This window comes from Mirounga angustirostris, unplaced genomic scaffold, assembly GCF_029215605.1.
Source record: "Mirounga angustirostris isolate CCGP_5_RB_7025 unplaced genomic scaffold, mMirAng1.0.hap1 SCAF_7, whole genome shotgun sequence".
Lineage (NCBI taxonomy): Eukaryota > Metazoa > Chordata > Mammalia > Carnivora > Phocidae > Mirounga > Mirounga angustirostris.
In genome coordinates, this window is record NW_026991715.1 from 54,738,863 (window position 1) to 54,883,041 (window position 144,179).

At 42.7% G+C, this 144,179-nt stretch overlaps 1 protein-coding gene across 6 annotated transcripts; it reads right to left on the reverse strand.

The window, feature by feature from the left end:
* Window positions 1-681: 681 nt before the first annotated feature.
* Window positions 682-69,883, reverse strand: ZNF366 (zinc finger protein 366). Of its 6 annotated transcripts, none has more exons than XM_064596224.1 (6): window positions 69,498-69,882; window positions 69,079-69,279; window positions 20,115-21,457; window positions 16,674-16,865; window positions 7,848-8,022; window positions 682-4,783 (listed from the first exon to the last, which is right to left on the reverse strand). In XM_064596224.1, the coding sequence occupies exons 3-6, from the start codon at window positions 21,441-21,443 to the stop codon at window positions 4,236-4,238; spliced, it is 2,244 nt and encodes a 747-aa protein (XP_064452294.1). In that variant the 5' UTR covers window positions 21,444-21,457; window positions 69,079-69,279; window positions 69,498-69,882; the 3' UTR covers window positions 682-4,235. The 6 variants fall into 6 exon arrangements, with proteins under 6 accessions (XP_064452294.1, XP_064452296.1, XP_064452295.1 ...); XM_064596226.1 differs by lacking the exon at window positions 69,498-69,882 and adding an exon at window positions 43,795-43,925 and having other exon boundaries at window positions 69,079-69,427; XM_064596225.1 differs by lacking the exon at window positions 69,498-69,882 and adding an exon at window positions 46,484-47,096 and having other exon boundaries at window positions 69,079-69,427.
* Window positions 69,884-144,179: the final 74,296 nt, after the last annotated feature.

Sequence of the window (144,179 nt, forward strand, 5' to 3'; positions counted from 1 at the left end):
AAGCCTTCTCAGAAATGGCGACTTTCCATGCCGACACAGCGTTGTAAGCTGAGAAGGGAGAGCTGAGTGTTCTGTCTTCTGGCCACTTTGTTGGTGACAATAATGGCAAATTCTCACATAGCATGCACCATGAGCCAGGCACTTTTCAAGTGTCTTGCATATATTAACTCATTTAACCTACAAACAACTTGGTGAGGAAGGTTCCGAATCCCATTATCACAGGTGAGGAAACGGAGGCATGGAGAGGTTCACAAACCGGCCACAGGTCTCAAAGATTGCAAGTAGGAGAGTTGGGCTTTGAACCCAGGAACCTGATACCAGAACCTATGCTCATGCCCAGTATAGTACATGGCCTCTTGGTTCAACTGCATCCTACAAAGAACTTGACGCAGAGTAAGGCAATCTTGCCGCTCACTTCCCACTTCCTCATGACACCCTTCCAGAACTAGTTTTTTTGAATGGGCAAGATAAAGAGGATGAGGAAAGTGTCACCCCCCTGCAGATGGTCTGAGCTTCATGAATCCTTTCTGAAACCTTGAGGCAGGGAGAATCCAACATCTATCTCCCTGGGGTTGAAGCCCCAAAGGGAACTACTCTGGCAGAAGGGATGAGGGCAGGAGCGAGACACTGACAATGGTAGTTTCCTAGCAAAATTTCAGGTATTTGCAAATAATTAACTCAGCCTTTTCAACATGTCTTTATTTGCTTAAATTAACAAAATATAGGTTACATGCTATTTTCAGGTAAACTGCTTTTCCACTGAAGCAGAAAGCAATATTCACAACTTGGGTTACTACATACTTGGAGTTTTCATATTTAAATAGCAAGCCAGAATTCTGTACAAAATCAACATTTGGTGTAATGTTGTCCAAATATGCGAAGGATTTTAAATGTTAGCTCTGTTACATTTTGTTCCAGCAAAGCAGACAAAGATCATGATTCAAAATGCGATGTTAATATTTTATTAAATGTCTTTAGGGCTTAATAAATACAGTATGCACATTGGACTTTCTCATGCCGCTACTCATATACAAATATACCAGTTACCCTTGTGGGGTTATGAAAGGTCAGCCTCAGTCTCATGGCCAATGGGGAGTCAAATTTTTTAAAAAAGAAAGAATGAGAGAGGAATTAGAAGGCAAAAAGAGGGAGGTGGTCATAGGCCTGAATAAAAAGGATAAAAGAGAAATACGCCACTTGGCTGGTCAGTTGGCTGTTTCAGAGTGACAGCGGTCAAAAGTCTGGAAAGCTTTCGGGAGTGACCTATTTTCAGAGTGTCACAAGAGGGTGAATGTTATGCTGCCCTAGCCCTTAGAGTGCTGATAACCTTGGACGGTTTTGCCCCTCAGTTCTCTCAGGGTGACCCCCCGTGCTGTCCTTCAGGTTTGCATTCTCATTAATTAGCCCAGTAGGCAAGGTTGGCCAACCTTCCCTTAGCTCTGCACTTACACATGAGGTATCCATGTAATTTCTCACGCAAACTGGGATACTTCTGAGAGTTGAGGTAATACTCTTAGCAATGATCTTGGGGCAAAGGTATAAACCAGGGTTGGTCCAGGCAAGTCAGGATGGTGGTCACTCAACAACATACAAAACCAAGATTTTAGCCTTAATTCTCACAAGGTCAGTGTATATTTTATATTTATCATCAGGCTAGAGCTAATTAAGTCTCTCATACCCAGAGTCAAGAACTAAAAACAGGCTTTATAATACACTTCCTAACACTTTTTAAATTACTTTTCTTAGGCATTTTTTCCCCTCAAAATGAAATTTTACTTGAAAGGCTAACATGAAAAACAGATGAAATGTGAGCCACTTTGAGTGAAGAGGGTGTGAGGGCTGAGAGTTTCTCCTTCTCCTCTAGCAGCTTTGGAGGGACCTAAGAGGGACCTCTGGCTCCTTGATCCACAATTTGGAAACCATCATTCTAGACCATACTCTCTCCATCTCAACATGAACTTGATCCTCAAACATTCCCATGTGATTCATTTGGTTGGAAAAGACTAGAGCTTGCTATTCTAGATTTCCTGGTTCTGGCGAGGCATGCCCAGAACACACTGGAAGTATGTCTTCAACTACTATAGGCTACTGAAAGAATGAACTTGTAATGGGACCCTGACAGCTGGAGGCCTCACAGACCATGCAGCCAGCCTCCTGCATGATTTGATCAGAGGCACTAATGAACTATATCAATAATGACTGGAAGGCAAGTCACCCCTCCAAGGACTTGGGACACTTTCCTGGCACAGAGTTGGGCTTGTACCCACAGAAACCCAAACTATTTCCTTCAGCATCCCCTTTGCAGGAGCCTGACCTCAGCACACAGGTGGCGGTAGGAAACCCAAACAGCTTTGGCATTTGCAGTGGTGGTGAGGCTGAAGGAAAGAGCTTTAGGCGAGGGGGGCGGGAGAAATGCGTCAGGGATTGACAAAGCCCATGGGGGGATGATTAGAAGTCAGTGAGTGTCGGGGGAAGCACCTTGGCCAAGAGAAAAAGCTGACATCCAGCAGTCAGACACGGGCCAGGTCTTCTCAAGAAATGTACTGGAACTTTAGGAGGAGAGAAAGCAACACAATAAACAGTACCTCACTCTACAAATAAAGAGTTGAAACTACTAACCAAGAGGCAGTTTTTACATAAACACAGACACAGTACCAGAGGGTTACTGCTTATGGTCAGTCACAGATCTGCAACATCCCGTGAGCACTGCTTTACTTGGCACTGGTGCCTAAGGAAAGCCTACTGGCTGGGTTCAGCCCACCCATGACAGTCATGGCCACTCACTAGAGTCATGATTCAAGCATCTAGGAAGAAATAATGAGTCACTGTAGGCTGGCTATATATTTTTAAACATATTAGGTGACCATAAACATCACAGGCATCATCTTCTAATACAAAGAGTGTGTGTTTATACAGTGTGTGTGAGTGTGTGAGTGTGTGTGTGTGTGTGCACACATGCACATGCATGCGTGTGTTTGTGTCCTTGTGAGGGTCTTATGGAACAGGTAAGAAGCCCTAGGTCAGCAGTATGATTTCAAGGTCTCCTGCTCCACATTTTAATGAGTCTGAAGCCAGAAACACATACTCCTGGAGTCCAAGAGAGCCACCCTATTAGCCCAGTCAGTCTTTCTCGATCCTCCTGCACAGAAGAATCATCAGGGGGAACCTTTTAAAAAACACCAAAGTTGGGGCTCCACTCTAGACCAAATTAAATCAGAATCTCAGAGCTTGAGGCCTCAGCATTGGTATTTTTTTTTAAAGTTCCCCTAGATGATTCTACTGCGCAGGCAGCATTGAGAACACAGTCCAGAATCTCCCTTAGCAGTAATTAGCTGATGGTGATTCTAATATTCTAAAGAAGCAGCACTCAGATTGCAAGACTTCCCGACCACGCCCCCAGCTCCCGCGCTGAGGAGAAAGCCACTGCTCAAGGCGACAGCTCTTCCTGCAGCTACTTTATGGGGCACGGGGCCTCAGAACAAGGTCTCCAGGAAGGAGCTCTGCTCAGGACACAAGGGGTGAGCCTGCAGACGCTGACCACTTTGGGGCCATCTGACAATACGCTCCAAATGCCACATCTGATGAAGGCAGCTGGAGCAGAACAAGGCAGACCCAGGCAGGAAGCTCAGAACTGCTGGTTTTTCATTAGTTGAAATTATTCATATTTTCTTAAACTTCTCTCTTATATCTGCAGCAACCACTTGAGAATATCCTCTTCTATACCTCACTCTTCTTGTCATTTCTGGTATGTTGGCTTATTTAATAAAGGTGATTTTCATATATACAACTAGGAATGTTTTCATCTATCTGGAAAAATATGGTAACTTGCACACATTCAACTAAATCATCATTGATAAGGTAACGTGTCAAGCACCATATTTTTGCAACTAAAAAAAATTTCCCATGTATTGCATATTAGTCAAAGGAAAATAGAATTTCTAAAAGCACCTCAGCATCAGCTTACAATTAGGTCTCTAGAATATGTACAGTCTATTATAGTGGAGATGCATAAAATAGCACTGAAGAGGACCCTGCATGTGTGTTAGAAATCAAGGGGCCAAGGAAAGACCTGAGAAGCATTTACATTACTGAGGACAAATCCCTGCTCATGTAGTCTGAGCCATTTATAAAGATTTGCACCATTTGCCAGTCTCCAGCAAATGACAACTCATGCAGAAAGCTATATTTGAACTGCCTAGTTCTCATTTTCCAAATGCAATTTGAAAACTGTCCACTTAGATGCCTAAAAGCACTGCTTGTTTTTCCATTTTCCTCTCCAGTAATTCTTTTAAACTCTCATCTCTGTGCTTGAAGTACAAGTAATCAGAAAAGGAGGGGCCCCTCCGGGCACTCTGCAGAGCCCTGAGGTGGAGACACTCTTCTCTGAGGGCGAATTCTCTCTCCGGGCTGCCCTCTGCCCCAAGGCTGTCCTTGCTCCTCTCCTGGTGCTCTCCTTTGGGCTTGTCCTCGTCGTCGTCCTCCTCTTCCTCCTCACAGGGGTCCTCGAGTGCCCTGGGAGCTGGCTCGGGCTGGGTGGGTAGATCGTGGGGTGTGCAGGGCTGCCTGCTCTGTGGGGCCAGGCCCGGGCTGTCTTGCTCCACCTCATAGCTGGTGTCCTCCTCCTCTTCCTCATGGCAGGGGCTGCCCCGGGCGCTCTCCCCATCTGACTGGAACACTGGCCCCTTTGCCCCACGCTTCTGGGAAAGGTCAAAGGGCTCCTCTTGTTCCAGACTCCTGAGCACTCCTGCCGTCGGGGCCAGGGCAATTCTCCCCCTTCCAAAACCTGTGAGAGCAAAAGCAATATTCAGGCCCCAGGAATAGCTGTGAAAATGGGTCATTGCGTGGTACCCAGGGCCATTTAGTATAGTTTCATTTTACATTTTAAAAACAAATTCCTAGGCGCGCCTGGGAGGCTCAGTTGGTTAAGTGTCTGACTCTTGATCTCAGCTCAGGTCTTGATCTCACAGTCGTGAGTTCAAGCCCTGTGTTGGGCTCCACGCTGGGTGTGAAGCCTACTTAAAAAAAAAAAATTAAATTAAAATAAAAAATAAAAATAAATTCCCAGTAAGGGTATGGAGAGATGGGCCTTGTCACAGATGTAGTTTACATCAGTAGAACTCCTTTAAGGTAAATCTGGCAACATGTACCAAAAGCTTAAAATAAGCATAGCTCTGACTGAGCAATTATACAATTGAGAATTTAAACTATGAAAATAGTCATACAGGTGCACAAAATGTATAAGGATGCTCATCACATTTTTTTTTACAGTGAAACTGAAATGATAGAGGTTTACTTAGATAAATAATACAATGAACCACATGAAGAAGATGTAGAGACCTACTAATAGTCATAAAAAGGTATTCTATATATTTTAAGTAAAAAACATATTTATCATATATATATTTATAGTGCAGTCCCAATTTTATCTATCTTTATCAAAAAATATCTGGAAGAATTTACATCAAAATCTCAAACATTAGGTGATTCTAACATTTTTCTTTTCATTTCTAATATATTTCTTATTATTTTCAGTGAGCATATATTTTACCATAAGAAAAAACAAAACCATAACAAAGGTATTTTCATCTTGAAAAAATTATATTTACCATTTTGGGCCAAGAAGGCCACGCCATAACTAGGCCCCTAAGCACAGATAGAGAGGGCACAAAGAGATCCAAAGCCCCTGTGTCCAACCACAAGTATCTCTGCTGTTGGGCACAGCCATGCGCAAGGGGCTCACTTTTAGTTTCAGTTTGAGGGCCCTGCAGGGAGGGACTTTTCAGGAGCCAACAAACACATGGTAACATTCTGCCCGATTTGATCTTGAAGGTCTCTGGTCCTGGTGAGCCAGCAATCAGGCCCTGAGGAGGAGGTGGGAACAATCAGGCTTCCAGGGTGGGAGCACATAAGGGCAAAGGTCCAAGTCAGCCTGCCTTACGATATTGTCAGGCAATGAAGCTGTCTATAGCTTTAATCATGTAAGGGGCATGGGGAGGATCTTTTTAATCTGAGTCATGATTTTTGAGCCATTTCAAACACTAGAGTGAAAAAGTGCTAACACCTTCTGTAGATGAAAACATTAAAATTGTTGAAAGTCTGTTAACTTTCAAAGCATCTCTCTGATATATAGTGATGCTCTTTATTTTTCCAGAAGAATGACAGAGTTGTTAGGTGCCTTTTAGGATTTGAGCCCCCATGTGGGGTAAGACACGGTGACCAGGGTAGGCTTTCAAGTGGAGGACTGTCTCCTCATTGCCTTCTGTCCCCAGGCGCAGTGATTGAACAAACTTCACCTATTCTGGAAAAATCCAGGCCTATGTTTGAAATTGGCTCAGGCAACTAGAGATGCAAAGAATAATTCAGGAGAAAACCAATCTTGGGGAAAGAAAACGGCTTTTATTTTTTAACCAGAATTTTTTCAGAGCTTTTGCATAAACTCTAGGCTTTGTTTTGTGATGACCACAGCTCCCTGTCACTCAGGAGCAGTGTAAGCTCAGTGGGTGCCGTGAAAAATAGGAAAACTATAATCATTCTGTTTCATGCTGTGGGTATACGTGTGTGTTGTATTTATGAACACGTGTGCCTATTTGACCAGCTCTCTGAGAAGGGTAGGAGAAGCGGCCAACAAGAACAGATCACCCCATGTGTTCACCTAGTGTAGTGGGCGCCAGCTTCATTCAGAAATTCTGGAGTTGGAGTCCCAGTTCTGCCTTCAGATTTGGTGTATGACATCGAACAGTTTATAACGCCTCTTGGTCTTGGTCTCCTCTTACATAAAATGGGAATAACATAGGCTACTTTGTGAAATTGTGGGCACAAACAATAGTATTTCTAAAGTGCATGGCACTGCGCTTTAATCACACCAGTATCAGAAAACAGCTGTTCACAGCGTTTTGTTAAGTTACCTCAGTGTGTGCCTGCTCTCCCCCAACACGGACTTTCCAGGGAGCAAAGATGGTCTCACTTCCCTGGTCTCTCTGGCAGCACGTAGCGTGCTGTTTGGGATAGAGGTGGATTTCTTGCCTGCTTGTTGAAGGACCGCTTGTTTAAGTGACTAAAGAGCAACCTGCTGAATTTAGTGGATCGGGAACCTAAACTCTTCACAGCTAAGGGCCCTGGGACTGAGAAAATGGAAGAGTCAAGAACTTTTTACTGGCTCAGTGAGGACTCAGTGAGGGGAGGCAGCAGCCCGTGCTCTGCATATGGGCCAATTAGCCCCACCAAGCAGGAAAACTGTCCTTGGGTGCATCTGGTTGTGAACACGAGGAGACCTAGCCTGCTACAGGTACACTTCTGCTAATGCAGAGCTTACAGACCTGTTTTTTATAAAGGAAAGAAAAATCACATGTCCTTTAACAGCAGTGCGATGAAAAAGATCCACTAAAGGCTTTAGGGTCAGGAAGGTCTGTGTTCAAATCTTGACTCTGCCACTTTTGAGTTGAGCAGCTTTGGGAAAATCAGTATCTTGAAGCCTCAGTTACCCCATCTATAAAATGGAGGTAATAGAAGTTCCTCCCGCCTTGAGTTGTTTAAAGATTAAAGGAGACAGGACACCTGATGTGGTGTCTGGAGCAGAAACTAGTAACGGTACTGATGGGTGTCGTTCGGATATTCCAATTTCTCCTCTATGATTCACTTTTATGCACTACCTCCAGATATTAGCATTCTATTTGTTATAGTAACATTGTAAGACTCTTCTTTTTCCTCTGCTGTGGTCTTGAAAATTCTGATCCCTTTTCAACTACAGGAATAGCCCCCCAAAGTAAAGCCCCCTAAAAACAAGTTCAGCTCCCTTTTGTTATCCACTGGCCTCAGCAGGCTTGGGTGCTTCCTGGAAGAGTGATTACCTTGAGAATGGAGGCCCCGCTCCATGACCCCGTGCTTGACTTTCATGTGACGTGTCAGGTTCCCCTTTAGGGTGAATTTGCTCGGACAGTAGAGACACTTGAAGGGTTTGCTGTCAGAGTGCAGGTGCATGTGACCCATTAGGTTGTGCATCCGGTTGAATTCCTTCCCACACAGCTGTCAGAAACAATGATGAGGATAAGACAGGTTACTCATGGTGGTGGGCCCTCCCCAGATGAACCCACACCCAGGCCCATGTGAGGATGGATGTGCTACTCCTTTGTTTGGATCTTGGCATTTTAAGCGGCCTCCAAGTGAAATGTCCCCAGTGACGTCAGGGAGGGCCTGGATTGTGCCCGGCTCAGAGTGGAGCCAGTAGGAATGGACTCATGAGATTGTATTCCTATTACACAGTGATTTTTAAACACAAGGCAAAACTTGCAGACCTATTTCAGCTTCATTTGAATGCAGGTTGTAGAAAAGGAGAAAGGCTGATGTGAAAAACAATGGCTCAAAGTGTGCTTCACTTTAATCGTAAGTGTATGATTACTTGTTTAATATTTATGGAGCATTATAACATGGAAGATACTGTCCTAAGTCTGCCATGGAGTATCACATCTAATTCTCATGTCAATCCCATGAGATGGGTGCTGTTATCACCCCCATTTTACAGAGGGACAAAATGAGGGATTAAGGCACTCAGCCAAGGTACACAGCTAATGGGTACTGGAGCTGGGATAATGAACTAAGGCCACTAGACACCAGAGGCCACATGGTAAACCACCACACCATCCTGTGTCCCCTCAACATAACTCTTCTGTTAGACTGTATCGTGCAATGTGTTTCTAATTTTTTAATTTGATTATTTTGGGGATGGATGTCAAAATTAGAAAGAACAGAGAGCTAAAGGAAGGAATATGTCTTCTCTATGGGGCAGAGATTTGAAGTACTGAAAAATATTATCTCAGCTATACAAAAAGTAAACATGTTTTATTCATTTCTTTCTTTTTGTTGTTTTGTCATTTCTTCTTCCAACAAAGTGCAGATGCATGATGGATCAGAACAGTGGTTCTCCAACTTCTTTTGAAAGAACTGAACTGCCTTTTCGAAGGCAATTTATGCAGTTGCAGAAGGTGGAAAACAGAATCTGCTGCTCTGGGTCTTTTCCTTCCTTTTCTTGTCCCCAAGCCCTAGCAGAGCAGGGTTTAGAGGATCCAGCCCTCCCTCAGCTGTGCTGGGAAGAATAGAAAGAAGGGTTTTCTGTCTGTGCTAAGGCCAGAGTGTTAAGAAGGAACATCTTCCTTCCCTCCCCAAACTCAGAGGCCCATGTCGTGAGGGCAGCGAGATGGGGGGAGAGATAGCTTGGAGAGAGGACTCAAGGTAAGTGTCCCCTGAGGCTGACACCAGTTTTCCTTTCTCACAGAGAGAGATTTTCAGGGATAGTGTTGGGGATCCTGGATTGAATGTTTATTAAAGAAGGCACTGTTTCTGTTAGGTGGCCTTGGAGATGAGACTTAACTGGCCCTGGAAGAATGCGTAGACCTAACAAACAATGACCTTGGGAGGCCAGCCGAAAAGAATGCTGGGTGGTAAGAGGCAGCCAGCTGGGATGACAACTTTGTCACAGATAATCCACGCATGGATAATGAATAATTGGTTCTGTATTTTTAAATGATTCATATTTGGGGGTTTTAAGTACTTTTTTCCCTTTTTACTTCCTTACTGGCAAGAATGAATTTGGCATACTGGTGTCCCACACTCAGTATTCAGAGCATCTGCACACCACATTCATGTGGAAAAGGTGACCCAAGAGGGAAAAGACTGAGAGTGTTGGTCTAATTTTAACGTCCTGGGGAGAAGCCCTACGTGTGGGATGGATACTTGCTTTCTTTTATTCTCAATAGAGACAATTTAATAAGATGAATCAATCTGTGACTCAGCTTTGCACATGTGTGGAAGTTCTGGTAGAGTATTACTTATTAGCTTAGCTTAGTTTATCCAGTTCTCCATCCTGACTAAGGGGGAAAGAAAGCTTTGAATCTAGAGATTCTACATTAGGTATTTCCACTCATGATTCATTTTAGAAAAAGTATATCTCATTTGGTTTGTGGGATGGTTCCTGATTATTTGGAGTGAGGTTGCAGCAAAAGATCTGAAAACAGCAGAAGCACAAGACACGTGGTTAAGCACAAGACACGTGGAGCTGGAGGTTAAGCACAAGACACGTGGAGCTGGAGGCTGCAAGATCAGACTACTGCACTAGTTCAAGCTTGGATGGGTCTCATGGTAGTTTAAACCAGACAGAATTGAAGAGATGGGTGCCTTCTGCACTTGGCTCCTAAAAAGGAGACATTCTACTTTTAGGTATTACCTCTACTTGCTAAGGTATTAGAATCTGGACTTGTCTGAAACGGTTTTTATAAAGGAGATGGAATTTTAGCCAAACCTTGAAGAATGTATAGGGTGCCATTTGTTTTTGTTTTGATACAGAATGAATTCTCTTCATTAAGTAGTTTCAGGCACTCTATTCAACCTTAAACGATAGGCAACACAGTGATCACAGCTGTGATAATGACCAACTATTCGCTGTTGCCACAGCTGCTGTGACTTAGAGGTCAGAGGGATCGTGCAGTTCACCCACCCCAAGGTCCCACTTCCCTTTCCCCTTCCCCATCCCACTCCCACCCCAACACACAGAGATGTGTGCACACATCAGAATGGCTACTGATAAGTAATTTCCAGATTCTTTTTTAGCTTTAGACAAGCCACATTTTATGATCCTTTAACATAGCCCAGTGTGTATTTTTCTAATATAATGTTTTTCTAACTCAATTCATTCACTCCTGAAAATCATGAAACATTTTTAGTGGTACATGAGTATATCAGGACATTAAAATGATATTGTTCCCTGAAGTCAAAGCATATGGCTTTAGGGAAGGTCCACTGTAGGGCATGACTGGTCAGCTATATTATCAGAAGGTGACTGGTAGAGGACACTTATTTTTGTGCTGATGGTAAAATTTATTTTTTATATATCAGAGTTATCCTTCATGGTTTATGGTAGCCTACTGGACCAACCGATGGAAAGCTTTTGCAGGGTTGAATGAAGGTGTGTCAACTCTGAAAGATGTTTGGGGCACTAAAAGGAACCCTAGGTTATCTTCTGAAATGCAAGGGCTACCTTCCTTTTCTTTGTGGCCAACCTCAATATGAAGCACAGGGCTATCCACATAGTAGAAGATATTTTATGTCTGTGAAATTCAGAGAGAGACCTCTCAGTCACTGTTACTGAAGAGAGGCCAGAGAAAGAGAACTGGGCGAATTAAAGATGGCACCCTTGGGTGGGGTTTGAGATGTGAGCTCCAAGAAGAATCATTATAGTAGAGAAAGGGAAGTAGACTGGAAGGAAGAAGAAGAGTTGGGAGGGATCACCAAAATGCTAGTTTCTTTTCCTGGGGAAAGCAGTCAGTCTATGTCAAGGCCCCTGTAATCATGAGGTTTGAGGCTAAGAGCTTACCCAAGTCAAGACTTGCTGAATCATCTCCTGCCAAGGTCTGTGGGGATTAAATTAAGGTGGCTGTCGATACAAGAAGCTACTGGAATGGTGACGTCTCAGATGTCATGGTGCAGGTGGTCATCTCAACCAGTCTGCCCCTCCTGAATTCTCAGTTGCTCTAATGAGGGGTATTCGTGTGCCTCTGACATTAAATCTCAGCTTCTCCGTCAAAGACACACTTTTATGCCTACTTTTTAAATGGAAGGGGACCTCAACATTTAATAGAAAATTGGAACAAATGTTTTGAACTGTCCTTTAAAAGTGGGTTGTACGAATCATTAGGTTTGGAGATAGCAGAGCAGAGAGGTGATGGTGAGAGCCCAAAAGGATAGAGAACTTGCTCCATTTTCTCTTCTGTAAAATGTCAATGATAATAATAGTTTCTTATGAAAGTTGTTGTAAGGATCAAATGAGATCATTCATGCAAAGATCTTGCCAAATAGTAAGAGCTCAATAAATATTAGCTCTTATTATTATCATTATCATGTACATAGTAGACTCCTTTACATTCTGGAAATAGAAAGATCTTTACAGGTAAGAGTGCTTTTTAAACCAAATTATTTGGAGGAAATATTAGAGGGAGGACGAAGTAAGGAATCCTTTGAGCAAATACTTGCCAGGTCACTTGAGACGTACAGAAATGGAAGGAGTTGTGCCTGACCCAGCACTGAGAAACGTGGTTGGAAAGAGAAGAGTCATCCTGAATTGCAGCCTTTGGGAAAGCCCTTTATGCGGCTCCGCAATCCTCAGCCCTTTAAATAGCTGGCCGAAGCCCTGTTCACTCCTCTGAATTCTGGCCTCCTCCTGCCCCGTCCCTCGCTGTCCAGGGCCTGGAGGCACCTCAGGCCACTTCACGTGAGCTGCAGTGACAATGCAGCCAGTCAGCCACACCGAGAAGCCGGCTTCGTGCAGAGACTGGGTGATGGCAGCAGGCAGCCCTGGCCAGAGGCCCACAGAGCCAAGAAGAGGCATGCCGCTTCGTGCCAAGCAGCCTCATCTGAGCCTGAGGACTGAGATGCACCAGGAAACCTGTGTTTTCCTATTCTAGGAGAAAAGGTCAAAGAGCTGAAGCCTGCAGCCGAGGAGAATGGCCTCTGCTAAACTGCCCTTCCCTTACATTCTTCTCTCTCTCTCTCTCTTTTAATAAGAAGGGTGTTCCTTTCCTCAAAGGGAGAGAGAGGGAGGGAGGGAGAGAGAGAGACTGTAAACTGTCCAAAAGGACCGTGAGAAAACAGGAAGCTTTGAAAAGTACAAGAGAAAGCAAGATGAAATCTATTTGCAGGCGGGCCCCTGGGGACATGTGAGGCATTGTTAAGCAGGCAGTTCATACAGCTATATCCTTCCTTCTGCTGAGGAGGGCTTTGCTGCCAAAAGGCTGCTATCTGGTCACTGCCTTAACCCCCTCCATGCCAGCCTGAGAGCCCTGACCCAAAGTTCTGGGCCCCTCACAGGCCCCAGCCGGTTTGTTCCCCATGGGGCATCCAAGAGCTGGAGTGCCAAGCAAAGCCATTGTGGCAAAGGTGGTGGGACCCTTTCCAAGGAGACCTCATCCTCTTCTATCAGCTCTGCCCTCCGCCTTCGGGCCTCTGCCTCAGACGAGGCTGCAGATGACCTGGTGATTCATAACTTAGGCAGCTCCCGGCTTCACCCATCTCAAAGGAGAATTTGTCCCGGAAATTCTGGATGGCTGCTTTTCCTGGACAGGTTTCCCAAAGACGGCAGCTGGTTCTTTGCTATTATGGAGTGTGGCTGCTACAAGGATAGCATCCAAATCAACCCCTGCGTGCTTACGCAGAATCTGGGAAGCGTATTTCTGAAACATGGCTTAAGTCTACAGGCGCAGGTCTTTGGAGATCCTCCAGCTGGCTCCAAGAAGCAGGGAGTCCAGAAGTGGAGCCAATAGCAAAAGAGCCCAGAAGGGCAGTAATTTTTTTTTTAAGAGAAAAAAAAAAGAAATATAGAATGGAAACCTTTCCTCTCCTCTAATTTTCCGTCCTATTGTTAATGCTTAATCTCACAGTGAGCGAATGTTTCTGCTTGCTGTGGACAGCTGTTTCCACTGAGCATGGGGCCAGAGAGAGCCAGTCCATGTTGCAACGGGGCTGGGGAGGAGGGGGGAGTGCTTTAGGTTAGGAAGGATTTTTAGTGGTGAGAAACCCAAGAAAGTAGAATCTGTTACTTAAACAATCTCCCCTTTTTACAAGGTTTTGGGTCAAAGAGACAGAGCTAACTCTTGGAACATGATTGGAGCAAGGTCTGCCTCCTTTTCCAGCCATGTCAGTCATGTAAAGGGAACATCTCCTCCCTGTTACCCACAATAAAGCTTGGGTTGAGTTTTCTGGGCCTCTTCTCCAACATCGCTATGCAGTCAGCCAGCAACTCATCTCTGACTGACTGTGAATTTTGTAGCGATCAGCAAATGGCCCTCCATTCCATACCCAACTCCCAAAGTCCCATCAACCTCCACTCAGGGCCAGATTTCCAAGAATCCACAACGACACTGATGGGGAGTGAAGTCCACAGGACACAATATCCTACAGTGGGATCTGGGGCTAGTTTACAAACACATAGAGCCCTGTCACATACTCTGTAAACTCAGACATGCACTGAAATTCCTTTGAAATGAAGAAGGGTGATGACACAAAGAGGACACCAAACAGGGGAGCACTTAGCAGGGAGATGGGGACAAGGAGATGCTTCTGGCACCTCCCTGGAGGTAGATGGCTCTTCAGTGAGGTGACTGACCCCTGTCCTTGTTTCAGAAATGTCTAAGAATGGAGAAGGGCCACCTGCTTGACCAAAGTACCTTTCAACAGCCACTTGTTTTTTTCTAATGATAGATACACTCTCCTAGGCAGCCTTCTGACCCATAGTGTGGTCTCCTGGGAAAACCCCTCCACCAGGGAAAGGTGGCCTTTGCAGATGACTCGTCCAATTCCTGCAATAGGCCCATCTGCTACTGAAGAATATAAACTGTGCATCATCTCAGAGCTGGCATTTCATCCTGCAATCAGGTGGTGTGAGCACACATACAGAGCCTAATGCACCCTCAAGGAGAGGTCAAATTGAGTTTCTGAACCACAGAGTGGAACCTCAGGCACCCGTTGAGCCCTGTATGGTACACTATCATTGGGGTGGATGGTGGATGCCCAATGCCCATAAAGCATTGGGCAAAGCTGGCTCACTGATCAATGGGCCCAGGTTGCACTATAATATGCAGTCTTCTGTGCACTGGTACCAGAGAGAACCTTCTAAACCCTCAGATACCACCTGGCTCAAGAAATTCTCCAGGCCGTTCCAAAGCCCTTGAGGTAGGCACACAGAACTGCCCCTATGTCCCCAGATCAAACCCAGCCTGCAAGTCCTTTTTCTGTATCGGCTCTGCTCCCTGACATAGCCCTTGTTTCAGAGATATTTTCTGCCTGGTTTAAACCCTACTGCTGGACCTGAATTGATGAGGTGGAAGTGGGAGTTGGCTGGACTGGACAGGTGTGGAAGGGACGGCAAGCATGGCTCCCTTCGTGTTTTAACAAGGTGCATGTTCGGCCACCAGTTGATAAGATAAAAAACACAGTTTGTGCTCAAAACCCAAGAGTACACTCAGCGTAACACATGAAGAGTGACTGATAGCGCCTGTTTGCACCCCCACTGTAGGAAAGAGCAAACCCCTGGGCTCAAGTGGGAAGTGGGAAGGAAATCAAGGGTGCCTAACGAGAGAGCAAAGAGGTGGGATATGGAATCCACAGGCTCGTGCAGCCAGGGCTGGCTTCATGGACATGGGACCAATGCAGTCACACAGGCCCCAACTCAGAAGGGTCCTGAGTTTAACACCTTGAAATTCTTAATAATGTTTGAACAAGCGGCCTCACATTTTCATTTTGCACCAGACACTATGAATTCTGTAGCTCCATCTGCATGCAGCTTCCTCCCCCTTCGGCTCAGATGACTCAAGATGGACATAAATTGACTTTCAAACCACTGGGAACTTGAAGGAAAGGAGGGGAAACACAAGTGGGTGGCAGGAAAGGGCTGGAGGGAGAAACCTCCCTCCCCCACCTCCAGAGAATGCTCATAGAGGTCTAGGGAAGCTCTGGTTCCTGACCCCTCTCACCCCGTCCAGGAGTGGCCAACACAGGAAAGCAGTTAGCTTCACAGGGGGTTCCTTCAAGTGGGGAGGGGGGACAGGGGACATGCTGTAGAGGGATTAAAGCAGGAACAGACCCTCGGATGGACAGAGCATAGCATTGGGACCCTATCAGACATGCAGCAACCAAGAAGGAAGACTTCCATTTCAAACAGAGAGGCTCTAACTGAAGGTGGGGTTCCCCTCTCCTTCCCCCTCAGCCCTCTCTTCACAATGGGGATGACACGTGCCCGTACATTCCTTGAATTAAACTACCCAATCCTCGGCAAGATTCCTTCTCACTCTGGAGGTAGAGAAGGGAAGCAATGTGGGGAGGGGATGGGAGGAGAGGGGAACAGTCTGGAAAGCCCAAGCATTTCTAACTAATACCAGTCATTGCCTTGAGTTTTACAAATCTCCAGCTCCCACGTTATCTCCGCTGATAAAATAAAAATCCAACCAGGTTAACCTGATACAGACATTTTAATGAAGATGCTCAATCCTTGCACTCCATGGTACTTAGGAACAAACGAGAAACACTTCAGATGACTGTGCTCACAGTTATTCCCTGACCCAAACAAGCATTTCTGAGGTCATCAGAGGGGCTAACCTCAGAATCTCATTCATCTTGCCTGGGAGACCTGCCCTCAAATTACACGGCTCAGTCCAAGTGTCAGGAGGGCAAGGGGGGTGGTATGAGACAGGAGGGGTAGTGCTAGAAGCCTCTGTGACTCCTTTCTCTATTCTACTTATTGGCTTGTAAGGAGAAGAGGACTATACCTGATTGCTCCTTTCTGGAATGGGAACTCGCCACATCACCTTCGTCCTTTAACAACCTCATTCCCCAAATGGGCCTTCCATCCTCAGACCTCCCCTACTGGCTCCCTCCTCCCCTCTACACTCTGATTTCACAGTGAGACAAACAGGGCAGGATTCTCAGGGACCGGCTAAGGGCTGGTGTGAACATAGGGGGTGCAAAGAGGAACAGAGCAGCAGATGGGCCTGGGGTTGGCCACAGACCTACTCTGAGCCTCAGTGACCCCACCTGATGACACAGTAGAAAGTTTCCTGGAGATTCTCCCCCATAGGGCATTAGAACAACCCTCTGAGTCCTCCCCACCTGCATCCCTCCTGGGGCCCACTGCCCACCTTGCATTTGAAAGGCTTCACGTCAGAGTGGACGATCATGTGTGCCTTGAGGGTCTGTTTCTGCACAAAACTCTTGTAGCAGAGGTGACACTGGTAGGCGCGAATGTTGGTATGGATCAGCACGTGTCTCTTCATGTTGGCCAACAGAGTGAACTCCCGCCCACAAATCCCACATTTGTGCTCCTTCACGCCCTGGAGGGAAGCAAGATTCCAAAAACACTGTGGTTAGCAGGTAACATGCTTTCATCAGAATTATAATCTTCATTTTTCTCTTTGCCACACAAGTCCATGAAGAGCTTGGTGACAGATGCTGAGTCCCAAATGGTGTGGCATTAGCCTTGTTAATTGCTGTTTTCTTGAAAAGTGTTGATTACATAATCTTTTTTGTTTTCTGAAAACCATGAACTAAGCCAGACCTTTAGAGGAAAAGAAAGCTACTGCTCTTGTTCCTGCTGCTACAGGGGTTAATTCTACAGTAACAGTTCTGGGGATTAATAGGATTTTGGTAAGAGCACTGTGGAATGATATGTGAAATGAGTCTATAATCCACCTTTCCTGATAATGAAAAAATAAAACCTTCTCAAGTGATACTATCATTTCTCATATGAAAACCACTGTTTTCTGGCGTTCTCATTAATGGACTTGAAAATCCCAGAAGAACAATCCTTATGCACACTTGAATAAATTACAACGCTTGAAATAGTCTCTTGGGCTCCCACAGGTCATGGTGACCTCTGTGATTTGGCTATGGAGCCTCTACTCGGCTAGCTTCTGCCCTATAGAGAAATTTGGCAGAGGACAGCTTTCTGAATTAGAAAACAGGACAGAAGGAGACTTTCTACTTTCCTTGCTGTTTATAGAGAAGTGTTTGAATTCTTAAGCATCAATGCCCTCAACTGAAAGCACTCCCAGGGACTCATAGTGTAAGTAGAGTATTAGCTATTCCTGACTCACCAGTGCTTTCCTGAAAAGGCCTCTACAAGCCATCTTAACACAGAATGACTTTTCAGAAGGAAAACTTAGAGAACCATGGCATTAAAACTAAGGTTGTTACAGGATTATAACAAGTTGCTTAGCTAACAATTGTACCTTATAAAACACATATTATCTGGTATCCATAGTGACTTAGGGAGAGAGGAGTTCCAAGTATAGGTCTGAGTCTCTCTGCCTATATGTCCATTTCTTTAATGTGGGACATGATAAAATATCCCTCTTCAGTTTTGGTGAGCCCATGGCACCTAAGGGCAAGTCCACGTCTCTGCCCAGCCATTTATTGGCTGTGTAACTTTAGACAAGTCTCATGGCCTCTCCTGGGGATGGCTCCCTCATCTCAAGATGTGGTGGTGGATATGAGAATCAGGTACTCTTTCCAGCTGGAATACTCTTGAGTCTAGATGATTGTAGATGAGTGGGAATTTAGGCTAACAAAGAGACCTAAATTTTAATGCCCTCCTAAGAAGATGAATTTTAACAGTATGTTGCATATTCAAGCCATGAGTTTAAAATTTTGAAATTAATAAATTAATCTTCTATAATTAATTTTTATAAATAAAAATTATGTTCTTGATGGGTTTCAAACATTACTTCAGCATCTTCTCAAGATTGCCTCTCCACTTGCCTATGATTCTGTTGTCTTGCGACCAAGGAGAAGAATCTACTTATCACTGTTTTCCGAATTCTCTAAAGAGTAAAATTCACACGTAGGCTGGCCTAGAACTCAAGTGAACGGAAGGCTGGACACAACTTGGGGAACCAAGGAAGTGACTGTGTCACTAATAGGATCAGTGGAAGCACAGAGAGGGAGCCCGTGGGGGTTGTTAGGAGTGAGGGAGGTAAGGGGGTGGAGAAGGGGAACACTTGACAGTAGCATTCAAGAGCTGGAGTCCCAGATTCTGGGTGACTACCCCATGCCTCAGTGCCTTCATCTGCAAATCTGGAGTAGAGATACCTGCAGGTAGCTCTTAGAGTTGTTGAAGAGGATTAAATGAGAAGTAAAGCACCTGGTACACAGCAAGTGTTCAGTAAATACTACCTCTCACTATTTGCTGACACTGTGGATTAAAATGGGTTTTGTTTCCTAATTCAAGTGAGACATTTCAGATACCAGGTTGTTTTGTCCATTTTTGACTTCATTTTCTACTATCTTACAGAATTTTTATATGTTCTAAAATGCATCTTTGGCTCCTTTTCCACACATGTAGGAGTCCTTGAAATCAGCATATGGTCCCCTTTGTGGCTGGATCTCAGTACAGATTCTTTGTTGATGGTTCCTGCATTTGGCAGGTGCCCCCTCTCTGGATGGAATCTACGGTGCCTTTTGCAGGGCAGGAGCTGTAGAATCTACAGGTACACTGCCAACAGGGCAGCCACACATTTCGTCTCTGCTGCAGAGCCAAAAAATGCCCCTGTTGTGTCCTAACCTATCAAATGAAACCCATTATAGCAGAGTAGAGATGTTTTCTTGGCTGGGCAAAGTCCTCCACTGACGTTTCTGAATTAAAGAGTGGGTTTTAGAAACTCTGGCTTACTAGAAGTCTCTCCCGCCAAGAAAACCACTTGAGGTCAAAAGTGTGAGGGGAGAGGTCAGTGGGGCAGAGCTCCCCTCCCAGAAGCTCAAAGCAGACCCAAGTCAGCTTAGCTGGGTAAGATTTCAGGGACATGACTGGGGCCTTGCCTTAGTTCATCCTGCAGGACTCCAGTGCTCTGGTTGCAAGCTAGGCTGAAATTAGACCCTCGGGCCTGTAATTCCCAGGGAAGATAAAACCAAAGCAAACAGAAGGATACTCTCTCACTCCTCCCAAAACAAACCACATGGCACTGCACCCAACAAGGCGGGGGCTCTACTACCGGAAGCGCAGGCCTTGCTGGACCCAGAGCCATGTGCATATGAAGCAGTTCTCAGAGCTAAGCGAGAAAACGACCCAAAACGGAGCCACGGCTTCGCCAGCAAAGGACCAAGACAAGTCTCTAGAAGAAGGCTCTGATTAGTATATCCCAGGCACAGAGCTGGTCTTGGGTAAATGAGGCCTAAGGCCACACTCATGCTAGTGCCCTGGATGATGTTTCCAGAAACCGAATTTTAGCGGTTGTAGGAGGCTAAGAAGCAACAGCACAAGGACCTGCTGTTTCCTTCGGCCTTCCTCACCCTCTTTTCCGAACTGGCCACATTATTTACTTCGAGGCCCATCTTAGACTCTAGAAGGCTGGAGGGCAAAGGACGTGCTTGCTGGTCTCCTCAGCGTCTGCCATGTCAAGGCGAGGAGGGAGGTGAGCACTCAGGGAAGCAGCCCCTTGCGCAGGGTTGCACAGCCCCTCCCGTCCCAGGCGGGGGGCGGCGGAGGGCTCCTGGCCCCTCCCCTCCAGGGCTCTGCGCCTGCTCCCCAAGCACCGCCCCCGCCCCCACCCCCACCCCCACCCGCCGGCCCGCCCCCGCCGCCGTACCTTGTGCGTGAGGGAATGCTGCTTGAGGTGGTGGGGCTGCACGAACTCCATGCCGCACTCGGAGCAGATGTAGGGCCGGATGTCCTTGTGCTTCATCATGTGGTTCTGCAGCTGGCTCGGGTACTGGAAGGTCTTGTCGCACTCGGAGCAGCTGTACTGGATGGGCCCCCGGTGCGTGGTGAGGTGCCTCTTCAGCTGGGCCAAAGTGGGGAAGTCGAGGCCGCACTCCACACAGATGTTCTCGCGCCCGCTGGCGTGCTTGGCCTCGTGGGCCTTGAGCTCGCTGGGGTAGGCGAAGCCGCGGCCGCACACGCGGCAGTTGTGCGGCTTCACTTCGCTGTGCTGCATCATGTGGCGCTTCAGGTGGCTGGTCTGCGTGAAGGCCTTGTGGCACACCTGGCACTTGTGGGGCCGCGTGCCCTGGTGGGTCAGCATGTGGGTGTGCAGGTGGCTGAGCTGCTTGAAGAGCTTCCCGCAGCGGGTGCACGCGTGCGGCTTGATCCCGCTGTGGCCCAGGATGTGGGTGACCAGGTTGTACTTGGAGGTGTAGGACTTCTCGCAGGTGGGGCACTGCCAGCGCTTCTGCGCCCCGCCCACGTCCACGTAGTAACTGTCGTCGATGCGCACGTTCACGTCCACCCTCTCCACCTTCTGCTTGGTCTCCTCGCTCTCCTGAGGCTCGGCTTTGCGCGGCAGCAGCGCTTCCGGGGGCTGCTTGGGCAGGAAGGTGTGCCGGCTGAAGGGGAAGGGGGAGGCCGAGGGCATGAAGAAGGGGAACATGAGGCCAGGCGGCACCTTGGGGTAGTAGGGGTAGGGCGTGGGCAGGAACGGAGCGGAGGTCGGCTGGGGCCATACGGCGCTGGGCTTCACGGGCTCCTGCTTGACGGGCCTGCCCCCTAAGTGTTCCAGGGTGCGGTAGAACTGGAAGCCCACATTGCACAGGTCGATCATTTGCGAGTCATACTTGGGGCGCGGGGGCTGCGGGAAGAGCAGAGAGAGGTTCGGAGGGCCGTGGTTTTTGCTCTCCTCATGGAGGACGAGAGGGGCTTCTTCTGCAGGGTGGTTGTAGGGCATCTTGGTGGGCATGCTCTTCCGTTTCCGAGACCCTCCTCCTTCAAAGACCCCCGGGAATCCATCTAGGTGTCCCGGAGGAGGTTCATACCGAAATTGGGAAAAAGGCCCCCGGAGAGCTTCTGGGAAGGGGTGTCTTTGGGGAGCTTTCCCTCGGGAAACCACTGGCTGCAGGCAGTGGGGAAAGGAGGGGGCTCTCTTCACACCCAAATTGAAATGCACATCCTCATCTTTGATCATCTTCATTTCCTTCTGCATCCTTGGCAATTTTCCTTTAAAGAGAAAGAAACTTACTGTTTAAAAAAGAGTCCCTTTTTTTCCCTGAAGGGTTCTGGCTAGATATCAGTACTAATTTATGAAGAGTGATGCTTGTTTAATACTGACCCTCAGTTATCCTAGGGCGTTTGAGTATCACATTTTTTCCCCTTACAAACCCGTTACTAAAGTGGAAAGCCCTGGCCTCCTGGAGTGGGACCCTTGAGGTCCAGTGTAAATCCACAGCCACAGAATCGTAGCTGGGGGTTGGTGGGGGGCGCTTGGGAGTGCACTGGACTGGGAAGAAACCTGAGAACTCAACTAGCCATTGTGCCCACTTAAGATGAGGCTACAAAAAAAAAAAAAAAAAAAAGAGGGTAACAAGGCCCAGACAGATGAAGTGACATGCTCAGTGCAGGAGTCAGAACGGGGATGCATTCTGATGTGGGTTTTCAGCCTGAGATGGAATTGTCATCTGCTAATGGTGACTTACATTTGTCTTTGGGGTTGTTTCTGTTCTGAAGGAACCAATTTCCCGTGCCCCTCCCTGTCTTGGGGACCTTTGCTGCTGGAGGATGAGAGTACTCAAGTCCACACAGGTGAAGAGATTTAACTGGTTAACTGGGATCTCAGATTTTCTGAGTTACCCACTCTGAGCAAGGTGTGCTGCTGGGATATATCAAGTGGATGAGGTCAACGTGATTAAGAAAAGCCTGAGCCAATGTCACAAAGTCATCTTGGCAACTTATGCATTTTCATCTTCCACCTGGAGCAACCTCGGGTGAAAATTTCCAAGACTGGGAATCTCTAAAACTGCGCTTGCGTCTCCTCCTTCACACAGGTGTCGGGGTAAAGCTTGGCTTTCAGTGACTCCTGAGGTGCATGACATTTCCTTGCTGAGCCAGTTACCGCATCCTGGTGACTACATCAGGTATGTGTGGGAGAGCCTGTGGGCTGGAGTCTAAACCAAGGACTCTGCTTCCTTTCACATGTCTCCTTGCCATTTTTCTACACTCCTCATGTGGATAGTGGTAGAAAGAACCAAGTGGCTGACTCCACGTTTACAGTGAGGGCCCTTTGTACCCAAATCCTCTGAGCTTGGATGGGATACTTAAGGCCCTGACCCTGTGAGATTGGCTACATGCTGAGCAATGTAGGGTGAAGGTCCCAGGGGTGAGAGGGCCAACAGCTTCTAGTGATTTTCTTCAGTCCTTGATGAAGAAAATGTAGATTTGCAAGGACCTGGATATTCCCAAAACTGCACATGTGTCTTCATGAGAGGTTTGAAAACTGCAGCACAGTTAAAACAAAATGGGTTTTTTTATATTGGATTACCAATTCCATACACAGAGGATCCAACTGAGAGAAAAAATATGTCCTTTATTATATGAATATTTGGGCGTTACTTAAAACTGTTACATAAAATCATCAGAAAATGAAAAAATGTCTATTAATCTTTGTATTTATGTGGTGGGAAGACAGTCCTGGTTTGTCTTCTTTCCATGGGTTTGGGGCTTAGTAATTAAGAGCAAGAGCTTGCTTGTTTAGCAGAAGGAAACCTCAGCCCTGGATCCCATCTTTCTTCTGCTGCTTCCTAAAATTGTTACCAAATGCTAGGTCTCCTACCACTGCAGACTCAAGGACCAGGCACCTGTAGGAGATGAAGAGAGCAGCTGGAGAATGAATATCTAGGTTTATGAGGTCGGGGAATCCTGCTCTGCTGTTGACGACACCAGGGTAAGGATGGAGAGGGAAGAGGCTCTTGGATGGTTTTCCATGTTTACTAGGTCTCGCCTTGCACTCCAGCAGCTCCTGCTCCCTGAATTCACATGCAGTTATAGAGGGTGTGGGGGACCCTGATCTGAGAGTTTGTTGCTTCTATAAAAATAATTGGCTTCCAGACAAGGTTAATGTGTCCTATTGAAATAAAGGTGAAAAATGGCAGCTCCTTTCTCTGGATTTCATTTTGGCCATGGTTGGTTGTATACCCTTGGTGGAGAGAAGATTCTATTTGCAAAAAGGCTACTCAGACTGGAGACAACTACTCCAGGCTACATGTGACTATGGCAGACGATGGGAGAGCCCATCCAAGTACACACTGGTTCTGTCTGTCTTATTCTGATCTGGTTTAAAGAGGCAGTGATTCCTATTTCCTATTCGAGAGCTTGATTGGAGAATTAGTAAAAAAAAAAAAAAAAAAAAAAGTTGGGAGGGAGAGAAAAAGATAACAGAGAGACATATCAGAGCATGGACCAGAATGTATTGAGTTTTTTGTGTATTTTATTGTTAAGAAGGTATTAGAAAATGCATGGCTATTGATGTCTGGTGTCTTTATACCATGTGTTATATCTTACACTAGAAAACTACTTACATGGAAATGAATGTTATCACTAATTTTGAAACAAAAGGTGTTTTGGTATATACACATTATTGCCTTTGTTTAATATATTTGTTTTTAGTTGTGACATAGTCGACTAATTGAGTCACTTTACTGTATTAGTGACATTTTTAATACAATACTAATTTCAAAAGCATATTTTCAGTGTTTACATTTTAATTTTATCACCATCAACCTAGTAAGGCAAAGAAACATTGTTGAACAGAGATGATGTGTTTTTAAACATCAACAGCAGAATTGTGTCCCCCAAGTACAGAGATTTTCCATATGTACATTTTAATTTCCTCCCTATTTTAATATGATTAAAATTTTCCCCAGTTTCTGACTTGTGTGTATACACACCCCACCCCTAAAATAGTAGTGTGCCTATTCTAGAATAAAATCATTAATTCAGGAGCATTAAAAAGGCATTGAGATCCATCCACGGACATTTTTCCAGAACTTTAAAACAGCAGTCCCCTCTGCATAAAGATTTTAAGGGACACTACCAGTCCCTACAGAGGTCAAGGAGAACTGGATCTGCTTCCTCTCGGCCCTCTTGAGAGAGAAATTAGCTGTAGCTGCTGCTGGTTATTAATATCCCTGTCTTCTGAGCAGAGGGTGCTAAGGAGAAGCCCTAAAGGGTAAAAGAAAAAAATAAAAAGCAAATTCATTTTGGGATGGGGAATGCTAAAGGGAAGAACAGGGAAAGGATGTTTTCCCCAGGAGGTAATTTATCTTGAAATCAGTCAACTTAAAACTCTGAGTGGCCTCTACAAAAATATTAACCCCTAGAAAACCTCAATGTGTGCCACCCACAGGCTCCCCTCTATTTCTAAAAATAGGTCCACAGGCATCCATGGCGGATAGGGATTCCCATTTAGGCGGCAAGAAGAGATCTGAGAGCCACAATAATCTTCTTGGCCAAGGGCAGAGGATCAGGGAACTGCAAGCCCTTCCCTGGCCAGTAACCCGTGGCTTCTCCCAGAAAACTAGCATGTCATAAGACTGTACCCCACCAGGATGAGCAAGGCAATATGCAAAAAAGAAGAACTGGAATTGTAAAGTAGCCACCTATGGGGTAGTTTGGAGACTTGCTTTGGAGGCTGAGGATCTGGATTTGAATTCTTTGTGTTAGCAGCTGTGAGAAACTGATCAAGTTAATTTTGGGGCTTGGTGTCCTTGGCCATGGAGGTTGGGATATCCCCACTGGGTTGCTGGAAACTTAAAATAGAGGGTGTATGTGAAAGTGTGTTAAGCACTGGACAGCGTGGTGCTCGTGAGTGGACAAGAGGGGAGGATTGCTGTTGTGATCAGTAGATGGATGCTGACTGACAGCATCTCTCTTTTCCAAGTGGAAGTTCTTGGTCAGCCTCTGCTTTGCAGGTTAAAACATAGACTTGACTCATTTACCCTGAGTCGGTCTTGTCGCAGCAGTGGATATGAACCACACTAAAAGAGGCCGGTGGATGAGGACAGGACATGTGTATTCATTCAGTGTGAAGAGCAACCTTCTGGTTTGAGAATACTCCCCCATCCCTTCTCCTTGGCTGTCTTTCCTATTACGGAGATGGCTCTGGGCCTACATTAGTAACAGATGGCTTTCGTGAGTGGGGACCAAAGGGATCGGGTGGTCTTGTAAGCTATTTCAGCCAGTCTGTGGGAAGCTGAAGGATTGCCCCCAGCCTAATATCAGAGGTCACCTTCCCAGAGATAGGAGGACCTGTTTGTCAAACCCCAAGTCTCAGATACTTAGGACAGTATTGAGCCAACAGTGACAAACTGACTCTTGCAATTCCTGCTAGACTGTGAGGGCAGGGACTGGGTCTGTTTTGTTCACCACTGCATTTCCAGTGCCCAGCACGGTGCTTGACACCAAGTAGGTGCTCAATAAACTGCTGTGGGATGAGAGAAGGAATGAAAAACTCTTGTTTTTAAAGTCTCCACATGGAACTTTTAACTGTATAATTTTATCTTACTTTATTTAGACTGCAGATGACTTTTTGAGACATCCCTAATCAGAGCATGAGCACACTCATAAACTCTCAGGTAGTTACTGTGGGAAGAACTTGAAATATACACCTTGTGTGTGTTATTGCTTACCCTCAGTTTCCAAGGGCTACAGTCTGTGAACTGATCCTCAAATCAGGGTAAGGCCTACATCCTGGCTATTTCCAGGATGCAAAGTATATGGAAACTAATTCCAGGGAGCCATCCTCAAAGTGCCATAAGGTTCTGCAACCCAGTCAGACAACAGATGCCTGAAAAGGCCAACAGGCAATAGTGAGTAAAAAGACAGACCCTTGGGGGCACCTGGGTGGCCCAGTTGGTCAAGCATTGGCCTCTTAATCTCAGCTCAGGCCTTGATCTCAGGGTCGTGAGTTCAAGCCCTGCATGGAGCCTACTTTTAAAAAGGGGGGGAGGGGGGTGCTGGATCAAGAATGTGAAACATAAACCAAGACTAAGTAGTCACCCTGCACTCTTCCACCCAAAAGAGATGTTTGGAAAGGTAGTAGCAGTCCACCTTTTGTACTGTGAGGTAAGGGTGGAGGTTTAGAATAATCATAGATTTTCATTGCTACTCTCTGAGAATGTCCCTGACTTTCTTCCTTGTATACTCAATCACCAAAGCAAACAGGCTGTAAGTCAGGAAGCAAATAATTTGAAGAGGAAAATATTGGGTTGGTCTGTGTTAGAAGAATCTGGGACTTAAGATGTCTTCTTTCATGGGTATTATCCACAAGAGTTAGTGATGAGGAAATGGGGAATGAAAGGATTTTAAAAACAAGAATAAAACCTCCTTTTGAATCATAAGGACCAATTAGAAATGCAAGGCCTAAGATGAAACCACATTTAGTTTGGGGAAAAAAAATTCTTCTAATAATGCCCTTTAATCAGGAATTCACCTACTGCACTAAAATATAAATATTCCCCAGATAAAATTACTGGTATTTTGTGGTTCTCACTTGAATTGAAGGTCATTCCAGTAAATAATATCAGAAGAGTCATGGTGAGTCAGCAAGCCAGAGGCAGATCTACTTATCTTGACTCCATAACACTGATTTTTGTTCATCCTGAAATTCCTGGAAGAATATTCTCTCACATTCTTTATTCCTTGAAGATTTCCACATTTCACTGGAGGTTATTACATCTTGGTACTGGAGACAGTGGCTTCCCTTTTAATTTGAGAGAGTGGCACTTTTTTATGTGGTCTACCTGGAGCTCTGCTCTCAACAAAGATGGAAGCAGGGAGGAGGTGGGCATTGAGGAGACGTTTAAGAAAAAGCAACAGTGCTAAGAGAAGCAAAGGGTAGGGAGTTGGGGGTAAGATACCAGGAAGGCAGGATGGGAGATACATGGACTGATTTCTAACCTCTCTCTGTTCATACAAGAAGATTTTGTTGTAACATTCCTCCAGAGTGGGATTTTATTGGATCACCTGGCTCTCTCTGAATTTTTGATAACAAAAGGAGACTTGGAATCTTAGAATTAAACATTGTAATGATGGAACATAATTGTCTTAATATATACGTAGTTGTATTGCTGAGTTCTTCATGTGTATAATATGTTTGGCAAATACTGATTTGGTCTTGTCTTCCTGTAGTCGGCAGGCATAGAAGGGTTTCTGTATGCAGCTGGTAGATAAGGCAATATGTTCTAAAGAAAGGAATGGTCTGCCTTGTCACTCCCTGAATTAGTGCTCTACCTCAGAAGAGGTAACCAGATACCTGGTAGCAAGACCCCAGGTAGGGCCCTTCTGGATGGCTCTGGGGCCCTTATTTAATTTATAAACCCAAATTCCTCCCATTTTGTTATAAAAAGTAACCTGTCAGCCCACAGCATGGTGGTCAGAAAATATTAATTGGTGATGAGACCTATTTACATGTAAAATAGTTCATTGAACTCACATGATTTATTTTTTTAAGTTCCTAAGTATCACCAAGACATGACATAGTTAAAGTCAAGTTTAATTTTTCATTGTTTAGATTGTCCATGCTGAGTATGCGTATTTACCTCATATTGACATATACACTAAATAGGTCTTATTAAAACAGCAACAGCTACTAACTTGCATAGATTAAATAGATGTGGGAAAAAATAAATAAAGAGATGTGGGTTTCATTTAGGAAAGTGCTTGATGCCTATGTCAAGTTTCTGGAAAGCAGGAGTGAATATAATTACTTGAGCCCCGGAACAGCTGCTAGGGTGTTGGGGTTATCTCTCCCCTCGTGACCCATTTAAAGGAAGGAAATGAATTGGAGATGTGACTGAGCAGTTTGCTTTCCCAACCCTCAGAGCTAATATATCTCTTGTGGATGGAGCTGTAACTGGAATTAAAATTTTTTCCTACTTTCTTTTGGGGGAAATGTCCTTAGAATATATGTTAGGGTTTTGTTTTTTTGTTTTTTGGCTTTCTGTTCATAGATGAAGTACGCCTGATATACCTCCTCCTAGCTAAGCAAATATACACATGCATATGATAAAGCTTTATTTTGTCTATCTCTGGGAATGACAGCATATTCTGTTAGGTAAGCCTTAGAATGGGTAGCTAATGCCAGAAAATATGACCCTCTGGCAAGCAAGAATGGTAAGAATTAACACATAATAAACAAGGATAGCCGTCTGTGGAAGGAACCTATCTTAAAAGTATAACTCAAGGGTGTATTTTTGGGAGAGGGGTGTGAAGAACTGTTTTGTATCTTAATTGTGGTGGTGGTTACACAACTCTATTTGTCAAAACTCCTAGAACTCAAATGAATTTTACAGTATGTAAATTAAAAATAAGTTTAAAAATAAAAAGAAACATACCCCAAAATCGTACTCTCCACATTATTATAAAAAGAGTAACTGGGGATATTTGAGAAATATCAGTCAAGGCAAGCAGACTCCACCCTCTCTTTGGAATGAATACAATAATATGCATATGGTATATGAAGAAGGGAACTCAGTTGTAAGCATTTGATGATCCTAATTATTGCTCTTCCGAAGGGGAGACTTTAAATATGGCAGATATACCAGCTTTTTTTGTTTTTAGTTTTATATGTTTTCTATTCAGCATGAATGTTATGGGGGCAGGGATAGTGCTTTAAATTACACTTCAAGGTCTAATTTTTGGCCATGATTGCATATTCAGTAAATAATCTTCTGTTACTTCTCCAATATTTTTGAAATATATGTCTACCATCGGTGGACAGGATCATTCTGGTCATTAGGAAAGATATTTTTCCCCCTTTTAAATCAATAGATTGGTATTGACATGCAGGTCCACAGATAACTCTTGTGAATGAATCATTTCCTCTAAGAGTGATTAACTGAGTGCTTTTATGAAATGGAACACTAGAATGTCCAAACCCACAGACTAAATAATGGCAGCCCCACCAGGCGCTGCTATCCCGTGAAGTCTACCTGAGCAGTCAGCTGCCTTCTTTCTTTGATACCTTTCACTGGGTATGTGAGCCAGACTGTCCCAAGATTGTACAGGGCAGGAGGTAGAGAGACTCTTGCCTACTGGAGGCTTTATGGAGACATACAGGTGAAACTTTCCTTTCTATCAGAGCTGGAAGAAAATTCCTCACTTCTCTGGTATTTATCACATTTGTCTGTTTGACTCATTGACAAGTTCCTGTGTTGCTAGTCACCTTTCTCTGTGGGTAGGTATCTTATATTTCTAACAATCTGGTTAGAAAGTCAGAAACTTGTCTGGTGCGTTACCTATTGTTGGGATCCAATAATTGTGTGGAAATTGATTTAACAAGTCCCATGTTTTAGCTTGCTCTTGCTCCCTGATCCCTGTTCCTACCTGAAAGAAGGAATAACTGGTTGACATGCCCTGTCCCAGTCCATCCCAGACCAACCTCACATCAGTAAACTGCCAAGAACAACTCTGGTGAGGAAGGTGGTTTAGCTAAGGTGTAGCAATGCTTAGGATTTTGCTTTTCAGAAAGCATGGCCCCCTTTGCTTCATGTGGGTGCAGGATCCTTAGCCAGTGTGTGCTGTATTCCTTTGACCTGAAAGGTGGAATTCAGTCCTGTTACACTGAAATAATATGAGTGAATGTGGGAGGGCTCTGGAAATGCCCAGTGATCAAATGCCACCGAGCCTCTGAGGGGGTGTGTCACCCTAGAGTAGAACATGCCCACGTTCTAGCAAACAATATCCCAGGAAGGCAGGCCACCACAATTTCTCTCAGTCACTCCATAACTGCAAGTTCCCCCATGATCTGCTGGGCAAATGTCCATTGGTTTTGTGGAATTGCCCACCCTAATGGGCAAAGGGATCTGTGACCTTACCCTTTGTTTTTATTTTTATGTAGAGAAAATTCCTGCTCTATTTTTGTCTTCTGATGAGTGATGACTTTTCATCCTGGATACCAGTTTTCCCCTCACACTTTTTAAGTTTAAGATCTTCTGTTTCATGTTGATTTTTCTACTGATTCTACTCACTAAAAGCATTCTTGGAAAATACATATACTTATATGTATTTATTTCCTCATGTTCTTGTACCCCTAGCCTGTTTCTGGAAGGAAATACAAGAATCTGATAAGACTGGTTGCCTCTGAGGAGGCAGACTGTATGGCTGGTGGAGGAAGGCTTGGGAGTCCAGCAGTTGAGTTACCCATTCAGGATGGACCATTGCCATCTTAATCTATAGATGTGGGAAGGTACCCTTTGGGTGTGGAGTTCCCTGGGTGGAGAGGAAACTTTTAATTGTATACCCTTTCAACTTATACTTTAGCACACTGTGACTGACTTAGCTGCTCAAATATTTGCACTGAAAAAGTAAAATTCATATTGGCTTTCAAACAGCAAACGTTCAGACAGAATTAGACTTGGGGTCCCCTTCCTTTTGAGTGCTGAAGAATTCTCTGGAAGCATTCCTTTGGACTCCTCAAGTTTTCTGCCCAAGGTCTTTTGATGCCCCTGGCAAAGTTAATCCTGGTTTAGACTTTGGGCATGCAGCTTTACGACCCAGGGAAGTAAGTATAAGCAACCACAAAGACTCAGCCTTGAAGAAACCTCCTCAAAGGCATTCATTCAGGAAACGCCTTCAAGTGCTTTCTCTGTGCCTGCACTGTGTGGGAGCCAGAGGACAATGTCTAATTAACCAAGTGCTAACTTCAAGGAACTCGCCGTCTGGGAGAAGAAACTGTGACAAACAGATGTGGGGAAAAGTATTCTAGGAGCTACAATAGAGGATTCTTGAACTGGCAGGTTGATTTGCTGGATATGAGAGATCAAGAAGCAGAATGACATTTCTTTGACATAAAATATTTTCTTTCAAGATATTTCTTAATTTCCTTTTTTTATCATTAAAACTTCCATTAGAATAACAAGAAACAGATGAAGGAATATCCATGGATGTGAGAGAAGTGAGGAAAACTACCTTTTTCCCCAACCAGTGACCCAGTCTACACTAGCCATGTATCCTAGAGAACAGAGGAAGACTTTGGTGATTTGAAAAGTGGGCTGACCTTTGATGAACTGCATTAAGAAAACCAGGTATATCTAAAGACAAAAATACATTCAACCTTGGAAGTTCAGATTAAATGAGTCTGATGTGAAGATTCACAGTAATTACAGAATCACACACTGCAAATACGACTAATCCAATTTCTCCACCCTACCCATCCCTGAGTTTTTCCTTGGCTCCTTCCCCCATGGTGAGAAGGAACTTTGGGACGCTAAGGATGAGGCCCTTGGATTATCAGGTCCTCCCCCAGGTAATTAAGTTGCTTAAAACTTCTTCCAGGGTAAAAGTCCAATCCTATTTATGCCACTGCACAATCATAAAATGTCAAAGGACAAGCATGCTCCAGCCCTCAGACAGAATTAGTCCCTCCTTCATCTGGGCTCCCACAATCTGTGCCCACACCCATCACGCTGATTCCTCCCGGAACGCTGCAACAACTTGCTTCCCCACATCACTGTGATTCCCTTGAGGTCCAGACTAATTCCTAAACTTCTCCGAGTCTTCACGGCCTTGTACAGTGACTGGTACTTACTAACAGTTTTAAGTGAGACATTTTCAAATTGCAATAGTTTTCTAGTCGTAAAATGAGCTTATTCTGTTCATTAGTGCTAACTAGTAGATAAAAGTACCAGAAAAGTCTGTGGAGTTCTTTCCTTATACCCTTTTCTTTCTACTTCCCTTCTAACAAATAGACAATGCTTTTTTGTTGTTGTTTAAGATTAGTCATCAAAAGGAACATAATTTATTTTCAGATGTGATTCATCTTGCTTATTAGTCACAAATGTATTTTATATTCTAATCTGTTCTAATGATCTGCTAAGTGTTGTGTTTAGAGAGTGCAATGCTCACATTCCCAAGCAGGAGCACATTCATATTAGAATCCATAACTTCAAATCTAACTCGTCTCTTTTCCATATCTCAAGTGTTTATTACGTTAACATGTAATAATACTCCAAGATTTGTAATTGCCTCAACATGTCTCGTTCTGGCATTTTTCTTTGTCAGTTTCTCCCTTTAATATGTTCTCTCCCATAAACCCTCAATACTAACTTTATGTAAAAAATAAGGAAGGAGTGGAAGGAGGGAGGGAGGGAACCAAGAAGTCAACTTGCCAATACCTTCCACAAAGACCATGCATTGTTGGGTGGGTGCTAGAAAATCTTGTTCACTGTTTCTTAGAAATGGCTATTAGCTTCTCTCTTTGTTTCCATTCCCAGAGCTAGGACTGTAGTCTGGGTGCCCACTCACTCCTACATTACTTTCAACAGTTTCCACCCACTCTTCCAGAACTTTTTCCTCCTTCCTGAATACCAGCATCAAATTCATCTTCTAAAAAGTCGTCACTTTTTCTAAGACAGCTCTCTCTTGAGGAACTGACAACAATAGTGTATAGATATTGCTATGCATAGAGTGTAGAGCTTGCTAATTGCTGCTCCCATATCCATTCTTCCTTCTGCCATTAGAAACAGAACCCTGATTTTGCTTATGGTGGCAATGTGCCCAGCCAAAGTTCTAACCTTTTCAGACATCCCTTCAGTTAAGGGTTGTCTAGTACCACAGTTCTGGCCAGTGAGATGTAAGCAGCTAGGGCTAGGGATTTTTGAGAAAGCTCTTGCATTCCCAACACAGAAACCACCTGCTTTATCTTTTCCTTTTTTAATTCTTTCCTGGAATGTGGGATATGAGGTTGGAGGTGGAGCAGTCATATTGCAACCATGAAACAAGGTTAATGACAATGCTTCCCACAAAGTATAGTAGAGGGGAAGAGGGCAGTTGTCAGTATGAAACTTCGGTTACCCTCTTGGTGCTGGTCTTCATGTTATTTGACAAAACAAATCCTTTACTTTGTTAAGAAAATGTATTCAGAGTTCTATGGCTTACAACTAAACAGAATCCCTACCTAATACACAGGGCAATGTAAACTTCACTACCCGACTTTCAAAGCAAATGTGAACTCCTCTCCCTGACTTTTAGGTCCTTTAATAAAACAGATCCAACTCAGTTCCCCTTCACACTAAAATCCTCTCAATCCCAATGAGACCAGGCTTTCACTATTCTCTCTATGTGGAACAAACTGATTTCTACCGCCTGGCTTTTGTTTAGACTGGTCAGCCATCCAGGAATATTCTTTCCATTGATCCATCCCATTGTTCCAGGCTTCCTCCTGGAAACTTTTCCACCCTACCCTTATGCCCAGTTATCTTTCTCCTCTTTCTTTCTCTCTCTTTTTTTTAAGATGTATTTATTTAAGAGAGAGAGAGTGCCTGTAGTGGAGGGGGGGAGGGGCAAAGGGAGAAGGAGAGAGAGAATCTCAAGCAGACTCCCCACTGAGCACTGAGCCCCACTCAGGACTCTATCTCAGGACCCTGAGATCATGACCTGAGCCAAAAATAAGAGTCAGACACTTAACCATCTGAGCCACCCAGGTGCCCCTCCCTTCTTTCAAATCCTATTGTATCACCCCACTGAGCCCTGGGTTAAATACAGAGATTTTTTTTTTTTTTTTTTTTTTTTTTGGTCTTTACTGCACTCTGGTTCTTTCATGTTTAGGTTTTGTTTTCCCATAAGCTTCTTTCAGCCTGGGATTCATACCCTTCTGTTTCCCATTGTGCCTTGCATGGTACTAATTGCCATGAAGTTACTCAATACAGAGCTGTTGCCTGGTTAAGATTCTTTTACTGTGCACTGCTGTACCTGCTTTTTAAAGCACATTTGTTTGTGGCTTTCAGAGGACATGTGAATTTAGGTTGTATTTCCATCTAGTAAGTTAATGTTACTATAGATTGCCAGTTCAGATTCAGTATCATTTGCCAGTTGGAGATATTTGCAGTAGCAAACATCATCATTGTGGATTATTAGTTCCTATGAGAATTATGTTGAAGTCACACATTGTTGATAGAGCATTTGCTAACATTGGAGATCAACCCCTAGGCCCTTAATCTGGGTTTTCAGCATCAAGAGAATGTGAGATTAGGACTCTTTGGAGCCCATTTCTCCCTGTCTCAGAAGCACTACAAAGGCCAGTTAAAAGACTCAGCTTGGGTGCAAGGCCACAGATGTGCTGTCAGGTTCCTGTGCTGAGCTGGGGCTAGGCTGCCACAGTGGGCCAAACCAGCCCAATACTCTCCACAGAGAGTGGCATTCCTCGTGTTCTGCTGAAGGCAACGAAAGAAAGGAGGGAGAAGAGGGGAAAATACCACCTTTGATTAAACCTCTGGGGGTTTAGTTACTCTCCTATGAAATGGAAATAATCACTGGACTTATATGGTGGACAGTTCTGTGTTCTTCCTTAGACACTTCAATTGTGAAAAATGAAAAGGACATCAGCACAAGGAGGGGGTTCCAACTTCAGAAATGAAGGTTACTGTAATTTTCTTTTTTTTTTCTTAAAGATTTTATTTATTTTAGAGAGAGAGCATGGGGGTGGGGAGGGGCAGAGGGAGAGGGAGAGAGAGTCCCAAGAAGACTCTATGTTGAGCCCCATGTGGGGCTCCATGCTGGGCTCCATGTGGGGCTCAGTCCTGCGACCCTGAGATGACAACCCAAGCTGAAACCAAGAGTTGGACGTTCAAGAAATCAGGAGTCGGTCTTTTAACTGACTGTGCCACCCAGTCACCCCTAATTTCTCAATTTTCTATATTTTTCTTCAAGGAGATATCACCACATTAATATCCTTGCTTTCTTCCCCTTTGTCTCAAACATACACACATATATGTGCATACACCGACAAGCCATGTAAAGCTATCTCTTATCTAATTTGTTATATTCTCTGTATCTATTACATTAAGAAATGTAGGCATTATGGAACAGAGTATGGAGGTTCCTCAAGAAATTAAAAATAGAACTACATATGATCAGCAATATCACTTCTGGGTATATATCCAAAGGAAATGCAACTATTATTGAAGAGATACCTGCATTCCCATGTTTACTGCAGTATTATTCACAATAGTCAAGAGGTGGAAACAACCCAAGTGTCTGTCAATGGATGAATAAATCAAGAAAATGTATGTAATGGAATATTATTCAGCCTTAAAAAAAGAAGGAATTCTGGCATCTGTGACAATAAGAATAGACTTTGAGGGCATTCTGATAATTGAAATAAACCAGACACGGAAGGATAAATACTGCATGGCATCACTTATGTATGGAATCTAAAAAAAAAAAAAAAAAAAAAGTTGAACTCATAGAAACAGTGTAGAGAAGTAGTTGCCAGAGGTTTGGGTGTGGGGGAAACGGAGGCTGATAAAAGGGTATACAATTTCAGTTATACGATGAAAAATCTGAGGATCTCATGTAAAACATGGTGACTATAGTTGATAACACTGTACTATATATTTGAAATTTGCTAAAAGAGTAGAACTTAAATGTTCTCACCAAAAAAAAAAAAAAGGTGGTAAATATGTGGGGTGATGGATGTGTTAATTAACTAGCTGGAGGGGATCTTTTCACAATGTATGTCTAGAAAGTCATCACGTTGTTTAAATATCTTACAATTTTATTTGCCAATTATACCTCAGAACAGCTGGAAAAAAATGAGGAAGTCTCTTCCAAGATATGTCCTCCTAATACCTTAAAACATCAGCAGAAGTGTGTCTTATGGAGTAACAATCCCTAGTCTAAGAAATTGCGATGACTTTGTTATTTGGTATATTAATCTCTTTTTTAAAAAAAATTTAATTAGCAAAACAAAACTGATGGGGAACATGAAATATCATTTCTTTGGGGCCAGACCTTGGGGCAAATGCCCATAGGACCCATTTATAAGTGTCTGTGAGTTGCTTTGGGGCACTCCGAGGAGTCTCAGTGTTGCTTGGTAAAAACTCCTCCTGGCAGTTTTGATGGGAAAGGACAGAGTCCAAGCTTATGAGCAACAACACTGAGGCTTGAAGGACTCAAAGGATTCCTTGGGGCCTCAAGGGCTCAGGAGTGATTGCCAGGCTGCCTCCACAAACTGAGCACTGATACATTTATTGCTCACCTCAGGCAAGGAACATGGGGGTAAGGAGAGAAGGGATTCTCCTGCAAAGATGTATATGACACAGTGCCTTTCCTCAGGGAGCTTGCCACCTAGTTAAGGAAATGACCTAGAGATTGTAGGATCACAGACTGTCTGAATTGGAGGGGACCTAAAAGGTCTAAAATGTAAGCCACATTATAAGTCTCTTAACCATTCAGGGTCTTGTTTTCCACATTTATGAAACAGAGCTGATACTCCCTACCTTAGTAGTGAATTGAATGAGATAATGTATCTTGTAGAGTGCCTGCACATAGTAAGTGTAGTTCAATCTGTTTTTAGTATTATCATTATTACAAGTCAGCAAATTATGTTCAGTAATGATGCTGATGATAGGATATTGCTTTAGAGTGGGGCACTCAATTAATAGTGGGTGAAAGGGAAATAGGGAGGGGGCATGCTGGCATACTGAGGATAAGGCATGTCCTGTGAGTCCGCTTCTGGTTACAGTGATTGATCTGGGCTGTCCAGTGAGGGTCTCCTATGGTTCATCAGTCTATGGAAACTGGGCTCAGGGGACACAGTGACACTAATTGTCCTGAACAAGAAGCAGGCATCTAATCACAGCCCTGCCACTAGCCCTGAGTACTAACAGAACTTACCATAAGCAAAGAAGCAGAGTAGGACTCTACAGTAATGATGCCCTGACTATTCTAAAGTTACATAATCTCACATCCTCCAGCTCTTTCACGGCCCCACGCTTTATTTTCCAGTGGCAGTCAGAAAAAATCTTTGCCGTTCATTTATTTGTTCTCTGTCTTACTCCACTAGACCACAAGCTCCATGAGACCAGGTCCTTGCCTGTTCTATTCACAGTTGTACCCACCAAGAGGAGTACCCTGTGCATAGCAGGTTAGCACATGGGAATCACTTGGGAACCTTTAAATGTACAGTATCCACCCACCACCATGACTAAACACAATGCCATGCCTAGACCCCCTCCCCAGATCTAAATTATATCAGGATCTCTGGGTGTGGGGACCAAGCATTGGTGTATTTTAAGAGCTCTGTAGGTGATTCTCACAGCCATCCAAGATTAAGAACTACTTCAGGGAGGCATGTGATAAAACTCTGTTGTCTATCAATGGCAGAACCTCTACAATAAGGGAAAGGTGATTGGGCCTAGGGTGGTAGAGGAAGGATTCTGATGGAAGAAGCCCTGTGACATGCAGTCATCCTTCCCTTTCTTCCACACAATCAGGCTACTAGGGATGAGGTATAGGGGTGATAAGATTCTTCTCTATGACAAGGCTGAGTTGATGAGGCACAACTCATGCAATGGCCATTTTAGGGTTCAGGTAATCCACAAATGGAAACATCCTGGGCAGGTCATGCTGTACCTGATGGTGGTGGGGTACCACCAGTGCATCATTTGAGTGCATATGAGTCTCAGACTAGAGAAGCTTCCCCACCCCTTTATCTCCTCCCAAGGCCCTGCCAAGCCACCTGCTAAGAAGCTAGGCTGCAGATTTGGTACCTCATAGGGTTGGCTCTTCTCGGCTCTTCTAACCTGCAAAGCTTGACAATGCGGAAGAGAGTACAAGAAAGTTTTCTCCCTGCATGACTGATACTTGTGAAAGGTTGAGCTGTGGGATTTTTTTTTTTTTTCTCACTTCTCTCTTGGAAATCACCTCCATATGCTGATTGGACTGTAGGATAAGACTTCTTCTTTACATTGAGAAAGCATTTCCCATTATATTTAGGAAGCAGTGTGGAGCTGCTGTTTTTTCAGCTTCCTTAGTGGCTTTTAATGCTGTTTGTCAAGCTTGATTGTCCTTGAAAAAAAAAATCTTTTCATTTTCAAACAATAAGTGACTAAATGCAAAATCTTCACTTGTACATTGGTTGATGGTTCACACCTTTTAGAATATCTTGCTCGTATTTTCAGAAAGAAACAGCTGATACTATTGACATTTAATTCCATCAAATGCCTCATCCAATTCCCCCTCTCCCAGATAGGATACACAGACTATTGGAAAATATTCAATGACACTAATCCAAATGTCTATATTAAGTGTGGAGGAAAGGTAGAGTATGTGTTTAATATCCCGGAAGCTGAGCTAATGGCATTGAAATGGCTGCTCTTAAGAAAGCCATTGTGGCAGGAAAAGGTGACTATTTTAGGTGCTGTTGATATCTGCAGTGGGCCCGGGGGCTTTGAAATTGGGGTTGAACAAACAGATTTTTTTGTCCCTGGGTCAGGGTGAGTTTTACACAATGGAATTTGCTATAAATCAATGAGAGTATGAGTAAAATAATAGCTGTCATTAACCAAGGACTCAGCATATGCAAGGCTTTGGATTATCTCATTCAATCACTACTATTACTATCCCTACTTTACAGAAAAGGAATTTGAGACACAATAAGTATAAATTATTTGTCTAAGGTCACATAGCCTGAAAGTAGCAGCTCTTAGCCAGGTATTGGTAAACTTTTACTTAAAGGGTCAAAGAGCAAATATTGTTGGCTTTGTGAGACCTGCAGTCTCTGTTGCAACTATTCAACCCTGTCGTTGTACCTAAAGCAGCCATAGTAGCGGTGTCAACAAATGGGAGTGGCTGTGTTCCAATAAAACTTTATATACAAAAACAGGTGGTGGGCTGGATTTGGCCTGGGGGCCATAGTTTGCCAACTCCTGCTCTTAGCCATGACACTGAGCTCTCTCTTGAGGCCTGTGTCTGGACTCTTGTTTTAATAACCCTCTTTCAAGATCTTTTACATTTACATATGGGCTATTGCAAACGCTAATCAAGCCTACTTATACAATGGCCTACTGGTCAAATAATTGAGGTTTTGGACGAATCATAATCCTCAATGCCAGCAGCACTCTAAATGTTATGATAGAAAAGAGCTTTTAGATGAGCAGGGTTATAAACCACACAAGGACTCTTCAGAGGAAAGCCTCCAAGTGCATCTTAGCTCTCAGGAGTTTGGAAGCTGGCATGGTAGAAGAGAAGTTAGGTTCTTGCAACACCCACTCTGTGCCAGGCACTGTGCAGGGGCTCTTCATGCTCTGCCCTTCCTGAGAGGGTCTTTATATACTACTCCTTCCATGCAAGCTTCACAGTGGCACTCAAAAGCATACAGCACCAACCCGATGAAAGACCTGAAGGAGATGGAGCATTATATAACTTAATCCTCACATCAATCCTGCAAGGCCATTATTCCATTTTATAGATGAGAAATAGAAGCTCAGAGGGAAGTCACTTTCTTGAGGCCAAAGAGCAAATAACTGGCTGAGTTGGCATTTCATCCCAGATGTACCCACTTTCCTTGCCTGTACACCTGTTAGGCCACGCTGCCCCTTTGTAGTGCACCGCACACCTCTCACCTTGCTTCATAACTCAATCACAAACTCACTTAAGTTTGGAAAGTCAGTTACATTTGATAGTCTATTTACTTCTGGTCTGTAGAAAAGAGAATAGGAAACCTTGGTGTACCCTCCTTGCTTCTCATAGTCACTGTCATAACCAAACAAGGTAGAGCATCTAAAGGATACTTGCAAAGCGTGAAACACACTATGGATGTGCAGCAATGCCATCTGTCAGGGAACTGGTCATAGCTGTGGTGAGGCAGGCCCCTTCACCCCCTCACCGCATTGCTGGCCACTGAAAGTATTCCCCTGCACCCAGGGGACCCTGGCCACTGAATCATTCAGATTGCCCAAGTCTGGGAAGGAATTGGCCCCCCAAAATCCCCTGAAATCAACCCAAAGCTCAGGAACTAGGAAAAGGTTACAGAATAGTCATCTACTTTCTGGTCACATAAGTGACTCTTAAGCACACACGTTAGTGTCCTTGCTGTTCCTCCTCACACTGCATTCACCCTACTTCTATCCTCTAGTTTCACAGTGGCTTTTTTCTCCTCAGGATGTGGGTAAATCCAGCCATATCTTCTAGACTGATCTTCTGCCCAGTTGTTTCAACAACATGGTAGGGAAAGATTGTACCAGCTTCATTCAAAGCCTGAAGTTCCAATTCATTGGGAAGAGGGCTTTGATGCGTCTTTGCCTTAAACCTGTAACCTTTTAAAGCCCTTGCCTAAAAAAAAAAAAAAAAAAACTAGAAAAGTTTGAATAATTTGATTATATAAGGAAAAAAAGTCCTGTATGTCAAAAATCACATAAAGTTGGGGCATCTGGGTGACTCAGTCTGCCTTCGATTCATGTCATGATCCCAGAATCCTGGGATCAAGCCCCACATCAGGCTGCTTGCTCAGCAGGGAGCCTGCTTCTCCCTCTCCTCACCCCGCCACTCATATTCTCACTCAAATAAATAAGTAAAATCTTATTTAAAAAATTAAAAATGAAATGGCAGACTGGAAAAATAATTACAACATATGACAGAGAAACAGTATCATTTGATATCTAAGAGCTTCCACAGATCACAAATGTGACTACTTAAAGTGGAAAATTGGGCAAAAGCCATCAAAAGGGAATGCAAATGAACAGTTCTAAAGACAGATCTAAAAAAAAAAAATTGTTTTTGTTTTTTTTTTTGGCTAGTTTCAAGTAACACCAGACATCCAATTCTCATGGACTCGCCAGTAATGGAATTGTTTTGACAAAACATACAGGATCATATCTGCCATTCCTAAGTTGTGTGTGTGCCCATGGGTGTGTGTAATCTCTGTATAAGCCCACACCTGCCTGAGACAGTTTAGATGATGGAAGAGAATGGTACCAGAAACAAGGATTGGACTGAGTTTCAGATTTAAAATTTATGAAAACACCATATACAAATACAACCAAGATTTCAAATCTGAGAATTTGGACAAAGGGAGAAAGAAATACGTATATATTTAGGGAGGAAGATAGAAGCAGCCTCACAAACTCTTGTTTTGCTACGATATCTGGAATGAAGTATACAAGGCCCTAGGCTCATCTAAGGCTACAATCACACAGGAAGAAAATCCATTCATGAAACTAAATCGTCCTAATGCAAATAGCATTTCATGAGGAGAGACTACAACCAAAGTGTGAAGGATATTTTCCAAATCAATGTAAAAGTGTGAAGAAATAGCTGGATCTAAATTGAGTGAGAATTGTGTGACAAATTGATGAGGTGGTGAGGAAAAGCTAGTTAAGATACTGACAGGCTTACTCTGAGAATCTGAATGCTACAAGACTGAATCTGGAAGATTCTGGCTAAAGACTATTTCCTTGGAAGGGTTAGCCAAAGAAAGAATTCTTTGACGGGCTTCGCCATAGGTTATTGTCTGTTTTGGGGAGCTTTTTGACTTTGAGTGTTCGGGAATAACTTGGTTTTAGTTGATCAGTCTGTCTCTGTCTTTCTCCCCCTCTCCCCTTCTCCCCCACTCTCCATTACTAGCAACAGGCTGATACTGTTAGATTATTAACCTTCTCTGGCTTTCTAATAAAAAGGGTACATTTGATAGATAGCATCATTTAATGCAGTATTTGGGAAATAACCCCTTCAAGTTTTCATCTTCATTTGTGCTGATTGAAGAAATGCTGGAGCTAACTTAACATGGAACTATTTGATTGAGTGAATAATGTATTGAGTAAATAACAAAACACCTTTCTACTTACTGTCTGGTAAGAGGTAACTCATGTGAATTCCATTTAAAAACACAGTATGAGCAAATTTGATCTAGAGTTTAGAGAATTGTCTATAATTTCTGAAACCTTTGGTTTTTCAGAATAAAAGGCTATTGTGTAGGCTATCGTGTAGGGGATTGATAGGAAATTCAACATGAGGGGATAATGCCTCTGCCTGAGAACTTTTTTTTTTTTTTTTTTTAAGAGAGGGAGGGAGAGAGAGAGAGAGAAAAGGTCCATGTCCAGCACAGAGCCCGACATGGGGGTCCATGAGATCATGACCTGAGCTGAAATCAAGAGCCACATGCTCAACCAACTGAGCCACAGAGGTGCCCCTCTGCCTGGGCACTTTTTAGGGAGAATCAAGCAAGCCACACTTTAAGAGTGTCGCTTGGTAGATCTTATTCTAAAAGAAATGAGTCCTAGGCCAATTCACTTCTTGTGAACTTCATAAGAAGAAAGACTATATGGGATATTCAAGGAAAGAATGAGCACCACATGTGGACACTCTAAAACTGACAGGTGAATCCGCTCTCTGGGTGCTATCTAGGCTGCTGGCAAACAACAGGCATAATATAAAGCCCAGAGAATGTTGTTGTTAGCAGAAGAACAAGATAAGTCATGGACACAGTTCAGATAAGCTGGCTATTGATCAAGATGAACTAAAAGACAAAATGAGTTAACAACACAATTAGATGAAGGTGAGCAACTCTACACAATTTATTTTTAATGACCTTTAAGTAATATGAATTCATTACCATCATAAAATTTAATACTGAAATGCTTAAAGAAGAAAATGAAAATAATAATACCACCACCAAGAGTAACTGTTAATATTTTGGTTTGTTTCTTTCAAGTCTTTTACATGAATGAATGTTTTCTTTTCCAACACTATTTACTGTACATCTCTATACAATATGCAGATAACACTGCAGTAGACAACTTTATACATAAATCTTGGTTGACTATAATTTCCTTAGATTAGAGTCTCTAGAAAAAGAATTATTGAGTCAAAGGATATGAATTTTCAGGTCTTAGTACATATTGCTAAATTGATTTCCAGAAAGGTCACTCAAATTTATGCATAAACTACTCATTTCCTTCAATGCATCTTTTTACCTGCTGTGGATCCTTTCATTTTCCACCTGAAATTAAGTAAACTCCTAAACTTGACCCAACATTTTTGTAATAGAAATGAAAAATAATTCCAGGTTTATTGAGAGAATTACTTTGTGATATTGTGGTAACTTACATGGAGATAATTCTCAAGTTGTAAAAAAAAAAAAACTTTTATACTCATTATTACATTTAGTTCCCACAAAACCCCATGAGATGAAGAGAATTCATTGTAGAATGTTTCAAGCATGGGAGAGGATTTCAGGCATCATCTTGTTCAGATTGTATGAATGTTTCCATGTGACAGAGGCAAAGGGAGAATATGAGTCTTAAAGTTCTAGAGCCCAAGTGGCTATAATCTCAGTTCATATATTACTTCCTACTGGATGACCTTGACTCTATACTGGCTCCTGTAAGCCTTCCAACTTCCTCCCCTCCTGTACTTTTTTATCAGTCCATTGGAAGTATACCACTCAGTCTTTCCCTATATTAAGGGATTTGTGAATAACTGGAAATCTAGACACAGATTCCTAAGCAGAGACAGAGCAATTTGGAAACAAGCATTTTATCTGTGATGTGTATGATGACTTAGAAAAGAAGCATATGGATGAAAATGAGCCAGTGGAGTTGAGGTAATCAGGTCTGAACTTGGAGTGAACTTGATAAACCAAAGTGGTCAAGGGAAACTTAGTAAGAACAAGTCTAAGGCTCCAGGCTCGACGTATTTCACCACCAGACTGTTCTGACCATGAAGATTGCTGAATGCCAGAGTATGCTGACACAAGGGGAATCATTTCCATGGATAAGTCTCACCTGCTCATGTGACTTAGGTAGCACAGGTGAATTCTGTCAACGGACAGGACGAATCTTCAGTGAAAACTGCCAAGTCTTCTTCTACCCCAAAGACTTGGACACTCTTTGCAGATTATCATCTGGTTAATGCGCTGCAGGATTATAATATATTGCTTAGAAGTTAAAACACCATTCTGCTGATGTTTGGCTCTCCAGCGGTCCATCGTGGCCTCTGGTCAGCTGTTGCCTCATTTTATTTAGAAACATCTCAGTAGTATTTCCATTTTGGGGGCGTGTAATTTTAATTCAAAGAAACCATTTCTTAAAATGCTTGACATTTAAGAAAATCTGGCACTGTATTGCCACCACTGAAGCCAAGTACCACATGTGTAGAGAGTAGCATGGCTTAGCGTATTATGTGCGCCAAATTTTCCTTAAAATTAACATTTGTGCCATATGTTGGTACCCTAAACTCAATACTCCTTTGGCTGATGAAAATGCAAAAGGAAAACATTCTCAGACTAAGTCCTGTTCTCTTTCTTTGTATATCCTTTTACGTAGACACTAGCAGTGAATTCCTTTGGGCGTGAAAATGAGCACCTGCTCTGTAATTCTTGGTGAGAGGTCAAGCACCCAAAGGCTTGGAGGCAGGAAGACCTGGTGTTGGCAGGCAAGGGTGCCTGAAGGCAGCATATCTGCAAGGTAGTCCTATGTTCTCTGTTGATTATCCAGCTCCTCACGATGTCTTGGGCTCCAGCCTCCTCATTTCCCATCACAGTGTTCGAGAGGGCTGAGTAGACAGGAGGCAGCCAGAAATCTCTCATGGAATTTAGAGAGAGTGTAACACCAGAACTTTACAAAATGCCCAGGCAACCTAAGGTGACAAGTGACCTACATTCATACATCCCCCTTTGTGGGTCTTAGGTGTTGTGTCTTCTGGCCTTTGAGGCTCCATCCCCTCTGAGTTCCCTCCTCTGTTTCTACCTATCCCTGTCACATGTAGCCTCCATGATGCAAAGAAGAGGTAACAGTCTTAATGCCCGTGGGCCACGCATCTGCACCATTATGGGTTTGCAATATACTTTGTCTATATGATTTATCACTATGCTCCCTGATACCTTGTGTGGCTCAGGCAGAGTCTGCGGCTCTCCTTGACACAGAAGACACAGGCTTTGCTTATAAATATTGATCCTAAATCTGTACCAAAGGGTAGGATGAAAGGGTAAAGTCTTGTTACACCAAAAACACCAGAGATTTAAACTACAGTGGGAATTTGGGGCCCTTAAACATATGGCTTTATTCCACTGAGGTATTAAATAAGAATTGTTTGTACTTGATGCTTAGGTAGGCTTTTGCATCTGTACCATGAAGCATACACAGTATTTAAGGGGAATGTTTGAAAATCCTACCTCTAGTAGGACCTAAGAAAGTCTGGAAATCTACCTTCAGGAAAAGAAAAAGTTTATTACATAAATATTCAAACTATAAAAGTAGAGAGAATAATACAGTGAATCCCCATGTGAATCTCACACCAAGTTTCAATGACAACAAATCTTATTTCATCTAAACCCCACCTTCTCCCCTACCTCCTAAGTAGGATGATTTTTAAGTAGATCCACGACATCATATTATTTCATCTATAAATATATTTTAGGATGTATCCCTTAAACATAGGATTTTTTCTTAAAACACAGCCACAGTGCTATATGTAATATCTAAAACATCATTAGTTTCCTTAGTCATTAAATATCCAGTTAGTATTCAAATTTCCTAAGAAAATCCAACTTTTTTGCCTCAGAATGAAAACCATTATTGGAATTTTGTCTGCTTACTATTGAACTAGCTAATTTCCCACCTTCAGCTATCATAGAATTTAGAAGTTTGGAAGGAAAGATTTCTTTGGGAAATGATAATTAAAGAGGAGGAAAAACTATTTGGACTTCCTTCTTGGGGAGCCAGTGATTGTTAAGATTGAAAACATTGATACATACTATCCAGCCCCACTGTGGTTCTTTTGTGGGCACTGAGGCATGGAAAAGAAAACCAACTTCCTTGAATTCATATAGTTAATCACAAATTAATTGCTTTTGAAATTGAAGAAGTTCTATTTAAAGTATTGCCTTTTTAAATTACTATAGAAGGACCTATGTTTTCAGTGTTTTGTACGTGGGTTTAGGATCTGCGTGGCTGCTTTAATGTCTTAGAGCTATGTGATCTAGTTCAGTACTCACTAGCCGTGCATGATGTGGCTTTTGAGCACATGAAATATGGCTAATCCAAATGCAGACATGCTGTACGTGTAGAAGCACACTGGATTTAAAAAATTTAGTTAAAAAAAAAGTAAAGTACCTTACTAATAATAATTCTGTTGGTTACATGTCTCAATATTTTGATTTATTGGGTTAAATAAAATAGGTTATTCAAATTAATTTCATCTGGGTTTTTTATTCTTTTTTAAATATAGCTACTTGCAAATATAAAATTACATTTGTGACTTGCATTATATTATGTTTTTAGGGGACAACGTTGGTTTAGAGATTGTGTTGTCGATGCAGGGACTACATTAATTCATTATACAACCAAGCCAGGAGAGGGCTAGGGACAGTCATCTCTCTCACCCTCTCTTTCTGGTAAGCCCAGACACTAAAGCATCCTACAGTAAATCTTATCTTTTTGAAATATTTATAGAAAAATAGATTTTCCAACTTACCCTGTGGCTTGGTCGAATACAAGTAGGTGAGTTCTACAAATAGGAGAGTCTTACATCCACTGGTACAAGTATTTGAAACAAAGAACTGGGAACACACCACTGGGCCATCCAAACCCAGGTCTACTTTCTAAATAGCTCTCGGATCTTGATCTTTCTTCTCATGATGACCTCCCAGCTCTCTCCAGGGTCCACAGGAGCACCAAGCACCAACTCACCTGAGCTTCTGCCTTTGTCTCGTACTTGGCCTTCCGCATCACTCTTACTCCACTCAGCAAGCACATAGGACCATCATTCCCCTGCTTTAAGGCCTCCAGCTGTTTCCCATTGATTCCAGGATGAGGTTCAAAATCTGAACATGGCCCACAAGCCCAACAGTCTGACCCTGTCCATTTCTCCAGCTGCATTTTGCTCATGTTCCCCAAACTCTCTGCATTTTACTCACATTGGCGTTCTCTCAGTTCCTCATCCATGCTGTGCTCCCCCTCCCTCCAGAACCTCTGTACATGCCATTCCCATTGCCTAGGACACTCTTCTCCTCCCTCTGCCATCTTTGTCCATGGTTGGCATGTGTCTCATTCAGATCGCAGCTCGAGTGTTCTTTCCTCAGCACCTCCTGACCAGGGCAGATAAACCAATTTTGACACAGCGTATATCAGAGTAGTCATTTTACATTTATGTGTGTGATTATGCACTTAACATCTGACTCCCTTTGTAAACTGTTTGCTCTGTAAGGGCAGTGATCCTATTTACATTCACTGCTATATCCCAGCACAGTGCTTGGCACAAAATAGGCCCTCAATTTACATGAAGGAAAAAGGACAAAAGGCAAGGTGGTTGAACCAACAAGAATCCTGCCTCTTCTTCCTTTACTAGAAGGGAAGAGGATACATCCTTCATAACCATTCCTTCACAGCTCACTGACATAGTCCTGGACAGACCTCCTAAGTGCCCAAGTATATGGATTACCAAATTCTCTGGGTTCTGTTTTCATTGTCCATGCAGATTCCAGCTATTTCTCACCACCTGCACTGCCCCTACCCTGGCCCATACCACAACAGGCTTCTTCTAGGGACTTTGGCTTATTTTTTTGGTAAAGATTTATTTATTTATTTTTAGAGAGAGAGGGCCGGGGAAGGGGCAGAAGGAGAGAGAAAGAATCCCAAGCAGACTCCCCATTAAGCCCAGAACCCGACGTGGGGCTGGATCTCATGACCCTGAGATCATGACCTGAGCAGAAATCATGAGTCAGACTCTTAACCTACTGAGCCACCCAGGCGCCCCCAGAAACTTTGGCTTTTACTCTAAAATCAGTGGAAAATCACTTCCTAATAGCGTCCTAGATCTTCTCCTCATTTCCAAACTTTGGATCCCTTTAGCTTACTCTCAACACAATAGTCAAATTGATTCTATTAAAATGTAAGTCAGATCTTGTCACTCCCCTGCCTAAAATTTTCCCGCCATCTTTTATTTTAGAATAAAAGCCAAAGTAGGGATGCATGGGTGGCTCAGTCGGTTAAGCATCTGCCTGCAGCTCAGGTCATGATCCCAGGGTCCTGGGATGGAACCCTGCATTAGGCTCCCTGCTCAGCGGGGAGCCTGCTTCTCCCTCTCCCTCTCTCTCTCCCTCTGGGTGCTCTCTCTCTCTCTCTCTCTCAAATAAATAAATAAATCTTAAAAAAAAACAAAAGAAAAAAGAAAAGCCAAAGTCCACCCAGTGGCATCCAAGGCTATCCATGATACACTTACCGCCCCCCGCCCCGAGAGCATACCCTACCACACCCTCCATTGCTTACTCCACCCCAACCCCACTGGCCTTTGGTTGTTTCCCACACACAGAAAGCAGTCTCCCACTTGCAGATCTTGGCACTTGCTTCTCTTTCTACCTGGAGAGCTCTTCCTCAGATATCTACATGGTTCTCTCTTTTGCTTCCTTCAAGTTTTTGTGCAGTACAACCTTTTCATTGAGGCCACCCTAACCCTGCCCCCCTCAGCACTCGTACTCCCTATTCACTCTCTTTTCCTGCTTTGTAATGCTCCATACCTTTTAATATGTAACGTATTTATTTTATTTAGTGTCTGTTTCCGTCCACTAGAATGCAGGCTCCATAAGCACAGAGATGTTTGTCTTTTGTTTCCTGATATATCCCCAGTGCCTAAAACAGTATCTGCTGGAATCGGTTAATAGACATTTGTTGAATGAAAAACCAAGACTCAGCCCATGCTGAGAAATAGGCAGGCTTGAAATCAGCCATCTAGTCTGAACGTTCAGAAGTGGCCTTTGTTGTCAGCAGGCTGACTTGGCTCTACCTTGGAGCTGGTTCAGGAATCTTAGAGGTTCCCTAAGCCTGGATCATCTGTCCAGTTTCCCAGTGTCATTCTGGTAACTGTCTATGAGGCCCAAGGAAATGGTTTGGTTCCAGAGAGCATCTAAATGTCTCCTCCCAACATCCTCTCCTCCTCCCCCTCCTTCATCGCACATAAATACACCACATAACCCCCTCACTTTCCAAGGACACAACTCAGGCTATTTCCAAAACTGAGATTCTGATCCAAAACAGTAGCACAGTGCACCTCCATGTGCACAGGAAGAGACAGAAGACCTCTGAGCAATTTCCTGGCCCTACATTTTTCCATTCCAGTAAATGAGGCCTTCTTTAGCTCAGGAATCTCTCTCTGAAACAAGCCAATGCCTTAATGCTGCCTGCCATTTGTCACTGCCCGGGCTTGTTTCTTTGTTCTCTTATTTTCTATTTTAAGTGATCAGTGCCTGGGTCCCTTATGTCAAAAAATTTTTGACTTCTAGCTCTACCAGGTGTTGACCACTAGTTAAGGCACATATAATGCTAATGGAGAGTTCCCTTCCTAAATAGCCATTTTATTTAATAATACATAATACTTCAGTTGCACTCTCTGTCTTCAAAGAGTTTTGCAAACTATATACTCATTAGGCTGAGCAGCACTTGAGTTTCTGCTCTATGGCTCAGAAACCAGCAAGGTTAAATAATTTGCTTAGATTCTAGCTAGCTGTGCTTCAGGTAAAGCACTTTGCTTTTTTAATGGATAAGGAAATATAACCAATAAAAATGTTATTCTTTAGCAAATGACTTAATAAATTAGTTTTCAGTTCTTTCCGTGTGCTTTTTAAAGCCATGTTTGTAACTTGCTGCCTTACTGTCCTGGCTTCTCTTTGCCTCCAGCTACCATTTCATGGTCCTCTTCTCCCTTCTCCCCATCCCTCCTCTTCCTCCTTTTTTATTTATTTTTTTAAGATTTTATTTATTTGTGAGAGAGAGAATGAGAGACAAGAGAACATGAGAGGGAGGAGGGTCAGAGGGAGGAGACTCCCTGCTGAGCAGGGAGCCTGATGTGGGACTCGATCCCGGGACTCCAGGATCATGACCTGAGCCGAAGGCAGTCGCTTAACCAACTGAGCCACCCAGGCGCCCCTCTTCCTCCTTTTTTAAAAAATACTTTATTTATTTATTTATTTGAGAGAGAGAGTGTAGGAGCAGGGGGGAGAGCAGAGGGGAGGGAGAGGGAGAGGCAGGCTCCCTGTGAAGCATCACAAATGCGGGCTCTTTCCCAGGACCCCGGGATCATGACCTGAGCCGAAGGCAGACGCTTAACAACTGAGCCACCCAGGCTCCCCCGTCCTCTTCCTCCTTTTCTCACCTTTATCCTCTCCTGGTTTCTAGGGGTACTCTAGCTGCCAAGGGAAACCTCCCATATCCCCAGCCTAAAAGTAATCCTTATCCCTGCCCCTCTGGGGTCCATTTTCAGGTGATAAGCATATTGTTATTCATGGATGGGGAAGGCTTGAGGTCAGGTTCCTAGGGAGTGGTGAAAATCAAGAATAAGTATATTTTTCTGGCCTATCGATTTTATGTAGTGGTGAGTGATTTAAAACATTTTACATGCAAACAAATGTGGATATATTATGGAGCAGAATGCAAACCTATACGCACGCACCCAGGACTGGTTAAAGTCTGAAATTGCACCTGTGGTAGACCACTTGGGATTTTTTTTCTCTCCCATTAGGGGTACTTGGATTAGAAAAGTCTGAGAAGAACTAACATAGCATAGCCTTTCGTCTGGGCTCCAGGAGATGAAATATTGGGATTGATTTTCTAAGGGCTGGTAGAATCAGTCTTGTTATTTTGTTTCTTTGAGCAAGATGTTTTTTTTTTCTAGAGATTGTCTTGAAAGTAATAGAGGGAAACTGGGACATCCTTTCCCCTGGACTTTGAACATCCACCAGGCAGCAGCCTTGCCATACTAAGGGCAGAGTGGCCCTTTTCTCATTATATAGCAAATAAAAGCAATAAGCAAAGAAACCTGTTTTACTTGAAACTATGATTAAAAACAAAAATCTGGCATGTGTTCAAAGATGAAACTTCTATTACATAATGATTTCATGCCAAGTGTGGTAAAGACCTTTACAGAGAGTAGAAATTGGTACAATAAAGTAAAGGCTGAGTCACATTAACTTTGATTTGACTCTAACCTGTTCATACCCAGGTGCATGTGCACACTTCCTTCTTAAGCCCCAGGGACACTTTATTTGGAGAGAAGGTACAGCACCACGTATGTGACAATGTGCTTATAGAACGCACCTGCTGTAGGAGAGTAGAGAGCCCAGGAGACCAAGTCACAAAACTCAGCTTGGAGTTCCAACTCTACCACCTACTGACTTTCCTAAGCATCCATTTTCTCAGCTATAATAACACTTTACCGACCAAATGTTTCTAGCTCTCCTTCTGCACATATAGTTGGATTGCATTTCTCTCTTCCCTTTATATGTAGGCATGGCCTTGAGACTTGCTTTGGCCAACAAAATGTGAGCATATGTGACACGTGTCATTTCCTTGTGGAATCTTTGAGAAGTAGTTCATGATTTTGCATAATTTTCTATCCCCCTGCCATAGCAACCTGAAACATTTCCAGTAATAGCTATTCTGTCAGCCTCAGGTCTAAAGTTAAGATGACCTGGAACAAAGCTACAGTTGAACCATGTAATGGAAATAAGATATAAATCCTTGTTTTCTTTCTTTTTTCCTTTTTCTTTTTTTTTAAGCAATGGCAATTTGAAGGTTGTTTGTTATTAAAGCATAGGCTAGTATACCCTGACTAATATACTCCTTCATGGATCTGGAGAAAGATTAGAATGTGATACATGATAGGTAGTCTGCTTGGCACATAGCTGGTGCTAAGTAAATGCTAGCTCTTTTGACCTTCACCAAATTTCTCTGCCTTGTGATCCTTCTCAGCCCTTCCTGATCAGTCCTAAGCTGTGCTACTCTGTAGAGAGTGATTTTTAATTAAGAAAGAATGAAAATGAACTTTAAGACTTCTTAATTCCCTAATATGCTCTCAAAAGTGAGAGAGCCTGAGTGGATTAGAGTGGGGAATTCCCAGGATGGGAAGAGAACCTCCTATCTGAAATTTATAAAAGAGAAAGGAGCTAGGGGTCTTATCAAAGAAATCAGTGAGAAAATAAAAGCAATGAACTCTGAAAATATCCAACCACAGATATCCGCCACCCTGCCGCTTCATGCTACGATTCTGGAGCTGGAATCAGGGCACAGACATCTCCTGGGATTCCAGTTTTGACTCCTCTTTACTAGGTTATCTGTCCTGGAGTGAAGTAGAGTCCTTGATTTACACAGTACCAGCTTTCCTGACATGTCAGCGAGAATGATGAAACTGGTCAGACCTCAAGCTTTTAGCGTTTTCCTCCTTGGTTTCTTAAGGGGCCTCTCCCTTCCTCCACCCGATCCAGACTGTAGCTTCATGGGTCTGAGAGGGAAAGCCAGCCAGGGCCACTGCTGCCGCCTGGGCCAAAACCAGATCACTTAGAGTTAATCACGTCACAATCCATTCACTGAGGCCATCGACCTAATACCTTTTTAGGGTATTTAAATCCACTTTAAAAGAAAAAAGTTTCTACGTAAGATTACTCTAGAAAGCCATGTCTTTGAGCTTTACTAAAAGAGTAAATCATCCCTGATCAAGTTAGAAGGCATTCATAAGGGCTGTGGGCCTCCAAATTGTTGAACATTTTGAAAAGAGGGGAAGGAAAGAGGATTGGAATATAGATGAGACAGAGCTATATAAGGCCTCCAGAAATTAGAATTAGAGGCAAGCTGGACAACTCTCTTTCAGAACCTCCAGTGGGAGAAGAGAGATACAGAAAATGGGAAGGGTGGCAAGGAGAACAAAGATTTGTATTAAGCATCTACGGAGGGACAGGTACTGTGCCAGCATGGAGGGATGGTAGCAAGAAGACAGTCATGGCCCTGACTTTCTCAAAGGGAATAGACATCATTGCTATTTTGCATGGGTTCATTGCAGAACTTTACCATCCCGGCCCATCCCAACCACTAGATGCCAAAGGTGCCCCCTACTCATTCTGATAACCAAAAGGTATCCTCCCTGTTTTCAAATGTCTCAGTGTGGGGACCTGACTGCCTCCAGCTGAGAACTACTGAACTTGAGTAATGGTAGTTGCTGAAGGTGACAGAACCAAGCACTCAAAGGTACATAAGGGACCCCAGTGAGGGTAGAAGGAGTGAGAGGGAAGTCCACCCTGAGACGCCCTTCCTCTCCCTGAGATGGCACTTGCTATCTACATATTTCCCCAAGGAAGACAAAAGATGATAGAAGAAAGGGAAACACACTTACTGAGCACCCAATATGACCAGGTAAAGTACTAAGAATGTTCAGGTGTATTCTATCACAGAGAGGCTGAGCTATATATGACAAGGAGCATAAACTTGGAAGTCAGGAAGCCCAGGGCTTGAATTCTAGGTCTTCTGCTTATCATCTGTGACAAGGTACTTAATCGCTGAGTCCCAGTTTCCTCAGTTGGAAAATGGCGATTAAAAAAAATAATTAACCCACCTCACAGGGTTATTAGGAAATTTCACAAAATAAGAAATATAAACCACTTGATACTAAAAAAGGCACTCAATAAATAGTAGCTACCCTTTACTAGTATTTGGGCTTCCTAACAATGCTGGTAAGAAGATATTCTCATAGCTGTAAAGAGGAAGGAAGAAGACCTAAGACAAGATGAGGGCTGGGAGCTAGAAAAATAATTAGGCAAATAAATAATTCTCATTTCAAGTTCCTTGATTTTTACTCCAGGCTCCTTCATGGACCTTCTGAGAGAGAATCCCAGCAGTTGCTTTGGCCCTAAAAATGGGCCTCCAGGAGCCCAGTTATTGGTCATTGACCAGACCACTGGGATGGGGAAAGGGGACATTCTGGGTCAAACACGAGTGATGGAGACAAGCTAGAGTTTGCAGAGATGTACAACCTACTGCTGGGGAGTCCTAGAGCCACACCTTATTGAGGTGGCTGAAGGGACTTATGGGGTTATGAAGAAGGTGTGTTGGAGGCCTGGGGCTTGATAACCTAGGTTTACATACTTCAAAGAGCTGATACTTGAAAGACTGGATTATTTTGTGAGGTCCCAGTGGGCAGAAACAGGGCCAATGGATGGAGGTGGCAGGGAAGCATTCATCTCCATTTAGTGCAACCGTTAAATTTGCTGGCAACTTCTGAAAGGCTCCAACTGGATTTTATTCACTTTAGCGTCCATGGCATCAGCCCAGATCCTCACCCACATGGACAGCAACGGAGTGGTAGCTGCTAGGATTATTACTGGCTGGTCTTAAAAAAAAAAAGCAACCAGTATGAGAAGCTGGTAGTCTCTTCAGTGGCCCATCTGCCTGAGACTTACGTTAAAAAACACTATGTCAGGGACGCCTGGGTGGCTCAGTCAGTTAAGCGTCCAACTCTTGATTTCGGCTCAGGTTGTGATCTCAGGGTTGTGAGATTGAGCCCTGCTTTGGACTCCATGCTGGGCCTGGAGCCTGCCTAAGATTCTCTCTCTCCCTCTGCCTCTCCCCACCCCCTCTAAAAAAATAAAGAAAGAAAGAAAGAAAAGAAATCTATGTCAGCCAGCACTGAAACTCAGGGCAGCCCATCTTTTAAAATCTAGCAACAGGTGCTTTACCCCTACCTTCAGCATTTCACTTTGCAAAAATAAAACCCTCTTTCTGTTAGGCTCAAAGATTATTTATGTAATAAAGCCAAATAACTATCCATGGGATAATCTGGAAGTGAAATTTTAAGCTAGATAAACATTGAGCCTGCTATGAAAGTTCATTCTAACTTCCTTTGACCCTCTTATAACTGTGGTCCTCAGCATTTTGGTTTGTGGTAAGAAAGCATTGCTTCTCTCCTATCTAGAAGGTCTACTGGTCATGTTTCCTCTTACAGTTTTTAAAGAGGAAAATAGCCTGTACTTCGGTTCTAAGCCCAGCTCATTCTGCCTGATCCCTTCCACACGTGTCTTGATGCGTCTGCACATAAGTTGAGAGACTTGTAAAGTCTGAGGGACCAGGCTAGATAAGTCATCATCATCTCGCTAGCTTGAGCTCACTGAAGCAAAAACTCCTCAACAGAGCACCTGCAGCTGTCCTGGGATGAAGGAAATGTAGATGAATCACATATCTAGAACTGTCCTCTCTTCCGATTTCACATTTTCAGTTACTCATTGTTCATTCCAAGAATGTCTATCAAGTCCCGACTGTGTGTCAAAAAACAGTGGCAAGTGGTGCCTAACACAACCATAATATTTGCTGAGTGTTTGCTATGTGTCAAGAATGTGTGAAAGACATCACATGAGTTAACTCATGTGACTGTCCCAGCATTGTGTGAGGTAGGTACTATTCTTTTCCCCATCTTACCAATGAGGAAACTAGGACATGAATAAGTTAAACAAATTGTCCAAGGTCACACAGATAAAAAGGAAAGGAACCAGGACTTTTTTTTTTTTTTTTTGAAGACAGTTGTTAGATGAAGAAATTAAATAGTAATGACGCCTACTTCCAGACACTTTCTAGGCTTCTATCAAATATACAAACTGATTCTAGGTAGCAGTTTAAGAATGGAAAACTCATTGCCACCAAAGACCTAGGTTATTCCAAGTACCTCCCAGTTTTGGTCTCCTGCAGTGATTCCCAGGCTTCTCAGCATGAGGACTCCCATTGCAAATTATAAAAATAAACCCATTTTCCAAATCCCCATTGCATTAGAAAAAATATGAAATAACCCAACACTCTTTGAGTTCAGTAACCTCTTCAAATTAACTTCTCTTTTATTAATTACCCTAATATAATTAGATTTGAAAAGCAGAGGTACATGTACATTCACAACATTGTTTAGTCTGCATGCAAACTATTAAGCACTTGATATCGAAATACAGATTCCTTGCCTCCTTAAACTGAGTCCCCAGACCCCCAGAGATCCACAGAGCTGTATCACTTCAGCCACTTATTTCTCTTCCCTGAGCCTCAATTTTCTCATTGCTAAAGTAGGTATAATAAGAGCTTTTCCATAGGATCTCAGAGAGAATTAGTGTGAGACCAGCAGGAATTGGAGGGCTCTTGTTCTTGAGGGGACAAAAATGCTTAAAAACACAGTGCCTAACAAATATAGTTCCGATGTAGTTAGGCAGAACAGAAACACATGAGAGATTTAGTGAGCTGGGCAACCCACTAAAGTAAACTATGCCTTCTGGAACCTAGTTCTAGAATGTGACGTGATAATGTATAAGGCAGGGAGTGCATGCAAAAGGGGTTCCCTATCACCTTACAAACGGGAAATTTAAATCACTTGAAAGCTATCAATTTGTTGTTGTTGGGGTCGGGCTGCTATCTGTGGCTGAGACACTTGAAGTTACAGGGACCCCAGGTTGTCCGGGTTTAGATACCTCCCTTGCTGTGTGGCGCTGAGACTGAAGTTGGGGACGATGAGCCTGTTCACATCGTGGTGATGGAAGAGGTTTGGTTTGATTTGCTTGGAAAGCTGCAACTCACATTTATTGAGTAGCTACCATGGTGAGGAGATTATACAATGGCCCTGATATTAATATTTGATGATATTTTGATCCAAATGTAAGGTACTTTTATCATGCATATTGAAACTTGCTCTTTAACTTAACAGGCTTGACCCCCAGCCTGATGTCACAGTCTCATGATTTTGCAGCTTGCATTCATCACATGTTCAGGATTTAATCAACTCCAGGGATGAAATCTTAGAAGTTCCCTCAGTGATATTGGCTTGGGGGTAGCAGAAGTGACTCCAGTATCTCCATTTGGGTCCTGGGATTAAGAAAACAAGCCATTCCGTCACCCCCAAACTCCCAGTTCATGACATTAGTGAGTACACAGCTTGATAACCTAGCTGCCTCTCTTCCCTCCACTTCCAGGAAAGTGGGTCCCATTAGCAGTGGAGTTCAGATTAATAATTACAAGGGCTAACATTTATTGAATATTACTATGAGGCAGGCACTGTACTAAGCAATTACATGCATTATCACTCGTAATCCCCACAGTAAACCTTAAGAAGAGGGGTGCTGTTTTATACCTATCATGCAGATGAAGAAATGAGAACTACCCATGTGTTTATTATCACACTGCTGGCAAGCAGGAGGGCTGGGACTTGATTTCAACCAGCTGCCCCTAGGACAAATGAGTTGTGAGCACTCCTCTGTATTGTCTTGTCACTCCTTCCCCACATATCTGCTTGCTGGGGTGCCTTGTCACCCTGGTTGACAACCATATTTTACATGTTGCCGAGACAATGGGGACCTGATACACTGAGATGCACCTGAGTGAGAAAGAACAAAGCCTTGGGTTATGGCTTTCTGTGTGGTAGTCCGTGACGGGCTGGCAAGGGAAAGACAACGGGAAGGTAGACAGATGTGAGATGATCATCCTTAAAGAAATTCTCAGAGAACGGAACTTGAAGTCAGAGGCATCCTTAGAGAGCAAGTGGTCCAACGCCTTCATTTTACAGATGAGGAAAAGAGGCTCAGACAGTTGCCCACAGTCATGGAGCTGGTGTGGGACTCAAAACGCCTCTTTCTTTCTCCCTCTCTCCTCTCATCTGTTTTGATTGAGTACAAAAGGATATTCAGTGAAAATGTTTCCTTTATGCCCCTTCCCCTACCCCAGCCACCCCACTCGCCTGCCCAAAGGCAAATTCTTTTCTTTTTTTAATTTAAATTTATTTATTTAAATTTAATTAAGATATACTGTATTATTAGTTTCAGAGGTAGAGGTCAGTGACTGATCAGTTGCCTATAACACCCAGTGCTCATTCCTTCATGTCCATCACCCAGTTACCACATCCCCCTACCCCCCTCCCCTCGTCCCCTCCAGCAACCCTCAGTTTGTTTCCTAGAGTTAAGAGTTTCTTATGGTTTGCCTCCCTCTCTGTTTTCCTCTTATTTTATTTTTCCTTCCCTTCCCCTATGTTCATCTCTTTTGTTCCCAAAGGCAAATTCTATTAGCAGGCGTCTTGTATCCTTTTAGAGATACTCTCTGCATACCAAAAAATATACTTTTGTTTGTTTTGTTTTTTACACAAAAGTGGTAGCATTGTATACACTGGAAGAATCTTGCTTTTATTCCCTTAAACCATACAGGTTGGAGGTTGCTCCATCATTACAACGTATAGAACTTCCTCACTTTTTTTCTTACACAAATTTGACAGCTTTATTGAGATATAATTTATATAATATAAAATTCATACATTTCTAAGTGTCAATATGATGTGTTTTAGAAAATTTATATAGTTGTATAATCATCACCAAAACCCACTTTTGGAATTATTTCATTACTCCCAGAAAGTTCCATTATGCTCATTTGCAGTCACTTCCAGCTTCTACTTCTAACCCCAGGCAGCCACCCAGCTACTTTTCCTCTCTCTAGATTTTTTGATTTTCAAAATTTCAAATAAATGAAATCATTCAATATTTGTTATACCTCTGGCTTCTTAAATACTATTGTGTCTGGCTTCTTTTCCTTAGCAAGATGTTTTTAAGATTTACCACATTATTGCATAGAACAGTAGTCCCTTTTCATGCCTGGGTGGTACCCCATTGCACAGATCTACCACCTTTTGTATCTCTACTCACCAGTTGATTGACCTTTGAATCGTTTCCAGTTTGGGACAATTATGAATAAGGATGCTGTGAACATTTGTGTATGAGTCTTTTATATGGACATTTGATTTCATTATTAGTGGGTAGTTACCCAGAAGTAGAATTGCTGGGTTGCATGGTAAGTATGTGTTTAACCATTTAAGAAACTGCCAAACTGTTTCCCAGAGTGGCAGTACCCTGCCACATTCCCACCGGCAATGTATTAGAGTTCTAGTTTCTGCACATCCTCGAGAACATTTGGTATTTTCAGTCTTTTTGGTTTGGGACATTTTACTGGATGTATAGTTATATCTCATCATGCATGGTATTAATTTGCATTTTATTTATTGATATTACATATCTTTTCATGTGCTTATTTCCCATTTGTATATCTTCTGTGGTTAAGTATCTATTTAAAAATTTTGCCCAGCTTTTAATTGTCCTATTCTTGAGTTGTTAAGAGTTCTTTATATATTCTGGGGACAAGTGCTTTAACAGCTCTGTTTTGCAAATATTTTTCTCCTAGTTTATGGCTTGCCTTTTTATTTTACTAATAGTGTCCTTTTTTTGAACAGCAAAAGTTTTTAATTTTGACAAAGTCCAGTTTATCAATTTTTCATGTATTGTTAGTGCATTTTGTGTCATAACTAAGATATCATTGACTAACCATGGTTACAAAGATTTTCTCCTACATTTTTAAAAAATTTTTTTATAATTTTAACTCTTACATTGAAGTCTATGATCTACTCTAAGTTAATACATGTGTATCATGTGAAGTAAGAGCCTAAGGTCAGGTTTTCTTTTGAATATAGATATTCAGTTGCTCCAGTGACATTTGTTTCAAAGATTATCTTTCCCTCATTGCATTACCTTTACACCTTTGTCACAGTTGACCATATACCTAGAGTCCATTCCTGGTCTTTATTCTATTCACTCTTTTTTAGGGTGTCATAATACTCCATTCTATAGCAGTACTGTGCTTAACTTAATCAATCCCTTATTAATGGGCAATTATGCTACTTACAATCTTTTCTTCCTATTTCAAATAATGCTGGGCAAATACATTGCATTGTAGGAATGTCTTTTTGCATCTTATTAGTATATTGTAGGATTAATTCCAAGAGAAGTCAGTTTTACGTTTTGATAGACATTAACAAATTGCTCCCTACAGTAAGTTTTGCTAGTCCACTATTGCACCAGATGCATGACAATACTCTCCAGATCCCCAGAAACAAATATGCTAACAAATGTTTCATCTTTTGTTTCATCGAGTAGATAAAAAATAGTGTCTCATAGTTTTAATTTATATTTTCTTATTATGAAGTAGGATAAGTATCTTTTATTTATAAATTTTAGAGCCAACTATATTTCGTTTTATGTGAAATGTAGTAGTTCATGTCATTTGCCCATTTCTTGTGATATTAAGTTCCTTGTGATACACATTATACGTTTCCCCCAGTTTTGTGTTTGTCTTTTGACCTTATGTTAATTGAGTTTTGGCCCTGTAGAAGCCCTTTAAGTGATAAAATGTATAATAAATGTTAAGGCTTCTTGGTAAAACCAGAAAGATTTTCCCTACTCTGAGATTCAAAAGATGAATCTCTCTTTTTTTTTTGATGTTCTTATTTTTAATCTTTTCAATTTTTTATCTGTTTGGAATTTATTTTAAGAGATAAAGTAGGGATGTCAATTTCCCCCCAAATAGCTACTGAGTGTCCCTAACATCATTAATTACATGATCCAGCATTCCCCTCTGATAATGCAATGCTGTTTTTGTCATATACTAAATTTCCATATGCATTCAGGTTTACTGATCTGCCATCTATTCATGTGTTGATAAGCATGCTCAACCCTCTATTCTCTGACTCCTTCTGTCCTGTGTTACGTATATTTTCAACATGACAGTGAATGAAAGCCTTTATGAATTGCTTGCAATAACACTTACATCCTTTCTCACCTTCTATCCTGCTGTTACTAGCTAACAAAAATCAAACTCTCTTCAACATCCCTAAGGAAAATATGATTAGGATAGTTAAGTCTGTTTGGAAGCATAGGTGGTTAATAATCAGATAACTACATTTTTGAGTCAAATAAATAAGTTGGTGCTAATCTATGGTTTCCTTTTAGAACAACCAATGACTTTGGATAAGCTGTGTCTCTGTGTGTGTATGTGTATGTTTATACACATGTGTGTAATGCTCATGTGCCACAAACAGAAGAAATAGCACTTTACTAAATAAACCAAATCCTCCACTCCCCCAAATCCATAGTGGTTGAAAAACAAATAAGGTTGTCACTTCATGTCCTAATCATTCTGGGGTGGGATTTGCTCATGGTTCAGGGTCCTTCCCAGCTTCATGGATGAATATGTGATGCCAGTATTTCTCTCCCAGGAGGGTCAGAAGGAGCACAAAGGAGCCAGTGTAAGCCATTGTAAAGAGTGGGCGGTCTGAGCCCTTAGAGGCTGTGAAGACACCCTGGATAGAATTGCCTTCTTCAAAATGACATAGTACTGGGCTGTATCTTCTTGTCCCCAAACTGGGCTCTCCACCCCTTCTCTCCAGCATGCCCGCGCAGACCCGGGGCCCAGGCTGCAGTCAGGAGATAAGAACTCTACCCCCGGGGACCTAGACAGAGCCAGAGATGGGTCATTGTGCTGAGATGGGACTGGGTGGCAGGAGCACCGTGGACAAAGTTGGAGGAACCACTGACTTGCTTGCTGCATTACTGGATGTCTCCTGAGTGTCAAGAAAGATGGTGCTCGGAATAGTCCCTCCTCATTCACCTCTTAAAAAAAAACCTGGTAGAAAGAGAGATTCTGCACATACCTATGAGTAACTGTGTGGAACTTTTTGAATGTTCCTCACCCTAAAAATTCAAGGTCTAGCATTTCAGGAACCCCATCTTGATGGATTAAGTACAGTTTTCATTAGCACCTTAAATTGTTCAGTATATATATATATATATATAGGATAATGCTGGAAGATCTCTCCTTATCTTCCTTTCTTGACTGAAAAAGTCCTGTAGGGTGGTGGCTGGGGGAGGGAGGATCCACCGTGCTGTGGGGAAGAAAACTGCCTGAATTAGAAAAACAGCAAGAAACAAAGTGGTGGTGTACTACAGTGGGTGTTCCATAAAACAGAGCTGAAAACGTGCAGTTCTCCGTCTCCCTGCACTTCCTGTGGAAGAAGCCCAGAGGGCCTTGATTAAGGGGGAGAAGCCACCATCTCCATCCAGGCAGAGGCCTGGATGAAGCAAACCAGAGGCTATTCCGGTCCTCTCCCTCACTCTCTTCCGGCCCTGCTTCCTTTCCCCACCCCTCCAACAATACCCCCTCTTGATTTCTGTTCCAAGACAGAACGGTGAGTCCCAATGAAAAGGAAACTTTAAGGATTCTTTCCATGAAGTTTTCTAACTGGGAAGAGTGAGGTGTGTGTGTTGGCATCTGCTCCTTGGCAGGAATGCTGGAGACCCTGGAGGCCCCCATCCTTTTCCCTGAGGCAGACTCAAGGCAGGTAACAGGGTTTCTTGTCCCCTTCCTCCAGCAGTCAATGGAAGAAGCTGGTAGAGTACCTCTTCTTCCTGGAAGGACTCTGAGCTTACTCTCTTTGGTGTGGTTGCTTAAATTTTTTTTTTTCAAGCTGCTGAAAAGCTGAATGTCTTTTGGGACTGTTGTCACCCAAATACTTGTCATCACCCCTGCTGGGACTTCCTTACCCTGAGCTAGTAGCTTATGGAATAGGCAGACACTTGGCCCCCTCCCCAGCTTCATTAGACCTGGAGAAGGCCTAGAAATCTGCTCTGGGTGATTCTGATGTTTGATGCTCAGAACACACTTGAAAAACAATACCCCAGACCTTTCCTCTCTGATATTATCAGGGTCCCTTGGTGTGGAGTTGACCTGCTTGGTGAGACCATAAAAATCATGCCTAGGGCGCCTGGGTGGCTCAGTTGGTTAAGCAACTGCCTTCGGCTCAGGTCATGATCCTGGAGTCCCGGGATCGAGTCCCATGTCAGGCTCCTTGCTCAGCAGGGGGTCTGCTTCTCCCTCTGACCCTCCCCCCTCTCATGCTATCTCTCTCTCATTCTCTCTCTCAAATAAATAAATAAAATCTTCAAAAAAAAAAAATCATGCCTAATGTTGCTCAGAGCTGAATAGACTCAAGACTTGTCCAATAACCACTGTAACCACTCTCCAAGAGGTAGTTCTGTTGTCTTGGATAAGGTCAAAGTTAACCAATGGTTCTGTAACTCTTTTGAACAGGGACCTATATTCTGAAATCACTCTGTATACAACCAGTCAAAACCCTAATACAGTGCTGCTCAAACTTGAATGTGTACCTTAATCACGTGGAGATCATGTTAAGATACTGATTCTGATTCAGGAGGTCTGGGATGGAGCTGGAGGTTGTGCTTTTCTAACAGACTCCTAGGTGATGCCATGCTGTAGATTCTTGGACTACATTTGAGGAGCACTACCTTAAGGGATACTTAATTTTTTAAAAATATTATTAGCTGCAGATAACATTTTCTCCTTAATGAGAAACCCAACACAAGCAACATCAATTTAGTGACTTAAGTAAATCACTTACTTTCTCTAGTTTATCTGTTAAACAAGGTGGTTGTCTGTCTTCATTTCAGAAATGAGAGCAAGAAAGCACTTACTTCTTAGAATGGGAAGGTTAGGTGAAATGATGTATATACAATTCTTAGCAGGCCCCAGACTTGGAAATGACTCCCATAAATGTTGCCATTGGTGGTGGTGGTACTCTTGTGGGGCTCATTCTCCCATTTAATATCAGTGGCCATCATAGAATGAGGTCCACGTGAGGCCATAACATGTTATAGGAAAATAGGAGAATGGGTCAAAATTGCTTTTGTGTGGTCTGGTGCTTGGCTTTATCAATGTGAACAGAAAGAGCTTTTCCAGTTTCTACTGCAAATTATGGAAACCTTGGACCCCGTGGGCAAAACCCCTTGTTGTTGTTATATTTACCACTTTAAATTGGCCAAATAAGTGCAGGACTGCCTCAAACCAGTATTTGTTCATTTGATTGTCTCCACTGCCTACTTATATAAAGGAAAGGGTGTTGTGCACCACAAGGATATCACATTTTCCTCCCTGAATTCACCCCTTCATGTTTGTGTAAACTCAGCCCGAGTGGCATCCCTTTACTTGAATTTACAACCCTGCCTATAAAAAAACAGAGAGCACTGAGCATTTCCTACAAGGCTGAATTTTGGCTCACAGCTCTTTCAGCCAAGGAAAAACAAATGGCCTCTCTCTGTCTCTCTTTCTCTAAAAACAGTTTGCTAACCCATCATCTGCCCAGAAAACAAATGGAAAATAAAATGCAACCAACAGTCTTCTCTGAGGATCTAATAAATGTTTATCTCCCACGAGCAAGTAGGTGGGGTCCTTGCCAAGATGACACATTAATATACATAAATGTAGCAGCCCCTGCACATAATGGTGGAATAAGCCATAATTGCAGTCAATTCAGGCCGGGAATAAATATGTGAAGCTGGCAGTTTGTCATTGTCTAGACCCTAAAAAAGTTTGACTAACTTTTTTCTTACTAACTACTGCCTTTGGTTTTATATAAAGATAGCATATGTCACTCCACAGCCCCTTTATGTGTTAAATTACCTATTCAACAAATATTTATTGTGCATCTGTTATATGCCATGAGCTATTCTAGGCCCTGGGCACATAGCAGTGAACAAATGAGGTCCCTGTCTTCATGGTGCCTATTTTCTGGTGAACTCCTATATTACACATATCTCCTGATGAAGACATGTTCTTATTCTTTTATCTAAATGTCTTTGTTTTTATCTAAAATTATTTGGTATTTGAATGGTCAAAAGCAAGCAACCATTATTAGGCTAGCTGTTTCTTTTTTTTTTTTTTTTAAAGATTTTATTTATTTATTCATGAGAGATAGAGGCAGAGGCAGAGGGAGAAGCAGGCTCCCCGTGGAGCAGGGAGCCCGATGCGGGACTCGATCCCAGGACCCTGGGATCATGACCTGAGCTGAAGGCAGACGCTTAACCGACTGAGCCACCCAGGCGTCCCAGGCTAGCTGTTTCTAAGAGTACCCATCGAAATACTTGTTGTCTTTCTGTTCGTAGCAGATGGAGACCTGCGTCCATTGCTGCTCAACTTAATTAGGTATAAACATACGGGGAAAAAATTGGGTGATTTAGGTAGAAACAAAATCAGGGAAATCAGAACAATGTTTTCTTTAAGTTGCAGATTTTTCTTATAATTAAAGCAGATTTAACATTGCTTGTGAGTGCTGGTTTTTCAAACACCATAATCATTCTTTTGCCTTTCCATGTCACCATTAACTTAGAGACAAGGATCTGTTGTCTAAAATAGGCTCAGCAAGCATACACTGTAAAAGTGTAAAAACAAAACAAAAAGCTTATGAGATTGAATCTAGCAATAATTTTTAAAACTTGCATAGAAAAATTTAGTATCTATTTTTCTTGACCAAATAAACAATGCATGCTCATTTTAAGATGAAAATAATATAGAAATGCATAAATCAAAAAGTGCTATGCATGCAGCATTACAATATTTATATGCCTAAGTAATTGCTCTTTTTATGATTTATATATGGTTATAGAACATTGATTAGTCTCATCAGATTGTTTGACCAGCTAGCATATTTCTCACTTTATAATACTAACAGCTTCTAGAACAACAATTGATAAATTTAAAACTAATTTCTAGAGAGGATATCCAATGCTGAATAGGAATTCCACTTAAAAGCATGGTTCTTAAAACATACATTTTTATTTAATGTCAATGCAATCCTGACGAAACAGAACAAGACACTTATTATTTGTTTAGAGAATCATAGGATGTCAGTATCAGAATCTCATAGATCATCCAATGCAGTGGGCAGGAGAGAAGAGTGTAAACAAGCCCCCAGGTGAATTCTGATACACACTGAACACACACAGACCACCCTGAGAATTACCGATTTGCTCTGACTCCATCATTTTGTAGATAAGAAAACTGAGGTCCAAGAAAGTAAAGAAACCTCCCAGGTCACACATATAGGGAATGGTGGAGGTCAGACAAGAACAGAACCAAAGTGTTGTGACTCCTAATCTGCTCTTTGTTCTACTGCACTAAGCCACATTAGAAGACACCTTTTGCACATTAGTGTAGAACAACCCAACTTCAGTTTGCTCTCCCAAGATTAAGTTGTTCAAACAAGTCTTTATTGTATCAGAAACTCTTATTAAAACAAAGAACCTCAAAGTTTCACATTATTAGTGACAGATTTCTGGTCGTTGTTGTGGTTGTACGTTTTCTTCGGGAAAGTAGAGAGGGAAGTTTAACCAAGACCTAAGCTAAAGTATCATTATTACTTGACAAATTAATCAGTATGTATGTTTTAAAGTTTAGAGTGAGAGAAAAATAGCAGTTGGATGAACCACACCCCCCACCCACCCACCTCCAGCCATACACACACACACACACACACACGCACAGTGGTGATAATGGTGTTCTTAATATCCATGTTAAGTTAAGTGGCTCTTTACAAAAACGTTTAGGGAAATAGATCGCTGAGTGTGCCGCCCTCAGTAGGAAGACAACATGTCATTTCAAGTCCTTTCTCTGTGGCTGAGTCACGGAACTGCCACGATGGTCTCCAAAAACCGTGTCTCCAGCCCTCCATGGCCAGGGAAAAGGTCACCAACGACACAGAGCTCAACAGTTTGGGGAAGTAGGTGAAAGGGAGAATGGGACGTCTGCAGTGTAATTGCAGTCTCTTTGAACACTCATCTAAACTGAAACCTTTTCTTCCAAGGCAAACTTTCCTCTGCATTGAGCTCTGTTAAACAGAGCTGGCATTTTAGTGAGGCTAAATCTGGTGTTTCTGCCATGAGCGGAGAGGAACATCAAAACATTCAGCTCTGCCTTCCTTTATTTTACAAGAATTTGGGGTCCAGGATACCTTTACTAAATGTGTGCCCACTTCTAAAGCCATGAGGAATCATTTTGTTCTGATGGACCCTTGGCACAGTATTGACCAAAGATAATGACACAAATTACGGAAGATGTATTCTCTTAAAATACATCTTAAAATACGTTAAAAAAATACAGTACCCTTAAGTAATATACAACTTAAAAGATTACAACTGACATTGATTGACTCCTGCTGCTTGCCATGCATTGTCCATAGTCACCACGCTTAATTGCATTACATAATCTCATTTAATCCTCACAAGTCTATTACATGGATGCAGGTTTACACTTGAGGAAACTGAGGCTTGGGAGGTGAACAACCTGGCCTAAGGCCCATAGTCAGCAAGTGACAAAGCTGGAATTCAAACCCACATTTGTAGGACAACAAAGTCTGTGCTTTTGATGCTCTGCTTTCAATGCTCTAATTTGATTCACATCACAGCACAAAGACCTACAGGACACATCCTAACATAATTTGACATTCATTCGACAAATTTGTAATTAGATGCACAGTGTTGACCCAAATTAATTAACGAAATCTTCTTTGCATCAAATTCTGAATCATTCCAAGCTGGAGTTCCCCTGATGATATCACAAAGGAGCCTCTGATGACCCCAAAGAAGAATCACACAGTGGAAGTTTCCACAAATGCCAACTCCTTGGAGTTGAGTGGAGACAGATTGGTAGCAAATACACTAAATGAGTCAATGGCTTTTTTCTTTAGGTAGCTGAATATTTCCCCCCAGCATCAAACAAATATTCTCATTGCAATGGCTTAACAACTTAAATGGAAATAATATGTATTTTTTTCTTCTAAAGAAGAGAACATATCCTGAGCTTAATCTTGGGCCACAGTGAAGACGCATGCTAAAAGTGTGGCTGTTTTCTGCGCCATTGACATCATACCCACCTTTTGCCTTACTTGTCTTTAGACAGTGTGACTCTGCTGTCATTTTTTGTCATACTGTATTGCATCTGACGCTTCTATTCAATAACCCGAACTACAGAGCATTCTATGATGTTGTTTTAATTAAGCACAAAATTAAGTATGTTATCAAGAAAAAATGAAACCGAAAGAAGCAAGTCAAGATCGCAACCCAGAGTCTTCTGCTGGGGTCACAGTTGCTGATAAAAGATGCAAAATGCCCAAGTCAGTCAGTCCTGGCTACCTTTTCACCTGAAGATCTATGAAATGGGGTGGCTGGAAGCCCCTTTCAAGTGTTATTAGAATAATTTTGCATCCTCAAGCAGGCAAACGCTAATCACACCTTTCTTACATTGCTCATTTTACAGTGCTCGTAAGGTAAGCCTCTTGAAAAAAGGAAAAGAAAAAAGAAATCTGACTAATGGAACAAAATGTACATTACAGCCTAGTGGCAGTATACTTTCTCAGTCTTATTAAAATGATGGCTCAGTTTTGAGTAAAGATTAATTACTTGATTGTGGTTCATACACAGTCTAGCCAAATTAATTTATAAATGAGAGACTGGTTGTTTTTATCATACTCTTCACTTCCTAGGTTACTTCATTCCCTAAGTTTTATAGAAATGAATATTTTTAAAAAGCTGCATGATCTTTGTCTTTCACCCACTCAACACCTCTCTGAATTAAATAGCTAATATTAGTAATTATATGTAGTCTTTCCGAGTGACCTTGCTGGCCTATTTTTGACAGTGTGCTCTTGCCTCCCTCATGGCTTGCCATGATGAGTTCTTGGTAAAATTATCCTTTCTGACAAGTTTAAATGAAGCAAGTTAGACTTTTAAAAACTAGCTGTCTGTATAAGCTTGACCACTTTGCTCTGTTCTATTTGGTGCTTGGAAAATCAGGTGCTGGGTGAATATTTTTCAATTGCGTCTGTAACTTAGTTTTTCGCTCTACTCTCAGAAGAGATCAATCTTAATCCTATTCTAGCCACATGTCGTTTTCCAAAACTAAAGCTATATGCCCCGAAATCTTTGCCTTCTATCGTGTGGCAGATGACATCTTCCATTGACAGTGGATAATAAATTTACACTCAACCCACATGTGAAAACGGAACACGTAAGCATGCAGTACAATTCAAAGTGACAGTCTTTTCTTTTTCCTCCAGCCTCAGTGATGCAGAATAACAGTTATAACTTAACATTCTTTTTTTTTGGGGGGGGGGTCTTGAATGGAAAGAAAAGAACAAGAGAAGGCCACCCTCAATCTAGACAACAAGTAACAAAAGCCCTAGAGCAAACCACAGTTCTTAGCAGACACCCTCCTGAGTTTCCCAGGGCATAGCACTGAGGAAGACTGAATCCTCCAGTAAGACACATCACACACTTCAGTGGCTCCTGGCTAACCCAGCCACACTATCTGTACCAAAAATCAGATTTAACACACTGTCCTCCTTAGCCCCAGTGCAATTTTATTTCCAGTTCGGCCAGCCATAGCTCTGCAAAGCATCAGTAAACTCTTTAAAAAAAAAAAAAAAGTATAAGCTTAAATCCTGGGCCATCCATCAGTCATACCCCTTGATTTAGGATTATACCCAGCAAGGTATATTCTGTTGGAGGTGCCCACGGCAGTATCCATCCCAGGGACATTGAAATGGAAGTAGAAATGATTGCATGGGTAACTTACCAGCTCCTGAGTCTGAATGGCTGCAGCAGCCCCAGTGCTTTACCTGATCCCTTGCTCTCTCTGTCTCTCTCCCTCTCTCTCTCCCTCTTTCTCTTGTGTACAGATTGCAGGGAACTTAAAGAACTCGCAGGGACAATGTTTCAAATGACTTAAGAAAGAGAACAGGAACAATACTTCGTTCTCTTTTTCTCAGATGAGTACCTTCGGGAAGAAGGAAGGAAGGGAGGGGAGAGGGAGGAAGTCAACAACCCTTTGCTTTCCTGAAAAAAAATAAGGAAACAGAAGATAGACATCTCATTTTCTCTTAAACAAAATGTTGGAAGGGGCAAAAAAAAAAAAATCTTTGAAAAAAGGAATTCCTCAAATATGCTCTCCCCCCACCCCCACCCCAAGAGTTTTAAAGAGATGAAAAGCCTTACTGGCCTGTCCTGTCCAAACAAATGGTGTTCCAGAAAGGCAGGCTCTCCTGAGCTTGTAGCCTCTGGTATCTGGTTTGCAGAACTGACACAGCCAAAAGGGAACAAATCATTTCGTGTTGCCTCTGAGCAAAGGAACGGTTGGTCTGTTGTGCTAACCGAGGCAAACCTGCAGCGTATGAGGCTGGGCAGGATGCCGGTCAGCCAGGACATTTGGCTCTTCTTGGGCTCTTTGAAACACCAGCGTTGCGGCAATTTTGTAGCCTGACTCTAGGTCCTTAGAATTCTTCCAGGAGCAAAGCAGATTTATGCACTGGTTCCTGAGCTCTCTGCAGCCAACACCAAGTCAAGCTTCCATCTTTGCTGATATTAAAAAAAAAAAACTTGCCAACACTGCCATTGGACATAGTTAGCTCATGTTGGATTTAGTCACCTCTGGAAAAACTGAAAGGCGATTTCTCGTTTGTTTTCACAAAATACGGTGGAGCAGCATAGGTCTTAGATAAGTCAGCCAATTGTTGAAAAGGGAAGGGGAGGCTGACTAGGAGGAGCAAAGACATGGAGGGAATATCCTTGAACAAGTGAGAGGTGCTTGGCAGTTCAGTGGGTCGGCGTGAGCTCTGTTTGGAATAATTGTGCTCTGATTGTGTTGTGGATCTTGTGCCTTTCATTCATCTGGTTAAGACCATTTTACCACAAACAGGAACCAGCAGTTATGTGGACCTTTGTGGCAGCGGAAGAAAAACCAGCTTTAAGGTACTTCCTTATTTCACTCAGTTGTGAAAAAAAGGGTGGAGAGTCACACCTGATCACAAGGAGCAATTAAAGTGAATTCAGGGAAAGAGAGATTCTGATTCAGTCTCTCTGAAAGACTTTTATTGGGTTCAGTGGTGAATAAGGTTACAGTTTTATCCCCACAGTTTTCTTCCCCCATTAACTTATCTGTCTATCCATCCATCCATCCATCTGAATATGTGTGTGTATATCAAAGAGAACACGAAGAGACTGTTACTCAGTAGGTTTATAAGAGCCAGAACAGAGTCTTCTTCCTTGCATTCCCCATGGCAACCCTTCTGGCACAACATACAGATTTCTGGCATGGGTCCCCCAACCCCATGGACACATGAGAAAACTCACACCCAGAGAGAAGAGTCTGTCCCACTTGCCCGAGGTCACACACATCAGTGGCAAAACCCAAAACACTCATCTGTCTCCTGAGTCAGCTCTAGGGCCCTTGGCCCCCTGCTGGCCTTCCTCTGTACCCTGCCTTTGTAGAAATGGGAAGGGAAATCACAATGGGAGTCTAAGAAAGCAAAAGAGGAGCAGGAGAGAATGGAGCAGAGAAGGATAGGTATGGATTTTTTTTTAAAGGAGTAGCAGTATTGGGGGCAAACGTTGGGTGCTTGTGAGGGTCAGGGAGCCCTCTGCCGGGATGTGCGATAGAAAGTGGAAGTAGATGGGGATGAGGTGAGGGTGAGTGGGGAGAAGTAGGCAGAGACTGGGCTAGGTTTCTGTGGCATCAGTCAGCAGAGGCAGTGAGGGGACATGGAGGCACAAGGAAGCTCAGGCTACAGAACTCTGGCAGGACTGAAGATGTCTGATCACTCGAAGAGCCAAGAGCCGGTGACAGCAACAGGCCCCCTTTCCTTATTGTTCTTCCTCCTGCAGCCTCAGGCAAGGCCAGGGCTGAGCCCCAGGAGCCCAGTCAGAGGCCAGAGGATTTCCCTTTTAAGTCTGCAGAATGTGGGAACTGTCACGTTGAGGCCTGTTGTTTTCTGCAAGCCAGCTGACCCGCCCAAAGACAGGCTGGCCTGGCCGGGGCCATGTGCCATCCGAGCCTTGGGGCTTTGATGTAACGGCCCGGCGTCCAGTCGGGGTCTGGCCACGCACCTCTGGAAAACCTGGAAGGCCATTTCTCATGTTTTCAAAGAACTGTGAAGCAGCGGAGGTCTGAATCTGCCCGCCACCGTTTCTAAAAAAGAATTCTCGACGTTGCCTGCACCAAGCCGTTCCACTCATGTACCTCGTCGTAACCCAGCCTGTGAGGCTCACAGGAAAGGCTTCTCCCTCCTTCCTGGCCCTGCCAGTCACATGAGGAGTCAGCCTGTGATGCTCGGAACATCACCCACCACGTGTCTAGAAGCTGAAATTCCTGAATCCCCCCCATTAGGCTTCATAGGAGAGATCCCTGCGGTCCCTCAAGCTGGTGAAGCTTACTGCCCCGCTGTCTCGTGGCTTCTTTGGGTTTTGACTGAAAGTGAAGGAAATGGATGTGTGTACCACAGACAACTGAGGAAACACGTGTGTAGAAATGGAATATGGCTCAGCCACTCACCTCTCAGGTAAGCCCCACATGGCACTGGATATTGTGGAGATTGTTTGAGTAGAAACAGGACTGTGAGACCCTATGACTGGATCAGAGGACAAGAAGAAAACCCGAGATGTAAAATTCATTGAGGCCAAAGAAGTGACTCAAGACTCGGAACCAGCACGACAGAAATATGAGCTCTAAGCAAAATGGATTCCCAGTTCGGAAGCATCCTCTTTGGTACTTCTCCAGCTTCTGATTATCTATAACTCTGGAGCTATCTATTGACCCCAGGACTAACTTGTCCCCAGCCTTGGAGGGTGAGGAAATGAAGGGTGGGCTGAAATACAACATATGGTCAGAATAGTACACAAAAAATAAGTGTATGTCAGTGAACTTTCACAAAATGAACACATCTGAGTAACAGAAACAGAAGACCCCCGCCCCCCCAAACTGGGGGCACTCCAGCCACTACCTCCCCTCAGGGGTCACATGATCCTGGCGTCTCACACCTGATATAGATGTGGATTACCTGGTTTTGAATTTACATAAAATGATATCAGATTGTGGTTTTTGTTTTGGGTTTCATTACCCCAGTATTATATTTGTGAGATTCACCCCTATTGTAGAGTGCAGGTGTGATTCATTCATTCATGTTTCTAGAGAGTATTTTATTTTGTGGCAATACTACAATTTATATATCCACTCTACTGCAGATGGACATTTGGGTTGTTTCTAGTTTGGGACCATTATAAGTGGGCTGCCAGGAATTCCTGTCCCTGACAGATGTCTTTTAAAAAGTCTAATACAGGAATCACCTCTCTCCAGGACAATTGTCCATAAGTAATTCACAACCATTTTGTTTGATTTTTTTGTTTTGTTTTGTTTTTTGGCATTTGCTTCCTCTCACATGAGTTGCATGACATAGATTTTTTTTTTTTTAATTCAAATGGATTCAGTTTGGGGATGTGATGCCCTTGGAGATACTGGCAGAGCTCCTGAGCGGCTTTGGAAGGACTTGGGAGCCAGAGTTCTGACTTCCTCCTGCAGCCAGGAGATACTGCTCTGAGTCAGGCTCCATTGACTCCCTGTCTCCCTTCCACATTCTGTGGAAAGTGGATCCGTTCTTCCCCCTCTCGTCTTCTCATGGACATGCTAAGTTTCATCATATCAATGTGTAGAAGAGAGGGCCTAGTCCTGGACCTGAAACCGCCTTCACACTTCCCTTGTATCTTTGATTTATTCTCTTTGTCTTGCCAAGACCCAACATCCTCCAAGTCTCAACTCTCAAAATGTGAGAACATTCATTTCTTTCTTCCTTTTTAGTTTTTTTTTTCCAGCATGCAAAAATGATATGAAGGATTTATTTAAACAAGTTATTGAAGAAAGTCTTTTTTATGCTTCTAGTTTCCTCATTTGACAAGGGGGGATAATAGCATAATACCTAGTTTTCATAGTATTAGGAGTAAAGAAGAGGAATAATTAACATCTTTCACATACTTACCAAGTGCCAGGCACCGTTCTAAACATGCTACATGTCATAACTTAGTCATCACACTGCCCTATAAAGTAGGTGCTCTTATTGTCTTTTCCCTTGTATTTTTTCTTTAGATGAGGAAACAGGCATGGAAAAGTTCTCCTACTTCCCCAACACCACATGATGAGTAAGATTTCAAACCCAGGGAATTCTGGCCTAGAACCCCAATTCTAACTTGCCCTGCCCTCTAAACAAACACTTCCTGTCATATCGTAAAATCTCAGTGAATGGCCCTTCAAATTGGAGAGTAACATGCTTTATAACATAAAAGGTAAAAATGTGTGGCACAGAGGCTCCTTCTTCAATCATTTAGTGAGCATGTCTTAAGGACCAGAGGACCCCCTGCTAGATGTGGTTAATGTGCTTCTTGATGTCCCTGCCTGGTAGAAGCACATCAAGCAAACTGAACAGATTGTACCTGAATATGTAAATAATTACAGTGGTGGTCAGTGCTCTGAAGAGGAAATAGAGGAGTTAGGAGAGCTTAAAAGTCAGGTACTAAATCTGGACAAAAGGTCAGGGAAGGTCCTCCCAAGAAAATGACATGTAAATTGAGACCTGAAGATTGAGCAGGCATGTGCCAGACAAAGATGGGGTGGTGGCAGCTTATTCAGGGAGCAGCCCGGTAGGTCTAACTTTGGATTCTGGGCCTGATGCTAAGATGGATGGGAAATCATTGAAGATTTTACAAAGGGGAATGACATCATCAGATTCGCATTTCAGAAAGCCTATTTTGTGGCCAACAGACACATGAAAAAGTGCTCAATATCGCTCGGCATCAGGGAAATCCAAATCAAAACCTCAATGAGATACCACCTCACACCAGTCAGAATGGCTAGGAGAAACGACAGATGTTGGCGGGGATGCGGAGAAAGGGGAACCCTCCTGGTGGGAATGCAAGCTGGTGCAGCCACTCTGGAAAACAGTATGGAGGTTCCTCAAAAAGTTGAAAATAGAGCTACCATATGATCCAGCAATTGCACTACTGGGTATTTACCCCAAAGATACAAAAGTAGGGATCCAAAAGGGTACGTGCACCCCAATGTTTATAGCATCAATGTCCACAATAGCCAAACTGTGGAAAGAGCCAAGATGTCCATCAACAGATAAATGGATAAAGAAGAGGTGGTATATATGTACAATGGAATATTATGCAGCCATCAAAAGGAATGAGATCTTGCCATTTGCAACAACGTGGGTGGAACTGGAGGGTATTATGTTGAGCGAAATAAGTCAAACAGAGAAAGATGTATCATATGACCTCACTGATATGAGGAATTCTTAATCGCAGGAAATAAACTGAGGGTTGCTGGAGTGGGGGTGGGGTGGGAGGGATGGGGTGACTGGGTGATAGACACTGGGGAGGGTATGTGCTCTGGTGAGCGCTGTGAATTGTGCAAGACTGTTGAATCTCAGATCTGTACCTCTGAAACAAATAATGCAATATATGTTAAGAAAAAAAAAAAAAAAGGTAGCAGGAGGGGAAGAATGAAGGGGGGAAATCGGAGGGGTAGACGAACCATGAGAGACGATGGACTCTGAAAAACAAACTGAGGGTTCTAGAGGGGAGGGGTGTGGGAGGATGGGTTAGCCTGGTGATGGGTATTGAGGAGGGCACGTTCGGCATGGAGCACTGGGTGTTATGCACAAACAATGAATCGTGGAACACTACATCTAAAACTAATGATGTAATGTATGGGGATTAACATAAGAATAAAAAATTAATTAATTAATTTTTTTTAAAAAAGCCTATTTTGGTCACTGTGCAAAGAATGGATTTTAGAGGGACAAGAATGGGAGCAGATTAACAGTTGTAAAGTCTCATCTAAATTTGATCATGCCATTAAGAGCTTATCTGGAAATGCAAGTGGGCATGTTAATGCCTAGGGAGGTCATGGGATGATAAGATTTGAGAGCTATGCTGATATATTGTATGACAAGAGGATATTGGAAAATCGCTATTGATAATGCCTGTCACACAAACAGCTGACTTATGAAAGATTCATACTCCTGAATGGCAACACCTTCTACCACGTCCCCACCCTCATCCTCAATTTTCAGAGCCTCCAATGCTGAGTACCTACTTGTGCCTTGCTCCACCCCAACTTGTCTGCTTGTCTTGCTGTCACTGCCCTAAGGTGTATCCCCATGCCTAAATTTCTTAACATTGACCCAACAAAGTTCCTTTTCCTCTAGCATACAGCCAGTGCTGTTACTGAAAACTAGTGGCATCAGACCTGGCCCAGGAGTGGTAAGTTTGAGGGAAGAAGTAGAACTCAGTGTTTGAACTACTAGGGTTGGGGAAAATGTGCTCTAGGTATTCCATGTTAGAATCCGGGCTGAAATTTTCTAAGGAATTCTGTTATATGTGATAGACTGGTAGCATTAGGATTTAGTTCCAGCATATAATGGGTCTTATGGACTGGCCCGTAGACTTAATCACCAAGGAACATGTGCTTTCTATGGGAAAGTGCATTCTGAGTTCCAGAAATCTGATACAAGCAAATGGGCATTTTTAATTTAAGGAATGGCAGTAGTTGCATTAAAAAGAAATTGTGGGTTCATTATTTTGCTAGAGATGGGCAAGCATTCTCCTCCAGTATTCATTTCCAAAATTCCATAGAGCTCATCCTTTCGGTCTTCCTCCACAGTGGTCACAAAGGCTTTTTTCTCCACGTACAGGTTCTCTCCAGGCATCCTAAAATTGTATATGGCTGTGGCACACAAGGGACAAGAAATAACTCTCTTTATATTTATAAATTGAATCAAATATGATAAAGCTGGCTTAACAATTCTATATCCTTTTTCATGGCTCTCAGGCCCTTCCTTAGGTTGTAACTTTCACAGTCCTAGGAAAAGCACTGAGACTTGATATATGTTGGCTGATTCATGGTCCTCTCATTGGTGGCTGATTGTGCTTGTGGCTCTAGTCCCTCAGTGCCAAAATCTGTACAGGAACATCCACCAAATATTCCAAGACCATATTTTTTTTTAAAGATTTTATTTATTTATTTGTCAGGGGGAGAGAGAGAGAGAGAGAGAGAGGCAGGCAGAGGGAGATGCAGGCTCCCTGCTGAGCAAGGAGCCCGATGCGGGACTTGATCCCAGGACCCTGGGATCATGACCTGAGCTTAAGGCAGATGCTTAACCGACTGAGCCACCCAGGCGTCCCTTCCAAGACCGTATTGACTAATGCCCAGATCTCTGGTTACCCTTGGTAACTCTACAGCCCTACATAGGTAACCCCAAGTTTGCTACTACTCTATGAAAACCTACACCCTGTCTCATTTCCTGATCTTCTAGGGTCTGACTCACACTGGTGGGCAGGCTTTTCTCTCCCTCAACCCCATTGCCACATCTTTCAGCCTCCTTGAGCCTAGAACAGTGATAAATCCATATATTAAATCAACCACAAATCAGTGCCCCCTTCATAAGACAAGAGGGCGTGGCAGGGAGCATGACAAATTGAAGGGTCCATGTCCCATCTAAAGTGTTTTGTGACCATGTGAGAACACAGGTCTAATGTGACTGGATCATCTTATTTTTAAAAAATAAGAAATCTGAATTTTTATGTGGAATCTCTTGGTTTTAAGATTTTAGAACTGAAAACGTTGTTTTTAAAAGATAGTAAGGAATTATTAATTTGAGGGGGATGATAATGATATGGTGGTTTTGCTTTTAAAATTTATAGGGAAGTATTAGGAGGTGAAACGTGATTTGTTTTAAGATTCTACAAAAAAATAAATTTTATATGAGGAAGGAACCTAAATTTGATCGTTTTAAAATATGTCTATAAGGTCTTTGATATTCCTCTTTTGAAGAGAAGATGGAGCCCAATTTTCCATCCTTTGAGATCTAATCACTTAGACTTAGTGATTTGTTTCTAAAAATAGAAAAAGGCAGATATGCTGGGGAGGGACTTAGAAGACTGGTCATAAAAGGCATTAAGGTTTCCTCTTCATTCACCCTCTCTTAGATTGCTTGCCCTGGGGGAAGCAGTCTAGATGCCATGTCATAAGGACACTCAAGTAACCTGTGGAAAGGACCACATGAACAGAAACTGAGGCCTCCTCTAACAGCCCTGTGAGTGCACCGTTTTGGCAGGGGATCATCCAGCCCAGTCAGGCCTTCTAATGCCACATTCTGGTGACAGTCTCATGAGAGCTCTTGAGCCAAATTACCCAGCTAAGTTCTTCCTGAACGCCTGACCCATTGAATCTGTGAAGTAATTCACATTTGTGCTTCTGAAGCCACTAGGTTTGGGGGAAGTTTGTTACACCCTGAACGATAATTGATATGTTAGCACCAGAGAGGCTGCTAGTTTATTTTTGGCCTTAAATTTTCAAACCCCACATTCCAGGTGGGAATATTTGCTGGTAGCAATCAGAGTTTGACTCTGAAACTCAACAAGGCTAATAACGGCCACACCCACATCCACCCCACCACCAAACAGAGGGGGTCAACTTTAACGTATTCACACCCTGACTGCACTCTGCCCAGGATACCTGAGAGGAGAATCTACTAACGACCCCTGGTGTGGATATAACAGATTATAAGAGTTCAGCTAACCATCTGTACCATTGATTTGTTTTCTTTATTTCTCTCCTACATTTGTCAGTGAGTAGAGATGATGCCGTCAGGGGCAAATTCTCTTTTTAAGTTGTCTTTTTTTTTTTTTTTTTAATAGATTTCAAATTGCCAAGGGTTGAAAGATCAGCAGCTAATTTGTTGTATGTAGTGGCAAAATCTCCACTTAATGCTGTTTGATGAGTATCAGTTAATGCTTTGAAAACTAGGTATGGGAAATATTTTATTTTTTTAAAGAAAAAAAGAACAGAACCATTTTACCAAAAACATAATCTTAGAGACCAGTATAGATAACAGATTATAAATTTTATGGGAACCTAGGTTCTCTGAGTTCACTGTTGTATCACTAGAAGTTACCTGCCACATAGAAAATGCTCAATAGACATTTGTTGAATGAATAAATGAGTGAATGAATGAATGAATGAGACCAAAGAGAAGAAGCTCCATTTGAGGGGCCATTAAGCATTCTCCTTTGTCCTTCCTTCCCCTATCCCCTCTCAGATGTCATCATTGCTGAGGCATCTTTGAGGAAGCTAAGATTCCTTTGAGAAACATGGTTTTAAATGCAAGGACCAGGTGCGCCTGGGTGGCTCAGTCAGTTAACCGTCTGCCTTTGGCTCAGGTCATGATCCCACGGTCCTGGGATGGAGTCCCACATCAGTCTCCCTGCTCAGTGGGTAGTCTGCTTCTCCCTCTACCCCTCCCTCCTGCTCGTGCTCTCGCTCTTTCTTGCTCTCTCAAATAAATAAAATCTTTTAAAAATGTATTATTTATAAAATTTATAAAAATAAATAAATACAAGGACCAGGAAGAACCCCTTGGGACTAGACGTGAGGAGACCTGGTTCCCCATCCTTCCACTTACAGGCCACAAGGCCTGGCAGTAGGCTACACTGCTCTTCTTTGGTCCTGATTTCTTCTCTCTCTCTTTAAAAATTCTATTTATTTCAGAGAGAGTGTACAAGCGAGGGGAGGGGCAGAGGGGGAGGGAGAAGAAAAGAGAGAGAATCTCTCAAGCGACTCCGACTCTGTACTGAGCATACTCAGTGAGAAGCCCAACGCGGGGCTCGATAACGACCCAAGATCATGACCTGAGTGGAAACCAAGAGTCCGATGCTCAACTGACTGAGCCACCCAGGCGCTCCGGTCCTGATTTCTTCTTCTGCAAAATGAGATAGAAGATTCCAGCCTTAATTCCAGAGGTGTCACGAGTTTTTCCAGGCTTCCCCTTCTTTTAACACCCCAAAGGAGGCAAGTCACCACTTGTGAGGCACTTTGAAGCTGACAGACCGGAGGCCTCAGAGTGATGTGGCCAGAGGCGCACAGCTTGGCAGATGACCTGATATGACTGATGTTCAAAGCAGCTGTCAGTGAATAGAAGGCAGCCTGCACAAAGGAGCCAGCCAAAAATAATGAGGGAGGTGAAAAGAAAAAAAAAAAAGAAGAAGAAAGAAAGAAAAAACAGGCAGGGCAGGGCTTGGGGTCACTTGTGTTTCCTCTGGTCTCACCTCCTCCCTGTCCTCCTCCACCCAGTCCTCAAACAACCCCCTTCTGCCTCCTCCAAAAGAAAAGTTAAAAGCTTTCTTTTGGAAAAAGTGTAGTTTGCTTAGACTGCTGCTGTTTACCTTTGGTAGGACAGCCATTGGTGGTGAGTTCAAACACAGGAAAAGGCCTCTGCTTACAGGAAGAGCTGCAGACAGGCCTTGAAAGACTTGCCATGATGCTGTGAGGTTGCCCCTTTCCCATCGGTGTGCAGCCCTGGGACCTGCTGCCACATCAGGCAACCAAACTGCACCGTTGCTTGGACTGCTCTACTCCTCCCTTCCCTCAGGAATATTGATCCTAAAGCATGGAGATTGTGAGGGAATGATGGGTGGGTGGGGAGGGAAGGGGGAACAAAAAAAGAGGAAAAGTTTACATCACAAGCAAGCCATAACCTCATTTCTAGTCTAGCATGGAAAACATAATTACAAGCAGCAAACTTTGGGTTTACATTTGGGAGTTTTGTTTTCAGTCATTAAAATTTTCATGAACTAAAGGCACCACATCTGCCAAAATGAGGTAATAACCCTTCCCTGGAAAACTGATCTGTCTACAGCCACCTCTAGAACCCTGTGATGTATTCGTAAAACGGAAGGGAAAGAATAATCTGCCCTCTTACTTTTCAAAGCACTTGCTCACGAGACCTACGCATCCTGAGAGGGGTTAGACTACAGTGTGAGAGAAGAAAATCATGAGGAAACAAATGCTGGCAAATGATCAAAATCTTCTGGGTCTTCCCCATCTCCCCCAAATTTCTTTCCTCTATTTCTACTTCAAAAATTCCCCTGGCTCCAAGAAGTACTAGACTTTCTGGTCAGGCCATTCACAAGTTTACCATGAGGATCTCACTTCTCTCTTTCCCTGATTTTAGGATTATTTATGTCAAAATCTCTCTGCCTTCAGTGAGCCTGTATCATCCTGTTTCCCCCGGGAGACTTGCCCAACCAAAAGGGAAATAAAGAAAGGGCTGTTAACGTCCTCTCCAGCCACCCATCTCTGTTTTATCTGACACTCCTTGTCAGTGAGCCCCTGACATACCTGATGTGCTACATAGTGAAAAGCAACAATATCTCCACTGAAAAAATTTCCCCAGTACTCCAAGCTCACTAAACTTTGGTTGCAGTGTTTTACTTGGTGTGGGATGAGTTTGTAAAAGCCCTTCAGTTCTTTCAAGATTTTTCTCTTCAGATTTCATTTTTAGCAGTTTGACACTGATACGCCTGTGCTTGCGTGTGTGTGTTTAAATCTATTCTCTGTGGGTTTGCTCTTCTTTCTAAATCTATAAATTTAAATCTTTCTCCTAATTGGGATGTTTTTCATCTGTTCTTTTTTTTGAATATTCTTTGCTGCCCCCTTTTTCTCTTTTCTCCTTCAATGACTCCAATTGCACATATGTTAGACCTTTTGATATTGTCCACAGGTCTCTGAGGATTTGCTTATTTTTTTTTAATCTCTTTTCTCTCTGTTCTTCATTTCTACCACTGTTTGCACTATTTTAAAGTTCAATGATTTTTGTTCTGTTCTCTTTATTTTACTGTTAAGCCCAACCAGATTCTTTTTGATGTTGTAATTTTCAGTTCTAGAATTTTCATTTGGTTCTTTTTTTCAAAAAATCTTTTTTTAAGAATCTCTTGCTGATATATTACTACACTTATCTGTGAAACAGCTATATGAAGAATGGTGGATACTTTTCTTAGTCCTATTTTATAACCAAGGAATCTAGAGGTTAAACAGATGTATCAAGATTGGAGAGGCAGCCATAAATAGAGCCAGGATATATAACATATAGTATATAAAATGGTGGAGGAAGATGAAGAAAAGAAAAGAACAGGGGGAAATTGGAATGAGGTAGAGTTTACAGTTTCAAATAGGATGTCTAGGGAAGGCCTCAGTGAGAAGGTGAGGACAGAGAAAACATCTGAAAGAGGCAAGGAAACGGGTAGAGGCTTTTTTTCAGTGGGAAGAGCGAGCACCCTTAGTAGGATATATTATGTATGTATGTTATATATGATCTCTGGATCTTCCATTATATTTTTACAAGTTGGTGGGGTATAAGTTTATCATATTAAAGTCCAAAGGCCAGAAGTAGTCATGACTTAAAAATGTTTTATGAACTAATTTGTATCATACCAGATAGGGTTCTTTGAAAGGATGGATTTGATGAGTTCTCTATAATAATTTTGGTTCTGTTGGGTAAATTACATTCTTGGCATATGCAAAGTACTTTATAGGGACTAACAAATTGGTAGACATAAAGTAGAAATAAAGGACTATGAAAAATTTCCTTTCCTCTGATGACTAAATTGTAACTTCTACTCCCAGTAACTGATGACTGGGAAATTTGGACCAACCCTCCCACTAAAAAAAAAAAAACCTAAAGAATTAGATGAAATACGAAAAACATCTTCTTAAAGGCCTCAAAATATCAACAAAGTAGTGAGGAGTTTAAAAGCCAAAATCCAGAAGAGGAGAACCCAGAGAATAGGACTGATCTTCAAATCTGATTTTGCCCTCTGGGTATTTGCCAATCCTAAAGAAATAGCTGCAAAACTAACGTACTTCTGATAAATTCCTAGGGCCAGGGGCAAAAGGAAAGACCTGCAATCCACCAGAGGTGGGGATTCTAGTCAACCACCTTCTCTTTAAACTGAGATCCCAAAGAGTTACAATTTCAGGTAAGGTGAATCATGAGTAAACCAATCCCTGCACACAGTTTCCTTCTGCCTTTCTGTCAGGTGGATGGTCCAGGCAACCTTAAATGTTGAACTTGGTTTGAGTTGGAGCTAGACTGATAGCACCTCAGGTGTCTGGCAGAGACAAATGAAAATCCTTTTTGGTGGCGCCTGGGTGGCTCAGTCATTAAGTGTCTGCCTTCGGCTTAGGTCATGATCCCAGGGTCCTGGGATCGAGTCCCACATTGGGCTCCCTGCTCGGCAGGAAGCCTGCTTCTCCCTCTCCCACTCCTCCTGCTTGTGTTCCTCTTGCTATCTCTCTCTCTGTCAAATAAATAAATAAAATCTTAAAAAAAAAAAAAAGAAAATCCTTTTTGGAAGAAGATGCTATCATGCTAAGTCTCAAATTATTCTTGCAAATAATTTTTAAAATACAGGGCCCGACACACTGTCAAAAATAGCCAGTCATTATGGGGAAATAAAACACACTGAGCAGGAAGCAGCAGAAACAACAGACAACTCAAATAGGCCCATAAGCAGATAATGGAGATAATGTCTGTTGGAATTATTAGCCATAAACTATAAAACAATCTTGCTTTGTTTAAAGAAGAGAGAGATAAACTCTTGTTTGAAGACCCTATGTTTGAAGAAGAGGGAGAGTGAAAGGTAATATCTTAAGATATAAGAGCTGAGAATATTTAGAACTAATGAAAGACATCTTTCCATAGATTCAAGAAGCCTAATAGAGTCTGCACAGTATATTTACACAACACTCCCACGCACATTATAGTAAAACCATAGGAAGCCAAAAAAACCCTGAACGGTCTATACACCATATATTTAAAGCAGCCACAGGGGAAAGTGTGTATTGTCTTCAAAGACAAAGTTAAATTGACAGCTGACTTCTGAAGTCAATAATGGAAGTCAGAAGACAGTAAAATGATATTGTGAACATGCTGAAAGAAATTAATTGCCTACTTAGGATTCTATTCCCAGTACATACATACATATATATATATAAATATATATATATATATATATATATATATATATATAACAAAGATGAATGAAAACTTATTTTAAATGAGAGAGTTTGGGAAATTCTAAAAGATGTGTTTCAAGATAAAGTAAAATGATCCAGATGGCAAGTCTGAGATGCAAGAAAAAATGAAGAGAAAAAACAAAACAAAACAAAAAAACCCACAAAAAACCCAATAGAAGTATCTTGTGGAATTTAAAAATTAGATAAAATTTAAAATACTGTTAACAATGGCAAGAGTTGGGATGTGGGTTAAAATGTTCTTGTGTTTCTGAATTGTATAGACCAATAATAAAGATCAGTATTTATATTAGATTTGAATAAGTTTAACAATGCAAGGTTAAAGATATAATAAATAGGGCGCCTGGGTGGCTCAGTTGGTTAAGCGACTGCCTTCGGCTCAGGTCATGATCCTGGAGTCCCTGGATCGAGTCCCGCATCTTCTCCCTCTGACCCTCCCCCCTCTCATGTGCTCTCTGTCTCTCTCATTCTCTCTGTCTCAAATAAATAAATAAAATCTTTAAATAAATAAATAAATAAATAAAGATATAATAAATAGCAAAAAAAAAAAAAAAAGTTTTAAGCTAACCACTAAAAGAAGAGATAATTAATGTAACTCTTCCAAAATAGTAAAGGGGAAAAAATAATAAACAAATATTAGTCAATCCAAAAGAAGTCAGAAAACAAAAGAAGAATTATTGAAGAGGAGGATATGTTGAAATCGAGAAATAAGATGACAGATTAAAACTCAAATATATCAGTAATTACATCAAATGAAATGGACCAGGGTTACTGTTGCTTAGCAAATGCACATGGGAGGATTGTGAGGAATAGGAGAGCACACTGGGCTGAGGGTAGAAGGCCTGAATTCAGGTGCTGGTTCAGTCATCAGCTAACCATTGTGTTCTGAGTAGTTTTCTGGACCTGAGCCCCCCCCAGGAAATGAGGATATTAGGTTGGATAAAGAGTGAGCTTCATTCAGCCCTTACAGACATAGACACTGCTCTCAAGACCTCTTTTCTTAGGTCCCAGGTCTTAAGATAGCCTCTCGTTGCTAAGGGCTTGTCACATTCCTGGAAGGAAGCGTCGCCCTCTACTGAGATAAAATTGAATTCTCTTAAGCTTCTGTCATCTACTGGGCAAGATATCTGAGGTGGCATATGGGAAAGGCATATCTTAGGGGTAGAGAGGCCTTAGTTAAAGGTGAAATAAGTGCCCCTTTAAATGACAGTTCACACCCTTGCCAAAATCTTCAATGATCATTTACTTGAGTTAGCAAATGAAAAATGCAACTCATGGGTCTCTAAAGAAGAGGGGGCAGAACTTCCAAAGCTATTTATATTTAACCTCCCCATAAGAAATTTAGATTTATCAACACTTAATAGACCTAATGACACGGATGCCCTCCCTTAGTCCGTATGCAAGGTGGTCACAGTTCACAAACAGAGCTGGAGTTACCCTGAGGGAAAACTGGGAATTCCTTGCAGGGAAGCGGGTGACCCTTCCAACATCATTCCTTCATTGGCTTTCAGTGTGTTGCAACCTAACATAGCTTGTATGTTCCCAACTAATAATTTGGACATTTGGCTTAAAAGGATTCCTGCCAAAAAAAATTACAAATTGAGTAGAATATTAATAGTGCAAACTGAAGTAAAGAACAAGAAAACAGCACAGCTGACATTTTTCCCATTCCTTCAACCATATTACAAAGTAAAAACAATGATAATGATTTGATCAGATCTGCAAAGAAGCCTGCCAGAAATACTAAACACGATCAAGAAGGCTTTTGGAAATACAGATTTATACCCTATGTCCTTAGGGAAAACCTTAAGTAATATCAACTGATATCAGCTCCTGATAGAATGGGACCATCATTAATTAGTAGAAAACCTTGAAGTATGTTTTACTACGTTTTTTCCATCCTTTTAAAATTTCTTTTGTGTGTGTCTTATAATGAACGAATATCGCTTGTGTGTACAATTACTAAACAAACAACTAGACAAACACTTCGAGTTGTATGCTCAAATAGTGGTGAAGGGGTGGGGGGAGTGAGGGCAGGAGGGGGAATTATATGGACAAAGGAATCTGGAGGCCTCAGGCCTAGTTAAAAACCAGATCCCTGGGATTGACCTTGAGAGAGTGCATCCTAGGGCTCCCTGGGAACTGAGCAGCCTTGGGTCCTTGGACTGTAAGGGCTGAGTCCTGTGGTGTGATGGCTCTGAAGGCCGACAGAGACCCCAGTTCCAGTCTTGGGGTCTCTTTGCAGGTGGGACATTTCTAGCCATGGCTGAGAGGTCAGACACAGCGACTTCAGCCCCAGCTCCCTGGTTGGAGGTGTTGTCCCAGCACCCTGCTTCACTCAGAGAACCTGGTCCACCATGATGCAGAGTTCACTTGGCCCCCATTTCCAAAGGAACTCTGACAGGACCTAGTTTCCACAGGCCCCATGACTCCAACTTTCCAAACCTTTGCTGTTTTTGATTTTAAGAAGAGATTTTTCCTTCTGTTTCTGAATCAGTGTGATTTTGTAGTTTATAATAAGAAATACATATATATTTGGTCTTACTCTTCTGTTTCTGTTGGAATTTCCTATGTGATGAGAGCTAAAAATGTGTCCTTTGTTATGTTAATGAGGTAACTAAGGGGATATCCCCTAAGGACAGAAGCTGGTTGCCAAGGGAGCTAACCATATGATTAGAGCCTTAGAACTTTCAGTCCCACTCCTAGCCCCAGAGAGAGGAAAGGGGCTGGAGGCTGAATCAATACCAATAGTCCAGACTGGGGAGAATGTGCCCCTGGAGAGGGCATGGTAGCTCTGCCCCCTGTCCCCACACCCTCCCCTGCGCTGCTTTTCCATCTGGCTGTTCCTGAGTTGTATTTGTTTATACGAAACTGGTAATCTAGTGAGTGAGTGAACTAGTTGTCCTGAGTTCTGTGAACCACTCTAGGAAATTAGTTAAACCTGAGGTGGTGGGGAGTCACGGGAACCTCTGATCTACAGCAGCTTGGTCAGAAGTATAGGTGACAATCTGGACTTGTAATTGGTGTCTGAAATGGGGTTGGCGGACAGTCTTGTGGGACTCAGTCCTTACCCTGTGAGAACGGACGCTTTAGGTGAATTGTGTCAGAGCTGAGTTGAACTGTAGGACACCCAGCTAGCTGGTATCCCAAGAATTGCTTGGTGGTATATGGAAACACCACCCCCCCCACACACACATTGGAATTGGGTCCTGAACTCTTTAGTATGATATCTATTTTTTAATGTTTTCTATTCCATTTGTATCACCATTTCTATGTGCTTGTATTATTAGAGAGAAATACTCTTGTGATTACTTTACTGTCTCATCTCACAGTCTTTGGACATTCACTTGAAAGACTGACCAGCTGAAGCCCAGACATGTTAGTGGGACTTTGCAGGTGCCAGAACAAGGTATTATTAAAGCCAAGTTCCCTGATTAGGATACAGTACTCTCTCCACTTTATCACATTGAGCTATGGGATTTTATTTGCTTTGTCTTTTTATGTAAAATGATTTATTAAGCTTCCGTAGCCTGGGATAGAAACATAATAACATCTCATTTGTATTTCAGACTAAAGCAGCTCAGTTGGGATAGAGGAATGTGTAGGGGCCCTGTGCCCTCTGCCCGAATTGTCCCAGAACGCTGGGGGTTATTTGGTCCACAAGAGCCCTTCCTGCTGTTGTGGTGCTGGTTCTTCTCTCCCTGACAGATCTCTCACTCCAGACTACTCCAAGTCTTTCAGTATCCAGTTATGTCGCCAGTGAGTGGCTCAGCATGGACTTTGTGACCCAATTCTGGCCAGTTAATCCTGAGAGCAAGGGGAGAGGTGGGATAGGAGACCTCTGGGAAAGATTGTCTCACTCTTAATAAGAAAGATAAGAAAGGAATTCTCCTCTTTGTTTACTCTGGATATTAAAAATGTCTGGATGTAACTTTTGGGACTTCTACAGTTAAATATTAACCTTGAGCTGAGCCAGATGAGAGTAGAGTGGAAAGGTGAGAAGGAATGAAGCCTAAGGATGCCATTGAACATCATTAACAACCCTAGCATTTCCCAGCCTCTGTTATCTCTGCAAGATAATACATTTCTTTATTATTTATTCCACTTTGAGCTGAGGTTTCTGTTACCTGAACACTGAAGCATCCTAACTGATAATACCTGCTTCCAAATGGCTCCAGCAGTGAGATTGGAGTCATCTAGACGAGTGTTGTCCGATAGAAATACAATGCAAGCCACAAATGTGGGCCACATATGTCATTTAACAATTTCTAGTTGCTATGTTAAAATGAAATTAATTTTAATAATGTATTTTAAACCTACTATATGCAAGATATTATCATTTTGACATGTAGCCGGCATAAAAATTAAGATATTTTATGATATCTTAACACAAAATATAACACAAACCCTAAGAAAAATTTTTTAAATTGGACTTCATCAAAATTAAAACTTGACCTTCTTTGGAAAATAACATTAAGAAAATGAAAAGACAAGTCACAGTCTGGGAGAAGATATTCATGATGCATATATCTGATGAAGGACCAAAATATATAAAGAACTCCTACAACTCAGTAAGAAGAAGACAAGTAATCAATTAAAAATAGGCAGGTTTGAGCAGTCACTTCACAAAAACAGACATATGAATGGCAAATAAGCACATGAGAAGATTCTCAACATCACTGATCATCAGAAAAAGCAAATTAAAATCACAGTGAGATATAACTACCAAGCCTGTAGAATGGCTAAAGTGAAGTATACTGAAAATACTATGTATTGGTAAGATTATGGAGCAACCAAATTTCTGACCCATTGTTGGTGGGCACATTTTATTATATGTAAATTATATCCCAGTAAAGCTTTAAAAAAAGAGGTAAGCCAATGAAGTTTCAGAGTAATGGCACATGATTTAAAGCAAAAGCAAAAAAAAAAAAAAATTACAAAGGAATAATGGAGTTACTGCTAGTATTTCAAGAGGCACTATCTAAATCTTTGCTGTATTTCTTCATTCAATCTTGGAAACAGAGCCTATGAGATAGGTATAATTATCTCCATTTTAGAGCTGGGCAAACTGAAGCTTGTAGAGATTTAGTGGTCAGTCCGGGGCTAGGGACAGTATCTAAACTCTTAAGCATTAAGCAAAAGTAACTAAAATTAGAATTAAAACAAGATTAAATGTGGTAGGGCGCCTGGGTGGCTCAGTCGGTTAAGCGACTGCCTTCGGCTCAGGTCATGATCCTGGAGTCCCGGGATCGAGTCCCGCATCGGGCTCCCTGCTCGGCGGGGGGTCTGCTTCTCCCTCTGCCCCTCCCCCCCTCTCATGTGCTCTCTCTCTCTCGTTCTCTCTGTCTCAAATAAATAAATAAAAAAAAAAATCTTTAAAAAAAAATAAAATCTTTAAAAAAAAAAAAAAAAACATTAAATGTGGTAAAAGAAGATGGCAAAGCTGTGGTTTGAGGAGACCAGTGCAACAATGGCTTCCAAGTATGGGTGGCAATTCTGGTTTTGGCTCTATTGCTCTATCCTCTTCACTTTTTTTCACTTACAGAAGAGAATAGAATAATATCTCCTTAGAGATTTATGGTCAGGACCAAATAAAGTACCTAGCACACAGCATGCACTAAGATATATTTATTTTTTTCTTCTTCCTAATGGAAAACAATATATTTCATATTCTGATAGAAAGTTAACCCTTAGGTTAAATTGCAGTCTTGAGTCCAGAACAAACTTGGGATCACCTTTGGTCTCGATTTTGAGTATTTATATAGATGTCCCCATTTACATTCATCCCCCACTCCCAAACAAAACCCCACCTCCATATAAATTGTTCCAAAAGTGAGAAATATTTATTCTAATTAAACCTTGATGTTTGAGAGTAATCAAAACATGCTCACGTGATTTCAGGGTCTAGGTGCAAATATAGGAAGAATCTGGGTTTGGTTAATGAGAAGACACTCCCTTTGAGCACAGAGGTGAGTAGAAGTTACAAGGAACGAAGTAGAAAGCAGGTTAAGTGGATTCTGCAAAAATTCAAATTGAACCCAGTGCTCTTCCCTAATGCACTTCTATTTCTGGTTCTACCAGGCTCAGCCCTGTAAATCTCTGATTTGCTTTGTCTGTCCCATCCCTCTAGATCAGGCTGTCATGCCCTTTGTATGCCTATGTGTCAGGACAAAGGCCATTTCCCTACTAAGAGGATCCAGCAATTAGGTGAACATACGTGACAGCAAAAGAAAACCAGCCTTCAGTTAATGTCTCCATTTCTCCAAATTTTGAAAAATAAAATGGGGTGTGGAGTTACACCTGACAGCACGGAGCTACTAAAGTGAGTCAGGAGTAGGAAAAATTCTGATCCAGTCTCTAGGGGTGTGTGTGTATGTGTGTGTGTGTGCCTGCGTGTGTGTGAGAAAGAGACAGAGAGAGAGAGAGGGAGAGAATGAGAACGCAAAGAGACTGTTACTCAGTAGGTTTATAAGAGCCAGAACAGAGTCTTCTTCCTTGCATTCCCCATGGCAGCCCTTCTGGCACAACATACAGATTTCTGGCATGGGTCCCCCAACCCCATGGACACATGAGAAAACTCACACCCAGAGAGAAGAGTCTGTCCCACTTGCCCGAGGTCACACACATCAGTGGCAAAACCCAAAACACTCATCTGTCTCCTGGGTCAGCTCTAGGGCCCTTGGCCCCCTGCTGGCTTTCCTCTGTACCCTGCCTTTGTAGAAATGGGAAGGGAAATCACAATGGGAGTCTAAGAAAGCAAAAGAGGAGCAGGAGAGAATGGAGCAGAGAAGGATAGGTATGGATTTTTTTTTAAAGGAGTAGCAGTATTGGGGGCAAACGTTGGGTGCTTGTGAGGGTCAGGGAGCCCTCTGCCGGGATGTGCGATAGAAAGTGGAAGTAGATGGGGGTGAGGTGAGGGTGAGTGGGGAGAAGTAGGCAGAGACTGGGCTAGGTTTCTGTGGCATCAGTCAGCAGAGGCAGTGAGGGGACATGGAGGCACAAGGAAGCTCAGGCTACAGAACTCTGGCAGGACTGAAGATGTCTGATCACTCGAAGAGCCAAGAGCCGGTGACAGCAACAGGCCCCCTTTCCTTATTGTTCTTCCTCCTGCAGCCTCAGGCAAGGCCAGGGCTGAGCCCCAGGAGCCCAGTCAGAGGCCAGAGGATTTCCCTTTTAAGTCTGCAGAATGTGGGAACTGTCACGTTGAGGCCTGTTGTTTTCTGCAAGCCAGCTGACCCGCCCAAAGACAGGCTGGCCTGGCCGGGGCCATGTGCCATCCGAGCCTTGGGGCTTTGATGTAACGGCCTGGCGTCCAGTCGGGGTCTGGCCACGCACCTCTGGAAAACCTGGAAGGCCATTTGTCATGTTTTCAAAGAACCGTGAAGCAGCGGAGGTCTGAATCTGCCCGCCACGGTTTCTAAAAAAGAATTCTTGACGTTGCCTGCACCAAGCCGTTCCACTCATGTACCTCGTCGTAACCCAGCCTGTGAGGCTCACAGGAAAGGCTTCTCCCTCCTTCCTGGCCCTGCCAGTCACATGAGGAGTCAGCCTGTGATGCTCGGAACATCACCCACCACGTGTCTAGAAGCTGAAATTCCTGAATCCCTCCCATTAGGCTTCATAGGAGAGATCCCTGTGGTCCCTCAAGCTGGTGAAGCTTACTGCCCCGCTGTCTCGTGGCTTCTTTGGGTTTTGACTGAAAGTGAAGGAAATGGATGTGTGTACCACAGACAACTGAGGAAACACGTGTGTAGAAATGGAATATGACCATGCCTCTGAACCAGCAGATTTGTTCCAAATTGTATGGGATTGGGTGCCTGGGTGGCTCAGTTGGTTAAGCGACTGCCTTCGGCTCAGGTCATGATCCTGAAGTCCTGGGATCAAGTCCTGCATCGGGCTCCCTGCTCGGCAGGGAGTCTGCTTCTCCCTCTGCCCCTCCCCCTCTCATGCTCTCTCTCTCTCATTCTCTCTCTCAAATAAATAAATAAAATCTTTAAAAAAAAAATTGTATGGGATTTACAGTTTAAATAAGAGCCAGAGGTCTGAAAGCTCTTGTGTTGGGGTGGGGAGAAGGAAAAGGACCATGGTTTGCTGTTGACGGAGTAGAAGCTACAACAGCAGAACTCTGAACGCACACCCCAGTGTCCTAAACTATGCAAAACAGCTTCCGACCATCCAAGGCATCTTTATTCCTATTTCCTGCTTTAGGTCTAATTATCCAGACCAGCAAGGCCATCATTTAACCCAGGACAAATTTAACACTAGACTCCTGCTGTTTTTTGCTTTTTTATTTTAAAATTATATTTAAGTGTAACATATGTCCATGCAACTGCACAAATTATTACAGTCAGGTTTATACACATCCAGGTCCTAAGATGGAGCATGATCAGCCCCCAGGAGCCCCTCATGTCCCCTTTAGCCTCTGCCTCCTCAGGTATAACCATGACCCCTACTGACTAACTATGACAGTCTGTTTTGCCTATTTCTGAACTTGCTTAAAAAATAGAATTATATGGTACGTACTCTTTTATGTCTTTTTTGTTACTGAAACATAGGTTTGTGAGAACCAACCATGTTGTGTGTAGCTGTGGTTTGTTGACTTTTGCACTTGTTCTTGTAAAGTATTCTGTTGCTTAAACATGCAGGATTTATATATCCCTTCTACTGAACAGGGCATTTGGGTGGTCTGGTTTGTGACCATGTGCATAATGTTGCCATGAACAGTCTAGCACATACCATATCATATTTTATTTTATTCTTTTAAAGATTTTTATATATTTGAGGGAGAGAGAGAGTACAAGCGGAGGAAGGGGCAGAGGGAGAGGGAAAGGGTAAGAAACAGACTCCCCATTGAGTGTGGAGCCTGACGTGGGGCTCAATCCCAGGATCCCAGGATCATGACCTCAGCTGAAGGCAACACTTAACTGACTTAGCCACTCAGGTGCCCCCAACCATATCATATTTTAAAATTTTGATGCAAGACTGCCCATTGTTGCTCTGATCCTTGTTACCAGGAAGGCGGTTCACTCCTAAGATTCACAACATTTTTTGAGTTATGATACCCTACTTTTATTTCATTAGGCACCCACTTCCTCCCAAAATGATGTATGGCATAGATGTTTTTTAAATAAAATTAACCTGGTTTAAGGACATGGCAGTGTCATCAGCATGTACTCAATTCTGTCTGCCCTTAGCAGCTTGTCCTCCGCAAAGTAAATAATTACAACATTTATTCAATTGCAATGAGTTGTTTGAGAACAACCTCCCCCTACACACCCTCCACAATTTCCACCTCTCTTCATCTTCTTGAAACAAAAACCCATCACTCCCTTAACTATTCTTTATAGCAATTGTATTCTTCCTTTTGTTCTGCTATGCAGGGTAAAATATTTTTGGAAAACACATACATAATCACACACTTTTAAGCTGGCATCTAAAATTTTTATCATTTAAATAAATCAAAAAATGAAATTTCTGCCATATTTTAAATTGTTTAAGAGTTTAAATTTTTTTAAACTTTGAAACTACAAGCTTAGTTCATACAATTTATAGAAAATGTCCACCATGTTACATGTTTCATAAAGCTGTCCTCTTGAAAATCAATTAGCAAAATGAGACTTTCATTCAGATGTTGCTTTCCATTTTTTTTTTATCATTTCAAATAAACCTGTTAATACTTATTCCTTGGCAAACATTACAACTAAATTTAAATTCTAAGCTACATGGATTGTTGGATGGATGGATGGATGGGTAGATGGATGGGTGGATGGGTGGATGGATGAATGGATGAATGGATGGAATCTCACTATGACCTATTCCCTGGAGTGAAAAAAAGAGCCACACTTTGATATTTCCTCCCAGTACTTTCTTTGCTTTGCTTTCATGTGACTCTCAGAAGGGATGCATTCTTGGGTTTTTTGGTGCCCAGAAATCTTTTACACTCCAGAATAATAGTACTCCACAGTAAGATCCAGGATGGGTGAGAGGTCTGTTTTTCTACTTTGTTAAAGTGAGAGAAGGGAAAGGGGAGATGGAAAGCTAAGCTCTGAACCAATTTGCTCTACACTTTCTTTCTAAAACCATGTGGAGGAGAAAGTGGTATTTTAAAGATGTTAGGTCACTTTATTTTCTCATGCTATTAAATAGGCCAACCTGTGATGCTTAGTTATACCTTTATGTCAGATATAAAAGACCCATGGGAATCCAGAAACTAGACAAAGGATAGGTTTTCCAGTCTCTCAAGAAAATGGACTATAAGAGATTCCCTGCTAGGATATTTGCTTACCTGGTATTTGGAATGTTTAAAATTCTCCCTCTGAATTATTCTATTTTGCTTGTTTATACTGTGTTCAGGTGTTTTCTAGATAGTATTAGAATCAGCAGTATCATCAGTTCTTAATTATCTAACAATATTCTGTTCATTACTTAAGGTCAATTTTTTTTTTAAATGCTTTTTATTTTTATTTTTTTTAAAGATTTTATTTATTTATTCATGAGAGACAGAGAGAGAGGCAGAGGGAGAAGCAGGTTCCCAAGGAGCAGGGAGCCCGATGTGGGACTCGATCCCAGGACCCTGGGATCATGACCTGAGCCGAAGACAGACGCTTAACCATCTGAGCCACCCAGGCGCCCAAGGTCAATTTTTAATTTGGGTTGACTTTCTCTTGAAATTTAGCACAACAAACATCTTGGGTCATTTGCCCCCTATAGCTCAACTGGTCTTTGAGTTCATGGAATGCAAACTAATTTTAAAATAAGCAGTGGACTCCAAAGGCAAGACTTTGCGCCAAATAATAATAATCATAATGCGTTAAGAGCCAACTGAGATTATCCTGACATCTGGTATTCCCTATTCTCCACAATATCTGCAAACCTGAAAATATCCCCAAAAGCCTCTGGGAGTGAACACTCTTGAAAGATTCAAACCTTGAAGTTTACAGAAGACACAAGGCAACCAGTTCTTCCCCCAGACAACAGAGCATGCCCAGGAGAGCAGGACCTCTAAAGGTAATAAAAGCCAGGCATGGAGAATTAGGTGGGAGAAAAACAGAAGGAGTAGAGAAAAGTGATGAAAAATGAGAAGCAAGTGGCAAAAAAAGAGAAGCCAGAGCGAAGCCTAGAAATGAAGATTATTCAGGAAGAAATAGAGTCCCCACGGGAGAGGAGAAGGGGCTTAGGGAAACCCAGAAGACAACCAAGGAATAGTAGCAGCAGCTGAAAGAGCAGAGCAGACTTGAAGCCCTCGGTGTTGGTGCCTCCTGCCCCAAACACCTCAGTCTTCTGAGGGTCTCTACACAGTATTCAGTAAGGGTCCCCCTTGTACTTCCATCTTTTGGGCTTTAAAGGCCAAACACCCACTCAGGACCCTAGGAAAAAAAGGAAGTTTCTGAAAAAATCCATGTTATCAGAACATAATTTAGAACTGGAAAGTTATCAGGAAGTAAGATGACTTAAGCAATTAGCTATTCCTTCTTTCTGGATCACAGGATCCCCACAGACCCTGCTTCTCTCTGCATACTGGCTCCTTAGCCTTGCCTCAGTCAGCCCTTTATCTGCTTCATCATAATTACTGCTTCCTCCTAGCCTTGCTTACTTATAAATCATCAGGGAGTCTTCAGTTCCAACTTCTATGTCACTCAGCTTGCCAAGGATCAGCCATGTCTGTTCCCTTATCTGTTTATACGAGGAGTGCTTTTATTATAATTTTATAATTAATTCATAGGTAAACTCAAAACATATGAATAGAAAAAAATTAATGTTTCTACAAAAACTAATTTGAATGCTTTGAAAAGACTCATAAAGTTGAATTTCACACATACAAAAACCTCACTATCAAATTAGGTGTGATAAAGACAGTTCTAAAAGACTAGGGGAAAATACCTGAAAAACCTAGAAGTATTCTGCACTCAGCTTGCTTAAAAATTGTCTTTAAGTTGTTGATTCACGGGGCACCTGGGTGGCTCAGTCATTAAGCATCTGCCTTCGGCTCAGGTCATGATCTCAGGGTCCTGGGATTGAGCCCCACATCGGGCTCCCGGCTCAGCGGGGAGCCTGCTTCTCCCTCTCCCACTCCCCCTGCTTGTGTTCCCTCTCTCGCTGTCTCTCTCTCTGTCAAAAAATAAATAAAATCTTTAAAAATAAATTAAATAAATAAGTAAATAAATAAATAAAAAGTTGTTGATTCACTTGAAAGAAATCAAAACTGGAAATGGTAGAGGATTCTCTGAGTGTGATTTATTCCAGAAAGACAATACAGAACTTCAGTGAGCCAGTCCATAATCAAAGCAAAGGTCTTAGCCTTCATGAAAAGATGGCAAATGAATTTACATGTATACATATTTATATGTACTCGTGTTTACATATTAATCTACTTATATCTGTAAAATTAAAACTTTTTAGGTGGTATCATTTTTAAAAATGTTTTCCTCAATCACTACCAGCCATCAGTGCAGTCAAATTGGGTAGGAGGATTTCTGCTGCTATTTTCATCCATTCTGGTCCTCCTCGCTCAGTGACTTGCTTAGCATGGAGTACATAACAGGCACTAATGAACCCTTGTTCCTCGACAACCTCAAAGGAGGTAAACAGACCAAGCAGTGATAACCTAAACCCTGCCCCCAAATTATCTTTCTGTCCCAGTAGTCCTCAAGCAATGAGCCAACTGTAAGCAATAATGAATTCAACCCAGTTCCAGGAAATAAAATAACGTGGTCTCTTGTTTTGAATTCATTGTTAAAGGATTTGGCATGCTTTTTTTTTTTTTTTTTTTAGATTTTATTTATTTATTTGACAGAGAGAGACAGCGAGAGAGGGCACACAAGCAGGGGGAGTGGGAGAGGGAGAAGCAGGCTTCCCGCTGAGCAGGGAGCCCAATGTGGGGCTCGATTCCAGAACCCTGGGATCACGACCTGAGCCGAAGGCAGATGCTTAACTGACTGAGCTACCCAGGTGCCCCAAGGATTTGGCATGTTTTTAAACATTCCCCCAAAGAGCAAAGTTCCCCCTGCCCGAAACACTGCCCTATCCCTGGAGGTGGGGTGAGCAGGAAAATGGGAACAATGCAAAATAGAGATCATGCATTTTTTGTCCCACCAGCCAGCACAGAGGGTTAAAGCACAGCTCTAGAGTCTGAAGCTCCTTGGCATTAACTTGCCATGATACCTCAGCAACAACCTAACCTTTCTAAATCTCAGTTTCCTCTTTTGTAAAATAGGTTGTCATAAGAACTAAATGAGGTGATGCATGAATGTCAAGATAAGGTTTTCTTTTCCACACTCCTTTTTCTTCCTCTATCCACTCATCCACCATGGGGCAGGGGAAGGTGGTAAACACAGGAAAAAGAAGAAACACCAACCCTAATGAGGCCTAGAGTCATATGCAGAGTGGTTAGCAATAAGAAGAATGAGGAATATTATTATGTTTGCTGTACTCTGAAAATTATGAAGGGCCTAAAACCTCCTTAGCATCTTACTGTAAGGCCCACAGTAGGAACACCTTGAAACTCTTCTCCATGCAACCATTCATCCATTCAGTGAGTACCATTTATGTGCCAGGAATTTGTTCAGGCACAACAGTGAATAGAACCAAGTTCTCTTTCTTAGGGAGCTTATAGCACATTCTAGTTGAAGAAAAACCAGAGACTAGGAGGTTACCTCTGAAACCCATGTACAATGCCTGTTACAAAGTAAGCACTCAGTAAACACTAGCAATGTTAATTGTTATCAACCCAGCTGAAAAATCTAATTTAGGATTATTAAAAAGTGTTTCTTGACTTCACACCAAATAGAGGTTTTTCCTACTCTAAAACTGGACCCACCATCTTACACTAGCTTTCTCACAAGCCAACCTCGGAACCCCTGTGTCTATCTCAGCACAGAACTCTTTGTATTTTTTTATCTTTTCCCTCCCCTAACTTCCTACCTCTTATCAGAAATCACAACTCTTTTTCCAGCTCTTTAGAGGCTAGGCATGGAAGCTGGGGAAGTCAGAGCTGTAATGTCCTATTAAAAAATGAGCAATTGGTTTTTTGATAGGGATTGCATTGAATCTGTAGATTGCTTTGAGTAGTATGGACATTTTACATCTTCCAATCCATGAGCATGGTATATCTTTACATTTGTTTGTGTGATCTTCGGTTGCTTTCATCATTGTCTTACAGTTTTCAGACTATAGGACTTTCATCTCCTTGGTTAAATTTTTTCCTAGGTATTTTATCTTTTTTGGTGCCATTGTAAATGGGATTGTTTTCTTAATTTCTGTTCCCTCCAAACCCACTTTGAGGGTTTTTATCACCAACAGATGTTGTATTTTGTCAAATGCTTTTTCTGTATCTATTGATGATCATATGGTTTTTATCTTTTCTCTTGTTAATGTGCTGTATCATGTTGATTGATTTGCAAATATTGAACCACCCTTGTATCCCTGGAATAAATCCCCTTTGATCGTGGTGAATCTTTTTTTTTAATGTATTGTTGTATGTAGTTTGCTAATATTTTGTTGAGGATTTCAGCATCTATGTTAATCATGGATATTGGCCTATAGTTTTCTTTCTTTCTTTCTTTCTTTTTTTTGTAGTGTCTTTGTCTGGTTTTGGTATCAGGATAATGCTGGCCTCATAGAATTAATTTAGAAGTCTTCCTTCCTCTTGTATTTTTTGGAATAGCTTGAGAAAAAATAGGTATTAATTCTTCTTTAAATGTTTGGTAGAATTCATCTGTGAAGCCATCTGGTCCTAGATTTTGTTTGTTGGGAATTTATTGATTACTGATTCAATTTCAATACTAATAATTAGTCAAGAAATGGAAGCTCATGTGTCCATCAATAAAGAATTGATAAAGAAAATGTGAGATATACATACCCCCCCTACAGGGTATTATACAAAGTGAAATAAGTTAGAGAAAGATTAATACCATATGATTTCACTTACATGTGGAATCTAAGAAACAAAACAAATGAACAAACAAGAAAACTAAACTCTCTTTTTCTTAAAGTAATCTCTACACCCATCATGGGGCTCAAATTCATGACCCTGAGATCAAGAGACGCATGCTTTAGTGACTGAGCCAGCCAGGCACCCCAAAAATTACACTCTTAAGCACAGAGAACAAACTGATAGTTGCCAGAGAAGTAGGTGGAGGGATGGGTGAAATAAATGAAGGGGATTAGAGGTACACACTTCCAGTTATCAATTAAAATGTTTAAATATGAATAATTTATGGTTCACCTCCCATCCTATTCTAGAAGTAAAAGCCTCTCTGCAAGGGTCTCCAACTCTGTGCAAATCTGTGAACACAAAGAAGTGCTCCTAAGAGTCTGCCCCAGGACAGAGGCACTAATCTGCACTTGGCCTAATTTCTACCTGGCTGATTTCCATTGTGTGGTCGTCTGGGGTGCTCCCCAGGCCACCTTATGTTAAACTGGAACCCACCACACTCTGATCCCTCGTACCCACTTATCTGTATTGTTACCTCACCTTCTAACCTGTAATTCCCTTATTTATTAGGTTCCTTATTTTCTCTTTCCTCCACGAGAATGCAAATTCTTATGAAGGCAAATATATTAGGTTTGTTCATTACAACAATGCCTGGCACATATTAGTCACTCAGTAAGTATTTGTGGAATGAATGAATGAATGAGAACTTCAGAGAAAAAAGCTTTCTTTCAATCCTAGAAGGGTCTTGGGGTCCTAAGGGAGGGCTCTGAAATGCAAAACCAAGCAAAACTTGGCCAACTGGCTGAGACTATTTTCTCATGCAAACTGGAGAGCAAGGGGAGTGGAGGCAGAGGCTCCAGCCCTTCTGCCTCGCAGAGGAGGCCAAGGCAGCAAAGCAGGGGAATGATGCCCCTTCAGCTTTCTGGGACAAAACAAGCAGTGTTTCCTGCTTGTTTTGTTCCCATTCTTTGGATAGTTCTTTTCCTGGATTTTATATTGTGAGCCTATTCTTTCAATATCATAGCTACTGTGAATAAATAAATTGAATAAGGATGAATGCATCTTCCCCCCGCACCACCCTTGCAGCATGACTAGCAGTTAGCTGGGTCCAGTAGACAGGAAACACAAATATATAATGAAACTGGGATTTGAAAGTGCCACCTTCAGTTGCAAGATCTGCTTCTTAAGAGGACCGACTGCAGTGCCCAGGCAAACCCAACTGTGTGCAGGGCTGCAGTCCCGGTCCTCCATGCACTTGGGACCAGGCAGGGCAGGGATAAAGAAGAGCAGGCAGTGTGGGGGACATGGGAGGGGAGTGCCGGCTCTCTACTTGCTACCCGCCCCCATCCCCAGCCTCAGTTAACTGGAAAAGGCTGCATGTTCTGGGCCTTCTGCGGTATCCTCCAGGCTAAAGCAACAGCAATGTGATCAGGGTGGGGGCGTGGGGGAGGAGAGGACGCCGAGAGCAAGGAAAGGCGAAGCCGAGGGGGATCCTAAGCCACTCCGCACCCAGAGGCTGAGAATGTACTCCCTGGGAGAATGAGGGGTCACTCTGTAGAATCATCTTCCCGGCTTTAACCAACTTTGCTCCAGAACCCAGGGCTTTCAGGCAGAGGTGGGGTAGGAGGGAGGGGCTCTGCCCCTTCCTCAGGCCAGGAGAGAGATGCTGGCTGCTCTCTGTTCCTCTTCTCCCAGAGCTGGCCTTGGGGCTCTCCTGGTAGCCCCTCTACTTCCCCTGAAGCCTTTTCTGACCACCTTGCCTCCTTGGGATCCCCCACCCCTTAATTGCTGCAGCACTTTCAACAGTTCACACGATTTTTCATCTCGGTAGTATGTGTCCCCAGTTAAATCGTGAAACACCTAAAGAGCCATATGCTCTTTTTTCTTAAGCTTTCTTTTTTTATCAAGTGCTTCTGTAGTTTCTGTCATGTTCAACCCAAAGCAGTGATCCTCACCGGCTACTAAGTGGGTGACTTTAGAAAAGTCCTTCTGGACTGGTGTCCTCATGTGCCAAATGAGATTTCTAAGGTCCCTCCCAGTTTTCAAATGCAGGGACTTTCCAAAGAGAAATAGAGTTGGTTTACTGGATAGAGCTGATCTGGTTACAGTGGTTTTGGGTCTATATGCATGTTTCTGGAGGTCATGAGTGGGTCACATCTGTGGGCAGTCATCATGAAGAGGAGCCAGCAGTGACCCCTGGCTTCTTTCCTCATGGACACTCACTACCTGCCCGAGCTCCTCTAGAACCAGGTCCCCAGGTCATAACATGTAACCTCTCTAATACTGGCTGGGTATAGGAAAAATCCCTTCTCCTTAAGTTCAGCACTGAAAAGCAAGAAATTTTTCAGAAGACTTTTTGCTAGGAAAATATAAAGTACAAAAACACAAACCCATAGACGCATCCAGTCAGAGCCCACGTTTGTTCAATAACTTTAATAACAAGTAGATGTTGATTAGCGCATTTTAGGCAACCTTGAGCCCCAGGTCATTTCCCTCAGCTGAACCATGAAGGAGAAGGAAGTCAAGTCAAAGACACTCAAACTTTGGGGTGCTGGGGTGGCTCAGTGGGTTAAGCATCCGACTGTTGGTTTTGGCTCAAGTCATGATCTCAGGGTCATAAGATCGAGCCCCATGTCAGATTCCATGCTCAGGGGAAATCTGCCTGAGATGCTCTCTCTCCCTTTCCCTCTGCCCTCCCCCACCATGCATCAAGTGCAAGCATGCACGCGCACGTGTGCTCTCTCTCAAATAATAAATACATAAATCTTAAAAAAAACAAAAAAGATACTCAGAATTTCCAGGGTCTACACAGAGGAAAGGACATGGGCTCAGAGATCGTTCACATGGCAATTTGACTTCAGTCTTGCCCTTTAATGGCTGGCTGGTCTTAGACAAGCTTCGTCAATTCTCTGATTCTCACTGTCAAGTAGGAATAATATTTTCTGTCTTGTTGAGTTGAATGAGTATTAAATAAGAATGTATATGTATTGTTCAGATTCTTCGCTGTAAGCATGCACTTACCCCATAGGCTTCATCAACACAGCAGCCATTTATTATTAAGGAATGCTGAGGGACCACAATCTCTAGGAAGGCTGGGGAATAGGGTTTGGAGGCAGTGAAGCCAGGAAGACTTCCCAAATTACACCACCAGGTGCTCCCAGGAGATCCTCCTGCTTCAGCAGCCGGGACAGGCCCCATCATCTATACCACTGCTCCCAGGCCTATAGGTCCTCATTACAGCTTCTGCCACTGCTGCTTCTGAGAGCTAGACTTCTCAGGATGCCACCTTCACTGCAGCATTGCCTTGCAACCCGAAGCCTTGCACAACCTGAGATAGTTTTCTGTTATCATCCCCGAAGGTCTCCCTCTAGCCCCTGAAAAGCCCACCCTCTCTGACCCATTTTCTTCCATCTTGTTTGATTTATTTGACACAGTCATCTGCCTGTATTTTAGGCTAATTCTACCCTTGGGTGAAATTCAGCTTTTCAGTTCTTCCTCAGGAATAGAACAGCATGACCATGGAAGGAAACACCAGCTCTCCCTGCAACCTCACCACTTTACCCCCTCACAGCCCCAAGTTAGTACTTTATCCCTTCCTGTCATAAAGCCTACACTATTTTTATACCTGATATATTCCTATGTCTAGTCTGAGTCAAGTTCAGTTACCAGCTGAGCCACCACTTGGATGTTCTTTGATTCAATATCCAGTCTAAACCAGGGTTTCGCAGCCCCTGGGTGCACATTAGAATGAAGGGGGAGTGGGGTAACTGGTCCTTGGAGGGTCTAATTAATTTGGTCTTGAGTGAGCCCAGCTGTAGGCATTTTTTAACAGCTCCCCAGTTTGTTTTATTGGGGCAAGTGCCTACTAAAATCCCCTCAAGGTTTTACTAACAACACCGAAAGCTATAAGCAAGCGGTAAAAATCGAAAACATAATATCAAATAAAAGGGGAAGAGAGAAATATATTCTCAATCTCTAATAACTATTGGCAAATATTAATTTTTGAGTAAATAATTTTGCCAGTAGGGGAGACAAATTAGTCTTTTGGGGCCATTTCAGCTTCTGGTTTGATTGAAAGTCATGCAAATTCCTCTTAGCTCATCAGTACCTATTGATATTGAATGTAAACAGAAAATGGGCTGGAGGAGAAAAAGGGGTCTTTAAGGAATGTGGCACAATGCCTGGTTGTCAAGTCTCTCTAAGGTGAGTGAGGAATGGCAGATTCTAAATTCCATTTATCTCACATGTTGGATTCATTAAATAACATGAGTCATCTGATGACCAAGTGATTGAGGTCAAAATATTGAAAACCGTGAGAATGCCAGGGTGTTTATTACTTTTCCCTGATGCCCTGACACATCTCTTTTCAATTTCCCCATCTAGTCACCATTCTGAGCTGTCAGTTACAGTGATAAGAAAGGAGCAGGAGAGAATCAATATGCCTTCAATGAAGGAGTAGGTAAAATGTTATCAAGTGATGGAACAGCATGGAAATAACATCACAACATGACTCACATTATGTAGCTGACTCACGAGCATTGTGAGGCTGTAGTGTGGATAACTATGAGAACACTGACATTCTATTGCTACCACCACTGTGGAAAAAGCCGGGAAGGCTCACCCCATCCTGCCATTTGGTGCACAATTAGGCAGAAGCACAAGGACTAAGGAAGGAACAGAAGGAAGCCACCAGGGCTGGACACTTGTCATTCCTTTTTGGCCAATTATTCTGAATCCCTGTCCTGTGTTTGGGCATCACCCACTTCCACTGTAGAAGCTAGGAGTGTCGGATACTCATTTTGCCTGCTGCCCTTGCAGCTGGGACAGAGACATAGATACCTGATGCCGGCTTCACTGATCACAGGTAACCTCCAGACAGAATCAGAAGCTCAGTGAGCAGAAGGGATGCATGATGGCGTTGGGCAGAGGTTCTAGCAGATGGGTCCAGCAGGAGCAGCATTGCGGTGCAGGCACAGCACTGAAGAGGCATGCGGGCTGTGGAAGGGCAGTGGAGAGCCAGTTCCACACTATGGGGGAGCTGGCTTTCCGACCTCTCAGATTTTTTTTTAATTTTTTTATTGTTATGTTAATCACCATACATTACATCATTAGTTTTTGATGTAGTGTTCCATGATTCATTGTTTGTGCATAACACCCAGTGCTCCATGCCGAACGTACCCTCTTTAATACCCATCACCAGGCTAACCCATTCTCCCACCCCCCTCCCCTCTAGAACCCTCAGTTTGTTTTTCAGAGTCATCGTCTCTCATGGTTCATCTCCCCCTCTGATTCCCCCCCCTTCATTCTTCCCCTCCTGCTATCTTCTTTTTTTTTTCTTAACATATAATGTATTATTTGTTTCAGAGGTACAGATCTATGATTCAAGTCTTGCACAATTCACAGTGCTCACCATAGCACATACCCTCTCCAGTGTCTATCACCCATTCACCCCATCCCTCCCACCCCACCCCCCACTCCAGCAACCCTGTTTGTTTCCTGCAATTAAGAATTCCTCATATCAGTGAGGTCATAGGATACATGTCTTTCTCTGATTGACTTATTTCGCTCAGCATAACACCCTCCAGTTCCATCCACGTCGTTGCAAATGGCAAGATCTCATTCCTTTTGATGGCTGCATAATATTCCATTGTATATATATACCACCTCTTCTTTATCCATTCATCTGTCGATGGACATCTTGGCTCTTTCCAGAGTTTGGCTATTGTGGACATTGCTGCTATAAACATCAAGGTGCACGTACCCCTTCAGATCCCTACATTTGTATCTTTGGGGTAAATACCCAGTAGGGCAATTGCTGGATCATATGGTAGCTCTATCTTCAACTTTTTGAGGAACCTCCATACTGTTTTCCAGAGTGGTTACACCGGCTTGCATTCCCACCAACAGTGTAGGAGGGTTCCTCTTTCTCTGCATCCCCGCCAACATCTGTCCTTTCCTGACTTGTTAATTTTAGCCATTCTGACTGGTGTGAGGTGGTATCTCATTGTGGTTTTGATTTGGATTTCCCTGATGCCGAGCGATGTTGAGCACTTTTTCATGTGTCTGTTGGCCATTTGGATGTCTTCTTTGCAAAAATGTCTGTTCATGTCTTCTGCCCATTTCTTGATTGGATCATTTGTTCTTTGGTGTTGAGTTTGATAAATTCTTTTTTTTTTTTAAAGATTTTATTTATTTATTTGACAGAGAGAGAGATAGCGAGAGCAGGAACACAAGCAGGGGGAGTGGGAGAGGGAGAAGCAGGCTTCCTGCTGAGCAGGGAACCCGATGTGGGACTCGATCCTGGGACCCTGGGATCATGACCTGAGCCGAAGGCAGATGCTTAATGACTGAGCCACCCAGGCGCCCCAAGTTTGATAAGTTCTTTATAGATTTTGGATACTAGCCCTTTATCTGATATGTCATTTGCAAGTATCTTCTCCCATTCTGTCGGTTGTCTTTTGGTTTTGTTGACTGTTTCTTTTGCTGTGCAAAAGCTTTTTATCTTGATAAAGTCCCAATAGTTCATTTTTGTCCTTGCTTCCCTTGCCTTTGGCAATGTTTCTAGGAAGAAGTTGCTGCAGCTGAGGTCAGAGAGGTTGCTGCCTGTGTTCTCCTTTAGGATTTGGATGGACTCCTGTCTCACATTCAGGTCTTTCAACCACTTTGAGTCTATTTTTGTGTGTGCTGTAAGGAAATGGTCCAGTTTCATTCTTCTGCATGTGGCTGTCCAGTTTTCCCAACACCATTTGTTGAAGAGACTGTCTTTTTCCCATTGGACATTCTTTCCTGCTTTGTCAAAGATTAGTTGACCATAGAGTTGAGGGTCCATTTCTGGGCTCTCTATTCTGCTCCATTGATCTATGTGTCTGTTTTTATGCTAGTACCATACTGTCTTGATGATGACAGCTTTGTAATAGAGCTGGAAGTCCAGAATTGTGATGCCGCCAGCTTTGCTTTTCTTTTTCAACATTCCTCTGGCTATTCGGGGTCTTTTCTGGTTCCACACAAATTTTAGGATGATTTGTTCCATTTCTTTGAAAAAAGTGGATGGTATTTTGATAGGGATTGCATTAAATGTGTAGATTGCTCTAGGTAGCATTGACATCTTCACAATATTTGTTCTTCCAATCCATGAGCATGGAACGTTTTTCCATTTCTTTGTGTCTTCCTCAATTTCTTTCATGAGTATTTTATAGTTTTCTGAGTACAGACTCTTTGGCTCTTTGGTTAGATTTATTCCCAGGTATCTTATGGTTTTGGATGCAATTGTAAATGGGATTGACTCCTTAATTTCTCTTTCTTCTGTCTTGTTGGTGGTGTATAGGAATGCCACTGATTTCTGTGCATTGATTTTATATCCTGCCACTTGACTGAATTCCTGTATGAGTTCTAGCAGTTTTGGGGTGGAGTCTTTGGGGTTATCCACATAAAGTATCATATCATCTGCAAAGAGTGAGAGTTTGACTTCTTCTTTGCCAGTTTGGATGCCTTTGATTTCTTTTTGTTGTCTGATTGCTGTGGCTAGGACTTCTAATACTATGTTGAATAGGAGTGGTGGTAGTGGACATCTCTGCCGTGTTCCTGACCTTAGGGGGAAAGCTCTCAGTTTTTCCCCATTGAGAATGATATTCACTGTGGGTTTTTCATAGATAGCTTTTATGATATTGAGGTATGTACCCTTTATGCCTATACTCTGAAGAGTTTTGATCAAAAAAGAATGCTGTACTTTGTCAAATGCTTTTTCTGCATCTATTGAGAGGATCATATGATTCTTGTTCTTTCTTTTGTTAATGTATCACGTTGATTGATTTGCGGATGTTGAACCAACCTTGCAGCCCAGGGATAAATCCCACTTGGTCGTGGTGAATAATCCTTTTAATGTACTGTTGGATCCTATTGGCTAGTATTTTGGTGAGAATTTTTGCATCCATGTTCAACAAGGATATTGGTCTGTAATTATCCTTTTTGATGGGATCTTTGTCTGAATTGGGGATCAAGGTAATGGTGGCCTCATAAAACGAGTTTGGAAGTTTTTCTTCCATTTCTATTTTTTGGAACAGTTTTAGAAGAATAGGTATTAATTCTTCTTTAAATGTTTGGTAGAATTCCCCTGGGAAGCCATCTGGCCCTGGGCTTTTGTTTTTTGGGAGATTTTTGATGACTGCTTCAATTTCCTTAGTTGTTATAGGTCTGTTCAGGTTTTCTATTTCTTCCTGGTTCAGTTTTGGTAGTTGATATATCTCTAGGAATGCATCCATTTCTTCCAGGTTATCTAATCTGCTGGCATAGAGTTGCTCATAATATGTTCTTATGATTGTTTGTATTTCTTTGGTGTTGGTTGTGATCTCTCCTCTTTCATTCATGATTTTGTTGATTTGGGTCATTTCTCTCTTCTTTTTGATAAGTCTGGCCAGGGGTTTATCAATCTTGTTAATTCTTTCAAAGAACCAGCTCCTAGTTTCGTTGATCTGTTCTACTGTTCTTTTAGTTTCTATTTCATTGATTTCTGCTCTGATCTTTCTTATTTCTCTTCTCCTGCTGGGTTTAGGCTTTATTTGCTGTTCTTTCTCCAGCTCCTTTAGGTGTAGGGTTAGGTTGTGTACTTGAGACCTTTCTTGTTTCTTGAGAAAGGCTTGTATTGCTATATACTTGCCTCTTAGGACTGCTTTTGCTGCATCCTAAAGATTTTGAACAGTTGTGTTTTCATTTTCATTGGTTTCCATGAATTCTTTCAATTCTTCTTTAATTTCCTGGTTGACCCATTCATTCTTTAGTAGTATGCTCTTTAGCCTCCATGTATTTGAGTTCTTTCCGACTTTCCTCTTGTGATTGAGTTCTAGTTTCAAAGCATTGTGGTCTGAAAATAGGCAGGGAATGATCCCAGTCTTTTGGTACTGGTTGAGACTTGATTTATGACCTAGGATGTGATCAATTCTGGAGAATGTTCCATGGGCACTAGAGAATGTGTATTCCGTTGCTTTGGGATGGAATGTTCTGAATATGTCCGTGAAGTCCATTTGGTCTAGTGTGTCATTTGAAGTCTTCATTTCCTTGTTGATCTTTTGCTTAGATGACCTGTCCATATCAGTGAGGGGGGTGTTAAAGTCCCCCACAATTATTGTATTGTTGTCAATGTGTTTCTTTGCTTTTGTTATTAATTGCCTTATATAATTGCCTGCTCCCATGTTAGGGGCATAGATATTTACAATTGTTAGATCTTCTTGTTGCATAGACCCTTTAAGTAGGATGTAGTGTCCTTCCTCATCTCTTATTACAGTCTTTGGTTTAAAACCTACTTTGTCTGATGTAAGGATTGCCACCCCAGCTTTCTTTTGGTGTCCATTAGCATGGTAAATTGTTTTCCACCCCTTCACTTTCAATCTGGGGGTGTCTTTGGGTCTAAAATGAGTCTCTTGCAGACAGCATATCGATGGGTCTTGTTTTTTAATCCAATCTGATAGCCTGTGTCTTTTGATTGGGGCATTTAGCCCATTTACATTTAGGGTAACTATTGAAAGATATGAATTTAGTGCCGTTGTATTGCCTGTAAGGTGACTGTTACTGTATATTGTCTGTGTTCCTTTCTGGTCTATGTAGCTTTCAGGCTCTCTCTTTGCTTAGAGGACCCCTTTCAATATTTCTTGTAAGGCTGGTTTTGGTTTCGTGTTTGCAAATTCCTTTAGTTTTTGTTTGTCCTGGAAGCTTTTTATCTCTCCTTCTATTTTCAATGACAGCCGAGCTGGATATAGTATTCTTGGCTGCATATTTTTCTCATTTAGTGCTCTGAATATATCCTGCCAGTCCTTTCCAGCCTCTGAATTTTTCTTTTTCCCTTTTTCAACCAACATCTTATCAATCCCTTTTTTAAAAAACATTTTTATTGGGGCTCCTGGGTGGCTCAGCCGTTAAGCGTCTGCCTTCGGCTCAGGTCATGATCCCAGGGTCCTGGGATCGAGTCCCACATTGGGCTCCCTGCTCTGCGGGAAGCCTGCTTCTCCCTCTCCCACTCCCCCTGCTTGTGTTCCTGCTCTCGCTCTCTCTCTCTGTGTCAAATAAATAAATAAAATCTTTAAAAAAAAAAAAACATTTTTATTTTTCATTTTTAGAGTCATATTCTATCCCTTCATAGTAGTTACCCTTATTTTTGGCATATATATATAAGTTGTTCTCTCTTTAAAATTTTGAGATAGTTTCTTCTAACAGATCAAAATATACCCTAAATCTCTAGTGTATGGTTTTGTTCTACTCTCCTGCCTGATCACATTCTCTCCCTTTTTTTTTCTTTTAAATCTTCTTTTCTTTTTTCAAACAACATTTGAATTGAATTTGCCAATCTAATGTTTCTATCATTGTAGGTTACAGATCTCTTCTCCCGAGCTGCTTTCAGGATTTTCTCTTTGTCTCTGAGACTCATAAGTTTTACTATTAGATGTTGAGGTGTTGACCTATTTTTATTGATTTTGAGAGGGGTTCTCTGTGCCTCCTGGATTTTGATGCCTGTTTCCTTCCCCAAATTAGGGAAGTTCTCTGCTATAATTTGCTCCAATATACCTTCTGCCCCTCTCTCTCTTTCTTCTTCTTCTGGGATCCCAATTATTCTAATGTTGTTTCATCTTATGGTATCGCTTAGCTCTTGAATTCTGCCCTCGTGATCCAGTAGTTGTTTATCTCTCTTTTTCTCAGCTTTTTTATTTTCTATCATTTGGTCTTCTATATCACTGATTCTTTCTTCTGCCTCATTTATCCTAGCTGTTAGCACCCCCATTTGTGATTGCACCTCATTAATAGCCTTTTTGATTTCAACTTGGTTAGATTTTAGTTGTTTTATTTCTCCAGAAAGCGTTTCTCTAATAACTTCCATGCTTTTTTCAAGCCCAGCTAGTATCTTTAAAGTCATGATTCTGAACTCTAGATCCGACATCATACTAATGTCTGTATTGAGTAGGTCCCTGGCAGTCGGTACTACCTCTTGTTCTTTTTGTTGGGGTGATTTTTTCCATCTTGTCATTTTGTCCAGAGGAGAATAGATTAATGAGAGAACAAAATGCTAATAAGGTAACAACGTCCCCAGAAAATATACTCTAAACAAATCAGAAAAGACCTGAAGCTGGGGGAAAAAGAAAGGGAAAGAAAGATAAAAGGAAAAGAAAAAAAAAAGAAAAAGATAAAAACAGAAAAAAAGAAGAACAAAACAAAAAAAACAGAATATGATCAAATATGATCAGGCTGGTGCATAGATCAGTGCCACACACTAGATTTTGGGTGTATTTTGGTCTGTTAGAAGAAAGTGCCTCCCAAAATTTTAAAGAAAGAGAAACTTATATATGTACAAAAATAAGGGTTGATATGATGAAGGGATGGAATATGACTGTAAAGATGAAAATTATAAAAAAATTTATAAAAAGAATTGATAAGAAGTTGTTTGCTCTACCTCATGCCTTGTCCTTCTATAGTCTACTCTCCATGAACGAGCTGGAATGTTCCTGTGAAAACATCAATTGTGGCATATGATTTCTTAGCTCAGAACCCTCCAGTGGTGTCCTTTCTCACTCAGAGTAAAAGTCAAAGAAAGATGTCCAGTGGCCTAAAAGGGCCTCGGTGGCCCCTCTGACTGCATTGCCATCATCATGCCTCCTTACCCAACCTATGACGGCCACTCAAACAGTCCTGCTTCAAGGACTGTTCACTTGCTGAAATTCTCCCTGGAAAGTTCTTCCCCCAGAAACCCGCATGATCCACTCCCTCACCTCCTTCAAGCCTTTGCTGAAATATTCCCTTTGTGGTGAAGGCTTCCCTGGAAATGCTGTTTACTACTGCATCCCAGTGTCCCCAGGCATGCCTCATACACTTTCCCTGCCTCAATTTCCTCCATAGAATGTAGCACTGTCTAACATGTTTTATATTTTACTTACTTATGTCAGTCTCTTAGCCACCACCAATGTGTAAGCTCCAGTGCAAACACCTAATATAATGTCTGTCCCAGAGAAGTCACTCAAGAAATGGTACTATTATTATTGTTGTTGTTGTTATTGTTACTGTTACTGTTGCAGTTAATATTGGAGGAATTCAGAGTTTGGCCTCTTGGCTCCATACTGTGAGGGCTCACATCTGTGCTATTGAAACATTAGTGGGTAGCATTTAGAATCAATTAAAGTGCAAATTTCTGAGTTCCAACCCTCAAAATTCTAATTTAGTATATATGACGGGGGCTAGAAGTCTCACTCTTAGATGGAAAATTGGCATTCTCTTAAAGAACTCCAGAAAGAGAGAGAATCTCTACCCTTCTTTCTAATGTGCCAGCTAAAGTCCTTATATGACACTGACCTCTCAAGCAGTATGGCCTATTGGTTAAGAGATTGAGTTCTGGGACACCTCAGTGGCTCGGTCGGTTAAGTGTCTGCCTTCAGCTCAGGTCGTGATCCCAGGGTCCTGGGATCCAGCCCCACGTCGGACTTCTTGCTCAGTGGAGAGCCTGCTTCTCCTTCACCCTCTGCCCCTCCCCCTGCTTGTGCTCTCTGTCTCTCACTGACAGATACATAAATAAAGTCTTTAAAAAAGAGAGAGAGAGATTCTGGCTTCTCACAGCTATGGGAATTTGGGTAAGCCTGTGTACCTCTGTGCCTGTCTTTATGCATAAAATTGGGATAACAACAATTCTTTTTTTTTTTTTTTTCAAAATATTTATTTATTTGACAGAGAGAGACACAGCGAGGGAGGGAACACAAGCAGGGGGAGTGGGAGAGGGAGAAGCAGGCTTCCCGCTGAGCAGGAAGCCTGATGTGGGGCTCGATCCCAGGACCCTGGGATCATGACCTGAGCCGAAGGCAGACGCTTAATGACCGAGCCACCCAGGCACCCGGGATAACAACAATTCTTACTTTATAGAGATGAAGGAAGGCTTAAAACAAACATGTAAAATAATTAGAAAGAGCCTGGCACAGATTAAGTTCAATAAAGGTTAACTATTATCATTTGAATCTACTTCCCATTCTTTGGACTTGGATTGGTAGGAGGATTAAAAAAAACAAGAGATTTTTCCAGTCCCAAACCCTGCAAATAAGTATCCCTGGTTGGTCTTCATACTGAAGGAGACAACGTACTGAGCCACTTCTGCCACGTTCTGTGCTGCAGGTCAGGCCTGCTGAGGGTCCCAGACTCACCTTACGTAACCCTTGTCACTGGATGTATGTGAATTTAGGAAGATTTTTTCAATAGCTAAACTAAATCTTACAGATTAAGATTCCACATATGTTAGTGTGTAGGGAAGAAAGAGGATGTGCACCCATCTCCCCAGCCACTGAGGGGCTCCATCATTTCCTTCCATGAGTCTCTCTCACCTGCCAGAGGCCACAGCACATTTCTTCCACCTGGGATCCGATCTGCCCCCTTGCCACAGCTGCTTCCCCTTGCCAAACTTCACATGAGAGTTTACCTGTGCCGAGAGACTTCTCTGAGTACACACTCGAAGAGCGCCCCTCACCCCCAACACCTTGACGCGCACACCATCACCCTGCCATTTACTCTCTCTGAGCCCTTGGTTTACTTCACAGCTCTTATCACAAGACATAATTACATAACTGATTTCCTGCTTTCCTGTTTCCGGGCTGGGCCCCTCCACATGCACACATGTCCATAGGAACGCAGGGCTCACATCTGTCTTGTTCCTCCTTTTTCACCAGCATCTACCTCAATGCTAGCTCTCAGCGCATAGCAGCTCTCAACAAATATTCAATAAAAGTGTATGAATTTAACATCTTCAATCTAAAGAGGCATTTGCTCTGGACTCTTCTATCTGAAAGAAAAGGCAAGCGGATGGATCTGAATAAATAGTAAAGGAAAAAAGCATTAGACACAACCTCTGTAATTTCCCAGAGTTTGGCCATTAGGAGCTTCATGCCAACACTTTTAAGATCATTAAATGAAGATTTCCCACCTTAAATGTGAAAACCAGTAGCTACACAGAGGCTGATAAACTATTGAAGTCATTGGAAGGGATTATGAGTAAAATAAAGTTCAGTTACCATTTTTTTTTCTGAGAAAAGAGAAAAAACTTTGATGAGATCTAAAATCTCCTGATCTTTCTGAGAGAAGTCAGATCCTTCTCTTTTTAAACCATTTTTGTCATTTTGATTTTTAAACTTAGAATGTTCCCTCAGCTTCCACTTGAACCACTGTCTATACCCTAGGTATCGTCATTCCTTCCCCCTACTATATGAGTGAGTTTTGAAGTTGGAGGGACTTTAAAAATAATCTTGTTTAGTCCTTCCTTTCGTGGAAGAGGAAAAAGAAGTCCAGGCCATACTGTGAGAGGGTCTCAGGACCCAGGTCTCCTGACTCCCGAGCTAGCCTTCCACTCCTCCAAGTTAAATTCGGCTCACTTTGACTTGTCCCCTCTGACATGGGGCCTGATCCACTTTTCAGCCCCAGTACCGTAGTTCAGGAGGCAGCTAGTCAATATCTTGTCTGGTCTGAAGACAAGAACAACTCCACAGATGTCAGCCAAGACCTTTCTTTTCTGGCAGCACTAAATGAGCCTTCCTTTCTCCATTCAGTGGGTCCAGCCAGAATATTTCCAACTAGGGAGTGGCCCATTCCTGAAGATAGTTTCTTCTCTCCTTAATCTGTCTGGGTTTGCTCCATAAGCCTGACAGGCAGCGGGAATGGAAGTGGGCATATGGAATGTCCCACAGTGTACATCCTCATCCTCAGAAAGCCTTGATTTTCTGCTCTTGAGACCGCCAAGGCCAGAGTATCTTCAGTCCTCTTTTATCTTATTTCCACTACAGAAGGAAAGAGGGCCCCCAAATACTTTGGTGAAGAAAACAATAGGTGTAAGGCCTGACAGGCCATGTGAAGGTTGAGGAAAGACTATGTCCTCCCTCACAGCCAGGTGGGGGCACTGCTCTGGATTCCAAAATGGTGGGCGACAGAGCTGAGTCGGTTAGTTCTGCCTCTCCCTCCCTTCTGTCCATCTCTACTGCAGAAAGTGCGATGTGCCAAGAAATCCCTTACTGTGGTCCTTTTCTCCCTAGAAACTCTGTTCACTCAGCAGTAAATCCCACAGGCAGTTCACTTTTTCACATGGTTCCATATATTGCCTGGGTTTATTCTTGGCTTCTGTTAGTGGTTTGGGATTTGGGGCCTGTGTGCATCTGGGAGCTGATGTGGGGGACAAGTAGGATTTTGATGATTTTAAGACAAAGTGACTCACGTTCCTCTCAGTCTCTAAAATTGTCTCTTTCTCAGCTCATTTTCTGTTTATCACGCAACTCATCCACTCACCAATACCAGCATTTGGGTTGTTTATTGGGTTTATTGTTATTGTGTATGAGTTTTTCTTTTTGTTATAGTTTTGTGAGGGTTATTTGTTTTAAGATAAGGAGCCATCTTCAGCTCTAGAACAGTCTATTCCAGAAGTTACATTCCCTGCAACACTAATTTTCCAGGTACCTTCAGTGGCATCACCATATTCATGTTCTCTCAGTCTGTGAACAAGAATATCTTCATCTCTTTTGTCTTCTCCTCACTTGGCCACCCATTTTTATTAAGAGTTTCTCATAAGAACTTCATTTTTATCACTTCCAGCTTTGTATTACTCATAAATTTTACAAACTATTGGCATGAATTCTAGTCAAAATGGTGTTGTAGGTTCAAATCTTGAGGCTTTGTTCTGCCCCAAAGACATTGCTGTGATATAAAATAGAAAAAAAAGAAAATAAAAAAATGGCCATCTTCAAAACAAGATAAATATCTCTATGTATTACAATAAGAAGAGAAACAAAAGATGGGAAGTGAGACCATTGGGGACTGAATCATAAGTGAACAGAGATGGCCAGTAATTCTAGCTCCTGTGGGGTTATGGAATCCAAAATACTCCAGAGAAGGTAGGGACAGAAGTGTGGGCCCCTGAAGTTACCCATCTGCAGCCCATTCTAAAATGGCAGTGCTAAGAAGCCCTATTCTGTACCATATCACCTTGACCTACTCCCTCCCAAACCACTGACCAGACCAAACCGCTTACCTTACCCAAAGGCTCCTATGAGGGGAACTAAACAGAAGATTTCTACCAAATGAATAAGAAGTGGCCCTTTAAGATTCTTATTCCAATAAAATTAAATTGGGAAATATGTGGAGAAGTAAAAAATTGTAAGTGGGAACTAAAGATGAAAGATCCTGAGGTGGAGAGAGGGCAAAAGGGCTCAGATGGACCAAAGTCATGAGGAAACAGAAACTCTGGGATCACAACTGATAAGCTTAGAGTGGGGGATAAAGATGCCACCTGATGGCTAAATGAGGAAACCAGACCCATGGAGAGATCTGGGATCCTGTTAATGCAGAAAAAGAAAGCATATTCTATAGCTCCCACCACTGAGTGACCTAGGAGTGCTTCAGATTCTGAAGGTCTTTCTAATTTTAGCTTCCAGGAGACCCAGCTGTGCAGTCATGCCAGCCGGTCCTCCTGGGGGCTGTTAGTTTAGCTTCTCCTGGGTGATTGTGAAGCTTGGCCCCACACTTGGACCTCTTTTTCCTTGGTTTTATGGATATCTTTATAACTGTCTCCCTTTTGCCACTCCAATTACTTGAGCTTATTTGAGTGAGACTATTTCTTACAACCAAGAAAACCCAACTGAAACATATGTTAAGTCATTTAATCTTCCCAACAAACCTGAGAGGTAGGAATAATATTCCCATTTGTAAAACTGAGGCCTATGAGACATCAAGCAGCGAGATCACATAACTCCTCCGCTGGTCCTTTGCCTCTTTGCTCTCACCTCTATTTCCTGGCCTTCTCCTGCTTTGCTGGCCATGCAAACTACATTTCCCAGACTCCCTGTAGACCACATTATATTGACAGTTAAATCACAGATTTCTCTGAACTTCAACCACAAATTAAGTGATGTTTCCCCCAGAGCGAGCTTCCCACTTTGTGTTTTCACTGCTCACTGTCATGAGTTAACTTTACAGGGCCACCAACCCAGAGATCAAAATCAGGCCAGAAGAGTTCATTTCTAAGACACCACAGCACTGTACCCTGTTCTGACTCTGCTCCCTGAACCCTCAGGGCCAATCTCGTAGTATTGGATTTGCTACAAGGTGAGGAATTCTCATGGCACTGGTCACTCGCCATTAAGGCAGTTTAAAATCTCAAATTGCTCATTAGCCTTGCCACTGCTTGAGAGCAATCCAGTCTCTTCCTAGTGCTCTTGGTTCTGGCCCCTCCCCTAAGCTTCAACCCTTAGAGACCCTATCCTTTCATGATAATGCATCCTACTTGTACTCTCAGGTGTTTGTGCCCCCACACCCCACCCCGGATTCCTGGATTTCTGACCATCTGACCTCTCAGGCTAGGAGATACCAGTTAAAGTAAATCATGTACAAATAGTCCTCTGTTGGTCAATCATCAAGATTCATGTCACTCCTGATGAGGTCCTATCATCTATTTAATGTTGCACTAAGGTCTGGCTTACTGTACTGTATTGCATTTAGAGGAGCCTAGATGTGGGTGAATATAAGATTTCTCAAAATTTGATGCTCTGCCAGAGGGAGCAAAATGTTCAGATCATCTCCCCTGAAAAATCTAAAAAAAAAAAAAAAGAAAGAAGCCTCAACTTTCTGGTCTTTAAATAAACCCATAATTGCATCCCTAATTGTAAATGCCTCCTGCACCTGGTCTCAATCCTTTAAATACTAAATTTACTCCATTCATGGGTGAAGGTGGATAATTTCAGCAATTAGCAAGTGTATGATGCGAAATAGACTAAGCTCTTGAGGTTTGTACTACACAGTATCTTGTAACTACTGACAAGTGACATCTATGTTTTATAGACCACAGTTGAAAAATCTGTACAATCATTTGTAAAAATAACCAAGTCCTGTTATAAAAATCGGTGTTATCTTTGGCATCTCCCTCCTCATTCCCTCTAGCCACCACCTCCCACATCCCAGCTGTCTCCTAATTCTGTGAGGCTTTTTGTTTCCCCAGAAAGCTTTAGTGCCTTCTCTGTTCTTCCTTTTCTCTCTCTAAGGAAATCTCAGTGTTACCAGAGACTAAAATGAATGGCCATATGTCACAAAGAATGAAATACCTTTTCCCAATCCCTATCTTTTGAGCTGACCTAGGAGCCTTTCCAATAAGACAGAAGGATGGACTACATGTCCTGAAGAAGGCCCCTCAACCCACCAGCAGGTAGCTAACTCCTGTGCACCACTCAGATCTCAGCAAAAGAATAAAATTGTTGGGAAAATATTCTTCAACCCCCAGCCTAAGTCAGGGTCTTAAGAGTAATTACCTCAATTTACAAAGAGACCTTCATCTATATCATCTGGATAATAACTGTCTGCTCCAGGAGTCTGCAAGGTCCATGAGTATTTATGTCCCAAAGTGTATTTCATGAAAGTAATGGCAGGGGGCTGGGGGGGGGGGGGGGTCGGACTACAGCAAATATATTTGGGAAATGCTGGCTTAATCCAAATTAGGCAAATTTCTTTGCTCTAGGACTTCTTTAAAACACTAGTGTGTGTAATAATCACCAGCATTTTACAAACCATATAAACCATGCAATCTTTTTTCAGAACACGTGTAAACATTTGGAAGAACCTAGTGTTCTGTGGAATGTAGTTTGAGAAAGGCCAATATAAAATGAATTACAATTTCTGCCTTTAACATTGCAGCAGAGTGGGAATTGTCACTAGTACACAGATTTTAAATGACCTTGGAAATGACCTTTTGTCAGTGGAAAACTGACAAAACTTCAGAAAGAAATAATCACAAAGAAAGAGAAAGTTGGGATAATGGTAAGTTTGAGGAAGATAGCCAAAAAATTGGGAGAGGGTGTGAGAAAGATAGTTGGTTTATAAAGTATGCAATGATGGAGTTCCATTTAAAGTGGAATACATGGCAACCAGCTAAGTCAAAAGAGAGCTGAGAAGATTCTTCTCAGTATATGATGCTGATGACTGAGAACCAGTGTGACACCTGCTGACCCCTGAAACACTATGGAAAGGAGTTGTGACCTTGGGTTTTCTGGCTGGCTTTTACATATAACAGAACCGTATGGTTAGCTTGTTTGTGATAATGTAGTTCAAAATTGGTGAATTTTAATTCAAGTCCCACAGGGTTATATTATTCAGGAACATAGCAATATACAAAAGTATACATAATTATACAAAATTAATAATATTATTTTTTAAATAATATAAAGGTATAAAATATATAATTTTTTTAGCTTTTGGTAAAATCATTTAAATAATTTTAAATGAAAACATATCAGTACTACTGTGAGCTACTTTTGTATGTGTGAGGTGGCAATAGATATTTCTTGATATTCCAAAGGGCTGCCCCAGATCCTTTATGCAAATAGAGGTTTAGACTTCATAAATGAATGTAAAAACAATTACTCCAAGTTTTGTGGCCATAAAGTGATGTCTAGGAGGTTACTATGGCTACAGATCATCATTTGGAGTTAATCCAGTGAGCAGGGATTTTCTTTTTGAGTCTAACTTCTCAAGGCATGTGATCACATGTGAACAATGGGAGCTCAGAGTGGAAGCCTTATTTTGAAAATCAACTAACATTTAGTTTTCCACTTCAGCCACTCAACTAAGATGACGGTTTCATGATGAAGATTGAAACCAACATCGAGTAAAATTTGTCTTAGTGGAAAGAAAATAGAAGTTAGTTGTTTGAGAGTCTGTGGGCTTTTAGACATTTGCATTATTGTGGGAAACAAAATCCATAATTTAATATAGGATACTTCTGGATGACACATAAACACAGATGTGTAGTACAAAGGCAAAAAGAGGAAGAGATCTTTGGAAGATGCTCAACAGTAAGGATTTGGTTTTGCCGGGCCTTTCTTTTATGTCAACCCTGGAATCTATCTTCTTGGGTGCTGATGAATAGATACAGAAATAGAACTTGCGTAGTCAGGACATAGGGGTCGATTGCAAAAGGTTTTTTCAGCCTCTGTGTTCCTGAGATCATGGCTATTTTACTAAGTTCGGATTGAGGAATCTGAATGCTGGGTGAGAAGTCAGAGAAAGAGTTCGTATGGAACAATACGGACACGTCCCTGAGGGAAGGAGGATTGGCTGAATGCGATGATCAGGTGCGAATCCACTCTGCTTTCTGATGCCACAACCCTCCATCTCCCTACTCCATCTTCCAGACTCGGGAAATTCCCTTGGCCGCAGTAACTTTTGGGTCCAGCCACTTCTACCTCACTGACTCAGGACCTACCCTTTATCCCCCTTAACTCCCCCACCACAGAGGGACCATTTACTTCAAACTTCCTCAAGGGGCTTAAAAACATGAAAGCTCTTTACTTCCCCTCCCAGAGGGTGTGTGGTGTGTGTGTGTGTGTGTGTGTGTGTGTGTGTGTGTGTTTGGAAGGGGTGGTTGTTTTGGCACAGGCTGCGGTATGAGGACTTCTCAGACTTTAGAAAAAAGGTATAGCCTCTCTTTCCTGAGGGGAGGGTAAAGACAGTAAGGTTCCTTCTTAACACCTCACCCTTTTGTGTGAAGAGTAAGAGCCCACTGTTTGGTCCCTAGTTTCTAGCCAGATTTCTCTGCCCACTTCGTGGGGCTTGTGGGGGCATGCAAAACACAGCACCTGCCCCATCCTCCTGCTCACACATTTTTGCTTTTGCCTCCTCCATCATTTGGATCTCCCCAGCTTGCTCCCATATGTGCCTCGGGCTGCTGGCTTTTCTGGCTCTATCCTCAGGATTCGAGCTCTAACACGGTGCCAAAAAGCTCTCTCAAGCCCCAGGAACCACAGCTGCCTTGGGACATTCTAGCTCCTTCTAGTAGAAAGCAGACCAGACACCTTTCAAAATATAGCCCCCAGAACACGAGGTATCTTTATCCTGTGTCTTCAGGGAAAGGAAATCTCTCTCTCTCTCAGGGGTGACAGATAGACAAATACTTTTATTTCAAGCCTTATTATCAGTTCAAGAGCATCCTGGATGCTTACTGTGGTCACAAAACCGCTGTCTCTAACCCACTGCAGGCCACTTTGAAGAAAGTCAAGCTCTCTTTCTCCTGTGAGGCTCAGCCTGGCTGTTCACTCCAAGAGGAGAAGCTGGGACCACAGTGCCTGAACCCGGCCTGGAGTTCTCCCTCCCATTTTCTGTTTGTCTCACTCAAACCAGGAGGCCGCCATCAATTGTGGTAAAAATTGCCCAGTTTTTTCCAGTGCTCCTTTCATAGTCATCTTAGGCCTTTAGGTTTGGCACTCTTTCATGTAGCACACATCACTCTGGCCAGAGAGTCCTTTCGGCTTGGCTGACAGTCAATGTCACTGGGGATGAAACTGGCACTCCCGCCAGCCTTCCTTCCAGACCAGAGCTGGGCTTGAGAGCTCCTCTGCCATAAGAAGCCAGAGACAGGGCAGGCAGCCTTCTGCTCCATGACAGCCCTGGTACATCCGGAATCTCCTCACTGAACCTCGGGGCCTTTGTTTTGTCCAGGTGAGCAATAGTTTTTGGTCAAGGCTCAGAGCAGGGAAGTTATATACCTTTACAACCTATATTCTGTTTTATTCAAAATGAGTACAGCTTCCTGGATTCCTACAGGAATGCGGATTCTTTAAATCTAGTATACATTAATGAATAAGGAAAAGAAAAGGTGTCATGGCCATTTAGGCCCCGGATGTTAAGCTTCACATGCCTGAGAAGCAGCAGCATGGAGGCAACTTTCTGATGTCTTATTCTGCATGGGACTGTGGGCACCGTGGAAAGGATGCACATGCCATTTTCTGCCTGGGTGCTGCCCATCACTGGCCTGTGCCCGGGATGATGAAGCTGCATCTCACATGGTCCCAAGCCCTTCTTCAGTTCTTCTTCTCCAAAACTTCCAACTCTAAGGCATATTGGGGGTGACTTTGGGAATCAGGTGCAAGCTTCGGGGACATCTGGAGTCGTGGCTGGGCCTGGGTCCTTCTGTTCCGTAGAAGGCCCCAAGCAGAAGCAGCCTCACTTTCCCCATTTGAGAGCCACAAAGACAGTGTGGCTTCATCCTCCCTCTGTCCCTAGAGGCCCTACTATGAACAAAAGGAAGAGGCGTAGCAAGTTCAGTGAGTGAATGAGTCCTCCATAGTGAGATTCCTGGAGGATATCTTACTTTTCCACTTACAATAATCCTTAAACTATCTTAATAAGCTTTCCAACATTTCAGTTCATTTCATTTATCTTCTTCAGATAAGATGGAAAAAAGTTTTAAAATTACCTCCAGGCTCTTTGCATCAACTAGATAGGGAGGTCTGAGAGAGGTTAATACCTTGCAGCCTAATCTTTCTCTGGTATCCCATCAGGGCAGTTGTGATCTGTTAAATATCAACAGGATGACTACAGGTCTCCTGGAAGGAGTTATCAACTAATTTCAAACTAGAGATAAAAGCCTGTGAAATATGCAAACGCTCATTCTAATTAAATAATTTACTCAACAAATTTTGTTCAAATTTACTTTCCCCGTTTAGAGCAAGTTCTTTCCAATACCCCAAGGAGAGATGGCAAGATGGGTGATGAGTAAATCTTTAGTGATCAAATTTGGTGATTATCTGCTCAGGGATGGTGTGGCAACAATCTGTAGGATTATTAAAAGAGGACTTTAATGATTTTTTTAAAATCATATTTTGGTTTCTGCCCCATCCATTCCAGAAATCCTTTATAAAGAATTGACTCTAGACCATACCAGAGTAGTAAGAGGCTCTCACTGCTTCCACCCTGGTCCAAGCTGTGAGGCATTCTACAGTTTTTTTGGAGGTCAGGACTTGGGAGACAATGCCATGAAAGTTTGCATATATGGGACTTCCAACCATGTGGAGGAGTTCCGGCAAAAGAAGTCAAGCTGGGTGCCTGGGTGGCTCCGTCAGTTAAGTGTCGGCCTTTGGCTCTGATGGTGATCCTGAGGTCCTGGAATTGAATCCCGGCACGGCACGGGGGGGGGGGTCCCCAATCAGCAGGGAGTTTGCTTCTCCCTGTGCCCCTCCCGCCCTCCCCGCTGGTGATCTCTCTCACACTCTCTCTCTCAAATGAATAAATAAAATCTTTTTTTAAAAAAGAAAAAGAGGTCAAATGGAAAATAGTATTATAAGAAAGGGTTCCAAGGAGGAGCCATACCTCCTGATCTGGGAGTTTGTACTGAGGCCAGGAAACATTAAATAAAAAGATGAGATGTTTTTCCTCTGGCTTTGGGCGTCAAATTTGTTCCAGTTCTTAAGAATACAGCCCAAGGGTGAGTCTGAAGGAGGAAGGGGTTTGTCCCATAGTGGGAAAGACTGGCTGCCAGTTCCCAAAAGGATGTCCCACCAAAGGGAACGGAGCTCCAACTCATGATGGCAGCCTCAGTCAGAGCATTCCACTGACCTGCAAAAGGACCAGACCTTCTGGGAGGAAACTGACTTGTGGGGCATCCCACCAAGGAGAGGGTCACAACATGCCAATAGCAATCCCTGCTGGGGCATTCCCTGCAGCAGGGAAAGCCGGACACTGGGTGGCCACACGGGATCAGAAAAAGGAGGGGACGACTCACCACTCAGACGCCTAGAAACATGTTTTGCCCATAGATCAGGGTGGCAGCTGGATCCACAGGAACAAAGGAAAAAGGGGAGGGGGCCCAAAGAAGCAAGGTAGCCTAGAGGCCGCCAGCATCAGGAAAGTCCATAATGTGTGCAGATTCACCCTAGATGAGCTGCAGATGGAGTGGGAGAGGAGAGGAAAGGGGTCTTTCACGCTCACAGGTGTGGACAGTCCAACCTGTTGGCCCTCAGACCTTCAGACCACACCAGGAGCCACCCTGGCCGGAGATCTTCAGTTGTCCTAGAACTACTAGGGCAGTGCCGAAGGGCCGAAAAGGGAAAGGAGAGGGAGGGAAGGGCCCCTCTGAAGGGCAAGAAGGGAAATCCCTCACCCTTTCTGGGGAAAGGGCGGTCTGGCTGGTTCCCCCTGGGCCTTCCGATCCTAACCGAGGAGTAACCTCCACCAGAGGTCATCAGTTCCCCAAGGAGTCCTGGGGTCGGTCCACCAGGGAAAGTCCCCAGAAATTCCCAGAGAATCCGGGGTGAGTCCCTGACCAACTGAGGGTCCCTGTAGGGGCCACCAAATGTGGGGTGATCCGATCAAATTGGGGACCAATGCCATGGGCGGTGAAGGAATTCACTCAAGGCAGAACACACCTCCTGGGAGCATCAGGCGGGACAGCAGAGGTGAGACTGTGACAAGGTGGTGGTGAGGGGCCACAGTTATAGGGGCAGAGGGAGGGTGGAGGGAGGGATGTATGGAATTTTCCCTTTTTTGATAAACTTAGGAACTGTGCCTGGTTGTAATCAGTCAGTTAGGGCCTATGGTTATCTGAAGGTGGGTCGCTTAATGAGCCTGTTTGCATTGCCTGTTTGTATTCAGCTGGGTGGTCTCTGTAGGCCCTTTTGCCTTGCTCTACACAAGCTACCCCATCACTCCCCCCAGATGATTAGAATTGCCTTTTAAATGGACTCCCTTCAGGGCTGCCAGGGTGGTTCAGTCAGGTAAGTGTCTGCCTTCGGCTCAGGTCGTGGTCCCAGGGTCCTGGGATCGAGCCCCGCATCAGGCTCCCTGCTTGGTGGGGAACCTGCTTCTCCCTCTCCTCCCCACTCATGCTCTCTCGCTATCTCTGTCTCTGTATCAAATAAATAAAATCTTTAAAAAAAATAAATGGACTCCCTTCTTCTGCCCTTGTCTCCTTACAGACTGTCTGCAACAAAGCAGTCAGCATGATTCTGTTAAAATGTGAGTCAGATCATGAAATTCCTCTGCTCAAAACGCTCCAATAATTTCCCATGTCACCCAAAATAAAAGCCAGGGCCCTTCCTAATCTGTCCACCCAAAGTGATCTGACCTCCCTCTCACCATCCTCGGCCATCCTACTCGCCCTGTTTCCTTCCTGCCTGCAGGTTCTTACAGTCATCTCAACGAGTCCTGTTCTTACTGCCTTGTTTACTGTCACACCCGTCCAATTTTCTCTCTTCTTCCCTGCTCTGTTTTCTCTGAGGCGCTTTTAATCATGACACGTTATACTTTGCATGTTCATCCTGTTTTATTTTACATTTTTCCTCTACCCCACCCAAGATTAGATCATAAGCTCTAGGAAGACATCCTTTTCTGTCGGTTTTCTTCACTGCTTCATCCACAAGGCATAGGTCAGTGCCTGCCACATATTGGGCACTCACTTAATACTTGTTGAGTGGCTGGATGACCTGGGTCATGAGTCAGCCATTTGGAGGCCATGTGCAAGATTAGTAAGCAGAGGAAAGTAAAGGAAAAGGGAACACACATGGGGCGGGGAGGGGAAGCTGAGAAAAGAGATCATGAACCCCTGAGAGACAGAAAGAATAGCCTCCATCTTCAACTTACGAGTTCCCAGTTCTGACTCCCGTTAGGCTTCTGACATGCAATTTATTTCCAGTCTTTGTATGGTCCACATATGTACATAATATTACCTGCTTTATCTTTACAGTGATGCTCTTTAACTTGATCCAGCTTGAAAGGGAGAGTAGAAGGAGACAACCTTAGAGGAACAGGCAGCCCAGATCACCTGGGTCCTTTCAGGCCATTGTAAATACTTCGGCTTTTGCTCTGTTTGAAACGGGAGGCCACTGCAACATGTTTTTGATCAGAGGAGTGACAAACTGATTCTTATTTAAAGGAGCTGCCTGTGATTGCTGTATGTAGATAACCATTGTGAGGAGGTATATTAGGGTTCTCCAGAGAGAACCAATAGGGTATGTATATAGAGAGAGAGAAAGAGAGGGAGATTTATTTTAAAGAATTGTCCCACACTATTGTTAGGACTGGCAAGTTTAAAATCCATATTGTTGGACAGCACCATTTCACACCCATTAGGAGGACTACTATCCAAAAACAAACCCCAGACAATAACAAGTATTGATAAGAGTTGGAACCTTTGTACATTGTTGATGGGAATGTAAAATGATATAGCTACTGTGGAAAACAATATAGTGATTCCTCAAACAATTAAAAATAGAACTCTTGTATGATCTAGAATTCTACTTCCGGGTATATACCTAAAAGAATAGAAAGCAGGGTCTCAAAGGGGTATTTGTGCATTCACATTCATAGCAGTGTTATTCACAGTACTTAAAATGTGGAAGCAACCCAAGTGTCCATCAACAGATGAATGGATAAGCGAAATGTAGTATATACGTTCAACAGAATGCTATTCACCCTTTACAAGGAAAGAAGTTCTGACTCATGCTACCACATAGAGGAACTTTGAGGATATTATACTAAATGAAGTAAGCTTGTCCCAAAAGGACAAATACTGTATGACTCCACTTACATGAGATACTTAGAGTAGTCAAAATCATAGAGGTAGAAAGTGTAATGGTGTTTTCCAGGGACTAGAAGAAGTGAGGAATGGGGAATTATTGTTTAATGGATTATAGAGTTTCAGTTTTACAAGATGAAAAGATATATGGAGATTTTATGGTGGTGATAGCTGTACAACGTTGTAAATATATTCAATACCACTAAACTGCACACTTAAAAATGGTTAAGATGGTAATTTTTATGTTTTATGCATTTTACCACAATAAAAAATTGGGGGGTGGGGAGAAAAAGTAATGCTGCAGTCTTGAATCCAAAGGTGGAAACTCAGGTTGAATTTCAGTATTGTAGTCTAGAGGCAATATTCTTTCTTCTTTAGGAAGCCTCTGTCTTTGCTCTTAAGACCTTCAACTGATTGGAAAAGGCCCACCCACATTATGGAGGATAATCTGCTTTACTTAAAGTCTCCTGATTTAAATGTTAATCACATCTTTTTAAAAATGCCTTCACAGCAATATCTAGACTGGTATTTGATCACAAACAACTGGGCACCATAGCCTAGCCAAGTTGACACATCAAAGTAACCATCACAGGAGGATAGGGTGGAATCAGGGAGACCAGTAAGGAGACAATAGAATAATCCAGATGGGCAATAGTGGTAGCTTGGACCAGAGTGCTGAGCAGTGGAGAGGATGAGAAGTGGTAAATTTTGGATATATTTTGCAGGTCAAACTGATAGCATTTGCTAATAAATTGGATGTGGGGTGTGAGAGAAAATGAAGAGTCCAGGATGATTCCAACGCTCTTGGCCTGAGCAACCAGCAGATATTGTTTCTGTCAACTAAAATGGGAAGGCTACAAGGCGAGCAGTTTTCGGGGAGAATGAGGGGAAAATCAGGAGTTCTCTTTCAGACCTGTTCTGTTGGGATGCTCCATAAACATCCAAGTAAAGATGCCGAATAGCCAGTTAGATGTATGTGTCTGGAGTTTAGAGGGAAGGTTTAGATGGTAGATAGAAATGTAGAAGTTTCAAAATACAGATGTGATGTTAAAGTCGTGAGGCTAGTGACCTCAACTGTAGCTATTTTGGTAGAGTGATGGGGTCCAAAGCCTGATTGGAGGGGCTTCAAGAGAGAATAAAAGAGATGGTATTGAGACTATAGACAGTTCTTTTCAAGAGTTTTTCTATAAAAAGAAGGAGAGCAATAGGATAGTGGGGTCTGCAGGTTTTTAAAAAATTAAGTATATAGTGGTATATGAATATGCTTATGGAAGTGGTCCAGGAGAGAGGAAAAAATCAAGGGTTTTAATGAATGTTTACTGTGTGCAGGAGCTGTGCTAAGTACAGGTGTCTAGTCACTCCTGATCATCACAGCAAGCTTGTGAGGTCGGAGCTGTTATCATCCCCACTTCACAGCTGAGAGGACTAAGGAAGAGAGAGTCAAAGTCCCACAACTAGTAAAGGCAGAGTGAGGGCCTGAACTCAGGAGTGTCTGATTCCAGAGCTATGACTATGAAGTACTTTCCTGCACACACCCTACATCCTAGCCCCCCATTTGTAGAATCCACTAAGGATATAAAGAGATATCTCAGAAACTTTGTCTTAAACTTTCATGAATTTTATGGAGAAAACTCTGTATTAAAAGGATGTTTGCTAAATTGAGAACTCTCAAAGGAAATGTCCCTCTTAAACATCAGAGGCTGATGTTTTGGGGTCTCCAGAACACAGACTGCTCTTTCTTACCTCTATCACCTTGCATGTTTGGTTCTGGGCTACCCCTCAATCCTCCTTGTTGAGTGAAGTCCAGCCAAGTTCAATCACCTTTTTGAGGTTCTCCTCAGTCAGTCCCCAGACACTCTGCCCATGTGACATTGTACTATAATCTCCATGTTTGGACACTTTCATGCAAGGATCTGAACTCATTTTGTGTGCCAGGGCCTACTACCTGAAAACCTCTCAGTACATCTTTGTCAAATGATTAATTGATCCAGTTAGATAAGGCTGACAATCCCTTGTTCTCATAGATGAGAGATTCTCAGTGAAGTGGGGGGGGGACTCCCCCCATTCCTGGGGATATCTGGCAATGCCTCTAGCATTTTTTGGTTATCGCAACTGGGGTTGAAGGGTTACTAGTGGTGTCAACTGAGTAGAAGCCAGACGTACTGTTAAACAGCCTACAGTGCAGAGTAGTTCACCACAACAAAGAGTTATCTGGCCCAAATAACTCAGAACTCAGTTTCTCAATCTCTTTAATCTCTTTCATAGATTAAAACAGAAAATGGAGTTCTGAGATATGTACCAACAAGCATTTTTCCTGCTTTTTTTCTCATTCTGATTATTTCTAGGCTAGGGTGAGATGCTATTTCATCAGATCATGGGTTCCTTCTCCAGCAGCTGCAGCCTGGACATCTTGTCCCAAAACTGAGGTAGTTCCCTAAAGCCGAGAGGCACTAGCCCATTACCCTTAGAATCAGGTTATAACTCTCTGAATCAAGTGCTGAAAACAGCTCTTAATTTCTTGTCTTTCCATCCTTCCAGATTCTGTCAGGGATTTTCAGAATATTTAACAATAAATACATCAACACTAACTCCATAGCCATTCTGGAACACAATGGGGTCACTACGGCTGATAATCTATGCACCAATTCCCTCTTAAAGCTACCAGATTCTAAAAGTCTGTAGAAAAAAGCTTTTCCCAAGCTTGCTCCCATCTCCAAGTACAGAAGGGGGAAACATTTGGATTCAGCTCCCTCCCAGCAAGTACACGGAAATATTGGATAAGTTAACAATTTATGTCAAGTTCAGAAACAAAGAGAAAGGTCTAGGTGCCAAAAATGAAGAGAGGCTCCTTGGTGCTGAGTAGAATTGGGGTCTTGGGACCAACAGGGGTAAGCAAACTCAACATCAGCTTTTCTTACCAGTTGGGGGTTGGGGTGCTCAGGAAAGGGAGACAGGAATGGAGGTCATAGTTCCTGCACAAGTGGGGAAATTGAATTGACTCCCTGAACAAAGCTGGGAGTTGGGGAAATCTTTGTCTGCAGTTTAAGGGCTTGTTTTGGACCCAAGTGCCAACCCCTCTTATTGGAGAGTCAGTCTTGAAAAATCAGAACCTCTAGGCTGCTCTGCATGCAACAGTATGGCAAGACTCTTGTACTACATAGAGAGACAGACAGACACACAGAAACACACACAGAGTTTTGAAATAGGTAGACCTCTTAACACCCTGTCAGAGGTGATCTCAAAACTGAGCTGAAGGGCTGTCTCTACAACTCAGAAGAGCATAGGATACTTGAAGAAGGTAATTCCCACTGCAGGTGAGCTGAAAGCAAATAAGGAAATGCAGTTTGTTCAGAGGTAATCAACTGGTGCAAAAATAGGAGAAATTAAACCCAAAGAACTGCAAATATTGGGTTAATCTGAAAGTGATTTCAAAATAAATGTTTAAAATGTTCATCAAGATGAGGAAAGAAATGGAGCTTATTAGGCAAGATGGGGCATTTTGAAACAAAAGAGCAGAGAGACTGGAAAGAAACAGCTAATGAAATTTTTTTTTTTTAAGATTGATTGATTGATTGATTTGTGACGGAGAGAGAGTACAAGCAGGGGGAGCAGCAGGGAGAGGGAGAAGCAGACTCCCACTGAGCAGGGAGCCCCATGCGGGACTCGACCCTAGGACTCCGGGATCATGACCTGAGCTGAAGGCAGACGTTTAACCGATTGAGCCACCCAGGCATCCCTGAAAAAGTATTTTTAAAAAGAGGATCTCTCAAGGGTGGGGAAAGCAGCAGTTAGAAAGAATTTAAGAGCCACGAAAACAATAAACTACCAATTATTCCTATTACCGGGTTACTGAGGAGTGGCCTCAACTCTTTGGGGTATAAACATTTGAAATTTAAAAGTTTTCCTAATTACTTCTAAATAGGCTCTCTTGACACCCTCCTTTCCCACTGGGTAGTGGGTCCATCATTATCTGTTGGCTGGCTTCTCTACCACTCTTATCACTTACGGTTATTGGAACCATCTCATTTTGATATTTAAGATGAATCTTATTTTAAAACCTCATTCTGGTCTCATCTCTTCTCCTGCCCTTAGCTGTGGGATGAGAATAAACACAAGGTTCTCTTCACACTGTTTTGCCTTTTTTTTTTTTTTAATTTTTTTTCTGTCTTTGAACTTCTCCTTCACCACTCTTCAGATAGTGGGCCAAAATTTGCCTACTTCTGATGGCCTCTGCTGATGGGTGTTCTACTGACGGAGGTACTCCAGGCTTTCTTAGTGTGGGGTCCAGCTTCACTCCACTCCTCTGCTGTTGAACCCCTCTCTCCAAGGGCAGCTCCATCTCCTTTGGAACCCATGCATGCACTGTGGTTCTTCTGCTGGGTTGGGCATCCCCTTGTGTAACCCACAGGCCGCTTGGCAGCTGCACAGCTCCTAAATCTCCACCCTCCTCTGAGCTCCTTTATGTGCTTCCACATCCTTTCAAGTCCATGGATGGGGTAGGATGTCCCCTCTTTTCCTCCTAAGGATGCTGGCTGTTCATTGTACTTGGAATGCAGAGTGTCCAGTGCCTGTGATGCTCGTGTTTGGTTTAGCTGCAATTCTGGGACAACAGAAACAGTCCCACTCAGCATCTGAGCTTCCACATTGTGCTGTGTCTGCACTGGCTGAAAAACCAGGGCTCAGGGAGGTTAACTAACTTGCCCAACCAGTCATCTGAGGAGCATGGATACAAATATAAATTTTTCTGACTCCAACACCAATGCTTTCCACCATGCTTTGCTATAAAAGAAGATATTCTAAGTCTAGAAAAGATTTGGAGGAAATTAAATGACTTCCTACCCTGAGAGAGTTGGCACAAAACAGCAGCAGGAGTAAAGCATTAGTAGGAAAAGCGCAGGGCTTGCAAGCCATGGTCCATTGTGGAGCCCAGGCTTCATACCTGGGAGTCCTCTGATCTAAGGAATCTGGGGCAGCACTGTGATTTAAGGTAGAGACACTGGCCCTCCTGGGGGATCAAGAGCAGGAGGAGAGAGGAAAAGACTGTGTCTTTGTGCTTTGGAAGGTAGGCCCCAAAAGAGAGGAAGCAGGGAATTCTGTCATCCTGATGTCTCTAGGAATAAAGGAGCCTCCTGATTTTCTTCCAGGCTGTCCACATAGCTCAGAATACCAGGATTTGGGAGGAGGGAAGACAGCCAGGATAGTAACTCTTTCCAGGGGTCAATACTATACCATTAACTGCTCTTTCCTTTAAACTCTCCTCCAGGAAGTATGGGTAGAGTGGGCATTCATAGCCACAGTTTTCAGATGAGGAAATCCAGGCCCAGAGGGTAGGCATGACTTGCCCAAAGATACACAGAGTCGGGACTTAATCCAGGCCGCAAAGTCCAGTGTTTCACTCACTCTTGGGGCTGGTCTCCTATTCTGCTGTGCCTTCCTTCTTGTGTCCCTTTTGGGTTCTGTTTCTTAGCAAAAGAGATAACGGGGGTGTAAGAAACACAAATGATACTCAAAGAAAATATCTGTAAAAGCACTTTTAAGACTGTAAAGCTATATAGATGCAAGGAAGAATGACTATTAAGTGTGGGAATGTTTTATAACATTATTCTTCCCCATGATGACTAATAATTTTAATTTCTCATCCTCCCTGAGAATTGAACATCAGGTTAGGGCAAATATGACTTAGGCTAGATGGGGCAATGCCTAAATTGCCACATTATAAAGAAAGATTACAGAAATCTTCCGGCAAAGAAATTGGGGAAGGAGCCCATCTCTCTAGGTGACTTCTCCTGAAAGCAAAATAGATCATGAAAACCAGTTGTGGAAGACATTGTGATCATTCAAAGAGGAGCTATCAGAAATGGTTTTTCATGAAAGCAACTCTGATTTTTTTTAAGTGATCTGGTTGGGGGTACCATGTACCTAGCCAAGAAGGATAGGAAAATTATGAAACCTTTGGGAAGAATTTATGTGCCCCAAGAGTGAACGATTGGCCTCACTTGGGGTCACGTGTGAAAGAAGGAAAATGCCATTAACTGAAAGGGAAAGTTCTGAGTCCTAGATGCCTGTGTTTCTCACTTTTCCCCCAAATCCTCAGCTGACTAGAAAGGGAAATAAACAATCCCCATTAAGGACTTTTTTTAGTGAGAAATGAGGCCAGTCATCATATAGCTGCTGAATGCCATCTACTGAAGGAAATGGGACATGTTTACTAGTCTCAGACAGATGTGTTTACGAGTGATTATCTAAATGAGACCCCTCATGTCCAGCTTGCATGGCACTCACAGAGGAAAATCTAGTTTTTTGATGGACTAGAAAGCATAGAACCATGAAATGGTAGAGCTGAAAGGCATTAGAGAGCACCCGATCCAGTTTCCTATTTTACAAATGAGTGATAAGGGCCCCAGAGTGTTTCAGTGACTTGCTCAGCATCACATAGACAGTGGCACAGATGCATGAACCCAAATCTTCTAATCCCCAGTCCCCCAGCTCTTGAGAATATTTCCCATAAAGTGCAGTTTGTTTTATGTAGGTGGTTGTAAGACCTATCCATGGAGGATCATGAAAACTAAGTGTTTATTCCCTGTGGGCTGAATTTTAAAGAGAATATTGACATCACTTACTTGATCTGAAGCAGTGCTAATCAGTAATTAAATCTTAAATTGTTCATGTTAAGAATTGTTAAAAAGATCTAAAACTCTTTCCATATTTTCCTCATTATACACCACACACTTTCTTCTTAGCTCAGAGTTCATAGTGATTTTCAGGGGAAAGAAATCTCACGATGTAATGTGAACAGTCAGTCAGGATGGGAATCAGATGGCCCCGGTCTCCTGAGATTCGCCACCATGGCCGTTGTGCTGGTGGCTGTTATTGTCCATCTATTTCCTGTCTTCCTGCTCACAGCCGGCTGAGTGCAGCCAGAGGCCATCGTGCCTCCCTGTGTGCTGGTTCTCCCACAGACCCAGACGATTACCTTCAACCTCAGCTGCCTCTTCCCTGTCAGCCCAGAGTATTGGGGTCACTCCCTCTCAAATTCCTTCTAACAGCTTTTACCTTCCTCTGTTCTCCAGCTCCCATTCTTCATGGTCCCCTCAGCCTATAGAATGATCTTGCCCCAATTTCACTGAAAAACAATCAAAGCCATTCAACATGACATAACAGAACTTACCTTTTCTTCACTCGAAAGTGACTCTTGATCTTCTGACCTTTATCAAAGGAAGAAAGGTTCCTTTTTCTCTTCAAAGTCTAGTCCTCTATCTGTGCTTGGGAATCCCTCCTAGGACACTGCTCCATCAGTGACCAACATTTTTTTTCTTCAATTCTATTTTCTCTCTTCTCTTTCTGACTCCTCTCTTGCCTAGAAAAACATTCACATTTTCCTTAAACTTGGAAAGAATCTTTTGGCCACTTCCTCTCAAGCCAAACCTCATCTCTACCCTTCCTTTTATTGCCAAACTTGATGTACTCTCACCACCTCCTTAACACCTTGTAATCTCAATTTTATTCCAATTGTCTCCTGAAATCATTTTGTAGACAATAAAAATAATTGAAATTTAATCAATGGCCTATTCTTACTTTTCAGTCTTTCTTGAGCTTGATGCAGGGTTTTCTTTGTTCAGGAGATATTTACTAAACACCTATATTAGCAAGGCCCTGAGCTCAGCCCTGTGGGGAATAAAGATGAGTGATGTCCTGCCAGGCGCTTATAAACTAGTAGAAGAAATAAATAGAGAAATGCATCAAGTGAGTGCTTTTTCCTTTCCCAGCAATTTGGTTCTATAATTCAATGATATTTTTCACATTATTTGTGTACGTGTCTAATCACCCTAGTTCTAGTCTAAGTTCCTAGAGGAATGGGACTCTTTTCTTCTGTCCCCAGTTGGGCCCTGCACAGAACCTTCTTGGCCCTGGTAAGTGTTTGTCGCAGTCAGTCTCCGAGACGACCACACAGATCCTCACCCTCTGGTGTTCATGTCCTTGCATAGTCTCTTTCTATATTGAATAGGAATGACCTATACCACCAGTAGGATATTGAAGAAATTAGTTGGTGACTTTTGAGGTTAGTTCATAAAAAACATTCAGCTTTGTCTTGCTCTCTCTTGGATCACTCACTCTAGCAGAAGTGAGAGCACTCAAGCAGCCCTATGACTGAGGACCCTGCCAATGGCCATGTGAGCCATCTTGAAAATGGATCCTCCTGCTCATCAAGCCTTCCAGTGACTGAAGCCCTGACTGACATCTTGACTGAAATATCGGGAGAGAACCTGAGCCAGAACCTCCCAACTAAGCCATTACCAAATTCCTAACCCACAGAAGCTGTGTGTGATAATATGTTTCTAGTGTTAAAATGTTACATTTTTGAGTAATTTGTTATATGAGTAATTTATTCAGATTTTGGTACCTGAAAGTGCAGTAGTGCTACTATAATAAAAATCTAAAACATGGGAGTGGCTTTTGAACTGGGAAGCAGGCAGAAGTTGGAAGGACATGGAAGACACTGGGAAAGAAGGCTGAAGTGCCTTGAAGGACCTGATAGTAGAAGCTTAATAGCCTTTGAGGAAGCTGCAAGGGAGGCTTAAAGGAGATAAGGAAAAAGTTATTAGAAATGAGAGGAAAGTTGATTCTTCTTATGAAGTGGCAAAATGTTCAGCAACCAAGTAGAAAGTAGAAAATATACCTAGTGAACTGGTTGATCTATCTGAGGAGATTTCCAGTCAGAGTGTTGATGCCACCTGGTTTCTTCTTGCTGCTTAGAGTAAAATGTAAGAGGGGAGAAAAGAGCTAAAGGAAGAGCTGATAAACAAAATGACCCCTGAAGTATTATATTTAAAGTTTCTCAGTTTGCCCTTCTGGCAAACTCTGAGTAATCTCAGAAAAACATGATCTAAAGATGAAGCCAAGGAATTGACTATAAAATCCTTCATTAAGGTCCAGAAAGATCCAAGGTTGTGCTTCAAGAATTATTCATTCCAAAGTAGGGCTTCAAAGAAGTCTGAGGATGGTGTCCCCTAGCAGGCCCAGAGAAGCTCAGGAAGAGGGGGGCTTACCTTAGAGCAATTTGTGGATATGAACCCCCATAAGAGTACAGACCCACAAAGTTTTGTCAGACCCACACATTGTATTGCCCCAAATATGGCCAACTTGTATTATAAAGGGCAGAGACAGTACAAAAGGAAAAGTGGCCTCTACATCCCCAAACTTCTGCAGGAAGAAACAAGCTGAGAAAACTATGCAGCTCCCTGCACAGGTTACCTATGATGGAACAGGAAAGATGACTCTGAGGGTAGAGCCAGGGGCCATTGAGAATCATTCTGGGAAGGAACAGTGCTGACTATTGAGGCCTCTTAGGAACAGTCCATGAAGAAGTAAGGCCTCTTACCAATAGCCGTGTCAGTGAGCAGTACTGGACGTGGATCCTCCGGCCTCGGTCCAGCCTTCAGATGACTGCAGCCCTACTGACATCTTGACCACAGCCAGAATCGCCAAGGTAAATGGCTCCTGAATACCAGAATCGCCAAGCTAAATGGCTCCTGAATTCCTGACTCTCAAACACTGTGTGAAATAATAAACGTTTATTTTTGTTTTGGGCTACTACATTTTGGGGCACTGTGTTATGTAGTAATAGATAACTAATACAGCATTCAAATAAATATTTGTTGATGAAATGAAACAAATCATATCTCAAGAAGAAATAAAACCAAATCCCCAGTATACCCCATAATTAAGTATAAGAAATCTGAAATGTATACAACTAGGTTCTTGGCAGAGAGAAAAGTTGACTCTGAATCACAGTTTTCTCTGTAGACACATAATACAAAGAGGAAGTATGTGGAGATACTACAATTCACTTCACCAGCTGACCACTGTTGTCTTCATACTTGACTGCTCAAGTAGTGTCCAGAGTATGTGTGGAATGGCATGGCAAACAGATTGTGACCTAGGAGATCAAATTCCACAGGAGTTAGGTTTATCAACCTCGCATTCTCCCTTTGCTCCTCTCGCTTAGGTCTGAACTTATCTTTGTCGTCATTGCTTCATTTTCCAGGATTATATGAAAGAACCAAAGTATGGTGCGGGTGAAAGCAATATAACCCAGGAACCCCCATCTTATTTTTATACAAGCCTTCCTTAGAACAGGAAAGGTTTAAATGCTAGATCCCAAAAGACTGAACACAGATGAACCATTCCAAGAAGCCAGTAGGAAGGTATGATCCTGCTCCTTAAATAAGTCCACAGGAATTGATGGAGAGTTATCTCCCAAGAAGAGGATTGTCACCAGATGGAGAGGTTGAAGGGCCTGATGAGAACAGCACTCACACTGGGTCTGTATTCACGGGTCTGATGCTGAAGAAGTTCCTGTCACTGCCTGAAAATTCCTAATGTAAATCGTTACCACAAAAGATGCAAGACTGTTGTTGTTTTACTTCTACTAAACCTGTTGATGAAATGAAACAGATTCCTCTGCTGAGGAATTATCTGAGCTGAAAAATCCTAAAATTAATCTTACATTTGACTGCAAACAACAAAAATCCTGCTGAATATGGCTTAAACTGATGGGAATTCTTCTCTCAAGTGAGAAAGCACCCAAGGAATAGACACCCCAAGCCCCCTTTGGCTACCTGTCCTGCCATCCTTCAAACACAGCTGCTGTACCTCCAGGTGGGCATCTTGGTCACATTCCATACAGGAAGAAGGGAGAAGGGTAAGGGGACAAAAGGCAGAATGGGCATGCCAGTCACATCTGTCCCTTTTGAAAATCTTCCCCAGAACCTGTGTCCAGTGACTGCCATTCACATCTCAGTGGCCAGAATTGGGTCACTTGGCCATTCCTACCTGTGAAGAAGTCCTAAAGCGGTGAAGTTCTTAGTTCTCTTGCCTCTTCAACAGAGGAAAGCAGGGAGCGGGGAGTTGTGAGCGCCATACTGAGGGATGTAAGAGAGTTTGAGTAATTCTGCTAATCTGCCCCTCTGCCTCAAACAAGATATTCCCCCACACATAATTCTCTGTATTAGAGTATGTAGTGAATATTGGAATAAAGAAAGAGATCTCTTGCCCAATCAATCCCCCCCGCCCCTTTGCAGCAGAAAAGAGCAAGATCTGTCTTTTAGAAAACAGATGCCTTGGGAGTCACTTCACTGGGGGTCAGACCTGTCCTCTCAGCAGCATAGGTGATTGTTTTTCTTAATTACCATTGCTTCGCATCTTGTTATGTGAGCTGTCTTAATTTAGCTAAAGACTTCCCACAATCATATTAGATTTATTTGGTACCTAATTTACTTAACATAGCTTTTGCTGGGAAAGTTAATCAGAGGCCCCAAAACTCTTAATAAGCTCGATATTTTACAGTGAACACTACCCTGAGGAATGCTTTATGAAAGAGATGACAAGGCACAGGGTCTGTAGCTTTCAGAATCAATAAGTTACCGACTAATGAATTAAGCAAGGTCTTGAACTTATACTTCACTACAGGCTTCATGTAGCAGATGCACAAATGAGCTTTTGTAAATGCAGCTGGTTCTTAGTAGAAAATTTCTCTTAACCCAGCAGCTAGGTGTAGGAGAATCTCTGGAGTCTTATAAATAATGACCAAACAGCATTTACCATTCAGTAATTTAAATGATCTTGGTTTTGCCACTGTTTCTTTAACTATTTCTTGTGTGATAAAACTTTTTGTTTTCTTTTCATGTTTCAACCAGTCCTGACTTTTTTTTTTTAAGATTTATTTATTTGAGAGAGAGAGAGAGGAGGGGGGGAGGGGTAGAGGGAGAGAGAATTCCCAAGCAGACTCTGCACTGAGCGCAGAGCCTGATGCGGGTCTCAGTCCCAGGACCCTGAGATGAGGACCCCAGCCCAAACCAAGAGTCAGCCACCCAACCAACTGTGCCACCCGGGTGCCCCCTGACTTTTGGTATCAGTGGAAATCTTTGAGGCAGGTAAAAACGTACAGTTGAGATATCTCTTTTCCATATATCAGGGAGGGATGAGTTCACAATGCAAGGATCCAACCTTGTGTCATTTAAAACCTAAGACTGAAAATGCAAATAGAGAGGAACACAGGACAATCATAAAACAGACATACCACTTACAAATTCACATAGCTGTCCCACCAAGTGCAAGTACCTTGCGTGTACCCACCATCTTCACCACTAAATATCTAAATGGTGCCCTGCAAAAAGTAGCAACTCAAGGAATATTTAATGAATAAATTATTTTTGTAGTGCTGGAGACTAAAAGGAAGGGAGGAAGGATGACTATAGAATATCTGGCCTAGAGTAGGCAGGCAGTATATGCTTGGGAAAGGCTGAGATTATTTTTTTCCTCCCATATAAAGAATTATATAGAAAACCTCCAATTAAAAGGAGCAAGAGAGAGCACTTGTATTTAGGGTCGGGTGGGAAGACCAACCCGTTTCTAGGCTCTAACCCGGAAGGCCCAGAAAAACTGACATATGAGCCTTCGGAAAGCAGAGGGAGGCTGGGGAGTTGGGAGAGGACAAAGGAAGTGAAGCGCTCCTGGATTCTGAACCAAGAGTTCAGTTCCCTCACCCCTGAAATAAGAACACTCGCTCTGCCTATTTCAGAGGTATTGTGAGGACTGAATGAAATGGTGTTGTGAAAGTGTTTCCAAAACTTGAAGACACTGTGTTAATACAATGGGTCCTTTTAAAACCTAATTTTGGCAATGGAACAAGTGAGCAGGTGCTCACATTATGGTAAACTCCTCACAGAGGCAAGTCAGGAAGGGATTATGGCCCTGGATATAAATAGCCCAGGGGCACTTTAAAGGGTTGCAGTAGGAATCCCAGATACCCTACGTTTTTTAGGGCCCCAAACTTCCTGAGATGTTTTCATTAAAAAAAATGTGTTTATTGCCAGCAGGACTTTATAAGGAGCCTGAGACTCCAGAAGTTAAGGGGCTTAGCAGGCACACATAGTCGGTTAACAGCAGAGCCAGCAGCAGGGCTCAAGCTTCCTGGCTCCTAGTCTAAAGCTCTGGCCACTCCAGAAAAACCCTCCAGTATGAGTTAAATCCTTTAGCACCAGTTTCCTTTGTTTCAAACCCACACAAGCTAATGAGCAAGAACAAGAAGAGATGATTTAATTTCCCTGGACTTCTGATACCTCACCGATGAACAGTTTTCACAGGGAAAGTAATGGGCACCATGTTTCATCTAAATTGGTTTCATTTCTGCAAAGCCACATCCATCTATTTTCAGGACAGAAAATCTGGGTGCTTATGGCCTCTCTGTGGAGTTCTGCATGGGAATTTGACATGATGGGAACATCATAATGGGCCAGCCTGCCCAGGCTTCATAATGAAAGTGCTAGGCCACTATTAGATTGCAGAGAGGGCCCATCTGTTTGCGAGGTTCTCTGCTTGGAGCTAGATTGCCTTCTTTTGAAGCTGGGTAGTACATTGATTTAGGTTGCTATGCTGAAGAGTTTGTCTTCATCACTTCAGGGTGCTGTAACAAAAATACCATAGACTGGGTGGCCTAAATAACAAACATCTATTTCTCACAGTCCTGGAGACTGGGAAGTCCAGGATCAAGGTGCCGGTAGATCTGTCCTCCCCTGAGATGCTCTCTTCTTACAAGGACACTAATCCCATAAATGTGGGCTCCACCCTCATGACCTAATTACCACACCTCCACATACCATCACACTGGGGATTAGGCTGCAGCATAGGCATTTTGGGGGAAAACAAACATACAATCCATAACACAGTTATAAGCAGTTTTTCTTCCTTACCTTGCCTATTAGACCTGATGTTGACTCTGTCTGATTTATATCCCTCTAAGAAGTGTAAGCAATAGCCCATTTTTGGTTTCAATTACACAGACCACTTTCCTTCCTACTGAAATGAGAATAGGATGATTATTGCAATAAAATAAGTAGTTTTGTGAAATAAGCCCTCAAACTAATGAAGGCTTGTTGCCTAACGGAGGTGACCTCCTTCCCCCTTCACAGTTTAAGTGACTAGTGTTACCAAGGCAAATTTGTATTATAAATTTTTATCAGGGAACTACACATGCATAATTTATGTGTGTACACCTATTGGTTGATTTTTATGAAACTTAGAAAACCTGGAAATACACTTCATATTGCTTTTGGAGTCTATACCACACAATTAAGCACTTAATTATGTAGTAATTCTTTCCATATGTTAGTTTTGAAAGCCCTTAGAAGTTGAAGGTCATGTACTAAACTTCTTTTATGTCATCCACCAGACTTAACACAATCTTAAGCATGTAGAGGTGTTCAAGAAATATTTTTTAGTCCGTTGATTTCAACGGATAAAATATTGATCCTTAGGTGTTCACAAATAGCTGGAGAGGTAGGGAGGGTCCCGTGGATGAAGACCTGTAATTGCCATGTCAAAGAAGACCTGAGAACATTTGCAGCTTAGGAAGATGACTCTGATGGCCACATAGAGGGTGGGGCTAGAAGGGGGAAAAGGTGGCAGATAATGGTAGCAGGGAGATTGTTTTGGAAGTTGTTGAATGACTAAATAATGGCAATGATGGGACATGGAAAAGATAAGACAGATGCAAGAGATAATGTGGTAAATACAATCAGTTGGATCTCAATGGAGTGGAAAAGGGAATCTCTAAGGACCTCTAGGTTTCAGGCTTGGATAGTTGTGTCATTTTCCAAAATAGGAAGTGCAGCATGATGAATAAATTGAGAGTGGGAAGAGAGAAAGAATTGTTGGACCTTTTGAGTGTGGGGGCCAACAGAGAATCTAGATAAAAATAGTAAGTTAGAAATTATAAATGTGTGGGCCCATCTCACGGAGAAGAGGGAAGTTTGAAGCACAGATTTAGATTTGGGGGTTGTCAGAGCATGGGTCGTAGTCGAAGGCATAGGTGTGAGTGAGAGGGAGTGAGGAGAGCAGCGTGGGCAGCTTTACCGCAGGCCCATGACGGAACTTAAGACGGAGCTACTGGCAGCATAGGAGAGAGGCAGGGGTGGTGCCCTGAGGCCTTGCAGGGGTGGGCGCACAAGAGGTGATGGTAGTAAATAAAGGCTCAAGGCTTCCGAGAGATCAAACAGCTGGAGAAAGGGGACTGGTGATTAGGATTCAGAGAAGGTGACTGTCGGATGAAGGCAGGGTCTAGGATGCAGCCAGAGGAGAAGCTCGGGCAGGTTGGGTCCTGACACCTCATTCCTGCACCTTGACTGTTCACCAGAGTCTCAAACTTCCCCTTTCCCCTATGTATTCACACCTTCTGCCTCTCCCCAAATCTCACAGTTCAACCATAGTTTCACTCTTGGCATGCAATCTGTCTATCCGTTCCTAACATAGGTTCTGTTGTTTGTTTTGAAATTATGCCAATGGGGCTATATGTGTTGGACATACATACATACATACATACATAAATACAAAACTGGGTTTCTGTAGATGTAGAAGAAACCAATGAGCAATTAGGAAGGAAATCATGGTTCAATATAAAAAGATTTGTCTAACTGGCAAAGCTACATAACAATGAGATCGTCAGCCCAGTTAGGTGCTGAGTCACCTATCCCCAGAAACATCCAGGAATAGAGGTGATAATAATATCTCTTATTTATATACACTTGATGATTTCCAAAGTGTGATACAGGGAGGCTCCCCTTCTTGGTTTTGTATTTGATGACCTTGGTGATTCTTCCCATCTACTCCTGTCAAGGACTTCAGACTGAAAGCAGATCTCTCTCTCTTTTTTTAAGATTTTATTTATTTATTTGATGGAAAGAGAGAAAGCTCTTACGAGCAGGGGAATGGCAGACAGAGGAAAAGGGAAAGGGAGAGGGAGAAGCAGGCTCCCCACAGAGCAGGGAGCCCGATGCAGGGCTCGATCCCAGGATCCTGAGATCATGACCTGAGCCGAAGTCAGACGCTTAACCGACTGAGCCACCCAGGTGCCCCTGAAAGTAGATATCATGATATGCCCACTGCTAACCACTGTCATTGACATTTGAGTTGGTCAAAAAGTCCCAAATAGTTTTTGACAACTGAGTAGCATTTGCTGAACCATTAAAACATATTTGTGCACATGTGATATTCATTCATCTGTTCCTCCAACTACCATTTCCTGAGCATCTGTGAAGGGCCAGGCACTGTCCAGGTGCTAAGGAGGCAGAAAGGAGGAAGCCACATGCAGCAGAGGGTGTTTGTGCCCCAATTATAGTCTACCTGTCCTGGAAGTTACCTGCTGACAGGTGCCATCCAGGCCAATGGCTTCCAGCTTCTCTATGCCTCAGGGTGTTCTCTGCCCATGGCATACTTGGTCCATGCTCAGGAGCATTCCTCTGCCCATGAGGGGAGAAAGTGGGCAAATAGTGCCTCAGCTTCCTTGCTCTTTGGTGGGACAATGTGAGCTGTGATCTTTTTAGACTGTCCAAGACTCACCAATAGAACTGAGCCCAGTTCTTGAACCCACAGCAGGAATGGTGTTAATCCTCCCTGTCTTGTCTCTCTTCCATTCCCTGTCTCACTTCCTCACTCGCTTGCTCGGCTTCTTGGGAGCATTTTCTAAATAAACTACTTGCATCTAAATCCTTAATTCAGGATCTGCTTTTTGAGGGAACATGTTCTCAAGGGGCTTCTGACCTCATTGTTAGGGCATATGGATTATTACTGAGGCTGCAGATTGACTGGAGTAAACCACACTGAGAAAATGAGAAGCACCTTCCTTAGGAAGGACAAATGCATCATGTGCATCCCTTTCAGGGCCTTTAGGTCAGAATTTAACATGGAGCAAAGACACTCAGGGACACCTGCAAGGCAAAGCCAGGCCAGAGCACCCATGCTGAGATGTGAAGCTCTGGCACATGGAGATGGAATTTCCAAGTGTTCCACAGCACCATCATCTGGCACCTGTACAAGAGGAAAGAGGGGAGAGTACGGGAGGAAAAAGAGATCATTACAGAGTGCCCTGTAAAGGCCTCATTTTAGCCCCCAGTTGTCTTTGTCTTCACTGGGGAGCACACATTCTGACTCAGTGGGACACTGTCGCTGGACACAAGATCACTCCTGTGGCAGCTTTGGTTGTTGGCTGCTGGTTGGGGGAAACTTGAAAAATCTGGGACTTCATGACCCCCAAAGAGCAGCGTCATGGGAAAGGGGAAATAGCATCTGACAGGCAGTCTGATGTCCTCCTTTTGTACCAATGTCCTTGAAACCTGGATATAAATGATGAGGATCACAAGCACAACCTTCTCTAAGGCCATCTGGTACCCCCCAGTCAGGCATGGTTTGTGCCAAGAGGATCAGTGTGAGCTTTAAGGTCTGCTCCCCATTGAATTTCAGTTAAGTTTAAGCATGTCTAGCAAACTATTGGAAAAGCTTAAGACCAGTCCAAGTCATAAGCTGATTTGCACGAGGGCTTTTACTGTTACAGGGAAGGAGCTTTGAGCTCTGCTTTCTGGGGCAAAGGAAGCAGACATGAGATGTCTGTTGCCTGCCAGGCCCCAAGAGATGGGTCCTTCAAGCCCAGTGGAGAGGACATGAGGAAGAGGCAGAAGGAGCTGTTGATGTGAAGCACCGTGTGGCTTGTGGAGGCCCAAGCAGGGCAGCTTTGGGCCTGTGTTAGCAGTGGGTCAGAGTTCCGAAAGATGATCCTCTCCATTTCCCTCTGGGCACAGCAGGGCGGTGAGGCCAGAGAAAATGCGGGACCGTGAGCTCATCTCATGGGGTCTCCGGCTTGGGGGCCCAGCCATGGAGGCAGCCACCAGCCATGCTCCTTTGCTTACTGACCATGTTGCAGGAGGCAGACACCCCTCATATGAATGAGGGCTACAGACCACAGTGAGGGGCCTGGAGAGGAGACGTAAGAGATCTCTGGGAGCTCCTATAAAATACCTGTAGTGATCCCCGAAGTGACTGGCAAACATTTTTTACTGAGACAGAGAAAGAATTCGGTTCTTCTACATGGAGGTAGGAGTGAGATTTGCAGTTTAAAAATTCCAAATCAGAGGTTGGGAAAACTAACCAAAACTTGTATTGGTAGAGGTGAAGAGGCTGACCCAGTCAAGTGCTGGTCAACAGCTCCTGGGAAACCATAGGCAGGTCCACCTGGTCTTCAGGGGTACCAAAAAGTTAGATGTAGCCTCAAGAATGCATGCCATCTCTGGGCATGGACAGTGAACCTAAATGTTTCCAAAGGCCAGTTGTTGAAAATCTGACTTTGAAGATATCCAACTCAGCTTCAGGGTTATAAGCTATTACTATGAACTTGTTTTAATTTTGCAGCTTTATCCTTAATGCCTAAGTGCAAAAGCAAAGTTACATTTCTAGGATCTTTATCACTCTGAATTAGGGCTGCCAGATTTAGCTGATAAAATACAGGACATCTAGTTAAATTTGAATTTCAGATGAACAACAAATAATTTTTATTATAAGAAATTAGTGGGTGCCTGGGTGGCTCAGATGGTTAAGCGTCTGCCTTCAGCGCAGGTCATGATCCCAGAGTCCTGGGATCGAGTTCCGCATCGGGCTCCCTGCTTCTCCCTTTGCTTCTCTGTCTCTCTGTCTCTCATGAATAAATAAATAAAATCTTAAAAAAAAAAAAATTAGTATGCAATTTGTGGGCATATTTATACTAAAAATTATTCATTATTTATATAAAATTCAAACTTAACTGTGCATCCTGTATTTTATCTGGCAGCCCTACTCTGAATAGATCTTTCCCTGGAGAGCAGAGCAACAAAACATCTGGAATTAAGGAAAAGTTCTGTGGCCCTTTTTCCTCCTGGGTAAAACTTCAATGGATGATTGATTTGTCTTTCTTAAATTATATTGTCCATTTATGTTCCAAAAGCATTGCCATAGCATAAAACAAAAGGCACACACAATGAGACCATTAAAATAGAAACAGAAAATCAAAAGAAATAGAAAAAGATGGGTAAGTTTGAATTCCAAAAGCCTACACTGATATGGTTGTGGTCGGTTTTTCCATTTGCTTCTGAACTCCTTGGCAGGCCAAAGCCAAGAGAAAACATTTTCTACTACAAGGACACAGACAATTGAAGCTTTTTTCTGGCCCTGACTCTTAGAGGACTTTATTGTGTGGCTCATGATATATGGAACAGGATGCTAGCCAGTGTGGTCTGAAGCAATGGTGAAATAGGGAGTTCAGACACCCAGAACACTTCACCTCATCACCTCATTTACTCATCTGTAGTGAGATGCCCTCCACTGAATACATTACAAACATAAGATATTGTTACAAGAGCTAGGACTAAGGACATCAATGATGGCAATAATAATAATGTGTTCTGGGGTGCCTGGGTAGCTCAGTCAGTTGAGCGTCTAACTCTTGGTTTTGGCTCAGGTCATGATCTCAGGGTCACGGGATTGAGCTCCAAGTTGGGCTCCATGCCCCGCGTGGAGTCTGCTTGGGATTCTTTCCCCCCTTCTTTTCCTTCTCCCTCTGCTCCTCTCCCTGCTTCTGCTCTCTCTCATTCTCTCTCTCTCAAAAATAAATAAATAAAATCTTTAAATAATAATGTGTTCTGCAAGGGTTTTAACAGAAGACAAACATTCTTCAGGCAACTATTATAACACTAACCCTTGATTTTAATAGACTGGGACACAGCGTTCAAATTTAATTCAGCAGAGGCCTTTCTTGCAAGGCAGGTCATAAAACCAAATTTATCCTGGCTGACCACTTGCCTCTTGAACTTCATGAATGGGATGAAGCTCGGGGCAGTCTGTGGGCTCTGTGGCTTCACAGAGCAC

Excerpts from the sequence above, each read along its gene's own strand:
- ZNF366 (XM_045896295.3), bottom strand. The coding sequence starts at position 21,443 with ATGCAGAAGGAAATGAAGATGATCAAAGATGAGGATGTGCATTTCAAT. Across the intron at positions 16,866-20,114 it reads AGCATTCCCTCACGCACAAG|GGCGTGAAGGAGCACAAATG; the intron begins GTACGGCGGCGG and ends GCTTCCCTCCAG. Across the intron at positions 8,023-16,673 it reads TGAAGCCTTTCAAATGCAAG|CTGTGTGGGAAGGAATTCAA; the intron begins GTGGGCAGTGGG and ends TGTTTCTGACAG.